General features: G+C 37.2%; 11 protein-coding genes and 1 non-coding gene across 21 annotated transcripts; 7 read left to right on the top strand and 5 right to left on the bottom strand.

Annotated features, from left to right (window-relative positions):
• Positions 1–2,083: 2,083 nt before the first annotated feature.
• Positions 2,084–11,420, bottom strand: LOC116291216 (intraflagellar transport protein 56). The gene is made up of 20 exons (XM_031698357.2): positions 11,270–11,420; positions 11,013–11,159; positions 10,698–10,790; positions 10,130–10,244; positions 9,700–9,749; positions 9,550–9,612; positions 9,201–9,283; positions 8,839–8,946; positions 8,234–8,372; positions 7,904–7,984; positions 7,492–7,513; positions 6,888–6,943; positions 6,369–6,422; positions 5,871–5,934; positions 5,441–5,529; positions 5,171–5,254; positions 4,861–4,930; positions 4,229–4,335; positions 3,584–3,717; positions 2,084–2,811 (listed from the first exon to the last, which is right to left on the bottom strand). Exons 1-20 carry the CDS (start codon positions 11,270–11,272, stop codon positions 2,697–2,699), a joined length of 1,677 nt encoding a protein of 558 aa, XP_031554217.1. The 5' UTR covers positions 11,273–11,420; the 3' UTR covers positions 2,084–2,696.
• An 892-nt stretch (positions 11,421–12,312) lies between these two features.
• On the bottom strand, positions 12,313–18,003 carry LOC116291185 (actin-related protein 2/3 complex subunit 1A). The gene is made up of 10 exons (XM_031698315.2): positions 17,809–18,003; positions 17,625–17,710; positions 16,515–16,580; positions 15,853–15,958; positions 15,321–15,390; positions 15,010–15,117; positions 14,046–14,335; positions 13,281–13,482; positions 12,922–13,012; positions 12,313–12,537 (listed from the first exon to the last, which is right to left on the bottom strand). The coding sequence occupies exons 1-10, from the start codon at positions 17,879–17,881 to the stop codon at positions 12,499–12,501; spliced, it is 1,131 nt and encodes a 376-aa protein (XP_031554175.1). The 5' UTR covers positions 17,882–18,003; the 3' UTR covers positions 12,313–12,498.
• On the top strand, positions 18,000–22,717 carry LOC116291186 (ketimine reductase mu-crystallin). Of its 2 annotated transcripts, XM_089031799.1 has the most exons (9): positions 18,000–18,381; positions 18,558–18,620; positions 18,959–19,109; positions 19,656–19,718; positions 20,343–20,444; positions 21,121–21,298; positions 21,719–21,840; positions 21,924–22,008; positions 22,500–22,717. In XM_089031799.1, the coding sequence occupies exons 3-9, from the start codon at positions 18,972–18,974 to the stop codon at positions 22,562–22,564; spliced, it is 753 nt and encodes a 250-aa protein (XP_088887925.1). In that variant the 5' UTR covers positions 18,000–18,381; positions 18,558–18,620; positions 18,959–18,971; the 3' UTR covers positions 22,565–22,717. The 2 variants fall into 2 exon arrangements, with proteins under 2 accessions (XP_088887925.1, XP_031554176.2); XM_031698316.2 differs by lacking the exon at positions 18,558–18,620.
• An 895-nt stretch (positions 22,718–23,612) lies between these two features.
• On the top strand, positions 23,613–25,437 carry LOC116291233 (PHD finger-like domain-containing protein 5A). Its single transcript, XM_031698373.2, has 4 exons — positions 23,613–23,676; positions 23,762–23,785; positions 24,596–24,762; positions 25,130–25,437. The coding sequence occupies exons 1-4, from the start codon at positions 23,625–23,627 to the stop codon at positions 25,217–25,219; spliced, it is 333 nt and encodes a 110-aa protein (XP_031554233.1). The 5' UTR covers positions 23,613–23,624; the 3' UTR covers positions 25,220–25,437.
• A 1,809-nt stretch (positions 25,438–27,246) lies between these two features.
• LOC116291226 (uncharacterized) lies at positions 27,247–45,078 on the top strand. Its single transcript, XM_031698368.2, has 14 exons — positions 27,247–27,545; positions 27,941–28,031; positions 28,190–28,275; positions 32,251–32,588; positions 32,988–33,044; positions 34,178–34,310; positions 35,778–35,881; positions 38,357–38,447; positions 38,846–38,895; positions 39,560–39,641; positions 39,958–40,095; positions 40,375–40,509; positions 40,914–40,994; positions 41,543–45,078. The coding sequence occupies exons 1-14, from the start codon at positions 27,327–27,329 to the stop codon at positions 41,699–41,701; spliced, it is 1,764 nt and encodes a 587-aa protein (XP_031554228.2). The 5' UTR covers positions 27,247–27,326; the 3' UTR covers positions 41,702–45,078.
• Positions 45,072–53,502, bottom strand: LOC116291230 (fringe glycosyltransferase). 2 transcript variants are annotated; one of them, XM_089031652.1, is made up of 12 exons: positions 52,969–53,502; positions 52,415–52,639; positions 51,430–51,478; positions 50,129–50,171; positions 49,270–49,332; positions 48,880–49,001; positions 48,224–48,252; positions 47,922–48,004; positions 47,439–47,512; positions 47,012–47,106; positions 46,393–46,478; positions 45,072–45,695 (listed from the first exon to the last, which is right to left on the bottom strand). In XM_089031652.1, the coding sequence occupies exons 2-12, from the start codon at positions 52,547–52,549 to the stop codon at positions 45,605–45,607; spliced, it is 870 nt and encodes a 289-aa protein (XP_088887778.1). In that variant the 5' UTR covers positions 52,550–52,639; positions 52,969–53,502; the 3' UTR covers positions 45,072–45,604. The 2 variants fall into 2 exon arrangements, with proteins under 2 accessions (XP_088887778.1, XP_088887777.1); XM_089031651.1 differs by having other exon boundaries at positions 48,224–48,250; positions 48,878–49,001; positions 52,415–53,502.
• A 284-nt stretch (positions 53,503–53,786) lies between these two features.
• LOC116291229 (uncharacterized) lies at positions 53,787–65,545 on the top strand. Its single transcript, XM_089031539.1, has 9 exons — positions 53,787–53,887; positions 54,028–54,103; positions 54,347–54,390; positions 54,835–54,886; positions 54,963–55,057; positions 60,611–60,654; positions 60,910–61,056; positions 63,330–63,428; positions 63,856–65,545. Exons 1-9 carry the CDS (start codon positions 53,791–53,793, stop codon positions 63,964–63,966), a joined length of 765 nt encoding a protein of 254 aa, XP_088887665.1. The 5' UTR covers positions 53,787–53,790; the 3' UTR covers positions 63,967–65,545.
• Positions 61,308–62,915, bottom strand: LOC116291228 (CD2 antigen cytoplasmic tail-binding protein 2). Its single transcript, XM_031698369.2, has one exon. It carries the CDS (start codon positions 62,841–62,843, stop codon positions 61,815–61,817), a length of 1,029 nt encoding a protein of 342 aa, XP_031554229.2. The 5' UTR covers positions 62,844–62,915; the 3' UTR covers positions 61,308–61,814.
• A 506-nt stretch (positions 65,546–66,051) lies between the features above and the next one.
• LOC116291152 (uncharacterized) lies at positions 66,052–75,945 on the top strand. Its single transcript, XR_016120022.1, has 11 exons — positions 66,052–66,273; positions 68,483–68,868; positions 69,573–69,829; positions 70,664–70,864; positions 71,520–71,865; positions 72,385–72,423; positions 72,507–72,551; positions 73,360–73,410; positions 73,627–73,683; positions 74,143–74,205; positions 74,581–75,945. It is a non-coding gene; the product is annotated as an uncharacterized LOC116291152 (transcript).
• Positions 75,414–79,096, bottom strand: LOC116291168 (ras guanine nucleotide exchange factor Y-like). The gene is made up of 4 exons (XM_031698296.2): positions 78,761–79,096; positions 77,778–77,906; positions 76,404–76,528; positions 75,414–75,783 (listed from the first exon to the last, which is right to left on the bottom strand). Exons 1-4 carry the CDS (start codon positions 79,094–79,096, stop codon positions 75,414–75,416), a joined length of 960 nt encoding a protein of 319 aa, XP_031554156.2.
• Positions 79,097–81,088: 1,992 nt separating this feature from the next.
• On the top strand, positions 81,089–91,436 carry LOC116288263 (uncharacterized). 6 transcript variants are annotated; one of them, XR_016120024.1, is made up of 4 exons: positions 84,689–84,928; positions 88,742–88,819; positions 89,081–89,185; positions 89,705–91,436. XR_016120024.1 is itself a non-coding variant. In XM_089031535.1 (3 exons), the coding sequence occupies exons 1-3, from the start codon at positions 81,178–81,180 to the stop codon at positions 89,959–89,961; spliced, it is 432 nt and encodes a 143-aa protein (XP_088887661.1). In that variant the 5' UTR covers positions 81,089–81,177; the 3' UTR covers positions 89,962–91,436. The 6 variants fall into 6 exon arrangements, 4 of the variants coding, with proteins under 4 accessions (XP_088887661.1, XP_088887662.1, XP_088887663.1 ...); XM_089031535.1 differs by lacking the exons at positions 84,689–84,928; positions 88,742–88,819 and adding an exon at positions 81,089–81,247; XM_089031536.1 differs by lacking the exons at positions 84,689–84,928; positions 88,742–88,819 and adding an exon at positions 84,633–84,679.
• A 258-nt stretch (positions 91,437–91,694) lies between these two features.
• On the top strand, positions 91,695–98,440 carry LOC116291153 (uncharacterized). 3 transcript variants are annotated; one of them, XR_016120023.1, is made up of 9 exons: positions 91,698–91,935; positions 93,383–93,490; positions 93,703–95,126; positions 95,915–96,226; positions 96,531–96,768; positions 96,961–97,095; positions 97,262–97,291; positions 97,407–97,557; positions 97,966–98,101. XR_016120023.1 is itself a non-coding variant. In XM_089031533.1 (9 exons), the coding sequence occupies exons 3-9, from the start codon at positions 94,784–94,786 to the stop codon at positions 98,117–98,119; spliced, it is 1,278 nt and encodes a 425-aa protein (XP_088887659.1). In that variant the 5' UTR covers positions 91,699–91,935; positions 93,383–93,490; positions 93,703–94,783; the 3' UTR covers positions 98,120–98,440. The 3 variants fall into 3 exon arrangements, 2 of the variants coding, with proteins under 2 accessions (XP_031554137.2, XP_088887659.1); XM_089031533.1 differs by having other exon boundaries at positions 91,699–91,935; positions 97,407–97,472; positions 97,966–98,440; XM_031698277.2 differs by lacking the exon at positions 93,383–93,490 and having other exon boundaries at positions 91,695–91,935; positions 97,407–97,472; positions 97,966–98,440.
• Positions 98,441–112,785: the final 14,345 nt, after the last annotated feature.

The raw sequence follows: 112,785 nt of genomic DNA, 5'->3' as shown, positions 1-112,785 counted from the left end.
CTGAAACGACCCTTTGGGCTGATCAAAGTCAGTGCACGACGAACTCACAGATATAACAAGTCAGGGTTGGAAACCTATTGGTATGTCCTCTAAATTGAGCTTCATTCTAATTTAGCTTGTTACGTTTTGCAGAGGCAGGAAAACCGGCGAAAACTATCAAATAAAAGGAGAGCTAACAAACTCTACTCACTGCATATGATGCAGATATCAAGTCATCTCAAGTTGACTTCATGTGGTCACTTTTAAAAGGAATGTATCGTGACTTTAATGAATAGAGTCAAAGTTACCAGACATTAAAGCCGAGGCCAACTGCCTAATACTTGACCCATGTTGGACCAAGGTTGAATTTGGGAGAACATCCCGAAGGATTTACGACTCATATAGCGTGTTCTTTCTATGCGTATACTAAAAACCTCTTTACAACCATAAGAGGTGGTTAGTATAAGGTGTAGACACTAAGGATGGTCGATTCCAGGATCTTTACATGCTCACTGGATATTGGTTAGTTAAGATGAAGTGTGGAGAAACGAAAGAGCTCAACCACTTGAAAGTTGAACCATTAGTAGATGTAATTATAAAAATAGCCTGCATTTTTTCCTCAATTACTAAGACCTTGAGTGTTGGTCTGGCCGGGGATTGAACCGGAACTTCTCGCACAACCGCACAACAGTCTAATGCTCAACCGAACAATCAGGTGTCGTTCAGTCTTATAGACTTTACGCGCTGACTCAAACCGCTTACTGTCCAGAAAGTCAGTACAATAAATAGCAAACTTACCGATTAAACTTATCTATTTTTCGTCACATTTCCGTATTTTTTCTCCGTTAGCAATAAGGGATAAAGCTATAAGGGAAATCCAACCATCAAAGGTCAACAACTTCTGACTTTCTACCAAGAAAGGAAGTCAGTACAACAAATAGCAAACTTACCGATTAAACTTATCTATTTTTCGTCACCTTTCCGTATTTTTCCCCCGTTAGCAATAAGGGATAAAGCTATAAGGGAAATCCAACCGTCAAAGGTCAACAACTTCTGACTTTCTACCAAGAAAGGAAGTCAGTACAACAAATAGCAAACTTACCGATTAAACTTAACTATTTTTCGTCACATTTCCATATTTTTCCCCCGTTAGCAATAACGGATAAAGCTATAAGGGAAATCCAACCGTCAAAGGTCAACAACTTGACTTTCTACCATCTTCCGTGAAAAACAAGTTGTGCATGGATCGTGTCATAATTTTCAATTACGTGATAGTTGAATTAATGACGTCATAATGATATGCGCGCGCGCGATTCAAATTTTGACGAAAGGCCTGGGCCCCGTTGTACGAAGGGTGGATGTGATATTTCAAAGCCGACAATGAGGACTTGACGGGATTTCAAGTCCAAGCAATTAGTTCCAGTCCGAGGCGAATCATGCTCATTATTATTCGACTTGGATTAACTGGAACAAAATTAATTCAGTCCTAGGACTGAATTAATTTTGTTCCAGTTACTACAGACTGAATTCAGTCCTTTCACATGACCTTACCAGGTTTCAAGTAACATCATGTGACCCAAAAATAGCCCATTGATTGGTTGGTTTAGTCATGAATTATTAATGCGTATGAGAAAGTGTGATCCAACGGATACATCCTTATCCAGTGGATAAGTCGATGCTGTTATCCAATAAATTATCCACTGAATAAGGATTTATCCTTCGGATAGCGCTATCCACCCTTTGTACAACCGGGCCAAGGCTGCATTTAGACGAATGAAAATTTTTTTAAGGCAAAATAAAATGATAATAAGAAAGGGAAGTGTTAACTACTCATTGCGCTAGCAGCGAGTATTCAACAAATGTCTTCTACAAATTGTCTTTTTCGAGGAGTGAATAAAGTAGAGTTCATTTCCATAGTAATTTTTTTTGCTATATATTGACAAAAGGCGCAACCTTTTACTAAGTGCACACAGAGAAATCTTGCGTACAGTAAAAACTGAGGTCTTGAAGATTGCTGCGAAATTTGCGTCCTTTTTACCGACACCCTTGATACAAATGTACAAAATGTAACATGCGCACACATCATTTAGACATTATCCAAAGATGGGTGAAGATGTAGTTTACTTTGAAATAAATATTTCACGATTACAGTTAGCAAATACTGTAGCGAAGACCAAGAGACAATGAAGGACCTGTCCTTCATGGTCTTTTGACGAAAACTGATTCATATTTACACGCAGAGGTAATCACTTTGCGAAAGATTACTCAAGTAAGGGCACAACCAAGGGATTGATTGGGTGGCTAGCAACAACCCCTTTAGAATTTTCAGAATAAAAATAAAGAGTAATGTAAAATCGTAAAAGGATGCTATATACTGTCTTTCTAGTTAACAGACATACGCTTGGAATTCACCTTGGGTCCGCTAATGTGAAGTCAAATGCATGACTCTAATAACCACTAGCTGCAGCCCTTTTCCGAATTCGTCAAACAACTGATAAAGTGCATCTTGGTCTAGCTTGGGTACAAAAACCATATAAGGTATGTTGAACCCAAGCAATCCCACAATGCACTTCGTTAGATATCTTAGAAAATGCTTATCCATGAGCAAAGGCTCTATAAGCGTGCCTTTTTGATAATGAAGATATTCAATACCCACGTCCCGTCATACTTAGCAAGGGACATCTCTTCTACAGGAAGTCTGCTAGAACGGAAAAGAGTTACGAGACGGGTACGCGATTCTCTTTGGCCCATTTTTTCATAGTGCGGATAATGTACTCCACTTGCGGGTTGGCTGTGTTGCGTAGGATTTGAAGAACATCTCGAAGAGTTTCCCTATAAAAAATTAAGTCAATAAATTTGTGACTAAGAAAAATTTCTGATACGGATGTACCTTACTGTTCCATGGCGGCAAGCTATATAAAGGAGTGCTCTCGTTTAAGCTAGGTTCTCATGCACTAGCGAAGCAAACCGACGCAAGCACAAGCCTAAGCAAGAAAAACAAAATCTTTCGTTCTCTTGCGCTTGCGTCGCTTCTTTTCATAGTAAGCGATCTCGTATTCAGATCCTGCGTTTCTTCTGGCCTTCGGCGAAGAACGAGGGCTCTGGCATAATCCACATTTTGGCGCATGCGCAATTTTCGGAAAGCTAGATATAACCGATCAAAATAATCAAAGTCAAAATAATAGTAAAAATTGAAAATCTGGAAATTTTTATTTTTATTTTTGGCAAGTCTTTGAACGCGTGCGCTGTTATACCGGAAGTCCAAGAAATCCTGGTCTCAAAAAATGGATTATGCCAGAGCCCTTCTTCGCCGCAGGCCAGAAGAAACGCAGGCTCTGGGTACGAGATTGCATAGTAAGAAAGAACATGCACTAGCTTTGAGTAATGTCTGCTTGCGTCGCTAGCGAGAATCATAATCGCTCGCAAGTAAATGATTCAACGTGTAATAATATTAATAATAAAATAATAATAAAAAATTAATAATAATAATAATTTTCGCAACCTACTAAATCTACTCTGTTAGACAACTTTTCCCAAGCACCCATTGATTCATCATGAGTTCATTTTCTTCTTACTACCCTATCAATTTATCTGTTCTCCATACCTTGGTTCGTGGCCTGCAATGATTTGCTGGAATATTCCAACGCATGCGCCTCGTTTCCCCTCCCAATATTCAGGATTAGGGTCCAGTCTTTCAAGCACGTCGAACGCTTTAGCTGCGTAATAGAACTGACCCATCTGAAAAGAACAAAAGATGAAGGGTTTGGTTGGAAAAATACATAGATACATATTGGCTATGCAATGGCTTTGAGGAGAATATTCCAGGAGTGTCTTCTAGTATTTTTTCTTCGTACAAACGATCAATCACGTGTGTGCCTTTATACTTTTCAATAAAGTTAGTCACCTGAAAAGCTACAGTATATGTATATGCAAGAAAATATATTTGACAAGTGGAATAATTCCATGGTGTGCCACGAGCAAGCATCGTATCATAGCTGTTTTACCTCACACCACTGAAAACGTTAACGCATGATGGGAAGAAAGTGTGGAATACCGAAGAATATACAACGGCTGAATGGATGTTTTTTAAGGCACTAATTATTAGGCACTAATTTACTTGCTCATCCATTTTTGGTTTCAAAGAATAAAAAAAGGGGCGCAACAGCCAGGAGATAAAAAAAAAAAAAAAAAAAAGAAAGAAAGAAAGAAAAATGATACCACTTTGTTTCAGTATGTACTATTACAGTACCTTATAGCAGTCATTAGCAACCAGTTGCAACAAGCTAAAAGACTCTCCTGATGTTTCCATCTTGAGGTAGAGTTCCCAGGCTAGTCTTGCCTTGTGGTTCATGATGTCTGGAAAAAATGATGGACAAGTTACAGAAGCTTAGGTTAGATTGCTGCAAATGTTTTGGTTAAAAAAACTTACCACAGTGAAATGAATGTTTTCACTTTTAAGTAATCTTGTACTTCTCAACCCTTTTCAAGTAATCATGTGCTTCTAAACACTTTTCAAGTGTTTTGCCAGTCATCAAGTGATTTATAACTTCACACAGCACAGGATTAAGCAAGCTTTATTATTTCTTTTATAAGATGCAAATCAGAGTAGACATTATCTTGGACACCAACGACAAAATAGAAAGTGCGTGCACGTGCTGTGTGCTCTCATAATGCACGCGCTCCCAACCAATCAGAACGCAAGATTTAGAACACTTATTTTTTTATCAGTAAGAAGAATATAATCTTTCCCTCCCTTCTTTGCCTATGACCCTAACACTCAATCCAATCCGATCCTCGGACATCGAACACCATAATTGTGTTGGTAGTAAATGAAAAATATGTAATGGGAAAATGGATAATATAATGTTCAACGGGACTTACAGCATCTGGCCAACCAGCTGAGGTATGTGTAATCATTCTTGATCTTCTCTGACTGTATCAACAGAAATATCTGTGGAAATGTTTCAAAGAAATGTTTCGTTAATACATGAAGCCTCCTTAAAAGCACTTCCCCAAAGGTAACAGCTGGCTAATGACTTAAAGCATTGATCCTTTTATCTATAACTACTCATGAAAATGTGCTTAAATCCTCAACATCTTTCAGTGATGGTCAAGTTTCAGTCTTGAAAAACTAGGATCCCTATCTCCCTGACCTCACTGCACTGTCTTATGGCTGGCCAGCCAAGCTTACCTCCTCTGCTTCCTTGTAGTTACCAACAGCTGCTTTAGCCTGGGCATAGTTGAAGTTGAATGTATCATCATTGTAAAAGTAACTCTGGAAAAATTGTTAGACAAGATTAGGATAAGCAAGTTTTCAATTGAATTACAGTAGTGTGGACACACTAACTAGGAACATGGTAAGGTGTTGGTAAGGTGTTGGTAAGCGGTTGGTACTGTAACAAGTAATGAAAAAAGCAAGACATACTATGTCAAATCTTATTTGATAAGAGCTATAAATTACCTTGATCGAATTCAGGTATATCAAGACATCTTCAAACTGTTTGAGGAGGAAAAAACATGCTGCCATGCACTGACGACCAGGAATAGTGTCTGCAAAAAAGGTCTCTTTGCTAAACCCATATATGACGGTAATAAAAACTTGTAGAACTAGAACTGCCTTTAACGCAAGGGCAGATACAGAGTTCTTTTAGTAGGGGGTGCACAATTTATGATCACAACGTTTACAAACTTGAGCTTCAATAATGCAGTAGTCATATAGGCTGATCTAAAAAGGGGGTGCACACCCCCTGCACCAATCCCCTAAATCTGCCCCACCTGATATTCAGTAGGAGTATGGCTGATGGGGGAAATGTACTTCAGTTGTCTGTTTTCCTCAGTTCAATCTTGATATCTAGTCTGACCCATCTTTATTTCTTCAATAAATATCTTACCACATTCACTAGCAGAACCTCCAACCAATTGGAAATATTGCTGTGCAATCTTTAGATGCTCCCTCTGTATAATAAATAATTACATGTACATAAAAAAACATGTCAGTGAAGTATAGAAATAAACAATTTTTGCTGGCATTAATAGGAGATGAAATTATTCAGCATGTCTCAGCAAAAGTAAGGAAAGGCAGTCCCTAGAGCACATATGCATGGCCCTGCGGTATTTTATTTGGAGGCTCTACCACTGAGCTGCAGGTAGACTTGCCACAAGACAACTACTTTTGTTTTTTTGAGAAATTCTAACCTACAGGAGGAGACTCTTGGTGAGCTAATGGCCAATACTGGCTTGTCTAGATCTTGTTACAACAGCCTGTAAACTGCTTCATAGGCTCAGATGCACAAATTGAATAACAATAACAAAATCTGATTGCATAGCTACATGAATAATAATCTGCTTTGACTAGTGACCCTAATACAATGAACTTATAATGGACTTACAGATCCTTGTTCTTGTCCAAGAGAAGCATTCACAACTCCTTTCAAGATGTACTCCTGTATTGGTAACAAAACATTCACATGTATTAATTACTATCTTATAGTGTAACTTGGTGTACACTCTGGGCTTAAATTAAGGCAAATGACAAATTTGTATATGTAATAGGACTCCATGCATTGGACGAGGAAAATTCCGAGGACTGACAAAATTGGATGAGGCCATAGGCTGTGTCCAATTTGGCAGTCAGAGGAATTTTTCCAGTCTAATTATTTCTTGATTGGGAAGCATGAAATCCCATTACCTATCAATTATATAGCTGCCTAATTAATCCCATATCAACAAGACCTGTCCAATTAAGAAAATAATTGGACAGTTCCCTATATGGGATTAATGAGAAGCTGTATAATTATAAAGGGTTAAAGCTATGCCCTTAATTCAAATGGTCTATGATAAATTATTTTAATCTTCAAATGGCTTCATTAGAAGCTCAAACTTCATTCTTTACCGATTGATGCTCATACCTGGGGTGTGGTTGGTTCCAAGTCTTTGATCAGGTTATAAGCTTCTACAACATCATCTGCACAAGTAATAAGAAAAAAGAAACCATATTCATGACTGTTTCTCTGACATCGCACCCCCTCTAACACCTTTTTATACAAAGAACCTAGACACCCGTACTAGGTATATACCTTAGCACCTTACGACATGTAAAAGTATTTACCACTGTTTTCATTGCTAGACTCTGATCAAAACAACAGTGTTGCCAAATAGAAATTGATTAATTGACTACCATCAACCAAATGAATCCTTAGATTAGTCTTCCATTTACCTTCTTATGTACACCTTATGTACCCTAGCAATTTATTTGATTGACGGCAGTGTATTGGCTGATTTCCATGTCGTGACACTGTTGTTGCAATCAGTACATAGCAATGAAAAAAGTGGTAAGACTGTGTGTCAGAGAAAGTGGATAGTAGGGTTGCAGGAAGTTTATCCCATTCAATACTGCTGCATAAAGACATGTTATAGCAGAGTTTTATCTGCCCTCCCCCCCATCATCAATATTAACCCCCTCCATCAAAACCCTGTTATAATATAGATACTATACACAGCCACAAAACATACCTTGTCTTAAATAATAGATAACCTGAGTGTGATAAAAAAAAAAGAAAAGTATGATTATCAGTTAAACCATGTATTAAATGACAAAAGTGTATGTATGCATACAAATGAAATTACTGAATGTAAGATTATGAATAAAGCACATAGATTTGGTAAAAATATGACGTTTCGGCTATGACTAGTGATAGCCTTCATCAGATTGATGATGAAAATGTGTGAAGCGCGTATAAGTAAACAAAGTGTGGGAAGAGGCAATGAAGCAATGAATAAGGAAAAGGTGTATTGTTCTCTGGTGGGGTTGTCATGGCAAATTAAAGGCGGTCAGAGTCACTAATAATATTGTCAAAAATTGTCATTAGGCTATAAACTCATTTATTATAATATTGAAGTATTCTCAAGAATCTACAAGATTTACCAAGTTAAGTCTTGCTTCAGGTATAACATCAACCAGAGGAGGTAGCACTTGGAGAGCACCTTCTCCTCCTCTGAACACCACCTATAAATAGAATGAAATGAAAGTATCTCAGTAAGAGAAGCAGGAGCTAGCGTTTGCATAGTCGTTACTAATTATGAAATTCTTACACAGATCTATTTATCATAGAAGTGATAAATGATCAATCTGAGATTTGGTAAGAAAAGGGCTCAAAGGAACTACATGTCAGTAGACTTTTTTTTATTACCCCTAGGGCAGCCATCTTAAATTCTCAAATTTAGACATTATAGGATGAGACCTACATAAACCTACCAAGTTATGTTTTATAAGATCAGCAGCAAAGCTGAAAGAAGGGCTTGCATTTTCTTGAAGTGACTTCAATTCTGCTTCTGCAGCTTTGCCGTTGTATAATCGGAAATGGTTGCATGCCTTCAGATTTACTGCTGTTGCACTGGAAACATAAGGAATGACTATTAGTACATTCAATAAACCAATCACTTTGTTTATAAATAATTTTTTAATGGTAATTCTCCAAAACTTTGCAATCTTTCCCCCTCCTTTTGAGCTCATATATATTTTGTAATACCTCAGCAATTCTCTAATGATTTTACATTATTTTAATGTTTTTGTACAAGTATGATTTATGATTTGTTTATAGTGCTCTATTTTCCATACTTCTTACTCTATCTGCCTGCCATAGAGTCCTTCATTTTTATATGAGCTTCAAACATATGTATTACTATGCAATTAAAACTGTTACAAATATAAACCATATGACATGTCATAACATGGAAATGGCTTCCCATTGTATTTTGGTAATTCACTGATTCACAATACATATGGGTACAGTACGACTTACTCATGAAAAATGTTCTATAGTCCTTCCCATATTCATGCTATTATTTCATTAGATGTACCTGTCAGGATAATGCTGTAGATAGACAGCTAACACTTCTTGTGAGACATCATAATAGTCCAGCTTGTAGTAGCATAATGCTACATAGACATTGAGTGCCAAATAATCTCTGCAAAATCAAATATCATGCTAAATATCAACTTTAACAACAACTTTGAGGCATAGCAATTATATTGAAAGGAACTAAGAGTCCTATTCCAAAATTTTTTTTCAAAACTATAATCACAAAATCTTGCTACTGTTTAATTCCCCTCCACTTAATTATTGTTATTATTAGTCTTGACACTGCAGACCGCCGAGCAACACTGGATATGTCAAGGGTTATAAACTGTCTTATGCTAATACCGACTGCGTATATCATACCTGTTATCCAACAAGATTCTCTTGTAAATATCAATGGCCTCTTGATAATGACTTCGCAGGTAATGAATGGATGCAAGACTTAGCTGTTAGATGAATTGAAAGACAAGGGGTCTTATACTCATAAATTATCAATAATGATCAGATTTATATACTTAATAAAGCTTGCTTCTCTTAAAGATTTGAAGCATTGGCAATAAATGATATCAGTATGCACTATAACTCTATATTTGCTTCTGGTGTCTATATATCAAACCCAGGTGAAATATAAACCACAACATTATATAATTTGCGCTGATAATCCAAGCTTATACCCTATCCATTTAGTAGGTTTTATTTTTCATGCTCTTACCTGGTCTTCTATGATATCTTGTAGATTCTGATGGAAACCCATCAACTTCTTTTCATCATTAAACTATTATAGTAATTAAACAAGAATATTAATCACAGTATAAAGATGGAACCAATCCTTAAGATGCACAAACATCACAAGAATGCAAACCTTGTGGGAGAGGTGGAAGAGAAGTCTGTTTTGAAGTCTGCTTTTAGGTGCTGAAATAAAAATAAATGGCATTGTTCAGCTTGACTAATTATTACATGTACTGATTGAAGAAGAAGCATTTTCTTTAGCTTCCCATACCATCCAAAGAATTCTGGAGTTGTCCAAGTTTTTAAAACTGAGTAACACTGGCACCATGGAGCCAATGATGGAGCCAATTTTGGAGCCAATTTTGGATTTAAGGGGCTAATATATAACAGTGCACTTCTAAAATAATACTAAATTTCATATTCAAGATAAAATAAGCAAATAAATCAAAACTGGTGGGGAAATTAATTTATTGGGGGGAGTGGGTAGGGTGGTGTGGTATGGTATGGGGGCCGGGTTGGAGGGCTATATATTAGAATGGCATATTTAGTACAAAATGGTCTACCTTTATCTGAGACAGACTGAGCTTCTTGGTACATGCCCAAGAAAAAATAACAACCTGCCAGATTCATCCAGACGTCAGGATGACATGCTTCACTCTTTGTTAGAGCAAGATACTCCTGTAGAGCAATGAATAACATATTTTGCTATCAGTCTGACAGACCATTTCAGGTAGAGGCAGAGGTTTTGGATTTGATAATTTGGAAAATTTTACATGCAGTTTTTTGAGTAACAGCTTTTTTGATTACATCTAGAAATGTAGATTTTTAACATTTTGATCTTTCTTTAATTCCCTTTATGGATTCTAAATTTTGGATATTTTTTGTGGATTTGTAGTTTTTAGCTCTCCCTCCCCCACGTCCCTCTCCCCCACGTCCCCCTCCCCCACATCCTCCTCCCTCCATCCCCCTCCCCCAAGTCCCCCTCCCCCACGTCCCCTTCCAGATATATAGTTTCATCAATACGTATAGAAAGCACTTGACAAGCGTGAGAAGCACTTGCTTACATATCAAGCTTCCCCTTCAGTGCACTTTTTTCACTCTTCTATTTTTTCAATAAATCACTCATCTTACCTCCATTGCCTTCTTGTAGTCACTAAGATGGAAGGCACAGTAGGCAATCCAAAGACTCATTTCTTCATTGCCTTTCCCGGAATTACGGTTAAACTTGAGAACATTACAAAAACAAAGACAAAAAAAAAAGGAAAAATGAGACGAATATTGACTTCAATGAACAAAAAAATAAAAATGTACAAATATTAGATGTATCATATTTATGTTTTCTATACAAAATTTAAGAATAAGCACTTAAATATATTTTATGATAAATCCTTTTTCGTCAGTGTAAGAGCTTAAGAAAATAGAGATGAAACCCATGAAAGACTGTACCTCTAGAAGAGTCAAAGCGCCAGTAAAATCTCTCATTTGCAAGAAGTCCTCAAACTTCGGCAATTTTCTCTTCTTTTTCGTGTCTTTTGCAGAAGAAACTGTAGTTCCCGAGCCGGGGCCCATGGCTGGCTTGGTCCTTGACAGAATCTTTTTAAAAAAAGAAAAAATTGAGTAAAAAATATGGCAAAATTAATAGCCAAAACAAACGCGATACTGTCAAGACAACGGAATAAATATGTAGAATTTTGATACCTTACCATTTTGATATCGTCGTGTTTTTAGTACCAGAATGAAGGTAGTTTAGTATTTGTGCTCTTTAGAGTTCTTTTTGATCGGTATTTTTTAAATTTCAAGACATTTTGTAGAAAAGTTGAAAACAAACTTTTGGTCGCTAGGTCGCCATTTTGAAAGCTGTGCGAGAAGACGACCTCGATACGGTGCGTATTCCACAGGAAGCCCATAACCAATTAGCATAAGCTAACTTAGAAGTATACATATCTAATGAATATGCCTGTTTTTAAACCTTAGGAAATCCACAGTAGCCAGTCCCAAGCCGGGTTGAAATGAGGTAAGAAAGGAGGGGTTGGGCATTGGGCTACCACTGCGACCCATTCCTGTAAAAAAACCAATTTGCTACAGAAACAAGGGACAGATTGATACAAGAGATCTGTGCCTCGCATTATGCTCCACAAGCAACAAAGAGTATAAAGTAATATATCTGAGGAGTGTAGTATCTAGTATCTAAGAACTGCACACACACACCCCTTGATGCAATTTATCCAAGCCAATGTATAGTGGGGCACAATACTTGTCACTGGAATCCATACAACTACAGGCACACAGTAAAGTTATGTATAATAATTTTGGCTTCCACCAAGTCAATGCTCCCCTTCACAGTTCCCTTTGCCATCTTGAAAGGTGTGAGCTTGCAATGATAAAGTGAGCTAGATGAATGAATAATAATAATTGTTCAAGGTGTTAAAAAAAGGTCTCTATCATTGCAAGCTCACCCTTTCATCTCACTTCTGTGAAAGGCAGGGCTACCTTTCAAGATGGTGCCAGGAACTGTGACAGGGACGATTGACAGAACTTTAACAACCAAGAAATCTTAAATTTCTTAGGGTTGACATAAAAAGAGCTGTAAAAACTCTGTTTTATTAAGTAGTGGGTTACAAATCTACAGATACACAAATGTTTTGAAGTATGGTTGGCTTTTCAGTAATACACCAAGATATTAACCCTCTGTCCCACTCCAGGATCTTACACAAAACAAAACAAATTAATAACACAATACTATAGCATCTGTCATTGTTTCTTTATTTTCGAAAAATAATGTTAACCATTAACAAACATATAAAAATAAAAAGAAGGGAAGGATTTTTCTTGTATCATTAAGACACAGGAAATGATCCTCATAAAAATTGTAAGTGCAGAGTAAATGAATATTAGGAATATAGCTGTGGATTCTGTTTTCCAGATTTCAGCTTCAAGCAATCTTCAAGCCAGAAATAGAAGACACCAATGTCTGAAAGAAAGCAACAAACAAGCATCAACATGTGTTTATTTGAGCCAACATGAGATAACAGTAGAAAACCCCACCCACCCAGCCCCCATTAAAACAGAAACTTGAAAGCATAAAATAGACTGTTTACGAATTAGTCAAATACTGCTGTGCTCCTTGATTGCAGGCTCATTTATACAGGGGTTAGCCTCATTTCAGTGTCAGTTCATAAATACCAATGGTAGAGTAAAGAATGCACAACTTCAATAATACAAACACTTTGAAATTCCATGGACGTTTACTGTAATGCATGAATATTTAAAGCAATTCCATACAAAATAGAGGCTAACCCTGTAGAACAGAAAAATTGAAACTGGAGCATTGAAAGGTTTGAATGTTACTGCATACCTTGATGTCCCAAATCACAAGACGCCCATCAATGCCAGAGGTGACAAACTTTGTGGCACCATCTTTGGTTCCTGAGTAGAGCTCCAGTTTGCTATAAAAATGTAAAAAAGTCATGAAATGGTAATTTGCCCTTTTTGTACGACTATATTACTGCTTTGACTTCAAACTTCTTCATAATTTTAATTTTTTCACTATCATTAGTTTCTCTTTAGCTCTTTTTTCCTGAAAAAAATTGAATTTTAGAAGGCTAATCTAGGGTGTCTCACCAATATCAATACCAATTTGTTTTTTAACTTGATTCAAGAAATTGGGACTTGAATATCTGATAAAGCAATTTTTATGTTTTGACTTCTACTCACTTGATGGCATTCTGGTGAGTTGTGTTTGACGATGAACTGCTGGATTCATCAGCACCTTGCCCCTTCTTGTCCAAGGTACGGAACTTAGCCATGGCACTCATTGTCCCAGTGTCTTCCTTCTTTTTGGGTGCATCCATCTTCTCAATGAAGGTCAACTTATCATTGTCATCATGAGTGAAAAGATACGGCAAGTTGTTATGGCCTATTAAGATAAACACAAATGTAAATTGTTTGTAAATAATTAGTGATGGCAAAGCCTTTTTATGAGAATGACTTCTCATTTCATTTTAGTTTGAGTTCTGTTATGAAGGAAAAAAGAGATTACCCCCTGGAACCCCCCCCCCCCCCCCCAAAAGTTCTCCATCATCCTTGATGATTAAGGGTAATTAATACCCAGTGGCTAATGAACCTATAGCCCTCATTCCCTGATCAAATGAAAATTTAGTTCTAAGTTGATTTTTGGAAAGGGAGAAGAAACACTCTTCAACAAAGGCAATTTAAATTCAAAATTATTTTTCAACGAAAAAATTTTAATTTAAGCTAATGAAAATTCAAAACTGTTTCAACATCTGCAGCATGTAAAATCTAAATTGTTCTGTTTATGGTTGATTATTTTTTCCTCAAAAGTTGAAAGACTAAGGCATAAGATAATACTCTTAATGAGAATATTTTCTCTCTCACTCCCTCTAAACCTATTATGGTTCTGACCCGCATAGCACAAGAATAGAGAGATGAAGATATTGATTACGACTTCATACAAGTTACCTGCAGCTACAATACTGTGCTCAGTGATCCACAAGCACTGCCGCAAAGGAAGGAAATTAGTGTGCACAGTGACAACCTTGTTATCATGGTCAGCATTCACCACACTGATGCTAGAGTCATGACCAACCCATGCAAGCTTGTGACCAGAAGCAGAGAATGACACTCCATGGACCCAGCCACCACTACCAGTGGAGAATTCAGCAAGACAGTTACCAAATGCTGCCTTCTTTCCCCACTCTGTGTCACAGTTGGTCTTGCCATCTACATCCTTGATGAAGGCTGAGAAAATTCTTTAAGGAAATCAAAAGTTTGGGTATACTGTAAATTTGTTGGAATGGATAGATAAAGAATCCTATCTTATATGCATTCATCTATACCAATACTGATCTGGTGAACATCCCAAACACCACCCTACTAAGGTGATATATCAATGCCCAAATTCTATTGCATATTATATCATATTGTCTGCCAATCATCCAACACTATGTACATTGACAAAGAGAATGTTATTTGCAAAAGCTTGAAAGTCTCACTATAGAGACTCATGGTTGAAGATAGCTAAACTTTTGCTGCAGTCAAGGAATGATTTCTTCACGTTGATATGCTTGTGTATCAACCTAACTTCTTGACAAATCCATCGTCAGTGGGGGAACTTACTGTACTGTACCATTCACACAGAGATAGGGTGTCCCTATTGCTGGAAATGAATGCTTTGTTTTCTTCCTAAGGTGGTTTCCTAAACTAGTAAGTTAATAATACTAGAAGTATGGTCATCACATCTTTACAGGCCTTTTTGGAGATGAGCAACGTGATGCATTGTGGTCTTGCTTGGTTGCAAAATTGTTTTCGTTTCCCAAGCCTTATATAGTGTTGTTATAATGCTAAAGCTAGATCACAATGCATCCAGTTTACTGAACTCAAAAAAATCTATTGCAGTTGTATTTTACACAAAGGGTTACTATACCTTGCTTTAAAGTCAGAAGAACCAGAGGCCAGAAGAAGATTGTTTGGATGCCAATCAATGCTCAGAATGGTTGAGCGAATAGGCTTCTTGATGTGCTTGCTAACCCACCTGTGTGTGACACAAAAAAATCATGATTTCTAAGTGAGTTCCTAATACTGAAGTTTGTTCAAGTTGTACATGACAGTGTTACTGCATAGAAATACTAGAGTAGTTTCATTCAGTCTTCTTTGGCTTCCCATCATTTAGTTGATTAAATGCTAATGGATTATAAGCAGAGAGATATATATTCAATTAGTATGGTATTCACTTACCAGTCATTATCCTTCTCAAAGTAGCAAACAGAGATCAATCGAGCACCACTGCCAACTGCAAATTTGTCCTCTGCAGAGATAAAAATGATACTATTTTGCAAACACTTATCAAATATCGTTGCAAGTTGGAGTGCAACTTATGATAATAGAGAGTTTTAGATTTACATTCACAGCAAACGTGAAAAGTCAGTTGACCATTTAGACATTCTTTAAAATTAGTGAAAAAGAATAGCAAAAATCTCCAAGTAGTAGATAAACAAAAGAATGCTGGTCTTTGTCAAGAAGTTTTGTAAAAGGTACAGTAAAATACAGGAAAACGTGAAAGAAAAAAAGTCAATCTAAAACTCTTTAATATAATACATTTATGATACAAATTGACAATTCCTGTTTATAAGAGCCAAAATAAAGATTTCTGCTTTCAAAAAAATAGTATTTTGCCATTCACATTGTATATCTGCTATGACAGCATTATTCAAAAAGTATGACTACAAGTTCACTTGTTCAGCATATCTAATCTAACTTCAATTCTTACCTTTTGGAGACCAACGGACACAGGTGGCTGCACGGTTAATACGCAGAATCACAAGCATAGGTTTCCACTGCCCATCATTCAAGGTCCATACATAAGCATTCCTGTCCTGTTTTGTACAATAAAAAGGTGAGCAGTTGTGGGACATGACTTTGCTGTCTTTTTCTTAAATTAGTGTCTTAGCTCATTTAGCTGATTTTTCTCTTTTATATACAGATTAAGGAGGCATCAGTAACTAAATGAAAACTAGCTAGGGGCTGATTTTTATATAAAACTTTGTTTCTTTTGCTAGTGACTGTATAATTTTAGGTGTATATATCATCACCCCTAGATCCACCCTTGAGGCCCTGTTAGAAGTAAATTCTGACAAGCATCATGTCCTTGAAACTGCGACATTAGCGCTGCAAACTAGTACCAAACAACAAGCTGCTGTAATGAATTACAGACAGCAATGCCTTGTTAGGAGGGGTAATTTCTGACAAGGGACATGAGAATGTTTCAGAATTTTGACATAAGTATTTGTAAAATTCAGACGGAGGACACCCCCTCCCCCCCCCCCCCCTTAATAGGGCCTCACCCTTTAACAGACATTGCAACCTTCAACAAGAAGGACGGATGGGTGCTAGGCGAATGAATGCATTCCTAACACATATGATTGTACTTACAGCACCACAAGTGACCAGACGATTACTCTCCTGTCCCCAATCCATATCAGTAACACGCTGGCCATGCTATAACACACAAAGAACATATAACATTGTCTATCAGATTTGAACTGATTAACGCTTATAACCCGGAGTAGTCAATCAATAAAAATCGATAGAAATCAGCTGATTTGTATCGATCTTTATGGGAAATCGTTTAAAATCGATAAAAAAAATTGGTGTGAGTTCGATTTTTATCAATTTAATCGATTTTTATCGATTTAATCGATTTTTATCGATCAAGATTTGACAGCTTTAATTCGATCCAATAATGAGTACAATCATATAATCAGCTTTATATCACGGAAAGTATTCGAAAATATCGATGATAGTGCAATAGATTTTATAACTATTAATTCACAAGTACTTATATGTAGATCAGGCAGCTAATTATCCAAGTACTTTTGCTGTCTGTTCACTGATCACTATAACAAACTCCTAGTTTGTGTCAAGCTATGGTTACGAAAGAGTAATTGCCGGTGGTGTAAATCCGTAGCCACACGACCCTCGTACGATCATTGATAGAAATTGTTCAAGAACATAAATCGAAAAAAATCGATATGTATATAATCAATCAATCGATAAAAATCGATAAAAAAATTTAGTGTGAGTTCGATTTTTAACGATTGATAGATACAATCGATATCAATCAAATCAGTAGACTCTTCCACAGTCTCTCGCTCATCCGTTCCGTCTCCACGCTTAGAGACTGTAACGGTACAATGACCGAAAGCAGTTATGGGTCCTGAAAACTTGGACCCAGCGTGCTTTGGGAACCAAAATACTCGTCCACAGTCTCTCTCGTTTTTGCCGCCATCTTGAAAATATTGAAACGAGAGAGACTGTGGACAAGTATTTTGGTTCCCAAAGCACGCTGGGTCCAAGTTTTCCTTTCAGTCATTGTACCGTTACAGTCTCTAAGCGTGGAGACGGAACGGACGAGCGAGAGACTGTGGAAGAGTCTATCAAATCAGCGTTATCGATTGTTATCGATTTATCGATCGGCAAAATCGATATCGATTTTTATCGATTGACTGCTCCGGGTTATAAGCATAGAAACTAGTCATTTACCTCATTTAAAACTACGTCTGCTGTCCACTTGTTCCCCGATTTCTTATAGATGTGAACAGTGTTGTCATTAGGACAGATCGCCAGCTCTAAAAGAACAAATTTTAAACAACACGCTCAGTCTTCAGTCACATCCAGAGTCACATCTTTCCACCCGGAAACCAAGCAGTGAAATTACAACACTTACGATTGCGAGCCTTGTTAAAGGCGAAACAAGTAATTGGGGTGATAGTAAGCTCGTGTACTTCTTTCCCTGACATTATGACACCAAGAAAGCTTTTCTAGGGGTTTTTTGGAGGTGAAATTATACGTTTTATTGCCGTGGACTCTGGACAGTCAACACGACAAGATGGCGGCTTGGAAAAGTGATCTAATATATTTCCGCTCCCACCCACCCACTGATATAAACTGGTTGACTATTGGATAAAATATTGACCAATAAGAATCGACCCAAAGCCCACATTCCTCTTGGTCAGTACCGGAACTGACCAAGAGGAACGTAGGCTTTTGAATGGTTCATATAATATAATCAAATGCAGTTCATAATTAGGTCGACCATAGGTAGGTCGGCTCTTGGGAATCGAGGATTTCAAAAGATGGCAGGTGTAAGTTATATCGATGGAGCCCGTATCAAAGGTCTATTGAAGTATCCTGAGTTGATAACTGCAGTAGAAAATGCTTTGAGAGACTTCTCGGACAAAGATCAGGGCCAAGTTGTGCAACCTTTGCGAAGTAGGATACCGGTTGAGCAACACAAAGGGTACGTTTTTTCGTATGTGGAAGCTTTACTTTAGGAAAGTTTATTCGTAATAAGGTGATGCCTCTGTGAGTTAAATAATTCATTAGACTAAAAACCTTGAGATAATGGAATATATAAAGTAGTTTTTAATGAAAAACTTATCTGCTCCTAATATAACCAGAAGCCTTTAATTATAGCTAATCGTCTGGACTGCAAGATTATGAACTGAATGAATGTCATGTCTGAGTATACAAAGAATGGTGAGCAGAGAACTAAATGTAGGAGCCTTAAGGGAAAGTTCATTTACATACTGATGGGGGAGGGGGGATGCATGAAGATATGCATGTGTGTGGGGGGAGGGGGGGACCAAAATGTTTTGGGACATGAAAGGGGGGGTTTTTGAGGAGAAATCTTCACACCCCCCCCCCCCCCCAACCCACCCCCTCGGCATATCAAATGAACTTTCCCCTTATATTATTGAGGCTGGATCAGTGTACAGTACGATTGTGCAGTACCTCACTTTAATTGAAGTACTTCACAATAATTCACTCTCAAGGAAAGACTTTTGAAAGGGGCTTCTTATGTATTTTGTCTTTAGATTGTTTTTGGCCATGCCAGGATTTTCTGGAAAAGCAAGTGCACTTGGTACAAAGCTGGTATCTGTCTATCCAGAGAATGACAAGAAGGGCTTACCCTCTCATCAAGCAATAGTACTTTTGTTTAATCCAGAAAATGGATCACTACAAGCTGTAAGTGAGGGAGAAAATTCAAGACAAACTCCTAAAAAAAGTAAAATAATTTATTTGATTCAATTCTAAAATTAAAATGAAAAGGATTATCCATTTTAGATATATAAATCAAAGAACATCTATATTAAGTTTTTTCCCAATTGTGTTAGTTAGGTGGACCATGATGTTTTGACTGCTACTGCTAGTCTTCATCTGGCGATGGTGTAGACTGGAAGGTGGACTTCTTATAAACGGTCAGTCTGGCTCCCTCTTGCCTGATCCTCAAGGGAGCCAGACTGATGGTATTTTAGAAGACCACCTTCCAGTCTACACCATCACCTGATGAAGACTAGCAGTAGCAGTCAAAGCATCACGGTCCACCTAACTGCCACAATCGATCAATCACAAGTGAATGCATACAAAGCCATAATTTCTTTTGGTCTTGGAGTGACCTATTGATTATCGCCTATCTTCTATGGCTACAACAACCTTTATAAAGCTAGGTGTATAAAGAATGCTCCAGTATGCATTCATAATTTGTGTAAGATTTGGTATAAACTCTCTTAGCTGATGGATGGAGAAGTCATCACAGAAATGAGAACAGCAGCAGCTTCAGCAGTAGCTACAAAGGTACATTTTGTGTGTGTGTGTGTGTGTGTGTATTTTACACAGCTCCATTGTAAATAAGATTTAACTTTATGGATTCTGTGTTAAATAAAGTTTATTATTATTATTATTATTATTATTATTATTATTATTATTATTACCATATGGCCAATATTGAATTTTATTCTAATATTCTATTCCCACCCCTATTGCAAATGGAATTACTTCAAAAGCAACTGTGATTAGATGATCACTTTTACTTTTTATTAGAGCAGAAGACTGTGGCTGCCAATAGATAAATAAATCTATCAAGGCTCAAAAATCAGCGTCCTCTCTCATTTTCAGTTTCATATCATGAAACTGTAATAGGCCAGGCTATCATAATCGTAGTCCCACTTCACACATATTAACAAATGTTCAGGGGCGGATTCAAGGTAGTAAAATAGTTGACTAGCCACCCCCCTTTTGCTCAAATTTGTCAGTATATCGTTAGTAACAGTCACCCCCTTTTCCTCAAATTCCTGGTAAAACCTTTGTAATAGATAGTCACCCCTCTTCTAAAATTCCTGGATCTGGCCCTGATGTTTCAGTACTGCTATAAATAGAATTTTATGCGTAGTTAATAATGATATCCTATCCAATCTATAGTATCTTGCTAATAAAGATGCCAAAGTGCTAGCAATCCTTGGTTCAGGAACTCAGGCAAGAAGTCATGCCGAAGCGATGAGACATGTGAAATCATTCACAGAGGTGAGACACTCCGGAAACATCCTCTTAAATTTTTTTTATCATCACCATCTTTATTATTTACAATCAAAAGTGAAGTCATCATTATCTTTATTATCGAAAAACAATAAAACGAGCAACAAAATTGAGCAACCTGTCGCGAAACACGGTTGCGTTGCAATTTGCCGAGCAAATGTTACTCGTATTACCACTTCGCGCGCAAAAAAATCATTATTGTGCAAAGAAAAAAAACTCTAGATTCAAGAAGGTACGGTGCGAGCTGACAAAATCGCGCAACTTATCTGACGCGCAACATTGTTGCATTGCAAATTGCAGATCAGATTTTGCTCGTATTACCACTCCGTGTGTATTACCACTCCCTTCACTTTGTAATGGCAAAAAATTGTTGCGTGCGGCGTAGTGATACGAGCAACACTTGCTCGGGCACTTGCGAAGCAACAATTTTTTGCGAAAAGTTGCTGGATTTTGTTGCCCGCGCCTTCTTTATACGGAAACATCTTATACAGTTATTGACCAATCAAATCGCGCGTACTAAGCTACATAAGTCGTTTAATATGCAGTTAAAATCTATAGCAAGCATTGAAATGTCTTGATGTGTAATAAATGACCTGTTCCTTTTATTTAAAAAAAGCTTTTTCCACGTTCATTTATTGACTTTCATGATATTTTCCTACCACAGGTGAAAGTGTGGAGCCGCACAGCTGCTAATGCTCAGAAGTTTGCAGAAGACATCCAGGCAAAGTGCTGCGGTTCGGTTGAGGAAGCTGTGTCTGAAGCAGATGTGATAGTAACAGCTACCTTTGCTACTGAACCTATTCTGAAAGGAAAGTGGGTCAAGGAAGGAGCTGTTATAAATGGTAAAGGATCGAGAGGGTCATCACTGGATAGTGAAAGGGCTTTATAATCTTTCCAGATCGATAAAATGTGGGCGTTTAAAGAAATGGATAACTGAAATGGAAGAATTAGTTTTTACATGGGTTTTTTCAGCACTCGAGGGCAAGGGTAAATGCAAGTGCCCCTCCTGTACCTGAATGATGCAAGTATAAGCCTTTTCATGGTTTAAGAATCGATTCCACTGCGCATGCGATTTTATCCCGAATTTCTCACCTTGTTTTGTCTAAACCTTCTTTTGTTCTTAATTAAACAAAAGAAGGCGAGAAATTCGGGATAAAATCGCATGCGCAGTGGAATCGATTCTTAAACTATGAAAAGGCTTATTGAGGTAATCAGTGTAGTAAATTAAAATTATATTTTAACTAATGTTTGTTTCTTTCCAGCCGTCGGAGCACCTCGTCCAATGTGGCGGGAACTGGACGACGATCTTATGCGAACTAGTTTTATCGTTGCTGACAGTAAAGAAGCTGCTTTGGCAGAAGCTGGTGACGTCGTGCAAACGGAGGTTAGTTAAAGCTTCTTCCTTCCTTCGTTATCGCTTCCTTCTTTCGTTATTTATTACTTATGCTTTGTCATGTTTTTTTTTAGGCCACTGTAGAAGGCGAAGTTGGTGATGTTATTTCTGGTCATCTAAAAGTACCCTTGACGAAAACGAAAATCTTTAAATCACTGGGTATGCATGAAGGAAAATTACTCGTCTGTTTGTTATCCAATAGTGTGCTCCAGTTCAAATGTCCAAAACATAGACCCCTTTAGCTTTGGGCTTAAGCATGCTTTTGTCTCGTTACAAATCGCCTTTTATTCCTTAGTATTTTTATTCCGGTGCGGCTGAAAATCAATTTTCATTCTTCAGACCACATGTCATTTCCTAGAGTATCATTTCTTTGTTTAAGGTTTGCGCTCGGTTGCACATAAGACACATGAATACAGCGCATACAGCTCAAACAAAAAATCGTATTCTCAAGGGAATGACACGTGATCTGAAATGAGGACAACATTATCCTAAGCCGAAGAGGTCTATTTTCTGAGAATTAACCAAGAACTAGCCTAGTACGCACTGCTTTCCAAGGGAGGTCATTTGAGAGTGACCATTATTGCAAGCCACTATCGTCTCCTAAATAGGATGGTGTAACGCTGAGGCATGATTTTCTTGTTTAATTTCAGGACTTGCCGTCGAAGACGTCGTAACAGCGAAGCTGGTTTACGACATGCTACAGGGTGGACAATGAAAGCCGTTCTTGCTAATTGTTTTTAATAAGCAAAAAAAAAAAAAAAAAAAAAAAAAATCGAATAATTACCAATGACCAAGAAAGTACAAACATTTTTTTCAGTGAAGGAAAGTTTATAAAAATATAGTAAGATAAATTCAATAAAATTGAATTGCCAGGTAAATTGTACAGTCGATCTGCACTTAACGTACTGATTCCGCTCACTGATAACAGGACAGTCATCCACCTTCGTCCAGAAGCTGCCCCGGCCTCCTTTGGCCTTTTTTTTGGCTTCCTTTTCGCGATAAGCATATGCAAACCAAAAAAGGGAAGCGGGGATAAGCGTGTGGACTACATTCTCGTTTATTCAGACACCTGCTTTAGTGTGGAAATAGTTACTTTAGTAACCCTTTTAACAGCCCCCCAATCAAGCCTCCCGCTCCATTCAAAAGCGGAAAAGCGTTTTAAAAATCTTACTCCTTATGATAAAGAAATGTTGCGACACAGGTTGGACTATATTTCGTTGTCGATCCGTGTAGTATTACCTCACCTCGGAATGTACGTATACGGCGCGAACGTAACTAAACAAAATATTAGACACACCTACTTGCAAGAACGTTGACATACGAAAATAGAACATTAGTAATTTAGTGAGAAAGGAATACATTAAAAGACAAAAGAAAAAGTTCAGCTTCAGTGATCTTCTTTTGTTTTTTAATATAATTCCTATCCCACTAAATCACTAATGTTCTATTTTCGTATGTCAATGTTCTTGCAAGTTGGTGTATCTGATATATCGGGCATTTGTCTGACAGAGCGCGTATTGCGCATTTATTTATAATGCATGATTTACGTGGACTAGAGTATATCACGATAAAATTTGCGCTAATAGTTATAGTCTTCTAACCCCGCCTATTTCCCTTGAGTCGCTACCGCAAGGATGTCTACCGCAAGTACAAAATTTGTTGCCACGCAAGGATAACGTAGGCTTGGGCTTCCTGCATTTTCTGCTCTTAGGGGACTGGGAATAAAAGGCAGCCCCGAGTGCATTTGGGAAAACGGTGTCAGCACGTTTTTCAAGATGGCGAAGCATCATCCAGATTTGATTATGTGCAGAAAACAACCCGGTGTTGGTGAGCTATTTAATATAGAATCCACCTTTCCTTTGTCAAACCTATTGTATATTCATTAATGAATATTCTTTTCTTGTTTTTATAGCAATCGGTCGACTGTGTGAGAAATGTAAGTACCAAAGGAAAAATCTCTTCCACTTAGTATGCACGTGTACAAGTTAATTGTCATTACTGAATAGGAATGATTTCAGTCTACGAGACGTTTTAAACGAGTAGTAGCTGACTTTATACTTTGAATCTAATAAGTCTCCATAAGCATATACCCATGCAACTTTAATTTTTGGTGAAGGCTCAGATTTTATCTAATTCCAAACAGTTGCAGTCACACTGCACTGAACTGGCCATGAAAGTTTTAAAGAAAGCTTTGTGTCATAGGCAGCCCAAACACTGTTTCTGCTGGGTATCAAGTGGAAATATGAGAGGGAGAGGTGGAATGGATGCTTAAATAACCAACATATTGACATCCAAAATAACAGCAAAAAGTATTTTGCATACTTCCAAATTAGGAACATTGTAAAATTATTGAAGAAATTGAAAACGCACTGTTTGCAGTTATAAAGCATGCAGGGGTCAGCAGAATACGAGAGAAGTGTTAGGGGAAGCTCAACACATAGCAGAGTGCTTCTCAACACTTCTCAAGTGTTCTGCCAATCCCTACTATATACTCTATACTCAACTAAACTGGAGTTTGGGCTACCTGAGCTCTTATAGCACTAGAATGCGAAGCAAGTCGTTGTCAAACAGCCATTTTTCTTGATGAGAAGTGCAGGCCTCATGGTTCTCCATTAGTAGGGGTTGACGTCATATAGGGATTTAGTTCCTCCCTGTCAACAACCTTTATGCATTTTTTCGTCATCTCTTTGCTAATAAAGTTTTTTTAATGAATAAATAAATAATATATGCTTATGAATTCTTTCAGGTGATGGTAAATGTGTGATATGTGATTCCTATGTGCGTCCATGTACGCTGGTCAGAATATGTGATGAATGCAACTATGGATCATATCAAGGACGTTGTGTGATTTGTGGAGGACCTGGTGTATCAGATGCTTACTATTGCAAAGAATGTACAGTACAGGAAAAAGATGTAAGACAAAATTTAATGTTTTTGTTTGATTTTTATCGAATGTAAAGGCAGCTGAGAAAATAGAAAAGTCTATATATTCACCCTTGAGGAACTATATGTAAAGTTAGTGCATACCAAAGGGACATAGGTGAACATAGTGTTTATAACAATTTGCATTGTGATGTTAATGTGCCAACCATTTTAACAATTTTTTTTTTACTTTGGTTTGTTGGATTGGCCAATAGATCTCTGGTTGACAATTTAAATAATAATCAACTTAGTTTTTATGGTTTTAAAGTTTTTAAAAAGGCTTGAGGATGCCAATATCAGAATGATAGTAAATGATGATTGCAGATGTCCTTATGTATTACTTTTTTCCTTTAAACAGAGAGATGGTTGTCCAAAGATTGTCAATTTAGGAAGCTCCAAAACAGACTTGTTTTATGAAAGAAAGAAATATGGATTTAAGAAGAGATAGCAACAGTGACACTCACGAGCGTCAGGCATTTTTATTCAAAGGTGAACAAGAATAAACATGGATAAACAAGTTTTTACAGGCATTATCATCAGTCCCTACCAAACTGTCCATGCCCTGAACGATGTATAGTTTTCATAGTAACTTGATTTGTTCAGTTTGCAAATATTTTTGCCATCCACCTTTATCCTGTAATTTGCAGGGCTTAAAATAACAGCTAGTCAGTGCACTGATCAGTATTCACTGGCCAAATTAGTTTTAGCTCAGTCATACCTCATTTCTGGCTCATAGCCGGTCAAAATAACTGGCAAGACAAAGGTTTGACTGGACAAGTTCCAGTTCTGACTGGGACGTAAGTATGACTGAAATGTTATTTTAAGCCTTTATCTGCCATCTTTCTTAAATAACTTACTTACCTGGACTTTGTATAGCTGAAAAGCTTGGAGGTTACCCTGGGCTCCAGAGGTTCTGGTTTATTTGCATCAAGGACTGAAGAGAGAATAAATAACCTTTGGAACCAAGAGCATACCTGAAAGCATACTTAATGTTTAATGTTCTAAAATTTCAGATGCTTTATGTCAGAATATTATCATACTTGAACCAACCATTCTGTAACAGAAATTTCAAGACGAAAAAAACAACCTTTGATAGTCAAATCTACTCATAGCTAGCCATTTGTAAAAAAAAAAAGTCCAATAAATTATTTAAAATTTAATGTCAAAAAAATTATTCATGGTGCTTTTATATCACTGTAAGCAGCCAAATGTAACTGTGTCTAAGCCAGAGTTAAAATTTGGCTGCACACAGGCTACTCGAGAGGGAGAATGAATCCAGGACTATCAAATCTAGTTAGTAGAGGGGACTATCTCCATTTACTAAATATGATCGAATAAAGCAATGCAGATGTTTGGAATTAAAGCATATGGCTCAATCAGGTATTGGACACAGTTTAAATAATTCGATAGAAACAACAAAAGAACACAAGTTATATGATAGAACCAAGATAACAAAGAATACAATAGGTTTGTGTTAGTATGCAGAAGGACCCAAACATACAGTAAAAAACCTCCATGTTAATTTTTAAAAAATCATAATATTGACACAAGTTAAGCTGTCAGAATAATCCTGGATCATATTTTCTCGTAGATGAAATTTTAAAATTCAGATAATTTGATGGCTTTTTGATTTCTAAAAGTATTCTGCAAATAAGCAAAGTTTGTTTCTCTGATATTTTTGCTTAAAACCATCACAAGCAAGGATTGTGTGCTGTCTATGAAGATTGGTAATAATCCCTTTTTCATTAAATTAATTGAATCCATTTGGAAAGTAATCCTCAGCGTGCATGTTGATTAAAAGCAATCCCTGCCTTAGCCAATGAGAATTCTAACTTCCCTTTCTGTCTTGGCATATTTTGTAGCTCAGATTTTAGTTTGAATATGGTCTCCAAATCAAATAACTTCTTATAACATTATGAGTATACATATAATAACTTAAATTAAACATCAGAACCATTCAAACACTTCAGTATTTTAAGTAAATGCTTTATTTTAGAGAAATCAAAACAGTAGAAGGCTCATGAAAAGTTTATGACGACCTGAAAAAAAATGAATCCTTAACTATTCAAGTCTCCTTACTGTAAGTTAATGACGAAACAGCTTTCGACAAAATCAAAAGGGTTGAACCCTTCACAAAAGTTAAAAATAGGTACCCTATGGGTACGTGAGTCTACGCATTATATCCCAGTCCTCAACCCCTCCCCCTCCTCCCAATAAGATACTTTTCCTTATTTATATTTAGATTTACAACGACATGATGTGTTTAAGGGGTTCCTTTGTAGAACCACGAGGCACTTACACTTAAATATTTTATCTGAGTGAATGGATTTCAAATATCCTTTGAATATTTTTATTTGAATTCATAAATTTTTGTTTTGGATACTGGGGTTCCTGTGTACAGCCTTGTTGGAAACAGGAAACATGTCCTTGACGACCATCCCACGTGACCCATCAATCAAAGCCCGTAATGTTTAGGTCCTTCAAGTGAGTAAGCGAAGAGGAGAGAGCCAACTTTGCGGTTAATTGAACAATTCAAGACCCATGTATTTCTTAAAATGAGGCCTTTAACAAGCCAAATAATCACTCGTTCGACAACGATACTTGAAATTTGTGGTCTGGGGAAGGAAGGGTTTCTAAATGTCTTAGAAAGAATGGAGGCTATTGCGTCTAAATTGAAGCCAATCTTCGACGCATGCGATGAAAATGGCGATGGTTTTGTCAAGACACGGGATTTGATCAAGCTCTCTGGTCTGGGTAGCCAGCAATCTAATGAGGTAAAGAATCCGGTATCTTGAATCTTTATGAATCGTCTTAACAACTGCACTCGTATCTCTAGGGGTTACAGTAGATATATTGTTTTAACAAACGCCTGCAAACAAATAAATATGTTGGACACTCTTCTACGTTGAGGAAGAGTCGTTATAGTTATAGCTTACATCACTCCATTGTAGTATAGGCCTTAACACGAAGCATCTAACTTACGGTCACCTTAGTTGTACTAAGCTTTTGAGACATTTTGTATAAAAACCTCGTCGCTAAAGAGCGAATTTCTAACTCATAACAGCCCCTTTTATAACTCGACTACATTTATCGACCAAGTGTCCCTTTAACACCTCTAACTTCGATGTTCTTGCTTGAACTTTGAACAACTTTGTTGTCATTATTACAGGAAATCAAGACATTACTTCACAAGTTAGATCCCGATGGAGTAGGGAAGATAACATTCCAAGATTTCTGCCGCAGATTTCACGATTCTTTAGGTATTTAGCTATTAATCTGATCAGAAATACAAGCCCCATACCAAAGTAAAATCTTGACTGGAGTAGGATATCTAATGCATGCGCTTTACTTTTCAAAATGTTTTTCTCTTTCTGTTTGTTATAAAAACTCATTCGTATATTTATATCACTAATTGTAGGTGCCGATGGTGAGCATTTGACTTTTAACGAAGGAGAAAAAAGAGGTTCACAAGATTCAGACCAGTTGGAAGATAGTTGTTTTGAGGTACGTGTGCCCTTCTTCCTCTATCCCCGTCGAATATATTTTTATCTAATTCAAACTACTTTATTGATCCACTATAAAACCGGAAAATAAAAATTAGGCATTTGCCCGGCGTTATATAAAAGGAATTCAGGGAAAAGGATGTTTTCGACAGTCTTTACTAGTATTTTAATTTTTTTTATTTTAGAAGGAATTTGGATCTAACCACATTAAAATTTCCTAAAATAGGTCTTACGTTAATACTTTCGAACCATAATTCGAATTCCTTGGCGTAGAATCGAACTTAGAAACAATGATGGTCACCTATGTAAACAAAATTGACCATTTTCGCATATTTTATATCCTTTGGATAAATTTTTGTTTAATAGTTCGCCTAATACAAGTTGCAGCATGTTACTTGATACTGTATGTTGACATTAGATATTTCACAATAAATATAATATACTATTTACTAAATATAGTGTCATTAGTACAGAAGTCTGTTTCTAGAGCCAGTCATTTCCTTTAAATATTACAGAGAAATAGGTTGAAAGTGGATCGTGATTGTATGTCTTAAAAACACTTTCACCCACAGATACAATGTAAGCTGTTTTTAGTTGTGCATTGTGAAGGATAATCCTACCACAATCTACCTCCTGCAAATCCTTGTTCGTATTGCTCAAAGACACCAGTCATTGTTATAAAAAGTATAAAATTCTACCTTGCACGAAACTTATGTTATGTTTGCTAATCTTCAGACATCTCCTAAAAAGAATACTTTTCTTTTCAACTGGCGTTGCTCATTTTATGTGCATTCATTATTCTATTTATTTATTTTATGTTTCGATAAAAATTATTTGAACTCAACATTAAACGTTTTGAAGTTTTGAAGGTATCGAATTCCTTGGATTCAATATTATTTGATGTTTGAATGCACTATTTCCTGCATGAATGTTTTTAAAATATTTCTATTGTTATTTTGACATAATATTTGGCCAAGGTCTAGCTATTTTTTCTTTTTTTTTTTAAACTACTTCTTCCAGTACTAGTTCCTCCACATTTTGAATTCTTGTTGACCACTGATACTTGAAGAAATAAAGACTGTCAAGTGTCAAATTGGATAAAGTACCGCAGAAATATTTTTTTTCAAGAGCATGAGAACCCTTATATTCTTAATGTTGCATGACCATTCTAGCTATATTTACGTAAGTGAGCAGTCATGCCTCTCTAAATTCTAGCCCCTCGATGATTTATCCCTAAAATATTTCTTTGAAAAGACCCATCAATATCAACTGGACTTGATTTCTGACTTGAAAAACGTGATTAATTAGGGCTTGGGAAATGTTATCATTAACTTTTTATACTTAATAATATACGACGCTACACTTGAAAAGTACCTCCCATCTGATTTGAAATAACTGTCTATGTAAATATAGAATTCTTGATGTTTATGAATGAATATTATTTTGATGAGACAGCTGGAAATGAGCATTAGGTCTACGTGAATCTATGCATGAGTGAATACTAATATAATATGTCGTCGATAAACACTGCCGTTTGACATAGATAACACTATGGGGGAGTTTTAATAATTAGGACAGAAGAACCAAGAATTATCTAGAAGACCTGTAATTTGCTCTAGGTTATAGCTTTATCACTATAATGTTCTATCTCTTTCCAATGACTTGTCTAAATAATATGCAATAAAACTTCTAAATTTATTCAGTATAAAATAACTATATTTTACCACTGACAAAATGTCAATATTAATATCATATTATAAGTAGCTGGATATTTCTCTATAATTCTCATTGGTAAGATGTTAATTGAATATTCTTTTTACATTGAATTGCTTAAGGTAGGCTGACTACTTTGGTGAATAACAAAACAGAAAATTGAAAATTGAAACTTTTTTAAAATGAAATTTAATGCTGATTTCAAAAATGCAAAGAAAAATGGGGTGATGTCCCTAGCTTGTTCTTGAGATAATCACTCCTGAATGACATACGTTTGTCAATTCTTGAAGAAAAATAGCGAAAATCAAGCTCTGTGCAAAACAATCATAAAACTGAAACTAATGAAGAAACATGAGTAATTTTCTTCGAACACGTAACTTGCACTATATTTATAAAATACTGATAAAAGTCGTTTTAATAAACTATCGTAGACAATGGAAAAACTTTTTTTGTTCAAAACAAACAGAACGATTTTTTACATTGTGTCCATAAACAGAATCACTGTCTTGGCAGTCAATTTACTTAGCAAATACCCTGAGCCAGCCTGTAACTGCTCAGAACGAGTTACATGATTGCATTAAAAAACAATAGATTGGTCATCCAAACAATAGTACTAAACCTAACCTTACAAAAGCGGTACTGTACTTAGGGAGCAATGAAAATCTAGCTTTCGAGTGGTACTGGATTACTCGATACCCTAACCCTACTCAAAATAATTATGATAAAATACTCTACTCTACTTCAAAATTGCAGTTGTTTTTGCCATTCATATATATATTCAGAATAATCTCAAAAATTAGGGAAAAGAAGGTAGAACTTATATTTTTAATATCTGATTGGTTTAAATGATTCAAGTGACTAGCTAGGGTTAGAGGAATTCACACATTAAATTATAGAATTTATGCAGAGGCATGGGCATTACTTTGGTAATAACCTCCCTTGAAGTTTAATTGTGTTTTGCTATAGCTTTTCTATCTTCCCATTAACCTATTGTTTCAGTACTCAGCAGTATTCCCAGCATGATAATAATAATTATTATCATGCTGGGAATACTGCTGAGTATTGAAACAATAGGTAAATGGGAAGATTGTACTGTTATTATTGTACTGTTATGGGAAAATCAATTACATTAATGGAGCCACAGGAATTAATCACACCTTTGGAATCTTCTCCTTTACTCCTAGCCTTACTAATGCTGAGCATATATTTCATCAAACAAGGACTTTACAGCAAGAACTCTTACGTAAATTCTTATGTGAATTAATATTTTCCTAACTCTTCGTAATTGGCTTTCATATTGTATTTTCACATCTTAAATAGGGCCCTGAATAAAAATGTTCAACAAATAGTCAGCTGGTATTTTTACTAACTGTAGATAATAAAATTGGTCACCAACAGACAGATAAACATGATAAGAAAAAGTGCTGGGAACTTAAGTCTTAGATCAGCCCAGAGGTTCTTCCAGGGTTTTATCATTAGCCATGCCCTTACTTAAATCTACCAGCCAAAAAGTTGTTTCAGGTTTGATCTGTGAGTTAGCTGTACCCTGATGTAGATCAGCCCAGAGATTGTTTGAGGGTTCAATCAGTGAGTAAGCCATGCCCTGACTTAGATCAGCCCAGAAGTTGTTTCAGGGTTTGATCTGTGAGTTAGCCATGCCCTGACTTAGATCAACCCAGAGGTTGTTTCAGGTTTTGATCTGTGAGTTAGCCATGCCCTGACTAAGATCAGCCCAGAGGTTGTTTCAGGCTTTGATCTGTGAGTTAGCCATGCCCTGACTTAGATCAGCCCAGAGGTTGTTTCAGGATTTGATCTGTTAGTTAGCCATGCCCTGACTTAGATCAGCCCAGAGGTTGTTTCAGGCTTTGATCTGTTAGTTAGCCCTGCCCTGACTTAGATCAGACCAGAGGTTGTTTCAGGGTTTGATCTGTGAGTTAGCTATGCCCTGACTTAGACCAGCCCAGAGGTTGTTTCAGGGTTTGATCTGTGAGTTAGCCCTGCCCTGACTTAGACCAGCCCAGAGGTTGTTTCAGGGTTTGATCTGTGAGTTAGCCCTGCCCTGACTTTGATCAGCCTAGAGGTTGTTTCAGGGTTTGATCTTTGAGTTAGCCCTGCCCTGACTTAGACCAGCCCAGAGGTTGTTTCAGGGTTTGATCTGTGAGTTAGCCGTGCCCTGACTTACATGTAGATCAGCCAAGAGCTTGTTCCAGGGTATTGGTAAAAGTACTTGGTTTTTGATGTTATGGATTATTTCGTTTCATAGGCTGACAGTAGTTACAGTACAGCCTCAACTAATGACTACAATGGAGATGATGATGAAGCCTTCCAAGATGTTGATCCCAATAATTCAAGCTTTCGACGTAACCAAAAGCAATATTCTACATACCCACCACCCACTGAACCCAGAACCAAACATCGTTCACATCCACCTCGCCTGTGCATTGACAATTCCTTTTCTGACTGTACCAGTGAGTATCAAAGCGAAGAAGGATATGAAGGGTTTGGGGAGAGCTTAAGTGAAGAAAGTACACTCCAAGGCAGTCAGAATCTAAAGGAACTTACAACAGGACTTAGATGCCAACTTCATAAGTCATTTAGCAGGTATGTGGAAGTTCTTCAGAATGAGTTACAACTACTGATCAAAAATTCAAGGTCTTTGCAAAGCAACCTTTTAAAAGAATTTTTGTCTGTCTGTCTGTTTAACCTCTCAGTCTTACTGTTTAGTTTACTGTCTGTCTGCTTTCCTGCATACAGCTATTTAAAAAAAAGTTGAAAAGGGGGAATGGTAAATGGAGATTGGTGACTGCACAATCGAGAGGAACTTTGGGCATACATCATCCAGCAGTTTTTACCTAAACCTCATCATTGTTTGTGTTATTTCTTACTGTCCAATGCCTTTACCCTCTATCATTTTTATTGTTCTAGAAAGTTAAGTTTTGGGCTTGAACTCCCATTTATGAGATATTGTTGTTTACAATTTTTATAATATTGGTTGTACAGCAATAGTTTACCATACAGAAGAAGAATATCTGCTAATCATGCTGCACTATTATCAAGGTAATGTATTGTTTATAGAATAGAAATACTTACGCAAACCTAGCAGTAAAGTTGCAAGTTGACCATTGAAATTTTTTTTCTCTGCTTCCTGTCAAAATTACAAGTACAAAGATTCTTTTGCATCTATTACATATGTGAGGCTAAAACATGAAAATACAAAAGAAAACAGACTTTTCTCTGTGGAATCTGGGTGTACTTTTATGTAAGCATTGCATTCAAAATAATTTTGAGAGGGGTCCAATGTGCTGAACTGGGAGAGACCTAACTCAGTCAATAAGCATTTTATCATATGACCCTCACGAAAAGAAAAAGAATAAATAAAAGAAAGAAAGAAATAGTAAATAAACACTAAAAAAGAGAAAGCGCACAGATTTGAGCAGGGCGGTATGGATTCTTACAGCCCTACTCACTCAAAGCCGTATGGCCCTGCTCACGTCATTTTCTCGAAGGTTTTTCTAAGAGCAGCGCGCCTGGGCATATACGGGTCATATGATAAATTATAAATAATTATTATGTAACCACAGTACTTAGTATTATTTTGTACATGTATAAAACTTTTAAGACAATCAAACACACATTAATGTGTGCCACTAAAATATTGATTTATTTAGTTTTTTTCTTTATACATTGTGATCAATCCATTGTGATCTGTTGGTATAATTTAGAATTATGGTATTTTACTTTAGTGTTTTAGGATTTTTTTTCCTCTTTTTAATTTTTGTTGTTGCAATTTTCACATGCTGCCCTAAGTAGGTCAAGGGTCAATCAATGACAGGAAATAGAAATTGAAACTCAATAATGCAATGTTAGATTGGTGTTTAATTACATTAGTGCATAATTGTGCTTCTGGTTATAATCCTGGTGTTTGGTCGTTGTTTTGATCAATTTGATGGTTTTTCTTACCACAAGTTGGTGTTTCTCATATACCCAGATGGTATATATATTATACAACTGTGGCTATCCAACTTGATACTTAATCTACCATATATTGGTAAGAACTGAGAGACATTCCATTAATGTCTGAGAGCAGTTCTCATGCTCGTGTTTCAATTCTAATGCATAATTTGATCTAAACTAATCTTTGATAATAAAGGCTTGTAGTAATACTAAAAATTACTTCATGTCTTTTTCAGCCCACGAATACAATATCAATCTCTGTCAGCGAACGTAAGCCGGCGGAATAGCATGGAAGACATGTATAGCAGTGACGGAGGTGGTCCAATGTCTGATACTGAGGCTGGCAATAATTCTTTCTTATATAATGAGGTATTGATTATTGATCTCTTTTTTAATTGACATATTGTATTAAAATTTAATTGAATTTATCAATAGTTAAAGGATCTGCTATGGACTTATATATGGTTATGCAGCGATTCTTTGAGCTTGGGTGAATAGCTAGATCACTAGGGATTAGGGTTATGATGCAAAACGGCTCTTCATAATATATATTTTAAGTAGTTCATTTACTTAGTTTGGTTCATAACTTATCGTTAGGGTTTTCTTAAGTTCCTTTTTTTAATAGAACATATTATATTAAACTATGATTTAATCTATCAAATTATAATCAAACGATCTGCCATGGACATTGATATGGATATGCAATAGACCCTTTGAGCTTGGGTATCATTTTTTCCCCCATTTTAGATCACGTTATTCTTGAATAAGATTCGTCTTTTGAGTTATATCCATGTTCATGTGTCTTTTTCCCCATATTTAAACAAAAAAGTATTACTTTGGGGAATGTCAAGTGGTCTGGAATAGAAAAAACATCACATTATCTAAAACGGTCCATTTCAAAGTGTTAGGAAATGGAAGCAAGTGTTCCTCTTCAAATTGAAGGGTCTGGTGGTGGGAGGTTAAAGCTGAATAGCTAGATCACTAGGGATTAGTTTATGATGTAAAACGGCTCTTCATTATTATTAAGTAGTTTATTTACTTAGTTTGGTTTGTAACTTATCCTTTTCTACTAAACCTCTACTGGGGTACAAAAAGATCCAAATCCCATTTCCTAGCCTAGGTTTGAGCAAAATCCAGTTCTTAGTGAATTTTGAAAATATTGCATGTGAAATCCTTTGTTTCCCATTCCCAGTATTAACTCTAGTCCCACAGCTGTATTTCCCATTTTTCCAAAAAGTAGGATTAAAAGTAAATACCATTTTCTGTTCATTTTAGATTTACCCCTTAGACAAACATAGTCTTTTTGATGCCATTTATGTTTCTACTACCCAGGGCTTTTCACTTTTGTTAACAACATACACTCCTGGGTTTTTTTAATTCATCAGATTTATTATTAGTCTCTGTCAGTAAATGCTGTTTGAATGGCATTGAGGGGATGCTTCACATGGGACTCTAGGTCTCATTCATGTCCACCTTCTTGTATTTTTTTCCTTTAGTTGCTGTTCAATTATCTTTGTAGTTTTGAAATTTGAAGGCCAATGAATCTTTTGAAGGAAAGAAAGAAAGAAAGAAAGAAAGAAAGAAAGAGAGAAAGAAAGGAAGAGAGAGAGAAAGAAAGAAAGAGAGAGAGAAAGAAAGAAAGAAAGAAAGAGAGACGGAAAGGAAGAAAGAAAGAAAGAAAAAAAGAGAGAAAGAAAGAAAGAGGGAACAAAAGAAAGAAGCCAAAATTCAGACATCTAATAGTTGTAGAAACCTGAACAGTGCTCTATGGCTACAGCTTCAGTTTTTCTATTAAATATTACCTGAATTACTCTTTTTTTGTTCAATCTATTGCAGATAAGACGACTATCCTCCCAAGTATCAGTCCTTCTTGAAAATCATAAATTACAGACAAATAAACAACACAGATTCAAAGAAGATAATAATGATCTTAGTATGAGGTAAGAAAAAATAATAACAGTAATTTGTTAATAATTTTTTAACCTTAATTGTAATCTAATTAGGACGAACAATTAATATACTAAATACTGTATTTAGTATATTAATTGTTCATTCTAATGGCTTGTATATAATCTATGGTACACAGTATTTTTATTGTTCCCTAATCATAACGTAATGTGTAAAAGTGTGAGCATTTGCCATAAGCAGCTTTCAAGTTAGCCATAGTGTTCCAAATATTTGTTACTAGAAACTAACTTACCAGTTTATTATTAGTAGAATGCTAATTTAAGAGTAAAAATTTTAATTTTCCTAATATACTAATTACTAATACTACTAATTACTTTTTCCTACGCACACTTGCACACACACAAAACAATCTATATAAAGAAATTAATATAAAACAAATGATTGAGAATTTTTAAAAAAAAAATCATGTGGGGCAATTTCAATATAATAAATACTTTCCTCCCTAAAATGCCTCTTCTGCATAAAATTCAAAGTTTAACATAATATAAAATGTCACAATTAGAAAATTTATTTCATGAAGACAGGTTTTTAACCCGTGGAAACATGCAAACATACATGAAATAATACATTAAATAAATTTTATTTTCTACAAAAACTGTGTTGATGAATTAGCACTGAAGTGATCCCATAAAGTTGTAAGATTGGCATTATCATTAAAAGACCTGTTTGTTTACTCTAGATAGAGCTTTTTTAACATAAAAACAGGTTTATTCTTAGTCCATTTTAAGGATTAAATGTAAAGCCTAATTATTCATACATCATCATTCAACATCTGCCATCTCATTAACATAATACATCTAGCATCTTCTATGCTGGATGATCAAAGCCAATGTTTCTAGAAATGTTGAGGCAAAAATCCGTACTTCATTGTGTAAAAACATGCCGAGAACAAAACATTCGCTTCCGATAAGAATGAGTTAACTTAAACACAGGGATAGTGGGACTAAGGTAGGTAAAAAGTAAAGAAAATATCAGAATACTTGATTGTTTAAAATTATTATTCTGAGGATAAAAATTTTAGTCGTTTCAGATTTGGGGTACAGTTCCATTTAGTGCCTCCAGTGTAATAGACTTTTTTCTTCATTCTCAATAAGAATTTTAACTTTAAATCTGTTCTTATTAGTTTAAGAAAGATTGTATGAAATAATAATATTTTTAGGAAAAGCATTGAGAATGTCTTTGTTCCATAGTCGTGTGTTTTTATTCCTTCTTGCGTAGTTTCACTTTTGATAAGAAAAAAAACTATTTGGCATCAAAAGCTTGGTTTTGAAAAATAATATTTTAAATCTTTTCGATAACCAGACATAACCAAGTTTAATTCTTTAGATTAAAATGTTATTTACTGGGGAAGAACATCAAGCATCATTGATTTGATAACATGTAGTTTATACGCATGAAGTCAAAATGGCGATGCATCCTACTTAATATTGATGAAGTCTATTTTTAACTATGTTAGAAACCGTAAAATAGGACTTTTAAAATTTGTTTCTATAATGGAATTTTAACTTTCATAGTATCTAAAGTATTTATGAATGAGCAAAAACTATGATTAGTTTACTATAATTTTCACATAACCTCTTTTTTAAAAATTTGTAAACTATAAATATTTTTTATGAAAAAGACTGTGCATGATGTCATAGCATTTCAGACGTATCGATCTATAAACTGCTGATTTATTATGATAAATTTCTACATTGCTTGATTAATATTTTCTGTCCTTCTATCCTCTTTATTGCATGTAAGAAAATCAATTTTTTTATATCTCAAAGGTGATATTCAATAGTCTGCTGTCATAAGAAACTGTCATATGATGTCATGACATTAATGTAGATTATGTTTCATATCTTTGAAAATGTCAAATATTTCTTAGTCAGATCATATTACAAGTTACTCATCTTGAATCTAGTCAGACAAATCTGTTCTCATTCGCAAGGAAATTCCTGGGAATCAAGAGCTTCAACCTTTGGTTTCTGAGTGTTCTATGTATTATTCTTAGTATTCTTCTATTCTGATTACAGCATGCATGAAAAAATTTCTTTTACTATTATTGTGTTGAAAACATAGATGTTATGCGGAAAGAGTATGTCAAAGCTAGACACTACTAGGGCCCTGTTTACATTCTTTAACAATGTCACTAATATTCTGTTTTTCTTAATTAATGTTTGTTTTTGTTGACTAATTCACAACATTTTATTGTCAAGTATTACCAGCTTAATTTGTTGTAATAGATATAATTATGTCAGTGTTGAGAGAAGATTGATGTTATGTGTATGTGCAAGAATGGCTTGTGTGGGAGAACAAGATTGTGAGTTTTATAGCTTGTACACATCTTAATCTTATCATTATTAAATAAAACATAAGTTTTAAATTCCTATAAGTATAATTCTATAATTAACCCAATTCTATTTAATTAATTTTCTAATAAAATAATTTGTTTTTGCCATCAGAATTAATGCCCTTGAGGACCAACTAGAACGACAACACGAAAGCACTGGAGAAAAAGTCCAAGAAGAAAGTAGAAAATATAAATCTGCTCTTGTAAGTACTTTAATCAGTGATATTGCCAAAAATATAGGACTCTACGTGATGGTTTTGAATGTGCGCACACCAAACATTATTTTTATTTAAAATATTATGCCTGAGAATCATCCTTTACAGATTGATTTGATTAATTTAGAAACCAAGCAAATTAACACTACAGTGCGTACACAGTAAATGGTAAACATTTCAAGTTTTTTTCAGATTATCATTTCCAGTCAATTGGCTTAAGTTATGATTTTCAGTATATGTTTCTAAAAAGTGACAAAAACCTTGAAGTGTTCGTGGTTTTTCGTGTCCTAACTGTAACATATATATGTCATGCCAAAAAAATGATTTGAAGTTTTTGTGTAATTTTTCATACCAGTATTAAATTAACTGTGTTATTATTATTGCAGACTAAACTTGAAAAAGAAAATGAGGAATATTTAACTACTCTTACTTCAAAGTAAGTACTATGTTTACTAGACCTTTTATCTATTTAAATATTATCTATTTATTTGGAGACATGATGATTTCATATTTTACTTTTTGCCAAGTATTTAAGATTTTTCCCTTCCCAATTTTTTTTTAAACCTTTCTTCTTATTCTATGGACCATTTTTAATTAATTAAATTAATAATTTAATAAAATCTTTATCAGTTAACTTAATTTATCCACCCTAAATGCTCAGCAAGTTGGTTTTCAGACATGCTGTGCTTACAAAAAATACAATTATAACAGAAACAATAAATAAAAGCCAACTAGACAATTATGAAAATAATACTATATAATGCTAAGAAATATAAGGAATTTTAGGGGCTGCATAAGATGATAATTCAAGTGTCAGCACCCCAACCCCCCCCCCCCCCCCACACCCACCCATAAGTCCTACAGTATATTCATACTACTCTACTACTAGTGCTATATTTTCCAATTGATAGTACCCCCTTCTTTAGGTGCTCGAGTAGGTCCTTGGATTAGATGGTAGATTATTACACCTACAAACTGCTTGTACAGTAGGCTCTTTATTATTGCCAGCATTATTTTATGTACCATCTTAAAAAGATTAGTCGTAAATTATAATGGGAATAAATTGTTCATAAAAATGTTTTATTTATACTCATGAATAGGTTAAGACAAGCAGAAGAAGAGATTGATAAATTAAAAACCTTTGAACCAATGCTTCGGAAGGAGCTTGATGCATGTCAGGAGGTAGGAAAATTAAATATTTCAAAATAGGAGACAGACGCACAGACAGACATACAAAAGTTATTCAACTAGATGTAAAAAATGATTATAAAATATTACCATAATTGTTTTTCCTCACTACTGCCTCTGTAAAATTCAACATGGAAGTTGAGTGTCATAAAATTATAATGACTGCAGCGGTCATGCTTGCCGAGCAAACCTTGTAGAGAAGCACAGCCTTTATGGAGAGTGATGGTTGTAAGATTACTTTTTTAAAGCTATTTTCTTTTTAATTTTTAATGTTTTAACTTCCATGTTTTTTTATCTTTTTTTTTTCCAGGACAAAAGGAAATTGGCAAACCAAGTAGATCAGTTAGAAAATGCTTTACAATCTAAGACAGATGAAGTGGAAAATTTAAAGAAAAAATTAGAACTTCAAGCAGAAGTAGCATTGGAAGAAAGACATCGACATGAAGAGGTAAGCTCAAAGCTCTGAGCTTACTCGATTAACAAGTTCAGCTTTTGTGTGCAATGCAGTAAACCCTCGTAACTGGTTTTAAATCCAAGGAATGCAAATCAGTTTAATACATGTTTTTTAGTTATATAGTTTGTTCATAAATCATTTCACGAAGCCTTAGATTACAGATTGAACAATTTGCCTTCCAAAAAGTAGCACCCCTTGTTATGTCCCCCACTTCTAGCTGCCTATGATGTTGCCATGTTTGTTGATTATTTTCTGCAATTTATGGCTTTGCAGGAAGTACACACATTAACCAATCAACTGGTGGAATTGGAAAAATTTAATTCTGAAGCAAAAGTTAAATTAAAGGATGTTCTGGACCTTGAACATAAATCAACTGAGTTAGAAGAACGAGTACAACAGTTAACAAGGGTATGAAAAAAGAATGTTTTATAAATACTCATTTATTGTTAGCATTAATACTGGTCTTATATCATACCAGTTGAGAACATTACCACCAAAATATTATTTTATTACTCCGGCTTTCGAAGAAATGCCGGAGGTATAAATTGGGCTTCGTTATTTTTAAGCCTAAGTTATTCACACTAGCGTTGTAATCTCAATTGTAGTGTGAACCAAAAAATATGTAATCATAATCATAAGGATCTGACCAATTGAATTCAACTACGCTTATCACAATCATCATGATGATGAATATTTTGAAGCTGCCGGAAAATAACAAGAAGCAATGTCTAAATTTATTTCATAGAATTATTACATACTTATCCTTGTAAGCTAAATATTAATCAGGAGGTAATTGTGATTTTTCTCCCCAGGAAAACAACAACTTGAAGAGTGCCAAAGATGAGCTCAAGGTACAATTAGCTCAGAATGGAACATACGTTATGCATGAACAGGTAAAGTAATGCTGTCAAAACTGTTGCTGTTATTACAATTAGGATAAATTAATAAACATACATAGATAAGCTGACTCCGACGAAGGACTAACGTCCGAAACGTCAGTTCCTATTTCCACTACCGTGTAAAACTTATCAATCTACGATCATTGACTCCGATGAAGGACTAACGTCCGAAACGTCAGTTCCTATTTTCACTATGGTGTAAAACTTATCAATCTACGATAACTGTTTCATTAGAAACACCGACACAGTCCACGCTAGTGTTTACTAGCCATCATCTACAAACAGAATTACTTGAGACCACTCATCTAATCTGTAAAAATGTATACTGTTAAGACTGGTCCTCGTTCGCAGTCTCATTTCAGTACTCATTTAAAGTGTAGAATCTCTGTTAGGGAACCATCCTCTGTTTAATATTATTTAGCTGCTACTTGACAATTCCTAAGCTCCTAATCAATAAAGGTTTTACTGTAAATCTTGACATTGCCAGCTAATACACTATCATTCACCAACCATCTGTTTGTAAATTTAATGCTTTCTTTCAGACAAGATCCCTTGCAGATGAACTCCAATCAGCAAACAAAGACAAAGTAATTGATGCCCTTCGAGATCAAGAAGAAGAAAGCAGACGACTTCGTGGGTACCTCGACAGTTTGTTAATGATAATAATGGAACATAATCCAGCACTTTTAGAAATCACTTAGCTTGTAACTTTCCTTGCTGAAAGTTTTTAATTTGTGTATAGAAAAAATAAGTTCCTACACAATCAGCATTTTGTTTAAATTTGATCTTATTAGCAAGTGACACAGTGTTTTAAAATGGCTGTTCTTATCATGAGGGATTGTCACATGATGTATGATAGTAGCAGGCAGGGTATTCTCTCCATTTCCACAGAGGAAAAGGGATTTCCTGTCGTTCTCTGCTCAATGTTAACCTTACTCAGGAAACATTGATTAGAATAAGTCTTATACAGATGTGGTGAGAACTGCAACATTTTTGTTGGTAAAAAAGTGTCTTTTATATTATGAACATTATTTGACCAGATCTTGGGGAACTTACTTTTAATGAATCAATTTACATTCTGTTTATTTGATGATCACAGTAGGAAAAAAGTAAAAAAGTGGCTTTTATATCAACATTATGTGACCAGATCTTGGGGAACTTATTTTAATGATTTAACCAAAGTAGGGTTGATCAGATATTTCATTGTTGAACACGAACAAGTTCAGATAACATCATCTGGTACTTGACGTATATATGTTTTGGTTCTAGATCTTGGTGGTTTTTTATGATATTTTTTAATCAACCTGATTCTATGTTCGAAGGATTTCTTTACATCAGTTTAAATGTCTGACATGGCGTAATCAACATAACAAAGATTAAAACAAATGAGAAATCTTTTGTTGAAGGACACTGTTAAGACATCAAAATGCAATTGAATAATGAATTGGATGAGCAGATCATTCTGATTCTTGACTAAAGATAGTTGGTCAGAGTTTAAAAAATTCAAAAAATAATTAAGGTTTTGTTTAATTAAGCTCTTGCAATGGTTAATGAACCAGTAAATACAACTGGCTTAAACTTCAAGCAACAAGGTTGTATATTTTAGATAGGCTATGCTGGCAATAGTCGAGTTTCATCAGATACTAACCTAGATTGATTAGGATAAGCAACCTAGATATAAGAGAGAAATTCATAATAATTTGTTTTATCAACCATAGATTTAATAAATATGATCCGAGCTTTCAGCCTACTCATCCATCCTATGCCATTGCTTGATCGCGTTTTTCTTTGTCAATTGTAACGTTTTTTCATTTCCCTGAGGATGGCTGAGTAGGCTGAAAGCTCGGATCATATTTATTAAATCTACTGATCGATAAAACAAATTATTATGAATTTAACAACAATGAACAAGGAATTATTTGAAGAGAGAAATTGTCAATAAAAGAGATTTTTGGTAATGTGAAAAATATAGAATTTAGGGAAACGACATCAATACCTTGACAACACTTTTGTATGTTAAATTTCGTGTGGCTAAAAAATCAATAGATTTTCTATATTCAAGATTCTTATAATTATTTATAACATGGCAGAAGACAGAATAATACTGTTTGGACCCATGAATGATGTAAAGAGTATAGATCAAATAATAGTCTACTGAGTGTTAATGAAGAATGGTTGTTATTGGCATCTGATTTCTTGCATTGTGTAGTTCCAAAAATTATCCATACCCCCCTCATGGAGGAATTTTTTTAAGACACCCCCCTAACCTGGAAATTCCAATTTTCTTCCATACAAACTCTGTAATTTTTATTCTTTCTCGGACCCCCCTACTCTTCGCAAATTCCAAATTCCTCTGTGGGGTGGGTATGGATGATTTCTGGAACTACACATTTATGACAAAACCCAAGATAACTGCCAATGTGTTGCTGATCATGATCACAGGCCAAATTAGTTTTAGCTTAGTAATACCTCATTTCTGGCAAAGCAAAGATTTGATTCGACAAGTCCCAGTTCTGGCTGGACATTGTCAGGCGCATGGTCAGATGTCTGGCTATTACGTTAATTCCTGTTACGATATAGAGAACATAGTTACTGGATTCCAAAAATTAGTTGTTGGAAAGCTTCATGTTTCTTAAATCGAGACAAAAAGCAGCAGCTGCTCTCAGTGCTAAGGTACCCTGGCAGTGGACTGCAGAGTGGAACTTGTTCTCCTTCTGGCCTTCAGCACTTGAGTGGATATTTCTGACAGTGAAACATGCCTTTTCTATGTCAGAAACTCAACTCAACTTAATATTCTCAAGCAAAGAAACTGCCTAAAATGATTGCTTAATTTTTCACATCCCTGTGCAAGTTTTTTTGTCAAAACTACATGGGAAAAGAGAGAGGTTTTACTAGTTTATAATGAAGGTAGTAGAATTAAATTATGATCAGGAGATTATATTAAATGGCAAGTTGCACATACTTGATCCACTCTACATATTATAATAATCTTAAGTTTTAGGAATATCACTATGTAGCTATAAATTAATGAATGAATAGAGTTTATAATCCTGAAATGGAAAAAAATGATTCACAAATGCCTGCATCTAAAACTAATATAATTGCATACAGAGTAATTTAAAAGCAAACATTTCACAATTTCTGCCATAAATTACCAAGCTACTGTAATGAAAAAACCCTTTTTAAGTGAGAAAGTAACAAAATTTAAAGAAAAGATCCAAAATCTCCTTTAAATTTCTACTTTCTACAATGTTATTTTTTACTATGAATAGAATGATATATCATGAAATGTGATGTTTAACAATAGACCAGGGCCCAGTTGTATAAAGCTCTCTTAAGATAAAAAAGCTTAAAAAACACTCGAAAGTATTGTCTTAGTACAATGGACCTATTGTTTTGGAACAATACTTACGGAATGCTCTTATCTTAAGAGAGCTTTATGCAACCAGGAGGCCCAGGCTCTTAAGCTTGTGCACAATGTTTTCCCATTTTAAACTTGGTGTCATTCTCTTGCAGATAATTTTTTAAATTCATGTTTTCTAAACCCTTGCACAGCTGTTATTGCAATCCTGCTATTCAAACTTGGTATTTGCAAGCTATGTACTTACTGAAATTTAGTCCTTTCGCTGCAGTCAATCAAAAATAATCAGTCAGTATATACCTTTTATATGTTTGGCTGGCAGGCAGTGAAAAACTAATTTCATGACCTAAGTTCACAGAATATTTAAAATAATTGCAGTTAACGAAGAAATAATATTCCTGAGGACATGACACTTGGTCTGAAATGGGAAAACATTACCTCCAAGGTAAAGATTAACTTGCTTATGCATTTCTGTAAGGATAAAGATAGAGCTTTCACATTTAATTTCTATAAACTATAAGGAAAATGATCCCACTCTGTGCTAGAAAAGGGGTTTCATTTGATTATTTTTAAGTAGAATTTTCATTTTTCCATAATCTCAATTAATCAAGTATTTTTGATGTGTGTAAATAGAGTGTAAATAATGTTTGTATCTGACTATTTCAACGCCATGTAAAAATCTGCTTTGATAACAAAATAAAAATAATTAAAAATAAATTACATTTAGTATGATTATTATTGGACAACCTTTATTATATAGCTTAGAAAGTATGTGCACTACATTATTCATTGAGATAACATTTGGGCATTTTGAGAATATATATGAAATATATATTTGTACTGCTGTTGTAATGTATCAAATTGAGCTGATCCTTGCAGTATATGAAGCAACTTATGCAGCTGCAAATTGAAAGGCTCAGAAAAAATTCTGACTCTTGAACCGGATTTATATCCATGCCCTGGCAATTCCGGTGCCATGCTCTAACCACCGAGCTACTTTGTACAAAGTCTTATATGAGACTTCAAGGACACATAGGTGGGTTTATCGGCCAAATAATTCATTATTATTAACGATATTTAATAATTCATTATTATTATTGATATTTACTGTGCTTTATGTTGCATCAGTATAATTTTTTGAATGATTTAAAAATTGGAACTGTAAGAAGCTTTAAAGTTAAGAATATATATAACATTAATTTTATTTAAAAAAATAAATATATGAGTATTTTATTGAATTTCTTTATCCATTATTTTTTAATCCTCTTTGTCTGTTCTGGTTGCCTGGACACCAGCTGGTATGAGGATATAGATAGCAGTGGAGTGACATAAATCTGGAAAAAAAACTTATTTTGTTAGCCAAATATTAGAATTAGACAAGCTTCATGTAAATGATTGCCCATTACTATACCCTGTTGTGAATTTTTTTCCAATTAGCATGTAGCAATGACAACAACAATAGATAAACAACAAAAAATGGAATCCCTGTTTTACAAGAGTCAGTAAAGACATGCAAGTCATGGCACCCAGAGAAAACTACCCAGGCTTATTGTTACCCCAGATTAAACCATCATGGCGTTTGTAGTGTTTGATAAATACTGCTTGCTGGTTACTAGTCCAGAACTGGACCTGCTTTTCACAATACTCCCATTTCAAGTTCGCCTTTGCTCAGTCTTAGCCTCAATTGCATACAAATGTGTTCTTTTCATTTATTAAGTCCATTGTATAGTAAGAAATGTGGGTTGTGTGTACTACAGGTATGATATGTGTTGATTAAAATGCCATGGGTGGTTGAATAGCTGAATATTTTAAGCACAGACTAGACTAAGGCTGAGCAAAGAGACCTCAAAACAGGAGTGTTGTGTTTATTGTTTTAGGCATGCAATCCTAGTTTAGTACAAAATTCTGTATACTTATTGTGAGCATATTTCAATCCCATGCATCGTTGCATACCCATGTGCATTAATTTGGATCAGAATTAACACTATAAACAGTAAAAAAAGTGAGTCCAGTTCTGGACTAGGTAGTTACCTGCTGGCATCCTCACGAATACTGAATGGTCCATCAATCTGGATGTGGTTTCTCATTCCACCCAAAATCCCATGACTAAAAGACACCTGTGAAACATCAATCAGACAAATGCAGTTACAAGGCAAACTTGCTACCAGAAATGTATGTTTATGGGTTTTGTGGGCTTACTAACAATCTAACAAGTTTATTTATAATAATGATGATGATGATGATGATGACGACAATGATGATGATGAAATGGAATGTCATTAAAGTGACTTTTTATTTCATTCTGCTGCCACTGCACTGTAAGGGTTGAATGTAAATAGACGAAACCGAATAGACCCACACACCCAACAACCAAGCGAAAAACTAAGTGACTAGTGGTGGTTTAAATAATTGCTTGTCAAATGAACCCTTTACCTCAAGCGTAATGTTTTCCCATTTCAGACTACCTGTCATTCCCTTGAGAATTCGATTCTTTGTTTGAGCTGTATCCATATTCATGTGTCTTCTTATGAGCAACCATCAAACAAAGAAACTATGCTCTAAGGAATGGAACATGGTATATGAAATAGAAAAACATTATACACAAGGTAAAGAAATCTACAAAAGTTTACTTGTCCCATTTCTCCTTTACCTGGTCATGAAATGTATGTTCTGGGATATATCCCAACCATTCAAGATGAGAATGGAATAAATGAATTTCTTTTAGTTTTACATTTAACAGATATTCTGGAAAAGAAAAGCGAATAGTATAATCAGTCAGTAACTTCTCTATATAACAGTCTCAAAAACAGTTTTTCATATTTAACAAGGAATGCAGAGTACCCAAGGGCTTAGATAATAATATGAATATGAAATTATAAATAGCAGACTATCTAGTATGCATCAAAATAAAAGTTGACGGATGGATTAAAATATTAGCAATTAATGTTACCAAGTGTGTATGTTTGTGGGTGGGGAGGGGGTTGTCAGTCAACCCCCAGGGCTAACTAGATAATTTTTAGAAGTTGTTTTTAGCCATGAGAATACTGCACTTGTAGGAATACTGCATGTTCACTTACCACTTATAAATCCAATGACACAGTCATCTGGTACACCAATACGAGAACAAGTGTCAGGGAAAGCTTTTTCACCACTAAAACAAAATGACATTATTAGTAATTATTAGAGGAAGTAGGGAAGAGGAGAATGAGATATTGGTTGCTACTTATATCCAGGTGATTTGGAATCAAGATGCACAATTTTGATGCATTTTTTGTAACAGTAACAATTTTCCAAGTATTTTCTATTATGATCTCTTGTCATGAAAAATATTCTTAACCAAAAAATGACAAAATGTGCTATATTTTCTGAAATATTTTTGGTGAGATTCTTCACTGATTGTTAATCATCAGGGCTGAGAAAGAAGCAAATTAAAATCACCTGGCAGGTAGTAATTTTATTTATGACTTTATGAGTACCTCACTGCATGTGTGAGCGTCTTTTTTAAATAGTTTTAATTAACAGTACTTCATCAAGCCTGCAGACAACTGAGTAATGAATACCTGAAGTACGGAACCATTAGAGAAACAAGTCTACGGCTTAGACAAACACCTGCCCCTCCAGTAGCGAACCAGAATCTTACTTCCTAATTGAAAAATAAAGAGAAATTAAGTCAGTGGGGGTGTCTATCTACATTTTCATTAACTCAATGACTGCTCATTAATTAAAACCAGTTTACCCAAGACCATCATCAATGACATACAAATAAATATAAGTTAAAAAAGCTGCATAATACCACTTTTCCAAAAGCCAATAAATTTAACACAAGTTAGAATAGTTTATAGTTACTGGATTTACGACATACCTTGCCATTATCTTTTTTATCCCAAATCTAGAAAAATAATGAAAGTGTATTTTAGTCACTTGTTTATATTTCAAAATGAATAAAAATTGAAATACATTTAAGCAGCCATATCAAATTGGATTTTAGTAAATGGCATTTCCAGAGTGGTTTTTTATCCATACCTTACTCTATATTTGTATCATATACCAAACTAAGCCTGAGATCAAGGTCGAGCTCAAGCCTGGGTCTCATTATCTTGTGAGATGCAGCATATTAGCAGCACTCACCATCTATGCTTCCCTAATCAAATGACACAAAGCTTGATTATCAATCAGCAGTTGCCCCATTTCTGATAGGTGATCAGAGCACTCTAATAGTCATGTTATATCAGGGTATTCAGAGAATGCTATGGTAACTGAACAACATTTTCCAGCTTAAACTACCTCCTATTTGCCGTTCCAAGGTTAAGGAAAAAACTAGGTCAAGTTGGCATAGGGGACATATTTCCAGGATGGCGTCTAATGTGTCCTCTCAAAAAGCACCAAAATTCACTGCAATGTCGACTCAACCCAGTGTTTTTCTCAACCTTGCAATAGCTAATTATTTTAAAACTTGATGAAAACCCTGCAACATTCACATGAGCTTCTTATTCTTAAAGCTTAAGAAATATTTACCGTTCATCTGGCTTGCGGTGCTAGTTTTCCCCAGGTAATTAGGCTTGGAATGATCATGCTTCTGTAGTAACTTTACAAGTGCAGGGAAATTAACATAGTTGTCGTCATCAAAGTGACAAAACCATCTGCACAAAAAAAAAATTGATCACGAATAACTAATCAATTAAACTATACATTCGAAAGGAAAACAATCTTTAGTATAAAATTAATGCACAAGACAAACAACAACAAGAAATATGCTGAAAATTTTCTGGGATCAGAATTTTAAATTCTGAGATATTCTAGCTAATTTGTTGAGCTTGTGGGACATAGCAACGGTAACTAAGGGGTGTTGAAACCATTAACATGTCATTAAATAATTATTTTAACAAAGCTAATGGATGAATGGCTTACCTTCTTGTAGTTTTTTCCCAAAAGAAATTCAGTTCATATGCCATTTTACAACACAAAGCAGATCTATAATTAGATGGTATTGGTTGTGTTAATTATCATTTTGGGGTAAGTAAGTAAGAGGCTAGGTAAATACCTAATAATAATGATAATAATAATAATAATGGTTTATTCCAGCTTTTCTACAGAGTAGCTATAAGTCTGGATACTAAACTAAGAGACTAAATACTACCCGGGGGGGGGGAATCCGGGAAAAAAGTACCGGGGATGCTCGTCGTATCTCTTAGGGGTAAAAAATCGCGATTTGGTATCTTTTAGGGTGTTAAATGCGAACTTTTGAAAATCAGCATTTTCTGGTATCTCTTAGGGTGTCGGAAAATGAGAGATATATCCTAGGCGCTTTTTATGTAAAATTTAATATTATTTGTTGTGGTATGTCTTAGGGGTTAAAAAAATCATTCAGCCACGCCCTTTTTTAAAGACTTCTGGTATCTTTTAGGGGTCTTTTTGAAAATTTCCGACAAGCATCCCCGGTACTTTTTTCCCGGAGTCCCCCCCCCGGGAAATACTACTACTACTACCTAAAAACAGAAGTGTTAGGAGTAGCACAACATGCAGTTTGCTTCGATCTTAAGACTTTTCGAGTGTTCTGCCAATCCCCAAGTGCTTATAACTTTACACAGCACAGCAAGCAGATTTTTTATTTCTTTTTTAAAATACAAATTACAATAATCGTTATTTTAGATAGGAATGATGCAACTGAAAGTGAGCGCACTTGCTGTGTACTCTCATAAAGCAAGTGCTCACAACCAATCAAAAATCAAAATTTATAACAGTTATTTTATAAATAGCAATATCATACCTCTGATGTCCTTCTTTACACTGAGTATTAACCAGATGACCTCCTGGAAAACAAGTAATGGATGCCTGAATTAATGTAACCATTTATACATTGCTGTCCCCTGGGGAGGATCCAGGATTTTTGGTCAAGAGAGGGGGTTCATTTTACATAATTTCAAACATGTTAAACAATAAGGAACATTATTATAATGTAAATTGTGCAGTTCTAGAAAATATGCATTCCCCCCACCCCCCCCCCCCCAAGGAATTTGGATTTTCTGAGGGGTAGGGGTCAGAGAAGGAACAAAATTACAGAGTTTGCAGGGTAGAAGATTGGAATTTCTGGGGTGGTGGTCTTAAAAAATTTCTGAAACTACACATTAAAAAAAGGTAAAAAGGTAAAGGTAATTTATTTTACTTCGATAACACAGGGAGTGGTTGCCCAATTCTCCCGAGCCAAGGGTTCATGTTAAATGCGCTCGAAGGTGCGCCCTCTATCCCCTCTTACTATCAGTGCTCCTTTTTACGGGTATTTAAAGCTAATTAAAGCTACACAGAACAGAGAGAAGTCGAAACAGACGTGGAGTTCCTGAGGAACATTACGCATTAAACCTATGTAAGAATTTAGGAGTTTTAGAACGGAACTCTACAAATATATGTTAAATAAATCATAATTATAAATAGTATCTTTTCTCAATAGTTTAGTGTATATTTAAATTTTGTAGTTTAGATATTTATATTAGCTTCACATATTTTTGTATTTTTATATTTCTTGATGACCCAATGTAAGATTAGCTTTGCTAAATTGGTTTTTTATCATCATTAAATAAAGTTTTTTATTATTATTATTATTATTATTATTATTATTATTATTATTATTATTATTATAATTCCTTCTGGGGCGGGAGTGGGGGAAGGTTATAGGAATTCTGTACACCCCCTGGATCTGACATGATGGAGAAAACAGAACAGAAAGGCAAAAGGGACTTAAAATGGAAATTTACAAAATAAGAATTTGTTACAGGCAAATAAAATTCAAAAATTGACCATTATATGAACTTCACCTTTAAAAAAAATTAACATCAAAGCTATCTTGACTGAAAACCTTCATTAACTTGCTTAAGGCATTAAACACTATCATTATTCCATCATTAATATGAATATTAACATAATCAATATAATTAGATATATGCATGCTCCCTTAAATATCATACTATTTATTTAGGACCTTTTAAACTCCATAACTAATGATTGTATATGCATAACAACTGTAGATGACAAAAACCTTTAGCTGCCATAGTAACTTAATGATAATGTACTTACCCAAGCTTTGATTCAACGATGAGTCATTAGCATCAGTAAAAAAATAAGTCTTGAGAAGAAAACAAAAAAGGAGATATTCATGAAAGTGTGTCACTTATAGGGGGGTGAGGTTAGGGATCTAAGAATCATAGAGTTCAAAATGAAAAGCAGCTAGTTTTTACTTTTTTATCAAAGACAATTTACTGTATCAACAACAATACTATAACAACAACAAGAATGGCAACACTATCATCATCATACTGTTAGCAACAACAGTGTATACAAACAACCATACTATAACCACAACGACAATGGCAACACTATCATCATTATACTGTTAACAACAACAACAACAGTGTATACAAACAACCATACTATAACAGCAACAACAATGGCAACACCTTCACCATCATACTGTTAACAACAACAGTGTATACAAACAACCATACTATAACAGCAAGGACAATGGCAACACCTTCACCATCATACTGTTAACAACATCTACAGTGTTAACAACAAAATTTGTTATTCAATAACTGCAACAGCAATGGCAACACCAACATCTTACAACAAAAACAACAACAAACAATATTGTCAAAGACATCCACCACCACCATACAACAACAATGACAACAACATCATTGACAACACCACCACCACTATACAACAACAACAATATTTTCCAAGAACATCACCGCTGCCATACAACAACAACAACATTGTCCTAGAACGCTATACTACAACAGCAACACCACTATCACCACCATTCAACACCAATATCAACAACAACAACAACAACAGCATTGCCAACACCACCCCTACTATACAACAACAATATTTTCCAAGAACATCACCGCTGCCATACAACAACAACATTGTCCATATAAGACCGCTATACTACAACAGCAACACCACTATCATCACCATTCAACACCAATATCAACAACAACAACAACAGCAAAACATGTATCTATCTTTAACCTTTTATAATGTTACATTTATTTACCTGTTGTTTAGCAGTAGTCCACCATGTCTTTATTATTTCTTGTACTCTGGTATCATGGTAATTTTTAGTTGTCTTCACAGATATAAATATGTCTTCTGGCTCAGTGGGACGTTGTTTTGATTTCTCTACAAACATTACTTTATTCGCCACGTCATCTGTCTGTGGTGAGCTTAATACCAGTTTTTTTCTGACATTCTGTGGTTTAACTTCTGAAGTTCTCGCATTCTGCACAGGCGTGTGAAATAATTCTGTATTATCGACTTTGAGCTTCTCAAGTTTTCTCGAGATAATTTTTTGACTATTTCCGGTTTGTGAAGTTAAATCATCAGATTGAATTTGAGATTCGAGATTTTTTTTAGTTCCAAGATTTCTTAGCTTTCCCTCTACAGGAGAACTATGAAGATTTTGTTGTTTAAGTCTCTGAGATAAAAATTTTCTCGGAACGCTTTCAAATTCACTGAACAGCATAGCGTACAAAATAATTTGTCCGAACAAAACGATAAATATCCATGTAAGCAAAATTCGGCATTTTTTTCTTTCCAAGAGCATCATACCTCTTTGATTATAAAGTCCTGAGCGCTTCCACTGGTCTTCAAGGGTCAATAAATGGTCATAATGAAGAGATTTTCTAATTAGAATCGGATTATTTGAAGAAAATTAACGACGAAGACGAAGCCAAAGCCTTGAACTTCTTGAACGAAACACGATCTTGAGCTTGACCAGAAAATATCCCTCGAGTAAGATCTTTGCCAGCTTTAAACTCCTTATTTCTTGTCTTGTCAGGAATCGTTAATCTTCGGTCACAAAAATATGAGTTTCTTATTAATGGTGTATAAATAATGCCGTGATGAATGATCGATCTGTGCCCTGTATCAACAACACGAAATTATCTAATTCTTTGGACTTCAAATTCGGTAGCATAGCAACTCGTTATCAGTGTTCATAGATATTGGACTTCTAAGGCTTTCCCAAACTCATTTTATGCATTGAAAGCCATATTTAGACACAGAAGGATAAATATAGTCTTGGACATCAGCTGTAGAAATAGCAAGGTTCGCTAAACACTTGAGATTTTTGGCGCCCTTGGTTCTCTTTGCAGGTGGTGTATACAAACCCGTGCACGTCCCGTGGATTCCCGCGTGTAAAAAGGAATTTGCGCGGGAAAACATGACCAAATTTGACAAACTTTATTGTCTTTATTTTTAAGATTTCATAAAATATATCAATTTGACTAAAAAAATTTGGCTTAAACCTATGCATAAAATTCTTCAAGTGTAAAATTCAAATTGTAAAAATTCATTATAAACTTTACTTGGTTCGCGGGACAGTACCCGAGGGTTTCGGGTTCTTGTCAGCGGCTTTTAAACAAATCCAAAATGGAGGACGAAAAGAACACATCTCAAACAGCGACAAAAGAAAATAAAAAATCTCGTAAAAGAAAAAGTAATATCCAAAGTGGAATTAAAGATCAAGGTAGTAATGGATGCAAAATCTTTCTGTGTAAATTAAGGATATTTTTTACCAATTTATTCTCAAAAAATCTAATAGTTTCAAAAGATTTCTATTCTTGACATGTGCTCTGATCTAAGACCCGCGATTTTTAATTTCAACAGATAATGATATTATTGGTTGTTTACAAGAGATTTCGAAGTGTTTTGGAGTAGGAGGATTGTATTCCAGCAAGAAAAGGTACATAACTTTGTCATACCTCATCCGGATTATCAGCTATTTATACCGATTCTTATTTTTCTTCATAAACTATAAAATTATTAACCTATTCTTCGTTTGCAAATAGCCGCCATGTTGGAAGAATTTGACAAAAGATTTTTCAACATGGCGAACATCCCTTTTGTTATTGTGCTCTCTTGGGATTGATTGCAAACTAAGAATTGACCAGCGTATAATTATGCGTTCTTTACTTAAATTTTCCAGGAAGATAGAAACACATAAAGAAACATTACCAATGCTGAATGAAGGTGAATCCATTCCTAATACAATCGAATGAAGATTACACCAATGATGCTAATGTGAATGACGACACTGATAATAATAGTAACATATATTGAAGAAATCGAGAAAATGCTTGCACTTGCTCTGTGCAGTTACAAAGCACATATGAGTTGGCAGAACATGAGAGAAGTGTTAGGAGAAGCACAAGGTATAGTAGAGTGTTTCTCAACACTTCTCAAGTGTTCTGCCAATCCCAAGTGCTTTATAACTGTGCTTTATAACAGCACGGCAATCAAGTTTTTTTTTTTTTAAATGAAATACAAATTTTGTTGTGCTACCTATGGAATTGGTGCACAATGCTATGCGTACCCCCCCCCCCCCCACACACACACACACACACATCAGGTACTCACTATAACGCCTAAGTTATGATCACATTGTTCTAACAAATATAATAAAATTTGTTGTAGCATGGGTTGACCAGGATCTGATTAAGAATCTCAGTAAAGAAGAGAAGAAAAGGTATGCAAGTGGCAAGCTGAGAATTAAATCATATATAATAATGCATGGACATATTGACATTTTGTTTCTACTTCAGATATGCTAAAGAAATGTCACCTATTGCAATTAAAAATCTCATGAATTTAAGAAAAGTGATAACACTTTTTAATCAAGGTGGTATCAAGTCAAGAGGTGAGAATATTCATGGAGTGGATTTAGTACTTAGATCTTATTAACCAAGCGGGAGGTCTGTACGGGATAATCTTGACCGAGGTCTGTACCCGACCGAGGTCAAGATTATCCCATACAGACCGACCAAGCTCAGTTGATAAGAGTTTTATTATATGACCACTTTTCATTGAAAAGGACAAAATGTTTTCGCCGTAAGATTAATATGCGATCGGACCGGTTAATACTGGAGAATCTAGACCAGTCTGCGATGCGATCTATCCAATCAGATTGCTCGATTTGCTAGTGTCCAGGCTCTAAGATTCACGGTCAGATAATAAAGTAAATTAGTAACCATACTACAACTATTTGATGTCTTACATGTTGTGATTGGAGAAATCCCTAGCAAGGAAGACAGTTATAGGAAGCCATTCTATGGCAGGTTTTACTACACTTCTCAGTAGGGTTTACCATGACAGAAGTTTTTGCCTAAGTTTTCAATTGTCGGTGAAATTTATATGTCATTAAGGGCAACATCACTGATAATAATCATACCCAGCCTTTATTGTCAGTGAACATGCAACCACCTGTGCATAAAAGTATTGATGAAAAGGTAAATTATACACCGTGAAAAGATGAAAAAACTTACTGACGTTTCGGACGCTAGTCCTTCGTCGGAGTAAAAGAGAAAGAAGTGGTAGAAAGGAGTGTATATATGATAGAATAAGACAAAAGAAACCAATGAGAGCAAGGTAGGCAAGGAAACAAAAACAAACAATCAAAAGACAAAAGAAAAGGTTAGTTGAAAATAAAGCGTTCATTAATCCCGTTGGGACTAAGAGTGCCCAATAGGTGAATAAGCCGCATTTCTTTGGTCTTGCGACAATCATTGTTGCCGTTAAGCAAAGAAAGACCGAAAACAATGAAGTCAGAAAGAGAATGGTTAGCTAGATTAAAATGGCGGGAAACTGGTTTGGTGGGATCGTTATTGCGAATATCATAAAGATGATTGCAAATGCGATCACCAAGACGGCGGCCAGTCTCGCCCACATACAAAAGATTACAGCGGGTACATTTAATACAATATACAACATTAGAAGTGGTACAAACAAAATGGTCAGTGATTTTAATAGTTGATTTAGGACCGACAACAGAAGTGTGAGAGGCTATGTGAGGACAAGTATAACAACGTTTACGAGAACAGCGAAAAGTACCAGGTTCTTTGTTAGAGGGAAGAACTCCCTTGACCAAGAAAGAACGGAGATTACGATCACGTTTATAGGAAAAGAGAGGGCGGTTGTTGAAAATAGCAGAAGTGCGAGTATCAGAGTCAAGCAGAGAAAAGTTGCGGTTAACAATGGGTTTAATGGAAATGTTAATAGGATGATACGTAAGAGTGAAAGGAATGCGGTCATTATAGGGACGAGTGTGAGGAGTGAGAGCGGTGGTACGATCAATAGTAGAAACTTTACGAATGGCGCGATCAATAACATGAGCAGGATAATTACGCTTAAGGAAGAAGGAACGCATCTCAGAACATTTAACAGAAAAATCAAGATCATCACTACACAAACGACGAAGACGAAGAAATTGCGAGAACGGAATAGCGTTAAGAGTGTGCTTAGGATGAGAAGACGAGTAGAGTAAATAAGAATGAGAGTCAGTAGGTTTGTAATGGACACTAGTGCTAAGACGGTCGTCATTAACACTAAGCAAGATGTCAAGGAAAGTGACTGATGTTTCACTAACCTCCCACGTAAAGTCTAAGGCAGGGTGAAAAGAGTTAACAAAAGAGATGAAAGAATCTAAGTCATTACGCGAACAAGAAGTAGCGCCAATACAATCATCAATATACCGTCCAAAAAACTCAGGTTTAGGTCCATTACTAATCGCGCTCTTAGTATTTTTAATGATTTTCGCTTTCCTGATAACTCTTCTAAGCTTTTGTTTACTATGGATGTCAAATCTTTGTATACTGTTATTCCTAATGATGAGGGCCTTCGTGCTCTTCAGCATTTTTTCGATCTTCGTCCTGTCCTCGAGCCCAGCACTCCCACTTTGTTACGCTTAGCTGAACTTGTTCTTACTCTTAATTGTTTTTCTTTCGGTGATCGGTATTATCGGCAGGTAAACGGTGTTGCTATGGGTACTAAGATGGGCCCTAGTTATGCCAATTTGTTTGTTGGTTATGTCGAAAACCTTGTTTTTCAACAATATAATGGACCTAAACCTGAGTTTTTTGGACGGTATATTGATGATTGTATTGGCGCTACTTCTTGTTCGCGTAATGACTTAGATTCTTTCATCTCTTTTGTTAACTCTTTTCACCCTGCCTTAGACTTTACGTGGGAGGTTAGTGAAACATCAGTCACTTTCCTTGACATCTTGCTTAGTGTTAATGACGACCGTCTTAGCACTAGTGTCCATTACAAACCTACTGACTCTCATTCTTATTTACTCTACTCGTCTTCTCATCCTAAGCACACTCTTAACGCTATTCCGTTCTCGCAATTTCTTCGTCTTCGTCGTTTGTGTAGTGATGATCTTGATTTTTCTGTTAAATGTTCTGAGATGCGTTCCTTCTTCCTTAAGCGTAATTATCCTGCTCATGTTATTGATCGCGCCATTCGTAAAGTTTCTACTATTGATCGTACCACCGCTCTCACTCCTCACACTCGTCCCTATAATGACCGCATTCCTTTCACTCTTACGTATCATCCTATTAACATTTCCATTAAACCCATTGTTAACCGCAACTTTTCTCTGCTTGACTCTGATACTCGCACTTCTGCTATTTTCAACAACCGCCCTCTCTTTTCCTATAAACGTGATCGTAATCTCCGTTCTTTCTTGGTCAAGGGAGTTCTTCCCTCTAACAAAGAACCTGGTACTTTTCGCTGTTCTCGTAAACGTTGTTATACTTGTCCTCACATAGCCTCTCACACTTCTGTTGTCGGTCCTAAATCAACTATTAAAATCACTGACCATTTTGTTTGTACCACTTCTAATGTTGTATATTGTATTAAATGTACCCGCTGTAATCTTTTGTATGTGGGCGAGACTGGCCGCCGTCTTGGTGATCGCATTTGCAATCATCTTTATGATATTCGCAATAACGATCCCACCAAACCAGTTTCCCGCCATTTTAATCTAGCTAACCATTCTCTTTCTGACTTCATTGTTTTCGGTCTTTCTTTGCTTAACGGCAACAATGATTGTCGCAAGACCAAAGAAATGCGGCTTATTCACCTATTGGGCACTCTTAGTCCCAACGGGATTAATGAACGCTTTATTTTCAACTAACCTTTTCTTTTGTCTTTTGATTGTTTGTTTTTGTTTCCTTGCCTACCTTGCTCTCATTGGTTTCTTTTGTCTTATTCTATCATATATACACTCCTTTCTACCACTTCTTTCTCTTTTACTCCGACGAAGGACTAGCGTCCGAAACGTCAGTAAGTTTTTTCATCTTTTCACGGTGTATAATTTACCTTTTCATCATTACTGTTTCATTAGAAACACCGACGCAGCTCACACTAGTTTTTAGCTAGTTATATCTTTGCATTACTAATCGCGCTCTTAGTATTTTTAATGATTTTCGCTTTCCTGATAACTCTTCTAAGCTTTTGTTTACTATGGATGTCAAATCTTTGTATACTGTTATTCCTAATGATGAGGGCCTTCGTGCTCTTCAGCATTTTTTCGATCTTCGTCCTGTCCTCGAGCCCAGCACTCCCACTTTGTTACGCTTAGCTGAACTTGTTCTTACTCTTAATTGTTTTTCTTTCGGTGATCGGTATTATCGGCAGGTAAACGGTGTTGCTATGGGTACTAAGATGGGCCCTAGTTATGCCAATTTGTTTGTTGGTTATGTCGAAAACCTTGTTTTTCAACAATATAATGGACCTAAACCTGAGTTTTTTGGACGGTATATTGATGATTGTATTGGCGCTACTTCTTGTTCGCGTAATGACTTAGATTCTTTCATCTCTTTTGTTAACTCTTTTCACCCTGCCTTAGACTTTACGTGGGAGGTTAGTGAAACATCAGTCACTTTCCTTGACATCTTGCTTAGTGTTAATGACGACCGTCTTAGCACTAGTGTCCATTACAAACCTACTGACTCTCATTCTTATTTACTCTACTCGTCTTCTCATCCTAAGCACACTCTTAACGCTATTCCGTTCTCGCAATTTCTTCGTCTTCGTCGTTTGTGTAGTGATGATCTTGATTTTTCTGTTAAATGTTCTGAGATGCGTTCCTTCTTCCTTAAGCGTAATTATCCTGCTCATGTTATTGATCGCGCCATTCGTAAAGTTTCTACTATTGATCGTACCACCGCTCTCACTCCTCACACTCGTCCCTATAATGACCGCATTCCTTTCACTCTTACGTATCATCCTATTAACATTTCCATTAAACCCATTGTTAACCGCAACTTTTCTCTGCTTGACTCTGATACTCGCACTTCTGCTATTTTCAACAACCGCCCTCTCTTTTCCTATAAACGTGATCGTAATCTCCGTTCTTTCTTGGTCAAGGGAGTTCTTCCCTCTAACAAAGAACCTGGTACTTTTCGCTGTTCTCGTAAACGTTGTTATACTTGTCCTCACATAGCCTCTCACACTTCTGTTGTCGGTCCTAAATCAACTATTAAAATCACTGACCATTTTGTTTGTACCACTTCTAATGTTGTATATTGTATTAAATGTACCCGCTGTAATCTTTTGTATGTGGGCGAGACTGGCCGCCGTCTTGGTGATCGCATTTGCAATCATCTTTATGATATTCGCAATAACGATCCCACCAAACCAGTTTCCCGCCATTTTAATCTAGCTAACCATTCTCTTTCTGACTTCATTGTTTTCGGTCTTTCTTTGCTTAACGGCAACAATGATTGTCGCAAGACCAAAGAAATGCGGCTTATTCACCTATTGGGCACTCTTAGTCCCAACGGGATTAATGAACGCTTTATTTTCAACTAACCTTTTCTTTTGTCTTTTGATTGTTTGTTTTTGTTTCCTTGCCTACCTTGCTCTCATTGGTTTCTTTTGTCTTATTCTATCATATATACACTCCTTTCTACCACTTCTTTCTCTTTTACTCCGACGAAGGACTAGCGTCCGAAACGTCAGTAAGTTTTTTCATCTTTTCACGGTGTATAATTTACCTTTTCATCATTACTGTTTCATTAGAAACACCGACGCAGCTCACACTAGTTTTTAGCTAGTTATATCTTTGCATAAAAGTATGCCAATTTCACTGGTCATACTTTGGCATGTTGCACTGTAAATGCTTTTGAGGTTGCCCCTGACATTATACCCTTTTCACTGACAAAATTTTTGTCACGCCAAACTCAGCTGAGAAGCATAATAACAGGTGCATGCTGAAAAACATTTTTTCTTATACGAAAACTGCTCTAGCATGGTGACTGCATTACAATCTTTATGTAGCTATTTACTTGCCTGTCCCCCTTGGAGAAGAAATAAAGAAAAACATACTTACTGTATACATTTTACTATTATACTTTTTACTGTAATGTTTTTTTTAGTTTTTAATAACACCTTTGATATATTGCAGATAGAAAACAAGTTAAAGATCTTGCAATGGATTACCTTTTAAAGGTATGTTCCTCCTTGCCATAAAGTAAAGTGACAACCAGTTACAACACTGTTATTGTGCCACAATTTTGGACAAATTTGTTGGGATTTCTTTAGGATTCCCATTTTCTTCGTGTTTCAATGACATCTCTGTCACTTCTCTCCCCTCTCTCTCCCCGTACATTGTTGTCCCAGTTAACAAAATTGCAATTGAAACCTTTGGAAAAATACATTTTGGAGGGGAAGGGTTAGATTATGGATTTTTGTTTGTTTTCTTAGGACCTCACAACTAACCCTTCACTACCAATTCCTGAGAGATATTGTGAAATGGGTTTATGGAAACAAATAATGCAAGTAAACCAACATGTCTGGAGGTTAATGGAGTCACTTGAGGAACAGGATGTAGGTTCAAATGATTGTGAAAAGGTAAGGATGCCTGTCAATAAGAGTTAAATACAGTCAACTCTGACTCATCTCGCATAGTTACAGTATGTGTAAAATCTTAAGATAAATAAACATGTATGCTTGCTTCGAATGCTATGTCTGGCTTTCAGACTATAGTAAACTCCCTTCATGCATCAGACAGAAGAGTCACCCAAATTTATATGAAGATCATACAGTAAATCTGGTATATTTGCAAACTCTAATTACATTATTACCTATAATTACCACTCAAATTAGTCATCCATTCAACTGTTATTCATGTTATTCCCATATTTCTGTATAAAACTGCTGATGCAACGTGTATCAATAAGAAGTGAAACCCTGTAAGCTATCACAACTATTGCATCAATTCTGCATGTATACTTAGTAACTGAGTTCTCAACCCCCTAAATGTAGTTTTGTATGGGCCTTTTTTTAATAAATGTTAAATATCCACTTGTAAGCTATTTATAGATATGCCATAACATGGACATATTTTAGGATGTCCAATAGAGACAGACTCGCATTGCATAACTTTAATTAATCGCAGGAAATTCATTGTTGTGGCCAGGAAAGTGTCAATTTGTCATTTTTTTTTCTGGTTCAATGAATGTCATAATTCAATTTTAATATTACAATTGTGATGTTGAAATCATATATCAGCATATGGTCTGACCAGTGTAGTGGCGTTTATGATCATGCATATAAAGATGAGCAGTAGCTATTGTAACTCAGAAAGTTCCTAATTATAGCAAATATCTTCATGTATAAAGCTCAAAGTCAATTCTTTTAGAGCTATAAAACTGTCCCACAGGTTCCTCATGCTTGTCTGCCAACTTGCGCACCAAAACACCATCTTTAAAATAACCTTGTTCAGCCCAGTCCTGCATTGCAGACGATGAGAAGGGCCCAAATATATCGGCATTTTTAGAATCATCCCATTTATACTGCCAGTATACCTCATTGTCATCTGCAACATCTTTGCTCCCTGAGGAAGAATTTTGTGGCTTCTCCTCACCTTTACCTTCAGAATGACGATATGCAGCCTCCAATTCATCATCATCATCTAACTTTTTTGCTTCTTCAGCTACCTTTTTCAGTTTATACTGCAACTTTTCATAAGTGTCCTGATAAATACCGAAATCTCCATACTGCAAGAGAGTGTCTGCAAGTTCTGTTAAACTTAGCAGTTGTTTTTTGTTTTCCTCGTTATCTTTTGGTTCACTAGCTTCTTGTTTTTGCTTTTTGGCCTTGAGCTTTGCAGATGCAGAAGACAACTTTGCCTTCCCCCCAAGCCGTCTTATAGCACTCAAAATAGTCTCTCCTGGTTTAAGGATCGCAACAATCTTTTGCAAATACTCTGCAGTATTTATTTCACTAGCATCCTCAAATTGATCAGACGATTCCATCTTTTCATCTGTAGTCTTGATGTTTTTCTCTTTAACTTTCCCCCAGTCAATACTATCCAGCCAGTCATCTCTTATCTCTTTTTCCTTCTTGAGGAAATAATTCCCCTCCGAATCAAAGTAGCCATCTTCCATCTCCTCCTTCAAGTTAAAAGGTGTTATTTTAATCTCTCCATCGTGGTCTATAGTTGAATCTTCTTGTCCTTCGACGTCGTCTTCTGTCAAGACGTAAGAATCCTTCTTCAGTTTGTTGTCTTCGTTATCATCCTCTTCGTCGCTGTCTAGCGAATGTTTAGCTTTAAAACGCTTAGCTGAATCTTCATCCTCCATTTCTTCACTCTGGTTGGGCTCATCTTCTCCAAAACGAACTTTTCTTTTTGACATTTCGATTTTATTTCATACAAAGTACGATTTTACACAAACCTCGTGGAACTAAAACAACATGGCCGACGTAGAGGAAGGATGCGATGATTTCTAAGCTGAGTTCTAATTGGTTTAAGAGCGCGCTGCAAAAGAACCAATCAGATGGCTTGTTATATTCTAGGCATTTTCTTTCTTTCTATCTTTTTTTCCCTTTCCTTTCCTTTCCTTTCCTTTCCTTTCCTTTCCTTTCCTTTCCTTTCCTTTCCTTTCATTTCCTTTCTGTATCATTATATTATTGATTCGTACCTTTGATTTTTGCATTAATTTCTTTCCAATGTTTTGAGCATAAGCAATATTAAGACAATACATCAGATATTTTTTTAGTTGTGTGTGGATCTTCTTACTTTCTTCAAAAAACTATTATTTATGTTATATTTATTTTATTACTTTTATTACTTTATTGGCCCAGCCTAAAAAATGTTTTTTTTAATTTTATTTTATTTGAAGACCGAGAATTCTGCTGAAAAACCAAAGAAAAGTTTTCGGGATTTCTACATGGAGATGATCACCTCAAACTTTTCTGATGACTTAGATAAATTAAGAAAGGTACAACAAAGATCTCGTTGGAAAAAGATGCAGATTTTATTGCTTTTCATTGTCAATGTTTGTTGAAGCTTCTTAAATAATAATCACCTTAATCAAGCATTTTCCACTCTTCCCATTTCCTATTTTATTTCCCATTTTACCTCTTCAGGACCCTTAGCTATTCAGGACCCTGGTACAGTAACACCCCCTCCCATAATTTATTCCAATTGGAATCCGGCGGAAGAAGAGCCTCTCCGTTGAATCCACTGTTAATCCCATTATCATCATCATCATCATCATCATTGTTATTATTATCATTATTATTATTATTATTATTATTATTATTATTAAAACTCCACTGACTATTTAAAAATTCTATTCATTCTAAAAAATCGTTCTCAGATTTAATTGCATACAACTGTAATCAATCCTGTCTCTTCTATTTCAGGATCCAAGCCTTGATCACAAAAAGGTTAGCATACTGATTGATTGTTTGGAGACAGGGAAAGATATATGGTCAGATGTTGAGAAAGAACTACTGCAATCTCTTGAGAATTGATCAAACCAAGATTAATTTTGAGTTATAAGAAGAAGAAAAATGTTGTTAGTTGCAAAATAAGGAGAAAGCTTGTCATGATCAACACCAATGATTTATATTTAAAAATCAAATACCCCCTTTTTAGTTTAATATTTTAGGATCGGAGACCAAAATCTTTTGGGAGAAAAGCAATATCTGACAAGAAATTGTCATTTTCATTGTCCTTTCAAACGTATCCTCCCCCATCACCTCTTGATAGACCCCTTGCATGTGATGTCAAAGCAGCTCGATCTGGGGGACAAAACAAAAGAATTCCAGTCTCCTGAGAATTGAAGAACATCTTTTCTATTTCCTTCTCCCATTCTCATACCTTCTCCCCCTTCCCTTTCTTCTTCTTCTATCATTTTCCTTTTTCCACGGTCCTCCCCCCTTTCCTCTTCTTCCCAGACTATCGACTGCATGACCTTATATCACAAGGCATAATTACAGTTTTGGCTCAGTTTAGTCTTGACCCTTCTTTAATCTCATCCGCATATCCTTCAACGTTTTGTCCTGGTAATTGATACTGCGCTAATGCTCGTTCAGTTTTTAATCCCCCGATTAGTTTTTTAATTAGTGGAGACGAGATGACGGTGCCCGCCGCTTGAGGTGTGCTTCGAAGAGGTTATCCGTGGGGTTTACTATCTCATAATTCATCCGCGGCGAGTCAGTAGTGGGAGATAGCTGAAATAGTGAGCACAGATACCTCGCCCGTTTAATATCAAAGCTTATCCATTCTTGAAAAAGAGTGTATGATTCTCCTACCAGGACATACAAGTCTATATTGGCGTTCTTCCAAGCGCGTCTAGCGTGTGAAAATTATGGCCAACTCGGAGATAATATGAATTTATTTTATATGGCTTATAAATTTTTTTTACTGTTCAGTTTATCATTTTAATACCTCAGTATCCAATGGCGATTTAAGCTCTCGTGAAGGCAAACTGCGTTGACAGATTTTTTTGCAGCATTTGATGTCTTATCATTTATTTGTTGAATTTTCCTGCTGACGCCTCTTCAATGGCAAGCGAGTAAGCATTACGCATCATGGCAGCTGAAAACTTGGACAAACAGACGTTTTCTACAGCATCACGGCTTATCATCTGCATAGTTGAATGCAGTACTTGTCCGATGTTCTCCCGAGGCGCTGTTAAACCTTTTAACATTAAAAAACTTTATCTGGTGTGTGTAAAAGCGCGCGATAAGAGTTTAGTTTCACGATGAATCGCAGCATGTAGCATACCTGTACTGGAATTTATTGGCCAGAAATTTCCAAGAAAAGTTAACTAAGGCTTACTACTTAACTGGAACTTGCGTCGCGAGACAGGATTTACAAGACTGACAAGAGGTAGAATAATGATGTCACTGATGTGATCGTCGTGTTACAAATGATGATCAAGCTGCTGATGAAAAAGATTATGAGATTTGGGGGAAAACATAATGATGGCAAGGGCGGATCCAGGGGGCAAAGGGGGGCTGGAGCCCCCACCCCTTCAGCAGGAAAAAAAACCTGAAGAATTATGCTTTTTTATTGTTTTCCGTTGTTTTGACGGAAGAAACTCAATAAGCCCCCCCCCCCCCCCCCCCCCAACATAATTAGCCCATAACTTTCTGTCTTATTAAATATGATCATAAATGAATTCGATGTTTCGTGTTATTCAGATTGGCTTATAAACGAAAACCATTTGAGAGTCACGATATATATTGCAAGGTTTTCCACGTACAAGTAATCATACACTCGGGGACTGACTTGTGCACGAAGCCGAGTATTTACGAAAGAAGTATCCAACTTCCTCTTGGAAAGTTTTCAAAGTTTTTATTGTTCAACATGTTTATTTTGAAAACTTCAAGTATGGGATACGGAATAGCCATTAAAAGAAGATGAAATAGCAGGTTCAGAAAGAGGAACCTTTATGTAATCGTTTTTCCTTCTCTCTCTCTCTCTCTCTCCGTCGTTTATTCAAAGACTTTCACCACCGTTGTTACATCTCAAAACATTGTTCTAAAACCATCAAGGAGTGACATTTATTAATGGCTCGTCGCTACTGTTGAGTGATGGCTTCCATTAACAGCTGCCAAGGAGTTGCTTTCGCACAACTTGACCTCAAAACACGATCCAAACACATCAGATCGCGTTTCACTGTCATGACATTTGATTTGTTTTCTCTTATCGTTGCACAAACCATAGCTCTCATTGTAAAAGAATGACTCGATTTAATAGAACAAGAATTATGCTCGTTCCTCTTGGACTTCTGTTCAGTTTGGTTTATCACAGGACTTCTGCTGAGAGAGGTTAGTAGAGCTAAATCATACTATAAAGCATACATTAATCCTCTGCAATTTCTTTATCGCTAGAACCCGTGAAAAAAGCTAGAAAAAGTTTGAAAGTTTTGCTGCTGTTTCTTGTGTCGAAAATTCGATTCCTTTCTGTGATTTATTAATGAAATTCAAGATAAAAATTAAGGGAAGTTTAGTTTTAAAACAAGTTGTATTTTGCGTCACGCCAACGCCGGACGAAGTATCCACTCGTTTCATTCATTCGACAAACGAACTCAACGACCTCAAAGCTCAGCATGAGAGAAAGAACTCTGATACGTTAAGTTAAAAGTCATAAAATTGACTAAAAATGCTAAAAATGATTCTTGTCGTCGAGTTTGGCAAGGTTTTCTTCGTGTATCTGAAGCGCTATGCAGCTCTTGAACACCAAACCACATTGACGTCATCATCACATAATCCCATTCTAATATTGAAATAATTGGAAAACCGATAACTTAATTATCCCAAAATGTTTTCTAATAACTGAATAATCTTTTCTATTATCACTTGTACGAATTTTTGGACTAATAAACGTGCACGAAAATGTATGAAAAATGCCACCAAAATCAATTGGTTTATTGTTTTTTCCTCTGTAAGAATGATGAGCATCTCCGCATGTTGGACAGAGTCCATGGCAAGTTAATACCTAGATATAAATCTACTTCAGAAAAACAATCACGTGTAATGACGTCCATTTTTTACTGTGAATCCGCGGCGCTGTTTAATAGGGTGATCTAAGCGCTGGATACTCGGAGCAGCCACAGTAGCTTTTTATAGGTCGATAAAACAAGAAATAGCGGTCTTTATTCCGAATTCTAAGCCAGATATGCTGTATAAAGACTATCAATGACCTTGTCTATAATCACTCAAGAACAGATGTAATCCTTATCTCCCTAAAACATTCGTAATCACGGGATGAGACTGTATCTAGTGGATTCATTAACTGATTTTTGAGCAATTCACCGGCCGAAATATTTTCCACGAGTCCATGGAGGCTTTTCCTTTTTTTCCGCAGGACAATCTATTTCCCCTTCCTTTTTCGCTTACACTCTTGATTGGATTTCGATTCTACGAATGCTCACTGATAGCGTGAAGGCTGAATGTAAGTCTACAGGGTGTACCGCGAAGCTATCAGTGTCGATGCGTCCAAACACGCATATTCAATTGTGCCCTTAATCACGCAGAGCGCTAAGTGGATCTCAAAGTTGACTTATTCCAGCGATAAACTCAGCATAGTATTCCGTTGTAGTATCACTTACCGATTCTTACTGGACAATTGCCTATTATGCTTGCCAACTATCTCGCTTATTTATTGTTTTTAAGTGTGGCTCTAGTCCACTTGTCTCTCCCGTCTTGGGTTTCGGTACTTTATCATCAAAGTAAATATAAAAAGGGAAGTATAATAGCGGTTTCATAAAGTGGCTCTCCTTACACTGGATTCTCTTGTTGCACTGGAATTTAGAAATTGATTGTTGCATGCGGAGTGAGGAAAAACCGACCCGGAGAAAAGTCATCGCTACAAAGTAGAGTATCCCGGAGGGGGAGGGGTACTCTTGCCCATTTAGGGTAGGGATGTGCCGCTGAGCCCTCTGAACCCTGACCCTGTTCCAGAGTAAAATCGCTGAAATTCATACCCTGTTCCAGAGCAAGATCGCTGAAAGTCATACCCTGTTCCGCGGTATTGCGAAAATGGATACCCTGTTCCAGAGAGGAGAGAGCGTGATTTCATATACCCTGTCCCAGAGCGAGCGCGATTTTATATACCCTGTTCCAGAGTAGAATCACTGAAAACCATACCCTGTTTGGCGGCACGTACCCGTATAGCGAATATAGGGGAGTACCTCCCCCCCTCGGGGGATCGAGAGAATAGTCACCGAGTTCGAGAATTTAACATTACGGGTTGCATGCCTTAGTGAGAGCTAGGCAAGCGCTGCTCTCACCGCTTGGCCAATCAATACTAAAAGCCAGAAGTTACCATATAGTTTCGTTTGCCGATATAATTCTAAAACGCAAATCAGTGTCATACAGAACAAGACAGAGAGGATTGCTTGGCGAAATTATTAACGCGACATCACTTCCATCAATAAAGCAAAGTGCCTCTGGCACTGAAATCGTTTAGGTCAATTAGAGCAATTCCCGGTGACCGGCAAATAGCTATCAAATCGCTATTTTTTGTTTTCCTCAGTGACTTTGTGGCCAGAAGGTCAGTACGGGTTACCAAAACCCATCGAAGGATGTCCAAAGTCCAGTCCATTCACGTGGGAAACAGGCTCACTGTTCCAAGACTGTGAAGACACAAATCCTCAAACAAGCAAATCACCAAGCTTCCACTTGGCGGGATATGTCAAGAACGATGTGTTCCAGGAGTTTTGCGTCAAGACGAATACAATCAATGACAGCGCTAACCCCCCCTGGCCTACTGGACAGTACTGTATCTATCAAAAAGGCGAGAAGTGTCCGAGAGGATTGGAGTCAGGGTGGGTTGTTTGGGACGACGAAAGTGAAGTGATAGGAAGAAACAAGAACTCGTGGAATGGAACACTGCCTAAAGGGAAAATACTACTACGATACGTAAGTGTATACCCTACAGATGTTACCATTGAATCCATATGCTTCGCATGATAAAGGCACGGTTCAAATGTTGTGCGCCCCCCAGGCCATGGTAGTGCCAATGAGTCTCTGACGGATGTCACACGCAGAAACGTTTCCTATAACAAAGCTTCGAATTATAAGAAACGCTAACCAATACTGAATAGCGATAGAAAAAAATCGTATTCATTTGTCCAAGAAAAGCATCTTGAGACCTTCACAATTCTCGATACCCCAGGGGCGGATCTAGGAGAGGGGTGCAGGAAAGCGCCCCCCTCCCCTAGATGAGTTTGTAAGTAAAGGGAGCACCCCCTCCTAAAACGAAAATCCTGGAAGGTGTCCCGCCTCCCCTAGAAAAAGTCCTGCGTCCGCAATCCGTCTCTGTACCCTGAAGAAACCCTCTGGATTGTTCTAAGTCAGGGACCGGGTATACAAATTATCACAGATCAAATTGGAATTTATCTCGTTAGGTTTTGCAACTCTAACAAAATGAACGACTTTGAGTTCTGCCGATATCTACCCTGGGCTCCTGAGAGTATGCTTCACTTCGCAATTTGTTTCACAACAGCAAACGCCGCGGGAAAAACCATCTGTCCCCCGCGATATCGGAGAATTTCAAACGATGTCTGACTGTCTGTCTTACTTTATCTGTAATTCCAAGTTTTCTGGTTTTCACCATTGCACAGAAAAATGTACTTTTGCTGTAGCACCAAAGGTAGAAAGACGGAGAAGATCGACCTTCCTCTGTCATCTCCTTTCTTCCTCATAGCATACAGAGATAGTACGTGTCAGCGTGTCCGGGGTGCCATGGCCACTAGGGAGTTTATATACTATGAAACAGAGTACTATACGATGGTGACAAAGAATGATTATGGTGGCGCTTCTCCTTATCAAGTGACGCGGTCAAGATATGGACACACTATTTATTACTGCTATTATAGACGTGAGTATGTACCTGTATATGTATGTGCGCAATATTGTTATCGTGTCTTGAAGATACCAATGCGAAACAAGTATTTTTAATATGCGTTGTCGTTCATGCGCGAGTATGTTTATGTCTCTATCTTCGACACTTCCTTTATTCTTGCCCTTTACTGTCCTCACTCTAGGCGTATCCTCCTTTGACAATCATTATACACCTTATATATTACTTTTATTACAGGCATATGTCTTAAGCGTAAACGGAACCCTTTTGACGCTCCCTTTTTCTTTATCCTAATTACTTCCCTTCCTCCTTTACAGTCATCAAAAGGTCAAAATATAGACACGCGATACGAAGAAATGTTATCAAAATCAGTGTTATCAACTTATCGTTGACGACGTGCCGCCACAGCTTCCCAACTCCTTCACTCTCCCCCACCCACCCCACCCTTCTCGACCTCGATATTAACCCCCGCCCTGCTAGAATAAACGATAATGAATGAGAGCGTGCTCGCGCTGTCATAAGGCCTCGTCCGTGAACTCAAGATCTCGTTTCATTTGTGTAATAAATTCTTCAATACACTTCGCTAAAAGCAGTAGCTTCATGCGTGTCTGAAATTCAAATTCAGTTGACTCAATGCGGCGACCAAATTCTTCCTCGACGTCACACCATTATAGCGTTCATTTGTACCAACTATTTATCTTTATCTTTGTTTAACAGCAAACTACTGTCCTCCTCTTGAACTTCATTAACGGCCGGTCATGTGTATCCTCCTCGTTGTGCCAAATTCTTCCTCGATGTCACACCATTATCGTTCATTTGCACCAACTATTTATCTTTATCTTTGTTTAACAGCAAACTACTGTCCTCCTCTCTCGAGCATCATCAACGGTCATGTTTATCCTCCTCGCTGTTCTCGAGCCAACAGTAATGTTTTTAACGACACGTGTACAGCGCGCTGTAATCCCGGATATGTCCCGCGGGACTCGTTCATACCGGTATCTGTTTGTGGCGAGGACGGACGATGGGATTCCTCTCCAGCAGTTACTTGTCAGCGTAAGTTTAATGGTGGCTATGATTAATATTAATATCATGTAAGATCTTTTCAGCTACAGATCCTTAATGCTTACGCTTTGCATATAGCGTTATAAAATAATTATTAAAGATTTCACTTTCTGATTGGTTGAGGGTGCGTGCTTCATGAAATCAGAGAGCACGTGCGCGCTTTCCGTTGTGTTATTGTTATCCAAAAAAACGGCTATACCGATTTGTATCTTATAAAAGAAATGAAAAACTTGCTTTCTGCACTATGCTATGTGCAGCAAAAGAGACCATGCATTAAGATCTCTTGGTGCAGTTATTACACGGCATGCTAATTCGTCTAATTTGTCTCTTGTGTTGTTGTCTCTCGCGTTTTATAACTGCACAGAACCCACGCGCGCGTTTACTTTCATCCTTCTTTTTCCTCAGTAAATTTTGTATAAACCAACGATTGCTTTTGTTTAATTCTTATTTATACGGCCGTTATTAGCGTCGTCGCTTATCGACAACGCTAAGAATGGCTGCGAAATTCCAAATGTGATTACGCCTAGCCCGATTTATAAATAATCACTTACAAATATCATTAAGAATTGGTTGCGCAAATAAACAATCTTTGTGGTATCAACATAATGTAGCAAAAGACAAGTACGTATGTCATTCATTTTTGCAGCCATCCCAACAACTACATCATCAACTACACGTCAAAACACAACACCAACTACACAAGAACCACACAAAGGTAACACCACTACAACACCTCATCCATCAACTGAATCACAACATCAAACTGGAATCGACAATAGATTAACTACTCCACGACAATCAAACCAAGGCGATCATTCCACCGTGGGGCCCTCTTCTTCCAGTGCCAAGGATAGCGAGGGAGACTTCAGGACTCAAGCCCTCGCTGACGATCAATCGAAGTTGTCATCTGTTGGTCGTATTGTTGCTGGTTCGATCAGTGGTGCTGTTGTTGTGTTTGGTGTAATATTTATCATCTGTGTTTCCCATTGTAGGTAGGTGTTTATATATGAGTAGAGATCGTCTCTCCCTTAATTGATGGTTTTCACGGCCGCCATGTTGGAGGAATCTAACAAAAGATTTGTCATTAGTCTCTTTTGTTATATCATCTAACATGGCCGCCGTGTCTTTTGTAATTATATTCTCTTGGGAATGATTGAAAACCAGCAATTTGAGGGTTGTTCTTCGGGTTCTCCTGTTTTCCTTCGTCCGCAAAACCCAACACGCTAAATTCCATTTCGAAGTCATAGCTATAGCTATAGAGCTTACAGTGTTTTTTGGATTAACTCAGACTGCGAAGTCCCATTTCCACAAACTTGAGCATAGCTGGGACGGATTAGAATTTGAGTAGGGGATTGCCAGTCACCAGTGACTCAATCTGGTCTATAGAGATTGTAAACCAAGAACATTGCGAAGATTATTGAAAATCGTATGCTTAGACGTTCAGAGCCGTTAAGAGGTATGACATGTGGACGTTGGTAATAAAAAACATTGTCCTAAACTTTATTTCGCAGAAGAGAGAGTTCAAAGAAAAAAGAGACGGAAAGAAAGAGGTACGTTTTGTAACTACACATGTCTTCTGCTCTTCACCCGTTAGGACAACGTTTATTAACTGAATAGGTGTATTCCTCAACAGGGCGCTAGACAGATCTAAGTCGTTGGACGAGCTTGTGGCTGGCAGGTATGGCTTCAAGGATATTGATTCCTATAGTTTTATTGTGATAATGTGGCGCACATGATACTTTTAATAATCGATGTTCAATTTATTATTTATTCATTCGCTCTTTAAGTTCTCTTAAATTCCTTTATTTATTCTTTTACTCATACGATACTTCCCTTCTTTTATTTGTCTGTTTGTTTGTTTAGTCATTTGTTTATTCGTTAAATGGAATAATTTGATAAACTGACCATACGAAATCTAGCTGATTTTCTAATCAACCGAGGAATAGACCTCCTTGGCTCTGACGTAATGTTTTCCCTTTTCAGACCACATGTCATTCCCTAGAGTATCATTCCTTTGTTTAACATAAATACAACTTTAAAAAACAATCTTATTCTCAAGAAAATATCATGTGGTCTGAAATGGGAAAATATTACACTCAAGGTAAAGTGTCTATACAAGAGAATATGAACTAAGCTCCCCATCATGAGCACTCTTTGATCCCATTTTTAGAATCTTTGATGCTATTTTTAGAATCTTTGATGCTATTTTTAGAATCATTTATTTGATCGTTTGTTTTTCTGCACGCGCATACTGCACGCGCTCTACCCTGTTTGCTCATGTTTTCTTTTTTTTAGCGTAAGCAAACAGCGTAGAGCGCGCGCAGCATGCGCAAAAAACAAAAACAAACTATAACAAAAGTGATTCTAAAAATAGCATCAAACTGTGCCTATGATGGTTACAAGCATGAATACCAGAGATTCCTTCTCTTAGTTCATTTTCTCTTGATCTACATCATTCTAATTTATTGCTGTTTTTCTTACTATAGAGGGCTTATGCACCGCTCTGTATCAGAAGAGAACCTCATCTACGCAGACCCGTAAGTCATATTCATACACTAACATTCGATTTCTTACGAAGACATAAACATTTCCACGTGAGAGTTGTACGTACATGTCCAACTCTTTCTCATTTCCATTATGACGCGCCAGCTCAAGGACTAATGTTATTCTTGACAATCGGTGTTTGTTCTCTTAGATTTTTAAGGAGAAAAAAATGCTTATCGTAATGATGTATTTCTTTATTCTTTATTTAGCGTCAGTTTTCAAGTCGAATACACGGTAAAAACAGATGAAAATCCTCTATATGAAAGGTACGCATTAATTACTACTTCTTAGCGCAAACTTGAGCTTCCAAGGAACTCGTCTCTGGTACGCCGCAGCCATTTCGGCCTAGCCTCCCGCCACTTTAAAAAAACTTGCTATCGCTATTCACCACCGGAAGTACAGCAGTGGCGCAGCTTAACGGGGTCAAACTGAAAGCATATAAAGTCGCCTCTGGCAGGCACTATACAGTCCAAGTATGAGTTTGAATTAGTAGGGGTTGGTTTGAGAGAAGAGAAGAAAAATCGGAGGGCCGGAAAAACCCTCGGAGTCAGAAATAGAACCAACTAACTCAGCTCACATGGGGCGACTGATATTCGAACCCCGGACCTCAGAGGTGAGACGCGAGCGTTTTACAAAAAGAAGTGCTCCTTCGACGTTCCTGATTTATGACGATGGGGAAATTTGGTATGATAGTGATTAAAAATATATTAATTTATTTTTTTAAGTTACGATTGCTCGACTTTACCAAACCCACCCATCCGAAAGACAGATAACATACTTTATGAAAGGTAAGCGATTTTAGGACGAATCGGAGAAGATTGGTAAAGGAAGCCGTGATGTAAACGTGCTTTTAACGAGCTGCATTCTAACGTTAGTCGATGACAGGCGTATGACTTGACAGTAAAGTGTCAAGCAGCAGTAGTTTAGAATTTTAGGACTCTGGCCTTTGTCTAGAACGGGTAGCTCTAGCATACTCAACATGGTGGAGAACCCGATTCAGCCTCAGGCATAGTGTTACTGACAATGCAAAAGGAGGATAGCTATGGATATAATTCGGTTAACAAGACCAATATATAAGCATTGTGTCAGTAAAAAGGATTTAAATATAGGTGCGTATATCTTCCATCCGATATTCTAAATTGATTATTTTCATTTTTCTTCAGCTTTTCTCCTCTTCTTCCTTCGTTCACGGCGAGGGAACAAAGCCAGCTACCCCCATTTAACTACCAGCCAAAAACATTATGATATTTGTCGAATATGTATGAAACCGCAAGTATGACGATGAAATGTAGTTCATTAGCAAATGACAAATGTGTTGTGAAAAATCGCTTGTTTGTATCGATAAAAGATCTTGGAAGTTCAAGTGTATCATGAAAGAGGATAGTCATGTGACGTATCGAGGCGTGGTTGATATTACTCATATCACGTCACGTTGCAAAGCGTGTGGCTATTGCATTAATCACGTCGGATATGAGGCGCCGTGCTATGATTTCATCACAACATGTCAAGACGTGTTACCTTATTGATGGCTTCATTCGACTCCCACTACCAAGATGCTTCGCGAATTTTCTTTCTGATTTAAATTTGTATTCCCTCATAAGAATAGTAAAACAGTTGGTGCTAATTAACTGAACAAAAGAAAGTGTGCAAGGGAGTCTGGTAGTAGAGGTCAATGACGTCATGATGACGCCATCACAATGACAATGAATGTGTAAATACTTCATCGATTGCTGATTGCCATTTCTCTGTCATTTCTTAAAAATATATTAATATAAGAAGAGTATCCGAGTTCTCGTTTCTGATTGGCTCAGAGGGGAAGCCATTTGATAGTACCCATCGTTACCATACAGTCTATAGCTATGATACGTTTTGTAAATTAAACGAGCTGTTTATTAAATAGGAATATATAAATGTAAAAAAGATTCCCACTGTAAAGAGAAAAATAAAAACTAAAATATGATAATTACAACTGCACGAAACAAACATTTCTAGTAAACTAGTAAAAGAGTTTTTTTTCTTCCGAGTCCGGCTCTTTCTTTTTCGACATCTTGAGATTCTCGTTCACAGAATTCACAGACGCTGAAGTCGTAAGAAATTTAGTGACCGCAGGATGTCGTTCAAAGCAGTAGCCGCGAGCAGCGTTCTTGTAACTCGAGAGCAAGTCTTGTAATTCATGTAGTTTTTGATGGTGAGTTGATTTGGTTTGTTTGACGTCAGAGTAAACGATGTCTTCAATGTAGTTTATTTGAGTCATGACGTCACCTATATATTGCAGTGAGTTTGGACTGTTTTCACAGGCTGTCTTGTGTCGTGAATACAAGGCATGTAGGCTTTCAGATGAAAGTACGATGAGCTTGCGAAGAAGGCTTTAATGAAAAAAAATAAAGGATTCAAGACAAATGTTAGACACATTTCAAAGGCCGCGCACAGAAAATCTATGCGCATGCGCCAATTGCCCTAGAAAACAAATATATATCTTTTTAACCTTTAAGAAACGAACTTATCCTTATTAAAACGATATACTTTTGCATTTGATATTTATTTTTTGAGAAACCTTTGGGATTTTAGTATATATCAAACAAATGGGCTCGTGATGTTACCCATAACCGCTGACGCATTTTTCAGGCTTGTCAAGTCATGTCCCAAGGAACTCAAATGGAATCTGGTACAAACAAACACGAAAGCGGAGCCATGTTTCCCATTAAAATAATTCGAAAGTAAGGGAGATTTTAGTATAATATATGCTGCATCACCATAACCACAGTTGTGTCATATCTTTTGGCAAAGATCATTAATGGATCTTAGTATCTAGGGTTAATCATTTCCCATCAAAAGGAATGGATGACAGAAGTGCACAAAGTAAAAAAGCCTATCACATGCTTCGTTCTTGTATTTTCCCTGCTATGAAGCCCTTTAAAAAGATATCCATGGATACTGATAATAATTTTTTTTAAAGTGATTGTTTTAAAGATTTTTTCTAGTTTACCTTTTGCTTTTTCTTGGTAGTTTTCTCCATGTTTTTAGTAGCCTAGCAACAGGAAAAGCTTGAAGAGCACCAAGTAGGGTCTTGACAGCCTGGTAGTTGTAAAGACTAGCACAGCAGTCGGCAATCTATAGGGAAATTAATAAAAAACTATATTGATGATATTTACGAATTTTTGCTCGTTCTCACTTTTTTCTTCCTTTTTTCCTTCCTTGCTACTTTATCTTCTTCAGTCTTTTATTTCTCAACCAGCTACAATGGCTTCCTTCTCCCAAACCCCTGTTTCCATTTGTTACTATCCCGTTTCTTTTGTTTCCCATTTTCTTTCCTTTCTATTTTCTTTCCTCATTCTTTTTTACTCCTTTTCTCCCGTTACTAAGGAAACTCCGGTTATGGACTGCCTGTGTCCCGGAAGTGTGAGAATGTAACAGTAACAACTTTATTTATTTAATCATTTATCTATGAATATTTTAATGTATATTCTTTTGGAAACACCAGAAGACAAAGCAACCAATATAAAGGAAGAATGCCCTAGATGACTAACGTTATAATACATATCCGCGGTAGGCTAATAAGGGGCATATTCAATTGAATGCTTTATGCAAATTATCTGATTTTGCCGCGTCAAACTGCGTCAATATGTAAATTAGTTAACCAAGTCTAATATCAAGATGGCGGGAGTCAAGGTCGATTCAAAGTGACTGAAAACGCCTTTATGGTTCAGAGAATATTGCAGAGGAATGCCGAACCAGGTAATATACGCAATATCTATTTCTTTTATTGCATGGTGGGTCGATGAGTTAGCTATGAGTTCGTCTGTGTTCAGTGTGTTCACACGTCGAATTTCACAGGTGCCAAAGAAGATAGTTCAGTCAGATTCGGCACGTGTATAAAAAAGCGACGCTAGCTAGAAATATGTCTTACCTCTGCTCGAGAACACAGTGGATCACTTGTTATCGTTTCAACATTTTTTGCCAGTGACCTTTACCCAAAATTCTAGCTCTTGAAATATTCCACCTCAGAAATATTCAAGCGGCCATGTTTCCATGAATCAGTGGTTGGTCATGCGCATACTCAAACCGCTTTTTGTTGACAACCTGTACTTGTTTATTTGCATTTGGGACGCATTTGGGTCAGTTAATTAATATGAAAATGGGGTTTATTCGAGTTTGTATGATAACAGTTCTATACTATGCTTCCATGCTTGGAATGGCAGATATTAGAGTTACGCTCTATTGCCTTCAAACAATTGTTTCAAGATCAGGCATTTGGGTCAATGAAATCAATAGTATGAATCTCTTGAATGAAATGTAATGAGTCAGACTGACCCAAATGCCACAATGGTTTGAAGGCTCGAATATCTGATATTATTCTTACCGCAATGACTTTAGCGATGATTTGTGCCCTAGCAACAGGCTCTTTCTGATCTACCACTTCAGTTGCTATGATACCAGCCAGTCGAGAATGGAAATCTGTCATCCTTGTAACATTAGGCGATAAACATGGCTGTAAAGAAAAAGAAAATAAACAGAAAATAATAATCAGTTAACTGAAATAGCATAGCCAGTCCTCTTTGGACATTATGTATTGAGTGATCACTGATGTGGGCAGAAACAATGCTCCATGGGAGAAAAGCAGGATGCTTCTCTTTTTCTGAGGAGCATTTAAAATGATCTACTATTGAGATAAAGGCTTATAGCATTATTATCAATGAATTCATTTAGCTCAGGCATAATGTTTTCCCATTTCAGAACAAGTGTCATTCTCTTTATAATAATACTCTTTGTTTGAGTTGCATTTATATTCATGTGTCTTCTCATGCGCAACCATTAAACAAAGAAATGATACTGTAGGGAATGACATGTTAAAGAGTTCAACACTCGAGTATCAAGTTCTCTTTTGCTGAAGGTGTGTTCCAGTGAAGATCCATGGAATTTTGAAGTGTCTGTATTATTGAAGTTGTACATTCTTCACTTTATCTTTGATATTTGTGAATATTTTTTATACAAGGCTAAGCCTGGACAAATTAGTCTGTTATCAAGGAACGCAGCAGTGATTTCAATTAATTCGGAACTTTAAAAAGGTCTCTAGCATCATAGAATATTACCGTCATTGATTGCATGATACCAGAATTCACATTATAGCATCAGGTTTCCATATTCCTACTTCATGATGGTAATTGAACTGAGTGGAGTGCAATTTGGTCTGAAAGGATGCGATTAAAAGCTCCTAAGGATGCGATTTGGGAATTAATCGCACTCCTTTGAACCAATGGCATTGTAGGATTTGGTAGTGATTATAAAAAGGATATGATTAATAGCAAAATCATCAACATAACTATCACGAACCAATCAACTCACCTGATGTTGTTTTTTCCATATTCTGTTGATAATCTCCTTCAGGTCTATACTACAAAACATCTCTTTCTCTAACATAGTCAGCTCCTGCGCAAACACAGTCGTATCGATATCCGTCAACCTCGTGGGTACATACTCCTCTACGTCGATCTTAACGACTGGGATGATCTTGTTATTCTTCTTACTACCAAACAGTCTTGGAAATCGTTCCCTCAGGCGTGATTTTACAGACGTTTCTTCAGCCTGAACAGGCTTCGTCTCGTCGTACTGTTTCGAGATACTTAGTTTAGGTGGATGTCGTTCTCTCAGAAAAATTGACAGATCGGTTTTTCTGAACATCGTAAGCATAAAAGTATTTACAGATTTAGCTGAAAAGTTTGTTTTTTTTGAGTTTGTGATTACGTCATAATAGCGTAACTATGTCATAGATTTGAAGTATGACGTCCGCGCGCATGTTATACTACTCCACAATTCTTGTTATTTTTTCTCAAATATTTTCCTAATTAGTCTTTTTTTTGAGTGGATAGCGCAACCCAACACAGCCCTCAAATAAACTACTTTTATTTTTTCTCTTATTTTTGGAATTTTAGGGAAAAAATATATTGTGAACAAAAGGCGAGAACAAAAATTCTCACTTCCAAGGAAACGCTCTGAACTTTGAAACAGCTTAACGTACAGTGTTTTCTGACCTGAAGGATTAAGAGTCAAGTGGTCGTGCATGCGCTCTTAATCATACTCCGTCATATGAAGTAGTTCCGTAGCTTTGGTATCCGGTCGCATTCCATCAAAAGGTTTTTCGTTTTTCTGGTGTTTAAAAGATAGCAGATAATAGCGGTAACCAAACCCTGTTCATCGTCTCGGTGTATGCATGAATGAAGAAAGTGTTGACGGTAAAATGCCAGACGGGCGTTTCTTCCCTCCATTCCTTACTCCCTAGTTGTAACTTCTACTTAGATGTAAGAGAAAAGAGAGAAAACTTGTTTCTTCTTTTTGTTCTCAAACTGCGCGTTGAAACTCGAAGGTTTCGAACTCGAAGAGTCGCCGCACTTCGTGAGCCACGAAACCAAAGAACTCTGTGCGTCATCACTGCTCTTTCACCGCGCGTTACGTACAGGTAACTAAAAGGAAAAGTTCTCTTCTCGAATGGAAATCCCCCCAAAAATTGTTGCGTTTTCAAGTTTTTTTTCTTGACATTTCTATTTATAACGCTACCGTTGAATAAGACAGTTAGTCTAATTTTGGGTCAATACGTCAGTGATAATAGATTATACTCCAAGCTTTTTACTATACCAGAAGGGGCTAATTGACATGTATATGTTTAATGATGCGCGCCGCCTTTTTGACCACGTGATTGCGCCTGGGCAGTGCCTACTTTCATGTTAATTCCATTTTCTCGCGGCGTGCTTTAAATAAGGGATTAGTTATAGTTGTTTTATATCAAGATTAAAAAGCCAAGGTTTACATAAAAGATTTATGATTACCCTCATCATGAAATCTAAGAATAGAAATAAAGTTATATAATTTCAGATTTAGTGGTCGTTTTCGTTTTCGTTCTTTTACAATTTTACATACTAGTAATAATGATGTTGACTTTTCAGTAACGAGCTGGTTTCGATATTCAACCTCCAAATTCTCTTTTTGCATATTATTGTAAAAATATCTTACTTATCAGGACCTTCTTGAAAATCACATTTATAAGTGAAGTAGCTTCCTGTTAAAATATGAATGTAAATAAATAAGATTTCTACTCAATTATCACTGATTGGCTCAAAGCTAGACTAAAAATCGAAATACGGTATCTGTGTTTAACGAAAACCAACACGCACTGTGTCGGAAATTATTTAGATAAAGAAAGATAATTGTGACCTTGAGTAACACGGACCGACAAATTAACAGACTTAGAACGGGAAATTTTAAGATTTCAAGCACATGGCGTGGAATACACACCACGCTTGTCCTTAACACCCAAAGAAAATCCAGTATTTTTCGCTGCGCATTAAAGTACGTTTCCTATAAAAAGAATTGCGCGAAAATAAAGTAGCAAGGGATTTTAGTAGGGAGAGTTTTGACTAAACAGACTTTGGGATAGACAGGAGCCAAGTGCGGTCAAGTGAAGCTTCGATTTCGACCTTCTTATTCTCTGAGTTTGAAGAAGGTTTAGAGATGAAGAGATAATAGCCCGCGCGCGCGCGCTGAAAAGAGAAGAGTACAGATATGATTGTAGGGTATCATGTGGCTTAAGTAAGCAAGATTTAAAGACCCGCAGTTAGTTTTCATGTCGAGGTCAAAGACGCTCGCGCATTTGAGCCCCCGCAGATGCAACCAATGAGGAATGCATTGCATTTGGATTGATAGTTCCGTACTTCTTATCATGGAAAAAATGTAGAATAGGCTTCTTAGGAAGACGAGGGAACATTAACATGAATTTGATGGCATTCCTATTAATTTTCAGTGCAGGGAATGTGGGGATCGTCTGCTTGAACAACACCGGTAAGCAAAAGGCGTTTACAAATGTTAAATACAAAATAACTGATTTGTAATGTTGCAGTACAAATTGACGGACCATAAACCCGTGCACTTTTGAACGCGCTACAACCTGAACATTCCAAGGCTAATTTAATTTATTTAAACTCGCAAGTTAACAGATCTCAGCCAATCCATTTCCATCACATTGCCACAAGTGGTATATATTTACATCACAGACATTTTACCTCAAATGAAGCGTTTAGTGTTTAGTAGATTTAAACTTGCAAGTCGCATTAGACTTCTAGAGAATTCGCTCATTTTGATCATACAGGTCAAGGAGCAACGCGAACAAAGAAAAGTATGGTCCATGGTGAGTCGTGACGCGAAACTATAGTGTCAATAGCTTGGTACCACCCACGTGCTATGCTAAGAGGCAAACTAGCACGCGAACGAACGTTACTTAATCATTTAACAATATACCTAATTCGCTTCTGATATTCTATAGAAGTATTTTGAATGGTATTGGCTATTTCATTCCTTATCGACAACACACATTTAAACCTTTTGTTTTGTATGTCTGTTTTAGGAAAATGTGATACGAGAGATCCGAGTTCCGATAGCGCAGCTCTGAATTGACATTGTTATCACTTCATTTACACTTTGCAGTGTTTATTGAACACCAACGCGATTTTCGAAGCACCTGTCAACATGATTCGCCAAACGGTGGTAAATATATGGAATCGACTTAAACTGAGATTTGCCGAAAAAATAATCTTGTGTGGTCTGATAACAAATTCATCTGATAATCATAATGTACTATTCCTTTGAGGCCTGTAATTGTAATCATACGATTCTAGATGATAGAGTAAAGAACCGAATCTGTGCGCAAGGACGGGTTGTGATTTTACCCTAAAAAGAATGCGGTTCAACTTTGGTCTACTTAATTAAGAAACTCAAGTGCCGATAGTAGCTCATTGACACTTTCGCTTCTCTAGCTAGACAATCGACTATTTTATCATTCGGCAAGAGCACTGAGGTTAAATCGAACAAAAAATGCGCAGTTCATCTAATCAAGAAAAAAAAATATTCTCAGGGTAATATTTGCTTAGCAAGTGACAAGGTCATTAAGATAGCTGATTGACATTCATTCGCCGGTTTTAATGAGAAGTAAGAGAAATTACCGCAGATTCTTGGAATGCAACAGCTGCTCAACTTGGCAAATGTTTAATGGATCGCGTACCGTTCTAAATTATATGTAACTAATGCGAATTTTTTGACAAGAAGTGTTAAAAAAATAATTTCTTCTGGTTTTTTTTTTTTTTTTTTTTTTTTTTTGCGTTATGGTTTTTTAGTTGAAACATCCATAGGAAAAATGGCTCGAGTTTTCTTAAGGTTAATGCAGACGAAGGAAATACTACTTTTTTAAAAAATATATTTGAAATATGGCATTGATTGGGACTTTTGTATCAAATCTCTAGTTTAGCGGCCAGCCAGTCATCCTTCTCCTACCCATTTCCATCCTCTCTTCACATATTTACCTTGTTTCACTCTGCCCAAAATTCTATCTTCTTTTAACGAAACACTTGTCAAGCCACATGTCATTCCCTTGTGAATTATTTCTTTGTTTAACAGCAACACTAAAGAAGAAACATTTAAATGTATAAGAAATTTTATAAAATCACAATCAAGAGAGTGAAGCATGTAAAATATAGATAATATTACACTCAGTAATGAGTGAGATCTAGTCCAGTGATAGACCAATTCGGCTAACATAACATATCCTTATCAATGCTTCATTGACATGTTAATATAATGGACAAAGAAAAGTATTCTCAGTAGATTTGAATTGGGTAAAACATTGCGTTAGACGAATACTCCGATTTCGAGTACTTGCTCAGCCTTAGTCTCGGTTGAATTGGCGAACTCGAAGATATGTTGAGGGCAACTGAAGTAGAATAACCAAAACATTATCCGACGTAAACAAAACAAAGATGCACTGAAAATCCATGCAATATGAAATAATACTCCAGCTTCGAGTTCTCTTTGCTCAGCCTTAGTCCCGGTTGTGCGTTATAATATTCAGCTATTCAACCAAAACCCGTGGCTATTTAAGTACGTCCTTACTACACATGGAGCTTAATAAAAGAAGATAACACATTTGTAAACAATCGAGGCTAAGACTGAGCAAAGATGAAATCAAAATGGGAGTATTGGTCTATTCCGGTTGAGTTTCAGAGTTCATAGATAGTGACAAATAAGTGAAAGTGAGATCTATGCCTGAGAGGTTCAATGTTCCCGGGGGGGGGGGGGGGGGGGGGGTACTCCTATATATGGACTATACGGGGATGATACGCTGAACAGGGTATGGATTTTCGAGCTTCTTGTCATAAACAGGGTATGTAATTTCACTCAAGTTCCAAGTTATTCCTGGGCTTCCTGTCATATTCAGGGTTTCTACTTTCGTATTGACCGAAACTGGTTATTATGGTCTTAAAAAAACGATACGCGAGATGACATGATAATTGAAACAGGAACTCAGTGCGATAAATTATATCTTTTGTCATAAACAGGGTCTACAAATTCTAGTTTTTTTTGTCATAAACATGGTACCCCTTTCAGGATCCCAGCGGAACACCCCTACCCAAATTCTGGCGGAGAACCCCCCCGCCCCGGGTGAATCTTGCCCATGATATCAATGACCCATCCTTTATCATAGATATATAAGCGGCTCACAAGATACCAGTGAAGAGTCTGGCCTTTGGATCTTATGATTAAACAAAAGTTAATTAAGCATTTTTGTGTTGCATTAAACATGCAATCACCAATTTTGTTTTAGTGAACAATCCCTAGAGTGAAACGTGAAACCAAGTTGTCTAGGATTAACGACGAAGATTATTCGTAATAGCGCCTCGATTTTGCATTTCAAATATAACATTAATTCGAATGAAAATTAATTCCTCCTGACCGGCCATCCGACATTAGCTTATGCGCAACGACGTCCAAAAAAAAATCATTGTTGCGCATCGGCCCGTACGCGTGTAGCACAAATAACAGGACAAATAATTTCTATGAATTTTTTTCTTGTATCAGTACAAATGCGTTCCCTCCACCCATAGAAGGGTTAGATTTCTTACTCGCTGTCTTCATTGCTCCGAGTGTGGACGAACTACATTTTCCCCTCTATGGACAAGCACTTTTTCCGCACTCATTAATAAAACACGATACAGGCCAAGCTAATCCTTTCCTGCTTTAGCACGATAACGAAGCGTGTTGATAAGATTCCTTAATTGCGCGCCTTAATGTTTGACAATGACTATATTTATCATCTCGCAGGAGAATATCGTGACAGCTATTTATATGCAGTGCTGACGTAGAACGTACTTCCTGCGTAACTCGTTACTTCGTGATCCAAGCGCTAAGCAATTACCACCGCACGCTGCAACATGCACGAACACGGTAATGCGTTCTAGAATGATTCGTGATAATATATCAAAACTTTCCGCAGTTGCTATCAATTATAGCACTAAGATCCTTACTGAAACGTTCTTGGACTATACCCGATGACCACAAGGGACGAGCAGGCCTAGGGTCCGTTAGGCTTGTGCTTCAAGACGAAGAAATTCACGTGCAATTTTTACATGTATAAAATGCTGTTGCTATCTTACTACTGATGTTTAGTCCGGCTACAATGTTTCCTAATGCAAGGTTAGCCCAGTCATTTCCTTGAGTATCATTTCTTTGTTTAACGGTTGCTTATGATAAGACAAATCAATATGGATACCGAACTCAAACAAAGAATCATATTCTCAAGAGAGTAACACGTGGTCTGAAATGGGAAAACATTGGATCTTCCAACCTTGATAGGCCAACGCATGAGCTGGTTTGACTGTAAAGTTAAAACCAAGAACATGATACCCCTGTTATTTGATTGGTTGTCAAGAATGACGTCTTTGTTTTATTACCATTAACCTCGCATTCACGACAACATGCTTTGTTCTTTAGTTTTGAGTCTCAAAAGGAAAGGAAACCACAGGCAACCCACCGCAGGGGTGGTGACCAAATTCCTTAATATTCTTCAGACGAGAAGTGTAAATCTTTAAGCCATTTGCTAATGTTTCTGATTAATATCTTCAAGCCTAATGTATTGACCAAAAACAATAAGGTAAAGTAACGTGTAAACTTTGTAAGAAATCTCGCGAATTAGCTTGTCATCACGGTTACCATAGCAACGAAGCCCGCCAATCAATCACGCACGAAACCTAATTGAACAACATTTTGATTTTCATCCCAAGACATTTTCCGCTCTTTTGACGAATTTTACGACGCACTTTGTGAATTCTTGACGTCACGAATCAGCCAATTTGCTTCAAGTTTTTACCGCTATATTGTAATTCAACTAAATTTATAATTGATTCAAACATGTCCAATCATGAAATGCTGTAGACACGTCAGAGTACATGCCATCCAAACGGTCTTAGAGCAAACAAAACTGTACTCAATCAGAAGTGACGCAACTAATTTACTTGGGAGAATAATAACAGTATTTACCCAAGGTCGCAAGAATTCTAAGTCTTAACACCAAAAGTCAGACTATAAAACATCGCTAAGCACTGAAGTTCGATTCTGCAGTATGAGGCGATAAGACACCTTTTCCACTCTTCAAAAATCTTTGTGGTTCTGCATCATAAAGAAAGCACTGCACCTCTTAAGGAGGAACCGTCTATCGTTTGGCAGTATGTTAAATAGAAACGGTATTCCATACGTTTGTTTAGCTGTTGTGGTTATAATGTGGTGTAAACCGATGGAAGTAATCGCTCTAGAAGGTAATCCTACGTCTTTTTATTGTTTTCGAGTTTATCACGAGATTAAACCTAGCCTCTAATATGCCTTAAATTAAAGAATTCTAGACCAGTAAAAATAATGGTTTATTATCCGGCAAAGTTGAAGCTAAGGTTTATGTTCGAGTTTAGTTCAAAAAGTTTTAGCTTTACGCCATTTGAAACAGGACACTGAATTTAGAATTGTTTTTACAACAGACAACCCGTCTTAAAGATAAAAAAGGCAGTAAAGATATGCTCGAGCAGAATTTGCACGAGTTTTTCCAAAATTATTTTTGGAAAACTCGTACAATTGATTATGTTATATACTGTTGTCATACTTATCCTGGGGATTATATCTAGCGCAGTAGTTATTTATTATATCCTATTATTCCTCTTCAATCATATTTCAAACTCTTTTCTTGTTCTCTTTCTGACTTTCTGACAATCAATGTTCATCAGTGGTTCAAGGTTATGGGTATTGCAAAGTCGTCTGTCATGATTTCAACATATTCCTAAATCTACAGATGAATATCGAACAAAATATCCTGAAAAGTTGATGTTAAGTTTACAGAAATCATGAGATACAAAATTCTCATGATAATGTCGTTGAATTAACCAGAAAAATTATTAAACAGGAAATAATTAACCTAACGAAGTAAGATAAAATCAGTAAATGTATGTATTAAATATACAAAAGATTTTGAATTATGAAGTGGTTGACTTTTTTGGAAGAAATATTAAAAGCTAGATTTTTTCCAAAACTAGAAAAGAGAAGCAAATAAAACGGAGAATATCATATTATTTACGAAGTTTCTTTTTATATTCACATACCTATCTATCTTTTAATTAACAAAAATGATGTGCTATTTCAAATGAATTTTCCAAGGTAATTCAGTGTTGAACAGAAAAACAAGAACACTAGCCCTTTTAGGAAAAAATCAATTTTTTAATCTACATGACAGGCATAAATTGATTATATTTATCTCGTGAACTGCTCTCGATCCAATCGTATCTTTTTAATCTATTTTCCATATGTTAAAAATTAATAAGAATTGCAGCATTTGCTAAAATATTTTGCTCGTAACATCATGGGCTGTAAAGCACAGCAATTAGTTTTTAACCTGTGTGGAATATCACCTTCAAATATCATTATCGATATCAAAAGGTTCTGATTACTTTTTGTGCTTAGGCAAAAAATCTATGCTCGTTTTTCTGGGTTCATTTACCAGGCAGATTAAGATCACGGGAAGTTCCCGTTTTTCCTTCCCGCAAATGGCAAACGTGACCACGTTTTCATCGTTTCCCTACATTTCACTTTACCTTTTGCAAACCTTCTCGACAAAGACACATATTGTTGTTTTTATCTGCTACTTGGAGATTTTTGCGATCCCTTTTCACTAATTTTAAAGAATTTTTTAATGGTCGACTGACGTTTCACGTTTGCCGTAAACGAGAAGCTTAAACTCTCTACCGTGAGGACACTCGAAACGGGAACGCTTCGTGTATTTTGTCACTTTTTAATATAAAAATACATACTGTAAGTCATTATTGGAACCAATTGATTGGAAATAAGAATCATTTCCGTATGAGGAAGGAAACTAGAAAACCCGGAAAAATCCCCAAGGACTTCAAAGCACTGGAAAGAAGCAACAAGTGACTCTGCATTATTGTACATTCCCATATACGACTCAAATAGGCCACTACATTGCTTACCATGTATTCGTTAAAAAGTTACTGACTAGCAGAATTGTACAAAGTAGTGCAAAAGTCTGTAAGTCTACTGAGGTCTACTGAACTAACAAATTTGTGCAATTTCTAACAAAGCTTTTTCACGGATATATGGTATACACTCTAACGATGTTGAGTGAATAAATTTGCAATATCTACTGCATTACAACTAAGTACTAGAGCTTGATTGAGTGGGAATTTTAGCTTTGAAATATTTGAGGCCTCGAGCTAATCAACGACACTTCTATTCGAGTAAGGTTGACTTTGCATGGTACGATTTTTTTCGCAACTGTCGCACCCAAAATGCTGACGCCAAGCCATAAATTCATATTCGTAAGGAAGTTGTAGGCTCGATATATGTTCACCAAGCGTGACAAAAAATCGTACTGTGTTAATCCGTCTTTACAAAGAAAATCTTAACGAGATTAAACAGAGTATCCAAAAAATGGTTTTCTCATAACCGATTAATCTTAAAATCCCGTCTTTTTGACGCGCAAATCTTGTAGCAGCCTTATGTCTCCTGAAAGCAAACAATCTTTACTTATTATTGGGTTGTTTCATTTTCATGAATGAAACACTAAAATGAATCTGACAGGACTAAGACTAAAGCAAACGGCTTGGTATGTGAGAAGATTAAGGCCTTGCTTGCAAACGAGATTTTGAAAAGTATATAGAAATATGGGTAGAAAATGTGTTACTTTGATTACTTAATGATAATTTAGAAAGAAAAACATGAACATATAGAAGTTTTTTGTCATTGAGATCCAAAAAAAGATAATTTTCGCGGTATATACATTAGTATTTTGTAAACAATATGGTGGAAATTCAGCGGCCAGTTTGTGATGATTAACAAAGCAATCAGAGCAGACATGTCTAAACCGAGTTCAACAAAAGGGAAAATGTGAATTTTTTTCAGCATAAATCCCAAAATAGCAAACAATCTAACTCAAGCTATCTTTCCTTTTTCAAGTGAGAGCAAACAATGAGACAAAAGAAAAATGACATGCACCAATAGACCTCTTCACAGTTCCCTGCGCCATCTTGAAAGGTAGCCGTGCCTTTGCATCGAAGCGAGACGAACGGTGAGCTTGCAATGATAGAGACCTTTTTTAACACCTTGAACAATTATTCACAGTCATGTCTCTATCATTGCAAGCTCACCGGAATATGAGCCCTTTCGGCACCAATTTGACTTTGGTCAGCGGTGTAATCCAATTGAAAGTTTTCCTAATCAGAGACCTTTCGGTCCCTTTATCCGCGCGTTACTGTCATTCTTTTTAATATGCGATGTTCTTTTCCTTTTTTACAGAATGCAAAGATATTTTTTCCGAGAGTAATTGCAAGGTTCAAGCAGATACAGGGGGATGTAATTACGCCTACACACTGAAAAACTGCAGAAAAACATGTAAAAACTGTAAGTTTGACTCCAGTCCATTTAGTATGTTAAATAATACTAAGACAAATTCGAAGTTAGTTCCTTCCTTCCTTACTTCCTTCCTTACTTCCTTCCTTCCTTCCTTCTCCTTGTCTCGTTTGTTCCTTCGTTTTTTCGCTCCTTTTTTCCATCTTTCCTTCCTTCCACACCCCTCTCCCCCAGTAATTAGTGATTCTTCCCACCATCCTTTCTTCCTTCCTTCCTTCTCCCTGCTGCCTCCTATATTCCTTCGTTCTTTCGTTTGTTTCTTCCATCTTTCCATCTTTCCAGCTTCCTTCGCCCCCCTCTCCGAGTAATTGGTGATTCTTCCCTCCTCCCTCCCTTCCTTCTTTCTCCTTGCTTTCTTTCTCCTTGCTTTCTTTCTTCTCGTTCTTTCGTTTGTTCCTTCCATCTTTCCAACGACGTTGTTTGGGAGAGAGGCGTTGCTTGACGACCCTATTCTTCCACAACTCCCTCTCCCAGTAATTCTTTTTCACATATTTTCTTTTCCTTTTGCAGGCACAATAACAACGACAAGCCCACCTACACAAGCCACGACGACAAAAATTACAACAACAAAAGTCACAACTACCATACCTCACAATAATAACCTTTCTACAACACCTTTGATAAACATTAGTACTACAGCAATTACAAAACATTCTTATACAAATTTCACTCATTCGGGATCCCTGTGTAAATGTGCTCCCACGTCATTGGTCACTGCAGCGTTACTATGGATACTGGGAAGTCAAGTCATTGGATTGGTCGTTTAGTTGTGTCACGTGATTGTATATTTTACCCAATAGGAAGCTGCTTTGATATTTGCCCATGCTACTAAACCAAGAACAATTTTAAATAGGACGACGTTATTGTGAAAATATCAAGACGAAAAATTTTACGGATTCGAAAAAAGTCTCATAGTGCTTTTTAGTGCTTCAGTGGACTTCTCAAAGGGATTTACGTAGATGTATAAACAAATCATTATAAGAGTCAAGTCTTATAATGGACTTCTTAATGGAGTTAAGTCTTATATTGGACTTGTCAGTGGACTTCTCAAAGGGATTTACGTAGATGCATAAACAAATCATTAGGCACGACTAGACATATGACCTTTCCATGGGAGATGTACACAGTAGTTTTCCAATCCATACCTTGTGTCATTCTATTGAGTATTAACCTTTTATCAATAGCCAGCTCATAAGTCCTGCTCATGACACTTAAAAGAAATCATCACTCGCAGCTCGCAAGGATATTAACTTGGAAAAATTAAACAAACCGAGGAAAGTTTTTACGCATGCGTGCATTGCAGCAGGTTCAATTCCAAGAATTCAAGAACGTTTCATTGAGAAAAGAAATGTGCATTTCATCAGAATGCAGAACATTTCGTAAGCAGCGAGACCAAAAAACAAGTTAAAAGAATTAGCCTTTTAGAAGTCTTTTCATTTTGTAAAATCCATTTCTCAGGCAAGTAAGAAGGTTACACTTGCATATTCCTACGAAGTTGTTTCCGACTTAATGCAGACAGATTTAGCGCATGCGCAGACGTTTTTCACTCTTGTCGCTACCGGGTCTCGGTGGATTCAGATAAGAGATTCTTCATGCGTTTTCGAATAATTTGCATACAGACCAGTGACCTACAGTCACTGGATTTGGATGAGAGATTGTTCCTCATTCAGTTTGAGTCATATCTGACGTACCTCGGCTCAGTTCAACGCATTCTTCATGTCGCCTGACGACTATTATGTCCAGTGAACGTCACTTGTCAAGATGTTATCAAAAGGTTATTACAAAAACACGAGTTCTTTTCGTTCCTTCGTTGTCCTGTTAGGTCCTGTCACAAAGGGAACTCTATGTTCTTGTTGAAGAAGGCCTGCGAACATCATGTACAAGGAAAGAAAGGGTCCTATTTTTATCCTTGAACATCACACTATAGACAACTCTTATAACTTTATCAAATCCTTCTCGGTTCTCGTGCCCTTACCACAGGCATCCCAAGCATTACGATTCAATTGACGTTACTTGACGTGTTTTAAAACAGCCGGAAGGTTACGTCGGAGGAAAAAGCCACTTGACTGAGACGGAGTTGTCAGCGAAATGAAAACAATTTTGGGGTTTTACAACATGTATTCATTCCATGAATCAATAGTACTGACATGAATCTGTACACTTCGAATTAGTCTAATCTCTGATAGCAAAAAAAACATTCGCATTCGCACTATTGATATGAATAAAAAACGCGGAAATTACTGATTAGTTTAAGATGTAGCCGAGAGCTCAGGAAAACTCAAAACTTTTTCTTTTAGTTTTTCTTCTTTTTCTTCCATCTCTCTCTCTCTCTCTCTTTGATAAAATTTTTCCAATAAAAATAAAACAATCAAATTCTTTAGAAATTCACACAAACACACAAACCCTTTATATATAGTGTAAACTCTAGTTATAATATTGTCATAATATATTAAGAAAAGTTTTAAGAATATAGTTTTTTAATGTGTGAATGACTAGATAACAGATGAATCAGTGCAAGAGAACAAAGGTCAATATCTCGTTGAAGTGATGATTTCGTCACTTCATCTGTCATACGTGCGAGGCGTTCCATGGTAACTTTTGTTTCTATAGCCTAGAAGGAGAATCTTCACAAGTATAACCCTTTAGTATCGACATGATAAGAGTAACTGCTTTTGCTATTTTGATTTTGCTGAGCTTGACGTCTGTATTAAGAGGTGACATACCGACCACAGCGGCACCAGGTTAGTTTTGGCTCGTGGGATTCAATAGAGAAGTTCACGGTTTCCGACGAAATATTGCTTAGGGGGCAAATTTACTAACAAGCGTAGGGGAAAGAGAGACGTTTTTCGTTGTATTTCCATTCTGAGGTAAATTTTCGAGACCAAATTTTTTCTGTAGATGGAGAATCCTCTGTTCAATATTTTGTGTGCTGTTTTTGAGCAGATGGAGCCAGCATAACACGGGTGCATAGAGAGACGGAGACTTTGGGGTTTGCGAGTTTTGCGATCGATCGATCATACTGGTTCAATTTGACCGTAAAAAGAATCTTGCCTCGACAAGAATGACTCGATAGTAAATTTGACCCCCAATATGGCGTCGGAAACCGTGAACTTGTCTATTCCTAATATTTCGAAGTATTTATTACTATATACCTTCCTATCAGAGGAGGAAAGTCCTTAAGGGGGTTCTGCTAGCTAGGTAACAGCCGAATAATAAAGATTTTACTTCAGTTAGTTCAAAATTCGACCGTTCAGAATTTGATCCCATCAATGCAGAACCGCCCGCAGTGTTAGTATTCTTAAAACATTTCGAAACCAAGGAGATGCCCTTGGCGTTATAACATAAGACTAACCCTTTGCCAAAATATTTCAAAGCCAATGATTGGCTATGAGCTAGGAGAGAACAAAATTCAAATCGTTACTTTTTGTCTGTCTAACATGAATTCATTTTACTGATTTGTGCGTATAATGATTAGTTTTAGAGTGCTCGCACTAAACCCGTGAAACAAATACTAATTTTTTGTGCTAAATAGTGATAATCAAACAATAGGAAGCAAAGGATTCTGTATGAACTACTACTAATTAATACTAAATGTTATTCACAGGTTTAGTGCGTGCACTCTAACATAGAAATAACTTTTAAAATATGCTTAAATAACAAAATCCATCTACGATGGATGACAATTAGTTTTAGATGTTCCGTTATTGGATTACATGAGTTAAACAGTAATTAAGGATTTACCATTGTGTATTGTAAATCATATTTATGGGGCAGTTTTTCTTAATCTTGATATTTTAGTTTCGTTTTACGACACGGAAAATAATGTGGTTGCGTATATTTAACAAATAGACATCAGTTTTTTATGTGTCTGTCCTCTCATTGACGATAAATTTCGTCATCACATTGTCAAAGTAGTATGCGGATCCACGAGAAGTAGCCAAATGGATCCGCATACTACTTTGACAATGTGATGACGAAATTTATCATCAATAAGAGGACAGACACATTAAAAGCTGATGTCTGTTTTTTACGATAACATAAACTTCTCATTTTTAATTTGTGAATCGTGACTGATACCCATTACATTTATGCTATATAGACGAAGGCTAAAGTCGTGTTCCTAATGAACTATTTTACCATGAAAGCTCCCTTTGTCAAGATTTGCGATTCCTAGCTTTCTTTTTACAGATTTAAATGGCTGCTATGATAAATTGTCCACTTGCTCTAAAATGAAAGATAAATGTATACCAAGATATCCAGCTGTAATGGAAAACTGCAAAAAGACGTGTAGTCTCTGTGAGTTTTTCTGTCGTTGAAAATGATTTGAATATAAGTTGCAAGACATCTTAGTTCACTTTTACGTGTCTCCCACTCCACTCCACTCCACTCCACTCCACTCCACTCCACTCCACTCCACTCCACTCCACTCCACTCCACTCCACTCCACTCCATAGTCTGTAATCAAAGAACACAGCGTTATGTATAAAATACTTGCCATATGATTGCAGGTCCAACTCCTACACCACATGAAGCAACAACGTCACCAGAGGCGTCTGGAAATAATGCTACCAGTCCATCAGGCGCTCCATCAAGGGCACCAACTAAAAACAAAATCTCTTCCACCCCTACTGCACCACACACTACTACACCGCCCCCTACCACCCACATCAATACTGAAAACATGGGAACCCTGTGTACAGCTGGTCCTGTCACGTGGTTGAGTATTGTAATTGGATTGTACAGTCTAAATCTCGAAACTTACTTACTCTAAACTCATGGCCCCGTATATAGAATTCAGACATCAGAATGTAGAGACTGCCCTTTTACTTTTGACTTTCTAAAACTATTTAGTGATTTCTTTTGCTCAACTGGCCCACCTCTGAATTTTTAACGGTACCTTTATTACCTAGATTAGACAGATTAGAAAAGTTTAGATTAGTTATTTGATTTGTAAATTATTTCTGCGAAGCCACTTAATTGGGAGTGATTATTACATGTAAAATGAATGGGTGGTTTTATCGTGACGTATTGTATCCTGCAAGCGTTACCGGTCCTCTACCCCAATTCTTGCTTGGTGTTGATGCAGTTAAGGCACCTGAGGCGAGCATGAAGACAATAGAGAGTTTTAGATTTACGTTCACGGCAAACGTGAAACGTCAGTTCACCAGTAAAAAATTCTTTTAAATTACTGACTGAAAAAGAATCGCAAAAAAGTCCAAGTATTAGAAAAACAAAAGAGTATTTGCGCTTGGTGAGAAGGTTTGTAAAAGGTAAAGTAAAATACAGGAAAACTATGAAAACGTGGTCACGTTTGCCGTTTGCGGGGAGAAAAAAAAGTCAATCTAAAACTCTCTAATAAAACAATAGCCAATGACAAGAGAATATGAAGTAAGTTACTTCATATTCTCTTGCCAATGATAATGAATTTGGAGCTAAGCAATACCCTACAAAACAAAACCCTACCGCGGAATACAATGAAGCTTCAGGCTGCAATAAGAAATGACCCAAATAAAAGTCTTCAATCAGTCTTCAAAAAAACCCACACATTTTCGCTCGCTATCACCTCAGTAGGTCACTTATGACAGTCACATGGCAACTACCACTTCGTATTTTAAAAATAGCAACGGGCTTTGTGTATTGTGTCAGTATAGTTCCGTCAACAGTTCAGTGTTTGCATTGTTGTCAAAACCTAATCTCGTGAAAAAGATCAACGCCCTCCCTGCTGAGGACGGAAGCATGACTAAATTCACCCATTGTTTCCTTTACATTTCGCTCAAGCGTCGTGACACTATCGTTTTCCAAAAGTACAAACCTGGTCGATCAGATTCGATGCTCAATATTTCAGTGATGATGGAAAACTGCACTAATAGATTTTTTATTATCCTGTTGTTGCTGTTAACTATCGTGCAAGAGACAAGTCAAGACAAGCAAGGTGAGAACTGAACAAGCTAAAAGGCGAAAACTATAGCTCATCCGGTATGCGCCACTAATAACAAGCTAAACAATATAATATGTAGCTTTTAGCTGGCTTAGGAGACCAACCTAACTACATCTATCTGTCTTCTGGGATAAATAAGGAAAATGCTTTACTATTTTTGTGTCCTAAGATATATTTGAATGCATGGTTTTATTCATGAAAGATGAAGCTAACTACGTCATTTGTATGTTAATTTTGAAGGATACATGTCGTAACAAATCCAAAACATTTTTTAAAATAAAAACCGCAAAAGAGAGAGTGTAAATACAATGCCTGTGAAACAGAAGTGCTCGAGTAATTAATATATAAACGTGATTTTTGTCCCCCAAACTTTCTTGGGGAACACGTTACGTCATAGCCACCGTCATGTTGGTTGACGATAGCAAAGCATTTCTCATTAGCTTCTCTTGTTAGATCAACCAGCATGGCGGCTGTTTCTTTGTTATTTTAATACCTCAAGTGATTTTGAATCATGTGAGTCTGTAGTCATGAACTAATTCCATCGTTAGCATACTTCCCCTGTTCTTTTCTGTTAGCTTAGCATGATATGTGATCTAGATCTGTTTTACAAAATTGCGAGGTTCAGTTCATATCAGGATTTTCTATTTTCAATGACCTATCTCCTGGCCAGACCTGCGGAGAACTGTACCTCAGCCTGCGCGTCCCGTGGGATGTCCTGTATAGAGGTCCCCGTACAATGCATTACCCATCTTGCACTCCATAACATGAATCTTTACTTTCAGTGACCTATCTCCTGGCCAGACCCGCGGAGAACTGTACCTCAGCCTGTGCGTCCCGCGGGATGTCCTGTATAGAGGTTGGTGCATTCCCGTACAATGCATTGTCCATCTTCCACTCTATCAATGTGACTTGTACCACGCCTGAGGAAACGAGTTGGTATTACTATCCCGACAGTCCTAACTACGGTATATCTAGAGATTGGAAAGGACGATGTATGGGCTTTAAAGGCCTGAATGAAACTGTGCATCTTACCCAGTGTGGTAGAGGAGGCAACCCAACGATACGAAGGCTTTGCCCGTGTGAAGAACCAATCTGTAAGTATTTCTATTGTTTTAAATCAATACTATGCTGCTATATAATGATATCTGTCTATCTGTTTTTCTGGGACGGGAAGAAAGGCCAAATAATATAATGTCTTTAATTAAAGAAATAAAAAGTAATATGGATCTTAACAGGTTGTTTCTCCAAGTTTTTGCTACTGAGGGAGTTCGTGTGGTTTTAGGAAATGCATCGTTCGGTTCTCGTTCTGAGTGTCTGTCTGCCATATATCACTAATTGTTTTTACATATTTCATTGTTGCTTGCGTTTCCTTCTCTAACGTGTTGTCTTTTTTTACAGTAACAACCGTTTCTCCAAGTACGAGAACTCTGCCAGCCACCACAACTCCTACAACATTACCATCATCGAGTTCAGAAATGACATCAACTACGGCAAAACTTTTGGGAACAAAAACAAGGAACCAATATACAGACGATAAAACTGAACTAAGCTCTTGGCTGGTTGTCGTTATCGCTACTGCTGTACTTTTAGTCATCTCTGGTTTGTTTATTGTGGTTATTTTCGTTAAAAAGAACAGGTAAGCTGTTGACAATTAAATATTCATCCTTGTCATTCATGTTCCCGCCATTGATAGGAAATCGTACTAACGCACAAGAAACTTTTACTAAAAAAACTATTTTGATATCCGGACACAAATGCCTCGTATTATCATTGTTAATATTTTTCATTTGAAAATAGAAGAAATTTAATGCAAGATTTAACTTTTTAGGAGGGGCCAAAGCAACAGTCCACTAAGGATTCGCTCTGCTCCGGAACAAACGAGCCAGAATATCATGAATGGATGCGGATCAGATAACATTGTATATATGGAAAGTATGGTTGATATGAAGAGCCAAATAACAAGGTCAGTAATGCACCTGGCAGTGAAGCGGCGTGTACGCGCGCGTTTTGGCGCGAAATTTCCCGCCAAAACTATAACTAAAAGTAACTATAATAGAAGGGTATTTTTGTCGTTCAAATTTGTTGTTTTATACCAAGGTTAAGAACTCTTTTTTAATCTTTTATTTCAGTTTACCAACAGATAATATTCTGTACGAAAGGTAGGTCAAAATAAAAAAAGAAAGAAAGAAAAATAGTATGGACTTTATAATGAGCAGAAATTGCATTGCTAAAAATATTGAAATACTTCTATTTATTCTTTTGTGCATAATCTAGTGGTGGCAACCCATATGAAACATTTGACCCCAAATGTCAACTCACTGATGAAGTATATGCATTAAGGTATGCGCAAATACATATTCAAAGAGAATAAAGGTGTCGTAGCGGTAATCTACTCGCCTTTCACCTTTGGAGTTTCGGGGTTACGGTGAGTAGGGTTTGTTAGGTCTTTCCCTTGATTCGAGGGTTTTTCTCCTGGTTCTCCGGTTTTCCTTCCTCCGCATTATTTAGCTTGGTTCTATATTCCAAATACAATCTGTGAGATTGTTTCAGGGTGTTAATAAAATCTATTATAGGCTCAGGCATATTATCGCTCTTAGATGAGACATGGTCAGATATTAGAATTTGTGCAGTTCATTCTAGGGTGCGGTCGGTCAAGCGGAGACTGGAGGCCAGGGGCCGTTGTTGTCGGGTGGTGGGGGCAGGGACTAAGGAGGGAGGGGCAGGAGAAATTGGGAGGATAAGGGGGAGGAGGAAGGGGTCTTAGGGCTAACTCTTTCTAATGGCTAATCGACAACAAACTGATTAAGTGTTTATAATGTTGGTGTTTTGACAGCCGTGAAGATGAAACTCAAGGCATAATGATGACGAGTGCAAATCCAATTTACGAGGAAAGTGTAGCAGATGAACATCGAAATAAGTTCAGAGGAGTTGATAACCTAGCAGGGCTTGGAGCTACTGATGAATATGCCACCATTGACGAAGTCTAACGACATGACAGTAGACTGGATGAAGCACTTGAACACTTTGATAATAATTTCCGTTCTCTTCTCTTCTCTTCTCTTCTCTTCTCTTCTCTTCTTACCGCTCTTTTCCCACTTTCTCGGCTACGCCTCGAGTTTGTATATCGGATACAACGCGGCCACTCGTACTGTATATATTATATAGGAATGTCTAAATGACCGGCTGCAGTATTTAGACCGAACTCGCGGGTGTATATGTAAAAATCCATCCTCATTAGCCTCGGTTTCGTGTACGATTGTTCCATGATATAACCAATGCAAAGAATAAAGAATAACAGGCTTGGCTAACGATTGAATGAAGATGTTTCGAGGAATAGACTATATCACGGGCGTAGAGTGCGTCTCAAAGCCACCTCACAGCCCAAATTACATACATTTACTGTATTTCATGGGGGTCCTTCTCCGCCCGTGATGTAGTCTTCCCCGTATGGGGAAGTATTCATTCACCTGATTTAGGAGTATTCCTTCACCTGATTTAGGAGTATTCCTTCACCTGATTTAGGATTATTCCTTCACCTGATTTAGGAGTATTCCTTCACCTGATTTAGGAGTATCCCTCAACTGATTTAGGAGTATTCCTTCACCTGATTTAGGAGTATCCCTTACCTGATTTAGGAGTATTCCTTCACCTGATTTAGGAGTATTCCTTACCTGATTTAGGAGTATCCCTCACCTGATTTAGGAGTATTCCTTCACCTGATTTAGGAGTATCCCTTACCTGATTTAGGAGTATTCCTTCACGTGATTTAGGAGTATTCCTTCACCTGATTTAGGAGTATTCCTTCACCTGATTTAGGAGTATTCCTTACCTGATTTAGGAGTATCCCTCACCTGATTTAGGAGTATTCCTTCACCTGATTTAGGAGTATCCCTTACCTGATTTAGGAGTATTCCTTCATCTGATTTAGGAGTATCCCTTACCTGATTTAGGACTAGTATCCCTAAGGCCTTACATGATTTAGCCGTGCTTAATTAGCTTGTAATTGAATGGTCATCTCACAGCCACATCACAGGCCAAGGTCCCTCTTCTTTTCAAGCTGAAAAATTCTTTTCTCAGCGGTCTCACTGGTTTGAGATTGATTAGCATGATCAGTCATTCCACTCTAAGCGTGCTGCGGATCGGAAATGTTTCCTCGCGTCCCGATATAATACTCAACAACATTTTGAATTCAGAAGACTTTTTGCAGTCTGTATGAAGTATCAGCAAATGGGTAAGGTTAGCGTTGCCATTTATTTATTTTATTTCTATGTAAACCTCAGTGTCGTTAACGGTTTCATAATTTCTTTAATTAGTTTAAGAACATATAAATATGCTTCGTGGTTTTGATTGCATGTGTTTTGATTGCTTTAAATCCTGTTGAGGATTTTTACTCTATCACTTACACTGAAGCATTATTTGCATTATTGTTTTAACATTTCTTTCGCCCTCACCTATATTTTGTTCTGTAAGCCGCGTTTTTATATTTTCACTGTATCGGAATGCTAGTTTCCATTCACATGCAAAACGTGTGTAGGCCTTTTTCAAATCCTCACGTGCCTAACGTTTATTCACAGTTTGATTAAAGAATTGCTAGCTCTTTGAACCATTACTGTCCGCCTTTAAATTATATTAAGGTGAAGGGATACTCCTAAATCACGTAAGGATACTCTTAAATTCTCAATGGGCTGGAGTTTTTGCCTGCCGGCCATTTATAGTAATTAGAGAGTTTTAGATTGACTTTTTTTCTCCCCGCAAACGGCAAACGTGACCACGTTTTCATAGTTTTCCTGTATTTTACTTTACTATTTACAAACCTTCTCACCAAGCGCAAATACTCTTTTGTTTTTCTACTACTTGGAATTTTTTGCGATTCTTTTTCAGTAATTTGAAAGAATTTTTTATTGGTCAACTGACGTTTCACGTTTGCCGTGAACGTAAATCTAAAACTCTCTAGTGTTTTGGATCAGTAGTTTGTAGGTCTGCCGGTCATTTGGACACTCCTAATGAAAACACTAAATGGCCGGCAGTTACGTTAATTAAAAAGAAACAACCAATTAATGAATGATCATAAGGCAAACTATGCTATTATTCTATAAAATGTATTACATGCACTGGGCCGGATTTTTTTTAAATAAATAGAACTTCCGGTTATTTAATGTTTTGAAATCCTTGACCGGCCTCCGCCAGGTCATTTAGTCACTGCAATTCTTATTCATCAAAACTATTTCAGATACATACCTATATTCCTATATACGTTCATCCAGTAGTAGTGCGTGTTTTCTTCAATCTGTATAGTAATTACCGCCAGGTTTTTTGCCGCTAAAAGTCCCAATCGTGGTACCCAGTCCCTTGAGGTAGGGTTGGTGTGAGTATAATGGTGTACAAGTGGCTTGCGGGTACATACATTTGATGATCGTAAAACTTTTACTTTTTTGCGACAAACATAAAACAAATGACACCATTGAAACGTATCTTACTTGCTCTTTCTGATTTTGGTAGTTTTAACCTCAAATTCCAAAATTGTGGAAAATCACAATCCGGATTTACTCCTTGGATCGGACTTTTTCTAGGTGGAGTGTGGGATCGAAATAAAATTTTCCTTCAGTATTTCAACTTAAAATCGATGATAAAAATCTAACATTACTTCAAGAATTGCGTTGAGGCAGTTATTTTGAGAATTTCTTAAAAAATATGGCTGTTATGAGAAGGAAACGGTAAAGGGTACACAGCGAGATTCTTTGAATTTATTCCACTTATCGTGGCATTTCTTTTCATTTTTAGCACTGCAAGAAATCGAAAAAGCTAAATTCTACTAACATTCCTCACCTCTAGCCATGCCAGAGGATATGCGATTTAAGTATTGACTGCCTGTGGTTCGACGAAGGTTCCATATGACACAGGGAGCCCAACCCCTTTTTCTACAAGTAATTATTCTGATTCAGCTTACAAAGCAGATCGTAACTTAAAAATCATTCGAAGATGCCTCTGCTGTGGCCTTTTCACTCAATTCTGAAAAGAAGGTATATGTTGATTTTATTTTCGCTGGCATGAATTTCAAATCCAGTAAAAGGACCTTTGAAGCTACTTATCAACTCCTAAACTACACTGGATTAGTAAGATTCTTTCCATGTACAGGGAAATACTATCGATAATTTACATGATTTTGTTAGCTCAAAAAAAGTGAAACAATTAGATAAAAGGGAAACTTAATGGACGATAATAGTTTAGTGGGTGATTGAGAGCTGAAGAGCTGAAAAGGTCCTTTCACTGGGTGTGAACTCTATTAGACTATGACTATTTCACATCCAGCGAAAGGAACTTTTACATAATCGCAAAGGTCCTTTCACTGGATGTGAACTCTATTAGACTATGACTATTTCACATACAGCGAAAGGAACTTTTACATAATCGCAAAGGTCCTTTCACTGGATGTGAACTCTATTAGACTATGACTATTTCACATCCAGCGAAAGGAACTTTTACATAATCGCAAAGGTCCTTTCACTGGATGTGAACTCTATTAGACTATGACTATTTCACATCCAGCGAAAGGAACTTTTACATAATCGCAAAGGTCCTTTCACTGGATGTGAACTCTATTAGACCATGACTATTTCACATCCAGCGAAAGGAACTTTTACATAATCGCAAAGGTCCTTTCACTTGATGTGAACTCTATTAGACCATGACTATTTCACATCCAGCGAAAGAACTTTTACATAATCGCAAAGGTCCTTTCACTGGATGTGAACTCTATTAGACCATGACTATTTCAAATCCAGCGAAAGGAACTTTTACATAATCCAAAAAGGTCCTTTCACTGGATGTGAACTCTATTAGACCATGACTATTTCACATCAGGCGAAAGGAACTTTTACATAATCGCAAAGGTCCTTTCACTGGATGTGAACTCTATTAGACCATGACTATTTCAAATCCAGCGAAAGGACCTTTTACATAATCGCAAAGGTCCTTTCACTGGATGTGAACTCTATTAGACTATGACTATTTCACATCCAGCGAAAGGAACTTTTACATAATCGCAAAGGTCCTTTCACTGGATGTGAACTCTATTAGACCATGACTATTTCACATCCAGCGAAAGGAACTTTTACATAATCGCAAAGGTCCTTTCACTGGATGTGAACTCTATTAGACTATGACTATTTCACATCCAGCGAAAGGACCTTTTACATAATCGCAAAGGTCCTTTCACTGGATGTGAACTCTATTAGACCATGACTATTTCACATCCAGCGAAAGGAACTTTTACATAATCGCAAAGGTCCTTTCACTGGATGTGAACTCTATTAGACTATGACTATTTCACATCCAGCGAAAGGAACTTTTACATAATCGCAAAGGTCCTTTCACTGGATGTGAACTCTATTAGACTATGACTATTTCACATCCAGCGAAAGGAACTTTTACATAATCGCAAAGGTCCTTTCACTGGATGTGAACTCTATTAGACTATGACTATTTCACATCCAGCGAAAGGAACTTTTACACAATCGCAAAGGTCTTTTCACTGGATGTGAACTCTATTAGACTATGACTATTTCACATCCAGCGAAAGGAACTTTTACATAATCGCAAAGGTCCTTTCACTGGATGTGAACTCTATTAGACCATGACTATTTCACATCCAGCGAAAGGACCTTTTACATAATCGCAAAGGTCCTTTCACTGGATGTGAACTCTATTAGACCATGACTATTTCACATCCAGCAAAAGGAACTTTTACATAATCCAAAAAGGTCCTTTCACTGGATGTGAACTCTATTAGACCATGACTATTTCACATACAGCGAAAGGAACTTTTACATAATCGCAAAGGTCCTTTCACTGGATGTGAACTCTATTAGACTATGACTATTTCACATCCAGCGAAAGGAACTTTTACATAATCGCAAAGGTCCTTTCACTGGATGTGAACTCTATTAGACTATGACTATTTCACATCCAGCGAAAGGAACTTTTACATAATCCAAAAAGGTCCTTTCACTTGATGTGAACTCTATTAGACTATGACTATTTCACATCCAGCGAAAGGAACTTTTACATAATCCAAAAAGGTCCTTTCATTGGATGTGAACTCTATTAGACCATGACTATTTCACATCCAGCGAAAGGAAATTTTACATAATCCAAAAAGGTCCTTTCACTGGATGTGAACTCTATTAGACTATGACTATTTCACATCCAGCGAAAGGAACTTTTACATAATCGCAAAGGTCCTTTCACTGGATGTGAACTCTATTAGACTATGACTATTTCACATCCAGCGAAAGGAACTTTTACATAATCGCAAAGGTCCTTTCACTGGATGTGAACTCTATTAGACTATGACTATTTCACATCCAGCGAAAGGAACTTTTACATAATCGCAAAGGTCCTTTCACTGGATGTGAACTCTATTAGACCATGACTATTTCACATCCAGCGAAAGGAACTTTTACATAATCGCAAAGGTCCTTTCACTGGATGTGAACTCTATTAGACCATGACTATTTCACATCCAGCGAAAGGAACTTTTACATAATCGCAAAGGTCCTTTCACTGGATGTGAACTCTATTAGACCATGACTATTTCACATCCAGCGAAAGGAACTTTTACATAATCCAAAAAGGTCCTTTCACTGGATGTAAACTCTATTAGACCATGACTATTTCACATCCAGCGAAAGGAACTTTTACATAATCGCAAAGGTCCTTTCACTGGATGTGAACTCTATTAGACCATGACTATTTCACATCCAGCGAAAAGACCTTTTACATAATCGCAAAGGTCCTTTCACTGGATGTGAACTCTATTAGACTATGACTATTTCACATCCAGCGAAAGGAACTTTTACATAATCGCAAAGGTCCTTTCACTGGATGTGAACTCTATTAGACCATGACTATTTCACATCCAGCGAAAGGAACTTTTACATAATCGCAAAGGTCCTTTCACTGGATGTGAACTCTATTAGACCATGACTATTTCAAATCCAGCGAAAGGACCTTTTACATAATCGCAAAGGTCCTTTCACTGGATGTGAACTCTATTAGACTATGACTATTTCACATCCAGCGAAAGGAACTTTTACATAATCGCAAAGGTCCTTTCACTGGATGTGAACTCTATTAGACCATGACTATTTCACATCCAGTGAAAGGAACTTTTACATAATCGCAAAGGTCCTTTCACTGGATGTGAACTCTATTAGACTATGACTATTTCACATCCAGCGAAAGGACCTTTTACATAATCGCAAAGGTCCTTTCACTGGATGTGAACTCTATTAGACCATGACTATTTCACATCCAGCGAAAGGAACTTTTACATAATCGCAAAGGTCCTTTCACTGGATGTGAACTCTATTAGACTATGACTATTTCACATCCAGCGAAAGGAACTTTTACATAATCGCAAAGGTCCTTTCACTGGATGTGAACTCTATTAGACCATGACTATTTCACATCCAGCGAAAGGAACTTTTACATAATCGCAAAGGTCCTTTCACTGGATGTGAACTCTATTAGACTATGACTATTTCACATCCAGCGAAAGGAACTTTTACACAATCGCAAAGGTCCTTTCACTGGATGTGAACTCTATTAGACTATGACTATTTCACATCCAGCGAAAGGAACTTTTACATAATCGCAAAGGTCCTTTCACTGGATGTGAACTCTATTAGACCATGACTATTTCACATCCAGCGAAAGGACCTTTTACATAATCGCAAAAGGTCCTTTCACTGGATGTGAACTCTATTAGACCATGACTATTTCACATCCAGCAAAAGGAACTTTTACATAATCCAAAAGGTCCTTTCACTGGATGTGAACTCTATTAGACCATGACTATTTCACATACAGCGAAAGGAACTTTTACATAATCGCAAAGGTCCTTTCACTGGATGTGAACTCTATTAGACTATGACTATTTCACATCCAGCGAAAGGAACTTTTACATAATCGCAAAGGTCCTTTCACTTGGATGTGAACTCTATTAGACTATGACTATTTCACATCCAGCGAAAGGAACTTTTACATAATCCAAAAAGGTCCTTTCACTTGATGTGAACTCTATTAGACCATGACTATTTCACATCCAGCGAAAGGAAATTTTACATAATCCAAAAAGGTCCTTTCACTGGATGTGAACTCTATTAGACCATGACTATTTCACATCCAGCGAAATGAACTTTTACATAATCCAAAAAGGTCCTTTCACTGGATGTGAACTCTATTAGACTATGACTATTTCACATCCAGCGAAAGGAACTTTTACATAATCCAAAAAGGTCCTTTCACTGGATGTGAACTCTATTAGACTATGACTATTTCACATCCAGCGAAAGGAACTTTTACATAATCGCAAAGGTCCTTTCACTGGATGTGAACTCTATTAGACCATGACTATTTCACATCCAGCGAAAAGACCTTTTACATAATCGCAAAGGTCCTTTCACTGGATGTGAACTCTATTAGACTATGACTATTTCACATCCAGCGAAAGGAACTTTTACATAATCGCAAAGGTCCTTTCACTGGATGTGAACTCTATTAGACCATGACTATTTCACATCCAGCGAAAGGAACTTTTACATAATCCAAAAAGGTCCTTTCACTGGATGTGAACTCTATTAGACCATGACTATTTCACATCCAGCGAAAGGAACTTTTACATAATCGCAAAGGTCCTTTCACTGGATGTGAACTCTATTAGACCATGACTATTTCACATCCAGCGAAAGGAACTTTTACATAATCGCAAAGGTCCTTTCACTGGATGTGAACTCTATTAGACTATGACTATTTCACATCCAGCGAAAGGACCTTTTACATAATCGCAAAGGTCCTTTCACTGGATGTGAACTCTATTAGACCATGACTATTTCACATCCAGCGAAAGGAACTTTTACATAATCGCAAAGGTCCTTTCACTGGATGTGAACTCTATTAGACCATGACTATTTCACATCCAGCGAAAGGAACTTTTACATAATCCAAAAAGGTCCTTTCACTGGATGTGAATGTGACAGAGTCAAAAGACACTATTTTGGACAGTAATTATTTAGTCATAAATCTATATTTTTAATTAGGAATGCCTCGTGTACACATAGGAATGTAATTCTTTAGTTAACTGTTTGCGTGGAAAATGCGTAAGCAAGAAATAATTTCCGTACGTAATTACATTACAGTGAGTCATGCCTAGGTTTGGCGCTTGTTTACGTAAGTTCGTGTTTGGGACATCCTGTTTGCGCCTAGGGCGTGCAACATTGCATAGGATGTGTAAGGTCTTAAGAATGCAGGTTTTTCCATAAAAATAGGCCCAAACTAAGCTTAAATCAGTGTAGTAAAAGTTCTTGAAGACGTTGCACATATCAAGACAAGGAATTCTCTACGATGTAAAGGTATGAATCTTTGAAGCCTTTTACACTTATACCTAGGATAGATTTAGGACAAATCTATGTTAATATCGTTAACTAGTCGTTATATTTTATAGCTTAGATTTTCTACATATTTGTTAAGCATTCGTTTCATGTTGTTGTAATTCTAGTCGCATTAGCGCGTAATTTAGTACAAAGTTATTCATGCAGTAGTAATTTAGTAATCACGCTGAGTGTATCTTGTCTTTTAAACTCTTTAAAACGTTTACTATAGGATCGCTACCGCCTTACTCGCTTGTTTAACCTTTTTACTACGATAAATAGCCTTCACTGCGGGATAAAAGACCTTTTCTTTCCAACCTTTAATTTGTTCGCTACTTAAACTCTACACTCAAGGTCATTGTCGCGACCGCGTGTTCAGTAAACCGTGTAATTCTTAGTTTGTCATAAACAAAGGTTAAAATACTTACCTAAAGCCATAGTTAACCTCTAGTCAATTTTTTCCTATTGCTTTTTCCATTGGTTTAGTTCATTTTAAACGGTTTACCGACTTGTACATTAAACTTTGCAACCTAGTAATTTTCACTCGCGTATTGTAAACACTGCTAATCAGTATGCAATATTCAAATTACCTGTGACGTAATTTACGTATTTCCGTTTCTATTTATATCTAGCAAAACTGTATTTTATTCATAACTTTTTAGCTATTTAGATAAGCTACAAATTTATTTTATCTCATTGTAAATATTTTTCTTGTTTTCATTAGAGATATCCTGTAATCTCGTTCCCGTTTTTTTTTTCATGTATTGTAAAGTTGTGTGAATTTTTCAATAAATTCTTTTGTCAAAACCACTTGCAATCTGATTCATAGCTGAGCGCCTTGCCGCCGGTTACATTTTTGGTGTCAGAAGTGGGATTGCAAGAAAGTTGACATTAGTAGTTACTGATTATTTACCAACGGGAACGAGATTGAAATCATGGCGGAAGAAGCTGTGGCTGCACTCACAGAGCAATTGGCTGCACTCAAGGCACAGCTGGATGGCATGCAGGCTGAAGGAGGACCCCCTGCCCAACCTGTTCCTGCACCAGTGGTAAAAGTGACAGTACCAAGGGAGAAGAAGCTGAGAAAGTATGCTGGTGGCAGAGACGACAAGGTGCTTGAAGACTGGATAGCGGATGCACAGAGGTCTGTGGCTGCCCAGAAGTTAACTTCTCAAGAGGCGGTGGATTTCCTGTACCATAGCTTAGAAGGAGCGGCTCGAGATGAAGTTCGACTAAGGCCTGCGGATGACTGGACAGACCCGGAGGGTTTCTTCAGGATTCTGAGAGACGTCTTCGGAGAGAAGCTCACCAAGACCCAGCTTCTCCAGAGGTTTTTCGCCAGAAAACAAGGTGACAGGGAGCCCATCCAGGACTTTGCCCATGCCCTGATGTCGATGGCGGAGCACATAACCAGAGTACACGTAGGAGCCCTGGAAAACAAGGACCAGAACCTCAGAGACACATTCGTTGAGAACTTGCGTGACAACCTGTTGCGCAGGGATCTCAAGCGCTATATCAGAGAACATCCCGAGAAGACCTTCAACGAGGTGAGGCAAGAGGCCTATCGTAGCTCGGAAGACACAGATAGAGGAGCACATCGCCATGCAGCGGCCAAGGAGGTGTTGGTGGAGAGCAACCAAGTAAATGCCATCCAAGAGCTTACAGCAGGACAGAAGGCCCTGGTGGAGAGGCTCATGCAGCAACAAAAATTGCTGGATGAGCAGCAGAAGCTGCTAACCCAACTTACCATGAAGTTAGCAAGCCCATCACCACCACGAAGTCCCCCACGTGGTCCGAGGAGATGTTACAACTGCCACGAGCTTGGACATCTTCGGCCGAACTGCCCAAAGCCCCTGAAAGACAAGGCACCAGCAGCACCACAGAAGGAGTCAAACTCCAGCTCTCCACGGCAGTGAGCCACGCCGTGGAGAGGAACTGTAGTGGCTCTAATTCTCTTTTTCAGAACGAAAAGTTTGTCGGGACAAGTCCCACAGTGGTGGCGAGGATTGGCGGAGTACCTGTGAAAAGCTTAGTGGATACGGGCTCCATGGTTACCCTCATCACCGAGTCGTTCTACAGGGAAAAGCTACAGCCAACCCTAGGAGACCTACACCCTGAAACAAGATTACTGCAGCTGCGAGGAGCTAACGGTTTGGACATCCCTTACATTGGATATATCGTCGCTACAGTAGAGATCGGAGGAGTGGTGGTCCCTGGGTGCGGCATCTTCATCACGAAGGACACAGCAGCCACTACAGTCATGCAGAGGAGGGTACCTGGCCTACTGGGAACCAACGTTCTTGGGCAGGTGCCCCAATACCAACAGATCCTGCAAGATGAAGAGAAGAAGAGTAAACGTAAAACTGGGTTCGTGAAAGTAGCCGGCTCAGACAAAGTCTGGGTCCCTGCTTTCACGGAATCTGATGTCTTGGTCACAGGCCCATCATGGGGCACTGATGCTGTGATCGAACCCCTTGGTGTACCAGTAGAAGGAAACCTCACCGTGGCCAGTACTCTCGTGGATACTACCAAGACGTGTTACTATGTCAGAGTTGCCAACCAGACGGCAAAGGACATATGGCTAAAGCCGAGGACGCGGATTGGAATTGTGCGAGAGGGAGAGATGGTCAAGAGAGGAGAGCAGTTGGAGTTCCTACACGAGAATAACATGGTGACAGTGTGCTGTAACCTTAGTGCTGACCCTCAGATGCCACCCCAACGGGAAGCTGTGGGCAAAGTACGTTGGCAAAGGATACAGACACCCCCTCACGGGATTACCCTGGAACATTTCCCCGGGACGGAACTTCAGAGGGAGAAAGCTCTCCAGATGTTCGAAAGAAATGAAGAGGTGTTTGCTTCATGTAAGGAGGACCTTGGCTGTACAAAGACAACATATCATCGCATCTACACAGACGATGATGTGCCTGTCACAGAGCGTTACAGAAGGATTCCTCCAAACCAATACCAGGAGGTGCAACAGCATCTACAAGACTTGCTAGAAAAAGGAGTGATATGTTCAAGTGAGAGTAACTATGCCTCCCCAATAGTGCTTGTACGAAAGAAGTCTGGAGCCTTGAGGATGTGCGTCGACTACCGGAAGCTGAACCAGAAAACCAAGCGTGATCAGTACCCCCTACCAAGGATAGAGGAATCACTGGAGGCACTGCGTGGCGCAAAGTACTTTTCCACCATAGATCTGGCATCAGCCTACAATCAAGTTGAAGTCCATCCTGATGATCAGCACAAGACTGCGTTCACAACGCCCATGGGTTTGTTTCAGTACACTCGGATGCCGTTTGGACTACAGAATGCCCCAGCGACCTTCCAAAGGTTGATGCAAGGAGTCTTCCGAGAGGACATACTTCGCACCCTGATGGTCTACCTGGACGACATCATAGTCTTCTCATCCACCATTGAAGAACATCTTGAGCGGTTGGAAACGGTATTCAGTAAGCTGAAGCATCATGGATTAAAGGTTGAACCAGCCAAGTGTCAACTCTTCAGAGATCGGGTGTCCTACCTGGGGCACGTGGTCTCTGCTGACGGTGTCGAGACAGACCCTGAAAAGACAAAGGCAGTTAACGAGTGGCCAGTCCCCCAGACAGTGCGCGATCTGCGATCATTCCTTGGTTTCGCATCATACTACAGAAGATTTGTCCCCAAGTTCGCTCAAATGGCAGGCCCGCTGCACAAGTTAGTTGCTGAGCTCGGGAGCGGAGGAAGTAACAAGACCACCCGGAAGCAGATTGGCGTACTGTGGACAGAAGAGTGCCAAAAGAGCTTCAACAAGTTAAAGAATCTACTAACCTCAGCACCAGTGCTGGCCTACCCGGACTACACCAAGCCCTTCATCCTAGAGACGGATGCGTCCAACGAAGGATTGGGAGCCGTGCTGTCCCAAGAACAGGACGGCAGAGTCAAAGTGATCGCTTATGCCAGCCGAGGCCTGAGAGGTGGAGAGCGAAACATGGAGAACTACTCATCGAGGAAGCTGGAACTACTAGCCTTGAAGTGGGCTGTATGTGAGAAGTTCAGGGAGTACCTGCTGGGATCGAAGTTTGTCGTCTACACAGACAACAACCCGCTGACATACCTACAGTCAAAGAGTAAGCTGAAAGCTGTGGAGCAGAGGTGGGCTGCAGAGTTAGCAAACTTCAACTTCACCATCAAGTATCGCCCTGGACGTCACAACCAGAATGCAGATGCTCTAAGTCGCATCAACCGAGATGAAGAACCAACCACAGTTGAAGTAAGAAGTACCCTAGCCTACTCTACCAATACTACAGACCTACCAGAAGAGGTACGTCAACATTTGATGGTATCAGCAGCGTTCATAAGCAACACAGAGACAAGTGCGCTGGAGGAGCAAGCAACCTCATTCCCAACCACACCTCTCACAGAGATCCAACGACTACAGCAGGAGGACCCATGTATCAGTCGTCTCCTCCACTACCGAAACCTTGGACGTCGGCCAAGTAAAAGGCAAAGCCAACAAGAGACGAGGGATACAAGGAAGTTGCTTAGTCACTGGAACAGGATTGAGGAAAGCCATGGAGTTCTCTACCGCCGTACAGGAGTCAGACAGGGAAGTGAGCTTCGGTTACTGCTACTCCCCACATCAATGAAATCACAAGTACTGAAGGGTGCGCACGATCAATGTGGACATCAAGGACAAGACAGGACAGAACAGCTCTTGAGGAAAAGATGTTGGTGGCCCGGTATGCAAGGAGATGTGAAGCAATGGATCTCAAATTGTGAAAGATGTGTCATTGCCAAAGGATCCTACCTTCCAGTCAAGACGCCGATGGGCAGCCTACTAGCTACTAGGCCATTGGAAGTGCTAGCGATGGATTTTACCTTGCTTGAGCCTGCAACAGATGGAAGAGAAAATGTCCTCGTGTTAACAGATGTGTTCACAAAGTTTACAATTGCTGTACCTACCCGTGATCAGAAAGCTACAACCGTAGTCAAGACCCTGATTAAAGAATGGTTCCTTGTGTATGGAATCCCCCAAAGAATACACTCTGACCAAGGCAAGTCATTTGAGGCAGAACTAGTCAAGGAGTTGTGTGCAGTGTATGGAATTAAGAAGTCAAGGACAACCCCCTATCATCCTCAAGGAAATGGGCAGTGCGAAAGATTCAACCGTACACTACATGAGCTTCTAAGAACTCTACCAGCAGAAAAGAAAAGAAGGTGGCCTGAACACCTGAAAGAGTTATGTTACGCCTATAATGCTACGCCACATGCAACGACTAGATACTCACCCTTCTACCTGATGTTTGGTAGAGATGCAAAGCTACCTTTGGACATTCTACTTCCTGATGATGACAGACAAGTGACAGTAGACAACCAGCAATGGATTACCAAGCACCAGACTCGTCTACGAGAAGCTTATACCACTGTGACACAAAACTTGAAGGAAGCTGCTACCGTCAGAAAGAAGATCCATGACCAGAAGGGCAGAGCACTGGCCGAACCACTACAAGTTGGAGAGCGAGTACTCCTTCGCAACCGTAAAGTCAGAGGAAGAAACAAGATTCAAGATAAATGGGACAACCAAGTGTACAAAATCGTCGAACGAAGAGACAACAATACATATGTCGTTGAAAGAGCTGATGGACATGGAGGAGATAAAGTTGTTAGTCAAGGAGAAATGCAAGTGTGTCCAAGACCAATGCTGGAGATACGAGGACGACACAGGCAAGCTGACAGGTCTAGACAAACATGTACTGCATCGCCAGAATCATCAGATGAAGAAGATGACATTGGAGGAATGACAATCGCCTTTCAACCAATGACAGAACCAGCTGAACCTGATGATGATGATGATAGTGACGATGCGTCTGAGGAAGAACTGGCTGCACCTGTACTCCGACGTTCCACAAGGACAACGGCAGGCCAACACAGCAACCTCTATAATCTTCCAAGATCCGCACTTCAGCACTGACGAGTCCACCTGCGCATCATTGTTCCTGAATTTGCTCGAGGACGAAGCAAACAAAAAGGAGGGGCAAGTGTGACAGAGTCAAAAGACACTATTTTGGACAGTAATTATTTAGTCATAAATCTATATTTTTAATTAGGAATGCCTCGTGTACACATAGGAATGTAATTCTTTAGTTAACTGTTTGCGTGGAAAATGCGTAAGCAAGAAATAATTTCCGTACGTAATTACATTACAGTGAGTCATGCCTAGGTTTGGCGCTGTTTACGGTAAGTTC

Source organism: Actinia tenebrosa, unplaced genomic scaffold (genome assembly GCF_029948245.1).
Source record: "Actinia tenebrosa isolate PJP-AT-01 unplaced genomic scaffold, QUT_ActTen_1.0 PGA_scaffold17__23_contigs__length_9995812, whole genome shotgun sequence".
NCBI classification, from domain to species: Eukaryota; Metazoa; Cnidaria; class Anthozoa; order Actiniaria; family Actiniidae; genus Actinia; species Actinia tenebrosa.
Note: the sequence above shows the minus strand (reverse complement) of the source record. Positions and strands in the feature narration are given on the sequence as shown.

What these genes read in the sequence shown, in the direction of transcription:
- LOC116291233 (XM_031698373.2), top strand. Translation starts at nt 23,625, where the DNA reads ATGGCGAAGCATCATCCAGATTTGATTATGTGCAGAAAACAACCCGGT. An exon ending in CAGAAAACAACCCGGTGTTG is followed by an intron (nt 23,677 to 23,761) that starts GTGAGCTATTTA and finishes TTGTTTTTATAG; the next exon opens with CAATCGGTCGACTGTGTGAG. An exon ending in GTACAGTACAGGAAAAAGAT is followed by an intron (nt 24,763 to 25,129) that starts GTAAGACAAAAT and finishes TCCTTTAAACAG; the next exon opens with AGAGATGGTTGTCCAAAGAT.
- LOC116291228 (XM_031698369.2), bottom strand. Translation starts at nt 62,843, where the DNA reads ATGTCAAAAAGAAAAGTTCGTTTTGGAGAAGATGAGCCCAACCAGAGT.
- LOC116291153 (XM_031698277.2), top strand. Translation starts at nt 94,784, where the DNA reads ATGGCAACTACCACTTCGTATTTTAAAAATAGCAACGGGCTTTGTGTA. An exon ending in ATTTTCGTTAAAAAGAACAG is followed by an intron (nt 96,769 to 96,960) that starts GTAAGCTGTTGA and finishes TTAACTTTTTAG; the next exon opens with GAGGGGCCAAAGCAACAGTC. An exon ending in ATGAAGAGCCAAATAACAAG is followed by an intron (nt 97,096 to 97,261) that starts GTCAGTAATGCA and finishes CTTTTATTTCAG; the next exon opens with TTTACCAACAGATAATATTC.
- LOC116288263 (XM_089031534.1), top strand. Translation starts at nt 85,959, where the DNA reads ATGTTAAATAGAAACGGTATTCCATACGTTTGTTTAGCTGTTGTGGTT. An exon ending in GGAAGTAATCGCTCTAGAAG is followed by an intron (nt 86,047 to 89,080) that starts GTAATCCTACGT and finishes CCTTTTTTACAG; the next exon opens with AATGCAAAGATATTTTTTCC. An exon ending in CAGAAAAACATGTAAAAACT is followed by an intron (nt 89,186 to 89,704) that starts GTAAGTTTGACT and finishes TTCCTTTTGCAG; the next exon opens with GCACAATAACAACGACAAGC.
- LOC116291226 (XM_031698368.2), top strand. Translation starts at nt 27,327, where the DNA reads ATGAGGCCTTTAACAAGCCAAATAATCACTCGTTCGACAACGATACTT. An exon ending in GTAGCCAGCAATCTAATGAG is followed by an intron (nt 27,546 to 27,940) that starts GTAAAGAATCCG and finishes TCATTATTACAG; the next exon opens with GAAATCAAGACATTACTTCA. An exon ending in AAAGACATCGACATGAAGAG is followed by an intron (nt 40,096 to 40,374) that starts GTAAGCTCAAAG and finishes ATGGCTTTGCAG; the next exon opens with GAAGTACACACATTAACCAA.
- LOC116291168 (XM_031698296.2), bottom strand. Translation starts at nt 79,096, where the DNA reads ATGTTCAGAAAAACCGATCTGTCAATTTTTCTGAGAGAACGACATCCA. An exon ending in TCATCGCTAAAGTCATTGCG is followed by an intron (nt 76,529 to 77,777) that starts GTAAGAATAATA and finishes ATTTCCCTATAG; the next exon opens with ATTGCCGACTGCTGTGCTAG. An exon ending in CTACCAAGAAAAAGCAAAAG is followed by an intron (nt 75,784 to 76,403) that starts GTAAACTAGAAA and finishes TTTTCATTAAAG; the next exon opens with CCTTCTTCGCAAGCTCATCG.
- LOC116291185 (XM_031698315.2), bottom strand. Translation starts at nt 17,881, where the DNA reads ATGTCAGGGAAAGAAGTACACGAGCTTACTATCACCCCAATTACTTGT. An exon ending in TGTCCGTTGGTCTCCAAAAG is followed by an intron (nt 15,391 to 15,852) that starts GTAAGAATTGAA and finishes TTATCTCTGCAG; the next exon opens with AGGACAAATTTGCAGTTGGC. An exon ending in TCTTCTGACTTTAAAGCAAG is followed by an intron (nt 14,336 to 15,009) that starts GTATAGTAACCC and finishes ATTTCCTTAAAG; the next exon opens with AATTTTCTCAGCCTTCATCA.
- LOC116291216 (XM_031698357.2), bottom strand. An exon ending in ACTACAAGAAGGCAATGGAG is followed by an intron (nt 10,245 to 10,697) that starts GTAAGATGAGTG and finishes ATTGCTCTACAG; the next exon opens with GAGTATCTTGCTCTAACAAA. An exon ending in TTGGACAAGAACAAGGATCT is followed by an intron (nt 5,935 to 6,368) that starts GTAAGTCCATTA and finishes TTTATTATACAG; the next exon opens with AGGGAGCATCTAAAGATTGC.
- LOC116291186 (XM_031698316.2), top strand. Translation starts at nt 18,155, where the DNA reads ATGCAGTTCATAATTAGGTCGACCATAGGTAGGTCGGCTCTTGGGAAT. An exon ending in GGAAGGAGCTGTTATAAATG is followed by an intron (nt 21,299 to 21,718) that starts GTAAAGGATCGA and finishes GTTTCTTTCCAG; the next exon opens with CCGTCGGAGCACCTCGTCCA. An exon ending in GAAAATCTTTAAATCACTGG is followed by an intron (nt 22,009 to 22,499) that starts GTATGCATGAAG and finishes GTTTAATTTCAG; the next exon opens with GACTTGCCGTCGAAGACGTC.
- LOC116291229 (XM_089031539.1), top strand. Translation starts at nt 53,791, where the DNA reads ATGGAGGACGAAAAGAACACATCTCAAACAGCGACAAAAGAAAATAAA. An exon ending in TTGTATTCCAGCAAGAAAAG is followed by an intron (nt 54,104 to 54,346) that starts GTACATAACTTT and finishes TAAATTTTCCAG; the next exon opens with GAAGATAGAAACACATAAAG. An exon ending in AGGTGGTATCAAGTCAAGAG is followed by an intron (nt 55,058 to 60,610) that starts GTGAGAATATTC and finishes GATATATTGCAG; the next exon opens with ATAGAAAACAAGTTAAAGAT.
- LOC116291230 (XM_089031651.1), bottom strand. Translation starts at nt 52,966, where the DNA reads ATGATGCTCTTGGAAAGAAAAAAATGCCGAATTTTGCTTACATGGATA. An exon ending in GGACTACTGCTAAACAACAG is followed by an intron (nt 51,479 to 52,414) that starts GTAAATAAATGT and finishes TTTCTTCTCAAG; the next exon opens with ACTTATTTTTTTACTGATGC. An exon ending in AACATACATTTCATGACCAG is followed by an intron (nt 46,479 to 47,011) that starts GTAAAGGAGAAA and finishes GATGTTTCACAG; the next exon opens with GTGTCTTTTAGTCATGGGAT.